Below are 142,418 nucleotides of genomic sequence, written 5' to 3' on the forward strand. Positions count from 1 at the left end.
TATGCGTGCGTTGTTTAGGCCCGCGCGTCATGACTTAAAAAATTAAAGTCAAACATAAATCTTTAAAAATAAATAAATAAAAAAGAACAAATGAAATTAAGTCATCTTTTATTTGGGATTATTTGATTAAACTGCAAGATCCAATGAGACGGTTTTTTTTTTTTTTTTGGTTTTTTTTAAACAAACTATTTTTAGTCAAGTAAAGATATCTTTACAGTTTAAAGGAAGCAGTCAATTTTAATTCATTTTAACATAAAAACACAGACTTACACACAGACAACGTCAGTCTATGAAAAACAAATACACAAAATAGAAAACAGAAAGTAAAAGGCCAAATTCTGATATTCTTCGTGGACAAACAGCGTTACAGCCACAAACGGCTGGTTATCAGCACAAAATCATAATAACATAAAAATTGGCCTATATGCAAATAACGCATTTGTTGTTTCCCTGCTGGCCGGCAAGCAATTTCTCCACAAATGGATCGAATAGTCATTAGCTCTGGCGCACCATCTTCCCCAAGTCCCCGCGCCCATAAATCAAGCAGGAGCGCCGTGACCTCAGAGCGGCCGCCCGGTCCTGGATGGCACTCCGTCTTCCATTATATCCTCGTTTCCCTGGCGGAGCGACACAACCCCACCGCTTTCCTATACTTTTTTCTTTCTTTCACGGATCTCATTTTGATGTATGATTTACGCACAAAAACGTAAAGCAACGAGATGTTTTGTTTTACAGAGGTGCCGAGCGCTTTGACTATTATTATTTATTTATTTAGCTTTTGCTTGGAAGCCGATATTTAAATGGCTGCTTTATTAACACAGGCCTCTTAATCCAAATGGTATAGCTCACGCTGTTAAAGCAGCAATTAATACTGAAATCTCCCCCCCCCCCCCCCTTTTTTCGCGCTTCTGTTTAAAGTTTTGGACTGAAATTTAAGCTGCATTTATCACAGCGTTGGGCAAACAAGCATAAACTGGAACAATGTCTCAACCTTAATGACCCAGACAAATCCTTAAATGGTTATGCATACAATCTGTATAAATCGCTCTGGTCTAAGGTATTTGCTTCGCTCTGTTAGCTGTGATAACTGAGATATTAATACATAAATGAAGCTTCTTGATATGTGTCAATTTGATCTCCCTGCAAATAAAAAAAAGAAGAAGCCCTGGACCCTTTGTTACTGACCTCTGCCTCGCGCAGCAATAACTCACGACAGTAATGAACAATCAGCGGAAATACCTCAAAATAAAATCCATCCTCCCAAAGCTCGAGCTCTGACTCCGTCCGCGTGGAAAAACATATCCGTCCGTGACAGCAGAATACATCCACAAACCCGGAATCCTCTTTCTCTCAGACTGCCTCTACTTTCTTTTTTCCTCCCCTGGATAAACAAACTACAAAGCCAGGACTCCCCTCGCGGAAAGTGGGGGTAACCCGCATATAATCTGCATCATATGGCCAGACCGGGGCTCCGGTTTTCTTCCCAGTGCCATAACACCGCGCAGTATTATGCGCCGCGCTCACGTGACGCAACGTCAACTTAAATCCCTTTTATTTGAGCCCGTGAATCATTAATGGAGGCAGTCATTGCCCCCGAGGAGAAACGGATCAGTTTGGAGGGAGAAAAAAGAGGGGTATGTGACACTGCAATGTATCTGGCAGAGGAGCAAGCCTCTCGCAGGGCAAGCAGCTTCTTTTTTTTTCCACGTGTCGCCCATTCAGGGGTAAAGACTGTTCTGTCAGTTTTAAAGTGCCATATATTTGGTGCCTGTTAGCAGCTGAAAGAGCTAATCCTGCCGTATTATGCTGAGCTTCGAGTGCACAGCAGCCCCGAGCCACACTGTAACGAGAGTGTTTTGCGGAGTAATAATTCGCGTTATGTATGGGGATGGCACCCCCACTTCTAACACACACACCTTACTAAAAATAATTTAAGAGTGGAATAATAATTACTCCTCGCTGGCAGTGAATGTGCTTTTTTTCCTTCTCTGTAACAACACAGTCAGGTTTGAGAGGAGCCTTGCAGAAAACTCAACTCAATATCGCCCCCCAAGTCCTAATTGTCAGACTCGTGCTTTTGCACCACTTAGTCAGCCTCTGGTCCTCCATCAGCAAAGTCTGCACAAATACAAACACGTTACACGTTTACCTGTCCTACATGAAGGAGGCTGAGCGTCTTGGTGGATGTGAGGGCTGCCTGTCAGTCAGCAGAGAGCGGAAAGCGGAGCTGAGGTGACCAAAGCGCGGCTGCTCGACCCCGCTGATCAGTACATGGACCCCCATTAGACCTACATGCACTTACGCGTTTCCTATGAACAGCTGAGTGATGGTTGAAATTACAAGCTGGCGCAAAGGTTAAGGGTTGTGGGGGGATTTTTTAAAATTATCATTCCACCATGTCTGCCTTGATATGAAGCAGTTTCTATATAAATAGTGTACCACCGTGAAATACATCCGCCTTCAAACATTCCAGGTACTGCCAAAAATCCCAGCCTGGAAGAGCTTTTGTACTTCACGGCACCGTTTGGCGCTTGTTTTCCGTCAACACTGAAGCAGCAGCGGGCGTGGAAAAAATTCCACTACAACTATTAATCATTTGGGGCGGACATAGAAAGCATCCCCACTCCCACATCAGCTTTTGTCCTCTCAAACTACAACTTGAGCGGTAAACTTTTAAAAGGCAGGAGCAGAGGAAGAGCCCCTCTTATTAGCTCACCTTCCTCACATTTAACATTTATTTTTTTAAAAGAAAAATAAGGATAAGAGTTAAGAGAAAGAAGGCTAAATTTGCACTTTAGGCTTTGGAAGCATGAATGTGAAGAGATGGGCTCTCTTTCCTTTGTTAAAGCAAATGCTAATTTTGTTTAATGTCTTCTGTAGATTTGAAGCTGTCAGCGGATTTATGGCTTGACACGGCCCTGCTCTGGAAGACAACCCCTACGCCAGCTTTTGCCATCGCACCTGAACTTTTCCCTGACCCAGGACAGAGGCATGGAGTCTTGAGTGGAAAGTTATTTGGAGTTCAAAAACAAGGAGAAGTTGGAAATCAAAAGTCCTCAGCTGGTAGCCTACTGATTTCACTTTTTTTCCCCTAACCTACTACTTTCCAGATTTGCATTTAGTTCCGGAGAAGAAGAAGCAGCAGAAGAAAACAAAGCATAATAAAGCAGTTAAAACTTTCTCCTTGAGCCAAAAGTAGCTGATTGATTATGTTTTAAATCTCGGGCTGTTTTCGCATTAAACAACTGTATCAGAGGTATTTACACAAATCAAGGCTCCTTATCACTGTCAGCGAAGAGGAGTTAGAGGCAGAGACCTCTGGATATTAGCCAGACGGCGGTCCATATCTTCCCACAATGTTGACACTGGGAGCTCTTAACAGCCAGGCTTGGGTTACCGACACTCTCAGACCAAGATAACTCTTTCTGCGAGGTTTACACAGCCCAACATCAAGGCTAAAGCAAAATTCAACGCCTGAAGCTGAGGGGAGCCACCTCTGATGAGCCCACACCAACACTGTGGCGGATTAGGACGACTGACATGTTTTTGCATGAGATTGTTGTAATAAAGATATTTTAATTTACATGTTGAACAGACTCCTGGCTTCTTTTTTTTTTTATTGGAAATGACCCAGCAAGCTTTAGTTGCAAGTAAATTTTGGAAATAGCCTTATGTCCACAACAATAATAATAATAATAATAATAATAATAATAATAATAATAATACTATTGTGTTCACTCTCACTGAACTGTCCATTTATTTCTTACACTTAAGGGTTTAAAGCAATATAATCATAACGCTGTTTAATAATTGCTATCATCATTCCAGATTGCTATTAATATTATTTTACTTTTATTTATTTTTATTGGGATGCGTGGTTTAGTGCATGCAGTTATTTGGAGCTGAACGTTGCCAACATAAATACTGTTTATTTTGGTTCATTAAAATTGTATTGCATAGAAGCGTCTCAGTTGCCACACACACAGAGAGAGACAGAAACACACGCAGTAGATTTTACCTCTGCACTTATATGTGTATTACTTATTTTAAAACAGATTTGTGTTCAGTATTTAAAAGCAAAGTTTAGACTGAATGTGACCATCGTAATGCTCTTGTTCTTGTTGTCCATAGGAGGTCCAGTAAGCAGGCTAAATAGTCTACACTTACGTAGCACTTGGTAAACTAAGCGCTTTTCATTGTCTTTGCAATTTGGCACCTAAGCTCCAATGCACGGTGCTAGCCTTCAACTGGAAGCAGTTTGGGATTAGGTGTCTTGCCTAAGGACACCTCGGCACGTGTGGAGGGGTCGGGAGATCGAACTTCTAACACTACGATTAGTAGCCCGTCTGCTCGAATACCTGAGCTACGGCAACCCTGTATGCCAAAGGCGTATATATGTATATTTTCCAAACAATACAAATTTATATGGATCCGATTTTAGAATTGATTTGAGGACCATAGAGAGCAAAACGCGATATTAACAGGAAAGGTTTGTTTGCATTGGAATATGCAGTGACATGCACAAAAAGATCATGGCGCAAACTGCACTTCCGGGATATTGTATGCAAAATTGTGATATCACTGCAAAGCTAAAAAATAAATAAATAAAATAAAATAAGAAGCAACCATGTCTACTCACAAGTCATGCCGGTCTGTGTCCAGCGGACAGAGTTTTGTCAGAGGAGAAGAGATCTGACTCGCACCCTGCGGATCACTTCAAATGAAAATAAGTCAGAATTTCACATCTATTTCTGACCCCGGGGCATTCATTATTCAGCGAGTCACGTGAACGGGCGAATTAAAATTTCAGTACATTGGAAGTGACCTCTATTCGCGACTCAAATGACTTGAAATCTGTAATTTATGCAGAATTGGACTTCTTGGAGTCTGCGCAAAATTGGTGCCAATCAGCCTCAGCGTCATCTCCTGCACAGTTTCCATATCTGAAGCAACTGCTGCACAGTAATGGGGAGCTTCAGGATGTCTGCGGCAACATACAACACATTTTTTTTTTAATTGTGGTAACATTCAATAAGCAATGCATACACGAAAATGTACAACTATCTATTTCTCACTCTGAGGATTAAAAAAGAAAAACACTCCAATCAATTTTGCATTTATTTCATTGCAGACCCATCCTGTGTGCAGTTAGTGGCATAATCAGTGGGCTAAAACCATCAGTGCCAGCATACTAAATAACATCTATCCGTTTCTGCTCATATCTGCTCCCTTTCTTCGTCCACTGACAGGCACGTTTCAGTTATTATTTGCAGGAGAGCTGTCTCATGCCTCCGATTCACACTTACAATCACAGTTTTTGTTTCCGCGCCCTCTTTGGGTATCCCGTAAATGAGAAGAAAAAGCTCTTGGAGTTCTCGGTGCTGATATATGGTCTTAACATTGTGTGTGTCGAAAGGTCAAGGGTCAGAAGAAGTGCTCTAAGCCGGTGATTGGCCAGTGCCGGCCGTGTCCCCCAGCTGAACTCTCTATTGTTTGGATGTAGCAGGTAGTGACCAACACTCACACTCTGGTGCACAGCGCGTAATGGCAAGTAAGAACAATATGTGTTGCCGGATACATTTAACAGTTTGGGTTTGGTCTGATTCCCGTGTCAGTACAGCCTATAAAGCTTTGGAGCTATCAGCTGATACCTGCCTGATATACTCTGTCACAGCTCAGCCTAATCCACGAAAACGCGCACGGCGTTCAGAACACTCAGGAGTAACAAAAAGACATAAGACATGCCTTCACTTTGTCAAAGTTTGTGCATGGCATTGCATTTCTTAGGTTTCACTCTAAAGCGATTTTGCGCATTGGTAATGTGAAAATATCTTTTCGGATCAACCGTGAATGTATTAAAACGGAGGTGCGCGATACTATCAAATGAAACATTTCTGTAAAAAACATTTATCGCAAATATTTTCTTTCTACTCTGGCAAAGTGTTAAAAAGTGCAAGAAAACGCAGCCACAATGTTGCCAACATGTTGCAAGGCAAATTGTTCGGGACTGCAACACAATGTGACCACTTTAAGTACGCATCTCAAATGGCTGGATTTCTTACCAAAAGCTTCAGAGCGCAATAGTCCACACACCGAATAGAAATTCAATGTAAACCAAAATAAACAATGTGAGTTCAAAGTTTTAATTTCTGCAAAAAAAATATAAACAAAAATATAAATGAACAAATGAGAATCAGTTTTTTAAAAAATGGCACCTTGAATGTCGTGAAAGTGAAATCCGTATTTGCGGTGACAAAACATCCGAAGCCATGTCAGCCTTATAAGTGAAGCACACATTTATTTCACAAGGACAGATTTATTCTAAACTAGCCTACATCACAACGGCCATTACTGAGACAACATATACAAATATTCACAGTTTAGAACACAGCACAACATGGACGCACTATAGCACAAATAAAACTAGACCATATGACACCAACAAACATAAACTTACTTTGACGAAACGCTTTTCTTATTGTGCCATCATTGTGATTTGTCTATGTACATTAGATGTGAAAGTCACCTGGACTACATTCAACAGTAAACCAACCCACTCGAACACACACATACTACACTGCTATACTCTGACTGATGCCATGCCTCAAAAAAAATTAAAAATTAAAAATTGAGAAATAAAATGCCGTGTGGTTTTCTAACTGGCATCTATAGAGTCTCGCTAAATATCTTTCAAGTATATTAAAACTTTTCCATGAGCAACAATAAAGAAAAGAAAAGGAAATATCAAAGAGAACATTGAAAAGAAAAAATGAGGTCAAACTTACTTTTTTACCTCACTCACTTTTAACTGCAATTATACATTTCATCCAAGTTTGATGTGCATTATCCTTCTTTCATAATAATAAACAAATATATAAACACTTCAGTTGCCACCGTGGCAATTAAAGGTGAATTTCAAGCTTATATGATGAGGGCGAGGACGACCGGAGAGAGGGGTAAGGGCACAAAGGACGTGACAGGGGCCCAATAGCAGAGGCAAGGTGAAAGAGATAACACCATGTGTGTGTGTGTAAAATACTGAGAATCGGTCCATCAAATTCCACTTGTGTTATTTGCCATCTCAGTCTGGATTGGGGTTTTCAGGGATGGGGGGTTCGTTCATGCACTATAGACCTGCGGTGCACGGCGTGGGGACAAGCTGCTGGCCTGTTTTGATCTGCTGCTGCTGCTGCTGCTGGGCCCCCGAGGCTGAAGCTGAGGCCGAGCTTGAGGATCGAATCTTAGTGTTGGGAAGCTTGTGCTCCTTTTTCCATTTCATCCTCCGGTTCTGGAACCAGATCTTGACCTGGCGCTCGGACAGGCACATGGTGTGAGCAATCTCCACCCGCCTGCGCCGGGTCAGGTACCGGTTGAAGTGGAACTCCTTCTCCAGCTCCAAAGCCTGCTGGCGGGTGTAGGCAGTGCGGGACCTCTTGGGCACTCCTCCATTGTAACTGGCATTGACTGGGAGGGGGGGGGGGGAAGCCATAGACAGGGAGGCAAGCAGGTGTTACATGCAGGTTGATTGCGTTTACTCCAAAACCCTTAAATCCGCCACTGGACACATTCTAGCTTCGAAAATCGTGCAAGAATTTGTGGGTTTGGTGGAAATTTGCAGTCGCTTGTTCTACACTCTGTCTTGTTTCAGTTTACGGACATGACCTTAATGTGGAGATGCCGAGTGCACAAGTACTCGCATCCAGGGACAGATCAAGCTTAGGAAATGATTAACAAAAACAGCGGGGCTGAATATTACTTTGGCTCGGCTCCAGTGGTGGAGGTAGTTTGGGTTAAAAAGCAACAAAGGCACATGGCCCCGACAGACGAACACAGGCAATAAAATTTACGAGGGTCCTTAATTACCGACCCTGCTGCTCGATAGTCGTAAATTGCTGTTGTAAGGGCTGCTACTAGTGTTGCCTCAATAGGCTTGCGTGTGTTCCAGTGGTTGTTTCTCAGTGGTTCAGTTATTTAACCGTGATGATAACTCACCGCTGCTAACGTGGACCTTTTTCATCCAAGGATAGACCACCGGCTCCTTGCCCTTCGCTACGCCGGGATAGACTTCAGTGGCGAGGCTGCAGTCTTTGCTGGCGTTTGCGCCACCGTCTGGGGCCGCCGTGAGGCGAGGACCGTGGGTCTGTGGAACCGGTTGCGGTTGCGCGTGATGCCCATCGTTGAAATCGTCGAGTCCGGTGGCGGGGACGTTACCGTAATCGTATCCCGATTCTGTGTAGTTTGACCTCGGATAGGATGGCTCTTCGTGATGGGGGAAACCCGTATCTTTTGGCCGCTCGTAATAATCACCGGGGTTAGGGATGTATCCGCTCTGCTGATATTCGTCGCATGGAGGAAAGGAAGGCTCGATATAGTTGGAGTTTATCAAGTAGGAACTCATGGTCATTAATTTGTGAAGTGCAACAATACTAATTTTTATCGCGCTGTCGTTTTTCTGATCTCCACAAAACCCTCCTACTCCCTGTCAAATGTACAAAGTTGCCTGGTCACGTGTGAAGAGCCACCAATCACGGCGTGTCCTGTGGGCATCATGTAAACAGGAACCAATGGAAAGCATGGCACTGGTACCACTAACACTGCTTGGACTGGCTTACGTTAGTGTTTTCCTTATTAAATCACGGTATATAAAGCAAAACCAATCAACTAACTTGTTTACTGCACGGGACCAAACTTATGCGGGCGAGGCTTCCTGCGTTTAAAACAATCCGCCTCCCCTGAAACAGAAAGTGGATATGAAATTCAAACCCTTAAGGTTTTTTTCGTAAACAAAACGCCATTTCCAACAAACAGGGAAAGAGGTTGTTGGAGTTTTAATCTGTTGCATCCTAATAAAGAGAAACTGCAGTGGGGGTTAAAAAAAGAAAAGAAAAGAAGGCCAGCACAGCAATGCAAACTGTAGTGTTGTGTAATATAACAGCCTTCAAATTACTGACAAAGGCACGGTGAATGCAGAAGCTTTACACCCAGCACTGACGAGCCGCTTCTATGCGAGCATCAAAGCCTGCGCATAAAGCTTGCTTGTCTATAAAAACCTAGAAGATCACACATAAGCTGCAAATTAAAAAAAAAAAAAAAAGCACGGGCTGCTCAAGTTGCACAAATGTGTATAAATGCACGACACCTCCTTTGGCAAGTGCTGTTGCATTAAAAACTCGAAATTGCACCTTTCCCCTTATTTGCCAGCACATGGCAATGATCTGAAGCTATTCCTGGTCTGTTTGTTTGATAATATCACGTTGCAAACTTGGTAAGTGTTAATTGCACGCATTCTGTGGCTTAACAGCCTCTGCGCGTTACATGTCAGGGAAAAGCTCGTCCAAACAGCGGACAAACACGTGAAGGCACCTGTCTTGCATTACAGCCAGATGCCAAAATAAAACATTGTGATTTTAAACCTCCACGTACAGTAAGACCTGCCAGCTCCAACTAGTCTGCACAACAAAAATGACTTATATCTGAGCATTTTTCTCTAATTCTGAATAAATTTGGAAGTATTTAAAACCGTTATAAGGAGCAGTTTGCACAGATTTCAGTGCAGTCCCGCGTTGTAACAGTAACAGGTAAAGAAAAGTCCAGTGTGCCCAGTATTACTAAGAAAGCTATAATAATAATAATAATAATAATAATAATAATAATAATAATAATAATAATAATAATAATAACAACAACAACCACACGATCTGGAATCATAGAACGTAAAGTATAATTTCTTGTTTTTTTCCTGACTGCATGTTAGATGATATAAAAGTCTCTGACCGTTCATCTCGCCGGCAGCCATCACGTCCAGGCCCAGTTTCCTCTCCACGTCCGAGGTGACTTCCACACTTTATCTGTGTTTCTTGAAGATGCAGCAGCTCTTCATAAAGCTGATCCACGCTGTCCACATCAACAAGGCCTCTGCATGGAGAAACCAGAGGCCAAATTTTCGGAAATATTTTAAGCTTTCTTTTCTCCCCCATTTTCTTTATGTTCTTCTTTCTCTCTCTCTCTCTCTCTCTCGTCCCCCCTCTATTCTATTCGCTCCCCTAAACAGAGATAACTTCTGCCTGACCCCATAGTGACACCGTTTCCATTTTGTTTCTGATTAATCTTGCCCATTGACAGTCTTTGTTAAACAACAAGGCGTGCCCTTTTTCCAAAGAGGCGACATTTTCATATCTGTTAGACGCAGTGACCCGGGGTTCACCCCGGACTTGGACTTCAGTTTTGCGGGCTCTGTTCAGCTTTGGGTAGTTGGGGTGGGGGGAGCACTTAGCGCGGGTCAGCGCCCAGGATGGTCCCCCAAAAGAGTTTTAAATGTGTAAAATTACCTAGAGCTATTTAAGAAGCTCACACGTCCAACTACTACTGCATTGCATGACATAGATCAGAAGATAGAAGTTTGCATTTAAAAGAGGGACCTCAAAACTAAAGAGATCAACTGCAGATCGACTGAAGTAGTATATGTTTTACTTTCTTTTAGGACTTTTTTTCTCAGCTTTTCTCAATAACTAAACTTCTAGATTTTGGATATGCTCTTGCCGAGGACTGAAAACTCGAAGGCCTTTTTTCTCTCTCGAAACAAATTGCCATTCTTTTCTTGTTAGCACACTGTTGCTGCAAGGCAAAGCTGCTACTTTATGAATCTCACAGGCTCTCCTGCACCTAACTCATTGTAAATGGCAGCTGCTGTACTTTACGCCAAAGATCCACTGTATCCTTATGGCCAAGAGACCACCTGAGAGGCAATATGTCAACATAATGTCAACGGGTAAGACGACTTCACATGATATCTAAATTTACAGTCCACTACCATTCTATTATATACATATATATATATATATATATATATATATATACCTTGTATAAATATGGGCCAGGTCAGATCGGCTATTATCCACTTACTGTAAGTTATTCTTGTGTGAAAAACGACTTCTGATGGACAGTTCATTCTACTTGTTGCTATATGTATTTTTATATTACTCTATGAAAGCCTTTTTGCATATTAAAGTGAATCAAAGTTTTGAGAGCTAACTCTTCATTCATTCACCAGTGGTCATAATGTTAGGCGTAATTGGTGTGTGTGTGTGAGTGATATATATATATATATATATATATACACATACATACATACATACATACATACATACATACATGCATGCATACATACATACATACATGCATGCATACATACATGCATGCATGCATACATACATGCATGCATACATACATACATACATACATACATACATACATACATACATACATATATTGTAAGGTCCTGCTACTGTATAGTGTCAAAGTATTCAGTGGACAGTAGACTAATGGACAGTATTTGGATTACGTGATACTGACTTACATTGTACACATAATTTTGCATTTAAACTCCATTCTGTTTCAGAAATCTTTCCTTAATTTTATTCTCGGACAAAATAAGCTTTGTACAAGGGCAGGATGCTTTCAGAGCATATTCACGGAACTGAAGGCCTATTTGACCAATAGACATCTTTGCTGACAGTTTACTGTAAATTTAGATTATCAGAGAAGTGCCGTGACAATGGTGACAGATTGCAGATGGCTCTCACAAGGTTTCTTGTCTATATGGAGCTCTAAATGACGATGGAGTAAAAAAATCATTTCTACGTGCACGATGGGATACAGATTCGAGCAAAAAAACACATTTTTGCCTTTATGGAAACATTTGGATATGGGTAAACGCTCATAATAAAATATATCCTTAAGCACAGTGTGCCGTGTGCATAGCGTCCAAAGCCATAGCACAGAAAAAAGAAAGAATTGGTTTTCCAAAATGCAAGGAACAGTCACTAACCTCTGTCTACCGTTGCTAATTTTGATTAGACTTAATCAGAGCTTAAACTATTGGAGGATTAATGGCTAAACGAGCAACTACATATTCCTTATTCCTCTGCGTGAAGGGGGGTTTGCAGTTGGGAGTAGAATTTCAGAACCTGAAAGCCAAGAAATATAATCCACGGACTCACTGCAGCAAAAAATGTTCAAGCAATTACATTTTTAAAGGTTAATTTATTAGACATGCATTTCAAGGAGAGCCACAGCAGCAAGGAATATACAGATAACCAATGTCTAACACTGAGTGTAGATATTTGCATAAAACAAACTGAAGACATTTTTTTTTAAAAGTTCAGTGCATGTTGTCATTTATGAGAATAAAACGTGTGTACAATCAGCATATGTTGTTTGTGTTTTTAATGCGAACGAATTCGCTGTCTGTCCGTCATTAATGACTTTTTAGTTTTCAATGAAATTATTAAAAAAAGACTTTGAATCAAAGAAATGTGGAACGGAGCTCATCCAATTGTTTTTGGACATTTAAACGCTCCTATCCTTTGCAAGGCGCAGATTTTTTTTTAAGTAGATAAGCGACACATAAGCGTAATGTGTTGATTTTCTACCAGTCAGAATACGCAGGCCTGCAATTGTGTAGATTTTCCACTGATGAATTTTAATTCATTTTTAAATATTTGTGCCTTCAAATGTTTAGCTTCTTTTCCCCCTCTTTTTAACGTGTTAAAAAGAGGTTCCAGAGAAAACGAAAATGGTGATACATTCAGATTTTGTTAGTTCTTTTAAGAAGAATTGTTTTTTACACTGATTTTATGCTCATGTAATTGATTTATTTATTTATTTAACCTTTTTCTCTGCAATTATTGCTGACTGTGTATAATCAGTATTAAGATTAAAGGAAGAAGCAAGACCTTAATGTATTTTTTAAATTAAAAAATCGACATTTATTGTTATATGTTATTATTCTTGTCAATTGTCGCGTTCCCATTGTGCCCTTACAACTTTCACAAACCGTTCACTATTTGAACTTGCTTAAAATAGCGTTATTTCATTGAATGCCACTAAGTAGACCTTATGAAAAAAACCACTCAAAACTACAATATATTGATACTATATATCTATATAAGCCGGTCTATTTATGAGGCGCAACATCTGTGCCATTTCAGTTTTTTTAAAGGCTTCTATTCAGTTGATCAGGAAGAGTGGAGCTAAATGTTTTTTAAGGGATCCGGGGGCTCATGTTGGGGGCCGAGGGCCTTCGCATTACCCTGTGACCGGGTCGAGAGTATCAATCCTCAAAATGCTAATTTTGCCCTCGTCCCCAAACATATCAAATGCAATTTATTCAAAGGAAATTCACCAATCAGCCGCCCTAATAAAACGCCAACCACTCAATCTTGTTGCTGGGGACGGGTGGGGGGTCTCCTCCCCCGGTTTCAAACGCGAGGTCACTGCGCATCCAGGGTTCACCTGGAGTGCACCATGCAACATATGTAATGCAAAGCTATTCTGTCTTTTGTGTGGAGAGTCAAGATCGCTATTATAAGGCTGGCATCAGGCTCCGAGTGAACAGATGACGGAGAGTTGTTCAGCGCGTAAACTTTTGACCCCAATTTTTCCTCCTCTTCTGCAGCTATCTCGCTCTCATCAGCCCCAGCCCAGTGAGATACCCCCCCGCCCCCGCCCCCGCGCATCACTCCATACCGTTTGAAACGAAAAAGCTGATTTTAACAATGTCTACATTTCATGCCATCACAATGATCATTGTCAAAAAAATTTATAAGCAGCAAAGATGCCATCACAAGATCTAAAATGCAATTGTAGCTTTGTGATGTTCCCAAAGACGTAAGATAAATCCGGCGGGCTCCCACTCAAGACTAATAGGGCCGTAAAATATGCAAATCACTCATTAGTGTTAGAGCAACCACTGCAGCCAAAAGTCTTTGTTGAAGGCAACACTGCAAGTTTTCCTCCCACTATTCTTGCGCAGTCTTTTCCTCTCGTGCAGGATATTACCACAGGCTCTCCATCCTTTGGTAATTTCATTTTTACGCATTATGCTTATAGGCAACGCCAAGCAAACGTGTCATTAACGTGAGTGTGTGCGTGTGCGCGCTACCGCGGATGTGCCACTGTGGGTTTTTTTCCTCTCTCTCTATGCAGCAGGGTGACAGTGAACTTGGCCTAAAGCGAGCTCTGCTGGTGGCTCAGAGAGGATGCAGATTTATCTTGGTGCTGTGGCTGACCTCCAGATGAACCTGCTGCGCTCCCCTCTTTCTCTCTCTCTCTCTCTCTTTCTCTGCCTGGCAGTATGCCGCACATGGGGCCCTGTCGAAGTATCTCCTTTTGAAATATTGGCAAGGATTTTAATTTCCAAACAGCCTTCCTCCACCCCGTCCTGCTTTATTTTCAATATGTCTCAAATCAAACTGGAAAAAGTATAAATTTGTGTTTCTGTTAGGCTGGCGTTTACTTTACACACGCGTGCAAAAAACTCGCAAAGCACTGCTTCAAGGATTGGGAGAACAAAATGCAAATGCCGAATTTTTGGATTTCTTGATGATAATGATGAGAAGAAATCAAAACGATTTAAGCAATTCAAGACACTTTTTAAAGGTGCCAAGATTTTAAATACCTACCAGCATTGGTGAACATATACTAAAGTATAAACGATTTGAAGTCATTTGACGATATAAATATTTGTTTTCGTGTCATAAGGTTCAGAACTCACCGATGAATAAAAAACATGATGAAGGCCTCTGCACAAAAACAGAGAAACTTTGATATTTAAATTATTCAGACTGGCGGACAGCATGACCTTTGAAAACCCGCTGAATCAACAAATTCACCAAAGTTCATTCAGACATTCAGCAAGTTTTTTGGCTGGCAAAACATGATAAGACTTATAAAATCAAAATATTTTCAGTTTTATTCGATTTCGTGCGTATTTGCACTGGAAGTTTCAACGAAGAGAAGGCGCAGTAACACATCCTGTAGTGCGGGATAGGAAAAAAATGAATTAAATGAAAAAAAAACAACAATATACAGTTTACACTTTCATTTTCAGATCATGTTTCTGTGAATCTGTGTCCACTAGTGACCCGTTTGGCCCCGACTCTGCTCGGACAAAAGATCACCACAAAGCGAGAGTGACTTTTAAGAGGTCATCTGAACTTTTCAACCAACTTGGTTGACACAAAACGGAATTCCTTTTAAACGTGTCCCTGCTGTTGTTTCTTCCCTTGTTGTGTTTACTTGACAGTTTACAGCCTGCCCTAAAGCCAAATACCGTGCCAACATGTGGCGCGCATGCAGCGCTCAGCATAACAACTGCAACTTTTGTTTTAGCGATGGACCCACAAGTTTCAGAAGTCATCAGCACATACAGAATCCAATCAAGCGAGCTGTAAATCTGTAGGCCTGCATTAACCCTTAACTTTATCAAGGAAATCTACACGCTCCACGAGCCCCCTGGAAACTTTCTGGCGCACGCTCTGTGACTTCTCCAATGTAATAAAACGACAACAAGTTGAAGTTTGTGGGGGTGGAAATGGACACAGATAATTATCCAAGATGTAAAAATGGATTATGAGTTACACCACAGATGGAGGGAAACAAGTTACACAGGGAAGGAAGCAATTAAATAGCCATGAGCTGGACCCAACCCTGCGCAACATCTGCCGAGACCAGTATTCAGCACTCCACAACTGACAAATTAGTGTAATGGACTAATAGGGACGAATAGAGGGAGCGAATACAATAATAAGGCTGTTTAACACAGACTGGCTGTTCTCAAGCTACCGTCTAGTCTGGTGAAACTTACCCACAGACGCGGTCCCCATCCTGGAGAACGTCCGGTCCATACTGAGGCAAGACTGAGCAATAGAGCTGGTCTGTACCGGTCAAGTAACACTTACAGCCTGCAAAGAGAGAGTCAGACGAAGCCTCGCCGTCAGTGCGATTATATGTTATGTGCAATATACTGTCAACTCCCCAAAACCATAAAACTTACTTTAATGGCTACCACGTGACCGTTTATGGCCAGTGAGCCTATCTGGCCGCTCTCCGGATGATTTTTACGATCGAATTCATAGACAAACCCCCCATTCATTTAGCACCCAAATGTCAGAGAACCAGAAACGGCCCTAATAAAGTTTACAGCAAGAAAAGTCGAGCTAATTCTCTGGGAATAGCTCGGGAGTCTGTGCGCAAAGAGGGGACCCACGGCCCCTGAAGTCAGTTAAGGACCCCAGCGCCTGAGCAAGGTGAGTAAAACTGGATGCTTTAATACGAGAGGACCTGTTGAATTCAAAGAGATTTGAGGAAACTTTGCCAGCTTGGTTTTTTCCTGAGAGCTCATACAAGTGGCTTTAAGATTTTTAGATCAACCAGCAAAACTCCCCAAATCTTCTCCGCCATAAAACAGCAGCCCTGAATCTGAAAGATTTGACAAAAACGTACACTCAGTGAGGTGTTGCCATTCCAGTACAAAGTTTATTATTCTGGCCATCATCGTCGTCATCATGAACATCATTATTATTATCATACTATAGTTTGACTTCCAGTCTTTTGAAAAACATTTACAAAAAAAAAAAAGCTTATCACGATGGAGATAATACACATTGCGATAAGATTTACGGTGGGACCCTAAAAACAGCTAAAACACGCTTTTACTCGGATATTGCGCCCAGATGAAGAACGCAAAAAGAAAAAAATATAATAATAAAATAATAAGGAAAGAAGGAGAATAAAAGCAGCTCCTGCAAAAAAAAAAAAGAAAAAAAAAGAAAAGAAAAGAAAAGAAAAGAAAAGAAAAGAAAAGAAAAGAAAAGAAAAGAAAAGAAAAGAAAAGAAAAGAAAAGAAAGATACAAGGCACAGCTAATGTACATACAAGGGTGAGTCGGCACCTTTGTCCACGTGTGTTCACAACACATACAATAACCACACAAGGCTTTTACTGCTGGTTCTACTTTTGGAAGCAAGTTATCTGACAACTCGGTACAATACACCAAACAAATAAATACATACATATACAGTACATACAGAGAAAAGAAAGGTCAAACACAAATGTAGCTCAACCTGAACCTTCTACTTATTAAGCTGTTATTGTTGAGTGCATCACACAGAAAATATGGATTTATTTGCGCTAGGCGGGTAGCATTTCAAGCTTTTATTTATTTAACTTTTTTTTCCGTCTGAACAAGAAATAATTTAAGCAAACATTTATTTTCATGTCTCTTTTTTTCATTTTCTAAATCTAGACAGAACTGTACATAATGCATTTTACTCACATAAGCATAACCACGGTAGGGATAAAAATGAAATTATATTGTTGGACATAAAGAAGGTTTATAGATAGGGTGACCCACTCCTCTGTCCCTTCTCTCACACAGCCCGCTAAGTCTCTGCGCTTTTTTGGAATAGGAGGAGAAGTTGATATGACAATCTTTGTTTTGTTTTTTTGTTTGTTTTTTGAAGTGCTCTTTTTTTCAGGATTAAAAGGTGTAAAAATCAGGGCCTATAGGCTCCTCCGCCTGCAGCCGCCATGCTCATGCTTTTCAGTTTGTTGTCCTTCTTCCACTTCATCCTTCGGTTCTGAAACCAGATTTTGATCTGTCTCTCTGAGAGGCAGAGGGCATGGGCTATCTCGATCCTCCGCCTGCGGGTCAGGTACCGGTTGAAGTGGAACTCCTTCTCCAGCTCGAGGGTCTGGTACCGAGTGTATGCAGTTCTGGCCCGCTTCCCCTCTGGCCCAGACAAATCTTGTACACACACACAAAAAGAGAAAACAGATCAGACGCAGAAGAATTAAATAATAATTTTACTTTTGCGCCAACTTTCCTGAACACGTTTCTTTCAATTTTACAATACTGTGTTTGGTAATATTATAGGTATGAATGTCTTAATCGCTGCCACACGACTGGCACCTTGTAGAGCTTGAATGGTTAAAACTTACAAGTAACAAGGTACCACACACTTTTACTACTGAGTCCATAGAAAGAGGGTTAATAGCAAAAAATATTTGAAGTATCCTCTTTTTATTTAAAGCCATTTTAAAACGCACATTTAGTAAATATCAAGTGTAGAAAAGGGTCAGATACATTTAACTAGTCTAACCTCGCATCTGTTGCTACACTATCCCGTACCTGATAGTCTAGCTAACCAAATATAAACCAAACAGGTGAGAGGTGCACATAGCGCCACATGCCCCTTTTCCAAAACTACGTTTATTTGTGCTCTTTCTATCACTTTAACGCCAGAATGGCCAAAATTTGGCTTGTGCTCATAAAATGTCCTAAATAAGATGATACCACGTCCCTTTTCTTTCTTTCTTTCTGTCTTTCTTTTAAACAAACAGTCAGACAACAGCTTTTTGTTTTTTGCAAAAGATCAAAATCAGTACGAAGTCATTAAACAAAGCAGTTTACCGTGACTTATGTGTAGTTTTCTCATCCACGGGTATATCTGAGGCTGTGTTGAGTCGGTTACATTTTGAGGAGTTGTCGGTGCACTTCCCGCGGGCTTCTCTTCCTCCAGAGGGGAAGCTTTGGACACACAGTCCCGGCTGAGCAGCAGCGTGGCTCCATTCGAGTTTGAGCACGGGGTTGAGCACGGGGTCGTTATGGAGTTTTTCACAGCTCTGTGCTGAGACTGTGTCTCGGTCACTGGGGACGAGCTGGCGACCGAGGAGCACGGTAGAGAGTCAGGTGGAGGCGATAGAGACGAGTTCCCGGTGCTGTTTGCGGACTGGTTGTACCTGACAGGCTCCACCGCGGGTGTTGTCGCCGCTGAGTGACTCGGGGAGTAGCCCGGTGTCCGCTCGCTTCCCACAAAGTGTCCGGTACTGGTCCGGCCGACTGTTAGGTCCATCCCGTTGTAGCCGTAGCCATACCTGCTGGAATGCATGGCTGTTGAGTCTCTATATTGCTCGTTTGCCGTACTGTGGTCTCCATAATTATGTAACTGGAAGTCCGCGCCATTGGGATAGCGACCGCAGAATGAGTTCACAAAATAGGAGCTCATTTGTTGACAGTTCCACCGTTTGCTTGTTGTAGGTATTGCTCTTGTTTTTTATGGTTATTTTTAGAGGTAAAATAGCATAACCTGTGTTCTTGATTTGTGGCTCTTATGCTTTAGCGCGTCCTATAGCACCCTTGCACAATTTATGATGAATTATGGAAATGAGTGGGACATGGACTTGATTCTCTCTTACGTAGGCACCCAAATATGGGGTATGGCGAAGAATCACGTGCTTTTGTTGACCAGTCGTAAATCCTGCTCGGTGACCTCCAGAGGTAAACTCGTGCACGCAGGAAATACTGGGTGGGATATAAAGGGTGCGCGCTTTCCCTGCGCTCGTGGCTAGGGCAAACTCTGAGCCGGGGCTTTGGGTGTTTTGGATTGTCGTGGTGCGCCATCCTCTGGTTCAACAGTTGCACTGCGTGTCTGCGGCGCTTTCCGAGGCGTGGGCTGCACACGGGGTCATTCGGAGGTTAACGACCATTGCGGCAAAAAAAAAAAAAAAAAAAAAAAAAAAAAAAAGCTCCTGAACAATACAACAAGTGACATGCTGAGAGTGCAATCTCGGCGGTGATAGTGTACAGAAATAATTCGATCAGAATCCGTTATGCATGTTATGATGGGCTATGAGTGTAAACAGTCTGCGCACTTAATAGAATAAAAGCCCATTCGCAACAGAGCTGCGTTTTCTCTCATATGATATAGCCCTATCGTGAAATATTTGAACGACTTCAAGAGCAAAAAAAAAGACTAATGAATAAATGTTTGGGGGAAGAATAAAAGCTAAACATCACTTTATCGAATAAAGCCACAGAATGTGCTATCCGAGGCCTGAGTTTTACGCCACTTTGAAAAATTAATAACTATAAATATGGGCTTTATATGAACACACGAATGTCGTTTATAAGCAGGTTAAAATATATAACTATGGGCCTCCATGGAACAGATGCTCAGATGATAGCTATTACAATCCTTTTGCGCCAAACCCGATGTTATTTTGCTCTTATTTAACGGCGACTCCTCTGCTATATTGACCTTTAAACAGTCAATCATGCCAAGCTGCAGTTTCTCGTGTTTTTATTTGTTTACATATAAGCTAAAGATTGATTATTTCTTCTTTTTTTATAACATGAGAAACTACAAAGCCCGGGGCTTTGCTAAGTATGACTTTTGAATTTAATGAAATTAGTGGAGGGGTGGAAAAAATAGACTTTATTGCAAAAATGACACGGTGAAAGGATTTGCTGCTTAGGAGTGAATTTGATGCTTTTTAAGTCCTCGAAATGTAGAATACTCAATCAAACTTTAACATTATTTTGCGAGTGTGGTGAAAGCTGAACTGCATATTTATATTTTTAGGGGTTAATACAAAAAGCACATACGTATTTACGATGACAGAGAAAAGGCGATCTTGAGATTTTCTCGTCATTTGTGCCACTGTGATCATTAAAAAAATTCCCAAAACAATTTCTCAACACAACTCTGCAATCGATCAGTTAAACCGTCAAAAATATTATTGATAATAAACAATAATGTTATTTTTAGATATGTTAGAAGCTATTCCCTGCAGCAGTTATGTATCATTGCTTAATAAACCCCAGCCGATTCACCATTTGAAAACGGTTCGTCAGCTTTGGACTTTCTTTCAAATTAATTCACGAAGGAAATCACAAATTTTAAAAGAAGCGTAGCAGGCATGGCGCAGTCAGGCGCTTCCCGTTTGTTTTACTCCCTGTGGAATTTTTATGGCACCTTCGCCTCTCAAAGGCAGTGACTTGTCCTAAGGTTTCCTCCACATGCCGTTTCCCCGGAGCAGAGCGTTTGACCAGCACAAGCCCATTCCTGTGTTAGGATTGACAGGAACAGTGAGATGGATTTATTCAGTCCCAGGTATGTGTGTGGGAGAGAGAGTGCGTTAACACACTCCCAGAAGGCACGACTTTAGGAAGGGTGAATACCGGGCTCCTACACACCCAGTGTGGGCCCACAAGGAGAGGAGCGCTATGCGCGGAGTTTGTGTTGGTTAAACAGTCGAGCAACAACAGCTGATTTATGGTTGGCCAATGGCAACAAAGTTCCCACGAAAATTACTTCTCTGAGTTGAGCCAGGGACACACCCAGGAACTAAAACACAGGCATCGAAAAGAAAGGAGAGCAACGGAGTGAGTGCGCGCTGGTGTCTGACTTGTCGGGTTGAGAGAGGGGTGAAGGGGGTACGATGGTCACTGGTGAAGGGAGGGGGCGGTGCTATCCGACTTTGCAGACACACACACGCACTCGTAGTAGCTTTTGAGAAAACATTTAAAATCACTTTCTTTTTCGTGGCCTATAATCCACGTGTTACCCCAAGAAATTACGGTAGTTCAAGCAAAAAAAAAAAAAAAAATCGAAAGGAAAGTAAAATCATACTCTTTATGCAGAAATGACTTACAACAGGGAGATTTATCACTGCATTTGATGCATTTAAATCACCCTGTTAGGACTGATTGGGGGATACATTGCATGCTTTTTTTGCATCGATGCATTTTATTAAATATTAATTGCAGTCTAGCAACATACATGACTCTCTGATTTTACTTTCGGCAATACCGCTAACAAGAGCATCTATGCAAAGAAACATTTTGCAATTAAAATATCTGATCATTTAAAAAAGCATTTTTAAGTTTAATAACGTTTAGTGGTTGTCATCCTGTTCATTAATTCCATGCACATCACGCTGAGGCCTACATGCACACATACAAGGCAATAGAATAAAACACGTGGATGCACAGATGTCGACCTTTCTCATTTGCAGCAAAAAAAACAAAACAAACCACGACGAGCTGCAAGCGCGATAGCCCCACTGCCTCCACAGGAGGGCGTCAAAGAGCGCTTACTTTGCCCATCATCCACCCACCCGAAAGCACACCCCCATTTAAATCCAACAACAAATACAATCCAGACAGCCTACAACAACACTAAGATCACTGCAAAAATGAATAACCATGTTAAAATATTAGTAACGATAATAATTATCATCATCAAATAAGAGCTTGTAAATCTGATAAATCAGATTTAACACGAAGCATCAGTGATGGGAATCCTGATGAAGATCAAGTGTAACACGAAACCATTTCTTTCCAAGATTTCAGTCTCTAACCAAAGTCAAAGCAGGAGAAACCATAAAGTAAGTTGCTTGCTTTAAGAAGATGCAAATAAGTACATTGTCAACCACATGCACTGGCTGACGAGCGTAAGCTGCCTTACCTTGAGAAGGTCTCTGCATGTAAACACAGGGGGGGTGACTGGAGGGAGTGGGCAGGTGCAGTGACAGAGAAAAGTCTCCCGGCTGAGACCCCTTACTTGTTTCTCCATGGGGGTCGGTTCCTTCGTCTCATTTTTCCGTTACCTAGGCACCCAAATGATCCAGGCATGTCTTACTATAAGCTCCTTGCTCGTCGAGGTTCTGCCTAACATCTCACCCCCGACCCCTTAAAAAAAATCCCCAAAAGCAGATGTGAGAGATGGTAAAATGTCGAAGGTCGACTGTGAAAAGGTTCCCGTGGAAGTCCGAGACCGTTAAATGAAAGGCTCCTCTATCCCGCAATTGAAAATTAAATATAAAAAAACGGGGCGAAAAAAAAAGTTCATGTTCATGCCCCCCCGCCACGTGACAAGCTGCGGCCAATAGGAACCCGGGCCGCGTCGTAAACTTGTATGGCTATGTTGTAAATTTTCATAAACAACAACGGATTTATGGCCCAGAGCTGGAGGGAGAGGGACGAGGGGAGAGAAAGAGACAGAAAAAGGAGGGAGGGAGGAGGGCAGGTCAGCGTCAGGCGCCATCTTACCCAGCGAGGAGGGAAAGCAGAGTTCAACAGTAATTTCCCTTCATCTGCAGCCTGTCCCATCTCGCATCCTCATAGCTCACATTCCCCAACTTCACTGTTTACCTAACCCCCATTATGGACTGTAACATGTCTCATTACATGCAACCCAATACTGGTCACACTGAAGGTCACATAATGGTAACTGTGAACACAATATTACTCGACCCAGGGCGCGATTACAATCCTTTTCTTGGATGGATATTTTTAATAACACGGTAAATATGGAATGAAACCAAATAGAGAGGGTAAAATCATTTTTATTAAATGATTGCGCGTTCACTTCATTTACAGGACAGACTACAAGCCTAGCAGACTTTGATTGAAAGCCAGCAGCATTTGCTCACTGTACTGGAATATTTCTCTGATTATAAAATGATGGATATTGCCAGCTGGATAACGGTACATGTATTTAAAAGACTAATCTGTAAAGCTAGATATCCACAGTAGCCTACGGCACAATCGCTGACGGTATAGTGAGCGGGTGAGGAATCTGAGGTAGGTTACATGCAAAACTAAACAAATATTTGCGTCGATAGTTAAATCCTCACCCCTAGCAGGCGGATTAAAATCCATGTTAATTAAAAGGGGGGAGGGAGAAGAAGAAACTCAGGAATTCTTTTATCAAAATCAGTCAAATAAAACATTTGCCTTTACCGGTTCAAAATAAGGCACATCAATTGTATGGTAGAAAACAGGAAACCATCAATTAAATCACCAGCTCAGTTCGTGTTTACATTTCCGTGTCAGTTTTTGAAAATTATAAGGTAAATACTAGGTCGTTTTTTGCTGAAGGAATGTTAACTCAGTAGTAGTTTTCTGTAGTCCAAAATGTGCCATATTTGTAGTACTCCTATGGGATATATGCGGAGGATATAAAAATACAGGCTAGTTAGGGTAGGTAGTTAGTATTTGTCACGTGAAGCATTTTTAGTGCTGGTTTAAATATGAAATCCAGAAGAGCAGTGTAATGTTTTAATGTGGATTACTGTCAAAAGATTAATAAGACTTAGTGCCTAAATGTTATGTCAGAAGTTATATTCGATGCATACCAACACAATATTTAACACATTATATTTCTTTAGTTTGATTTTCTGTCCGTCTCTTCTGTTACTTTTCAGTTGTTCCTGAGTCAACACGGCCGCTTTGGGTCTCTTCACTTTTGGGTTCCCTGCCTTCCGACGGTGCCTGACTATCACGGTGCTGTTCCTCGTTGCTCGGCTCGTCCTTGTGGTCCTTCTTCCACTTCATCCTGCGGTTCTGAAACCAGATTTTGATCTGTCTCTCTGAGAGGCAGAGGGCATGGGCTATCTCGATCCTGCGTCTGCGGGTCAGGTAGCGGTTAAAGTGGAACTCCTTCTCCAGCTCCAGCGTCTGGTGTCGGGAGTAGGTCTGCCGTCCTCGCTTTCGATTTGGATCTGTGGAAGATGAGATGCGTGAACAGAAATAACGTTATTGTAATGTGGGACTGTATTTGTATTTTTTTAATTAAAGTGTACTTAAAATTGGATCTTACAATAAAAACCAGCAGATTTAAATGTCTATAATTCATTTGTAAGTGCATATTTAATTGCAGCCTGTAATTACTCAATTACCACCTGCACACACGCATTCGCTAACACAACTTTTTTTTTAAAGCATCTTTGCAACAATTTAAAGTGGCCCTGCTGGGGTGTTTGGTTCATGCCTCCTTTGATACTCTGCATGCCTTTCCAATTAAAAGCCAGCCAGGCTCTACACACCGAAGAAACTACTTACAGCTCCCACTTCAAAAAATATTACTATGTTTCATTTTCATCTGACTTCCCCGTGTAGCGGCCAGTAGTGGCGCATATTGATCCAGGTTTCTGAAAATACCAGAGCCTCTGCAATGCAGAACCAATTAGAAAGGGGCTGCAGAGTGCAGGAGAGCTGATTTACACAACAGGCCGGTCTTTTTTTACAACCACAAAGGGGAGAAGAGGCTGTAAGAGTAATAGGAGTGCAGAGAAAACCCCCAGCGGCAAGGTCTCTGCGTACTGAACACACACAAGCGCTGGCCAAATGAATTTATGGCTGCAGAACTCATTAGTTGCGCAATAAAAGTTTTACGATTCTTTCCATGCAACACCAATGGCTTCACGAAATTAATTGAACCACTAGTCTAAGTATCACAATGTTTTGTAAGCGCACTGACCCGGGGGCTTTGAAACAGCACATACCTGATACTCGCATCCAGGGGTACATCCGGTGTTGTTTGTCCGGCGACGAGGTTAGGGGTTCAGTCCCAGGGTGACAGCAGCTGTCGCTGAACAGGCGGCTCTGGTCAAACGGGCTGCAGTTTGACGAGTGTGCGTCCTGCCCCTGGCCATAGCCGCAGGTAAACACAGTATGGCTCTGGTACACTGTATTATTAACGCTGTAAACTCCAGAGAGGGATGGCGCAAATGCAATGGCCGCAGCAGTCCGAGTAGAGCTATGGTCGTCCCCACGGGGTCCGATGCCGCAAGAAGCTCGTTCCACGTTTGGGAACAGGGAACTGCCCGTCGTAGATTTGCTAAGAAGACCATCCACATAATAAGAACTCATATTTTTTTCTCTCTGATTTGTTGGCCCAGAATCCTCAGTGTCGTTTTTACGAGGTAGTGTGATAGATGACAGCAATACACCCTAGATTTACACCAAACCCCATTTTTACTCTGGACCAAAGAACTCACCCATGTGACCCCGGCCTGGTCGCTCTCGTCCAATCAGCAGAGACGTGGTTTTATTATGGCACAGGACTGCGGAGTAGGATTAACACTTCAGACACATAAACACGCACACAGATATAAACACACATGCAAGAAATTCACACGGTCCCGATAAGCCGAGGGTAACTGGCTGAATTTAATTCTCATGGGTTTGTTTCGCCATATCATCACTAATCATCATTTTATAAGCTTTCTGCTTCCTATTTCAAGTACCTCAGTGAATCTATCTATCTATCTATCTATCTATCTATCTATCTATCTATCTATCTATCTATCTATCTATCTATCTATCTATCTATCTATCTATCTATCTATCTATCTATCTATCTAGTAGTACTTAAAGAAATATTTCTAAAAGTATAGTATACTTATAGAAATAGTTTTTGATTATCTACCACATAAAAACATCTGTATATTTTCTTTTGATCTTACAAAATGGCTCGTGCCATTAAAACATATTTTCACAAGTTAGTTTTCATTATATTTGTCTATCCGTGCAATATAACCGGTTATTATTATTATTATCGTTGTTGTTGCTGTTGTTTTGTTATTGTTGGTAAAATTAGATTATATTGTTACCATAAATGGGCAATAAATTACCACAAATCATGCTTGAAAAAATATTAATAATACTAAATTGAAAATATTTAGATTTCACTACTTTACCTTAAATAATTACGATTACCGTCTATAATAATGATCAGTAGTAGTATTAGTAATATTACGTTTTTAATTATTTAACTTTACTAATATCATAATGTAATTATTAACTAATATTGTTTTAAGGTAATAGTTTTGTTATTTTTAGTAATATTTTAAGTAATAATAATAATAATAATAATAATAATAATAATAATAATAATAATAATAATACGGATTGTAAACTTAATTATTCCGTGTGGAAAAAATCACATATTATATCTTATTTTAAACATATGCATTTTTGAAATAATTAATGAACAATTGAGCGGGAGGATGCAGATTTTAGCAAAGTCTTGCTGTTAAACTAATTATTTAATTTAAGGCGTTTACCTTTAAATACGACAACAGGACGACAAGAGTGAACACAGCGACTACTTGGGTGTGCAAGCAGTAATCCAGCAGCCACAGGCTTTTTCATTCCTCCCCGCAGAGCTGCAGGTTCATGAAGCAGCTTCTACACTGAGACTGTAAAAAGGTGTGAAATTATTCCTCTGGACTCTTAAAATGTTGCTACAGTTTGTTCCCAGTGCAGGCTCATTAGGGAGGGGGTGTTACAAAAAGCAGAGGGGTGATGTAGAACAGTGTCGCCACCCTCTGGTGATTCGTGGGGATTGCAGCGTTGGGGAGGCAGCACTGCGCAGGCGTTGTTATTTTAATGCTGAATCCGATAGAATGCAGCAGATTAAGGAAAGGAGGATGTCACGGAGGTGACGTTTCGTTTATGTTGGGTATGATTTAGAGAAATGCTCCGGTGTTGCAACATACTCGTGTTTATAGACACAAGTCTCACTGCTGTGTCTGCTGTTCACTTTATTGCTACCTTTTCCTTTAGGAAGGCCCGGCAAAGGAGCAAGGGGCGGAAGGTTCCCAGGTAGAAACAAAGGATCCCTCCAAATGACCGTGAGTCCTGCGCGTCCCCGTCGAGGAGAATCCAATAAAACTGATCATTTCCGCTCGGGCCTTTTGTCCAGACCGCAGTCTCACAGAAAGAGAAGAAAAAAACAAATGGGTGCCATTCTGGAAGCGGCCTAATTGTGTCTGGACGGCCATAAAGCCATTAAAACTGGAATGCCAGACAGTATAGCAGACCAGGCGTTTTATTGCACTGTCTCTGGCCGAGTCTTTGAAGTTTGGGTCCATCTGCGTCGTCCCCCCCCCAACGCGTCACAACAGCACTCCAGTTGTGGACTAAAGGACGACTTAGCCTCCAAGCAGCATAATCGATAGTTTCTGTACAGCCCCTTAATGAAAGCTGAATTACCTGCTCCTCCTGTCTTTGATCGATCAGGACACCATGCAACTGTAGCTCAGATCGGATTTGCTGGTCTCTTTGTGTCAAATATTTTCTCCAGCATGCAGAGACTTGAACCAGTCTTAACACTAAAATGAAGGGGCCATATTTTAAACTAGACCTACACCATTACTCCAAAGCCAGTTGGACAGTTTGACCTCAAAATGTGTGTGTGTGTGTGTGTGTGTGTGTGTGTGTGTGTGTGTGTGTGTGTGTGTGTGTGTGTGTGTGTGTGTGTGTGTGTGTGTGTGTGTGTGTGTGTGTGTGTGTGTGTTAAACAAATTCCTAAATTTCCAAAATACATTTAAAAAGATGCGGGGTTTTTCCTCTTCTTGTAAATTGTGATGGCTCATGACAGATTAGCCTAAGCGCCCTTGTCAAATCTGAGCTGAGGAGAAACACATCGGCTGTATTATTTTGGGCTTCAGCAGTCGAAGCCCACGGTGTCTTTTTTGTTTTGTGTCCTCTCGCCTCGCAGCGCTTTGCACCCCATAAAAGGTTATAGCGGTAATTGTCTTTTATGGCTGTATACAGCTAACAACATCCTCTGCCAAGATGCAGCTATGTCCCCAACACACACACACACACACACACAGTGTTCTAGGTGTGTTAGGTTTCACTGGTGTGTGTGTGGGTACACACTCTTTTTTTTTGGGTGGGGGGGGGATTGTTTTTTGTTTTTTTGCTTTTTACAAATTAAAAATATTTAAGCAAACAAAAAGCTCATTTTCACTAAGTATGCAATCATCCAAATATAACTGATTATCATTACTCTATTTTTTGTTTCTGTATTTTCACGTGTCATAACTTTTGGCAGCGCAAACCAGCGCCAGCTCAGGCTTTTTTGTTTGTTTGTTTTTGCGTACCAAGAATTCAGAATTTCAAATATTATGAAAGCATGAAATGCAGACTGGCGTGGGGGTGCAGTGAGATATGAATGTAAGATACTTGTAGTCGCAGATATAATTTGTTTTATTCAATAAATAAAGTACAAATTACATTTGTGAACCAAAAGTCAGACGGTCAGCACGACCGCGAGGTATTAAAAATGAGTAGCTAGCCTACAGTGTTTTCTTCCATTTGCACTCACTAACAAATATTACGCTCTTTGAAAATGACTCCCTGAAATTCAGTCACACGAATCCAGTAATGCAAACAAATCTATTACAATCCACCACTGCAAAACAAAGGTCAATGTAGGTATGTAGGTAGTTGAAAGACATAGGTAGTCAATCATGTTATGTAATACAACTTCTAGCCTATCATATATATACTGAAATTTCGTAAGAGTTCTCAGGAGGTTCCTTGTATTTATGCGCCTATTTTACTCTGTTTTTCCCTACAGTTTCTAACGTTAGATTCAAATTCAGTCAAAGGCTTATCCTAATAGTAAGAGAGAAACAACAATAAAATACTTTTTTTTTTTACAAACTATACGCTCAGTTGGCTCTGAGACAGACAACAAATATAGCTACAATCCGGAACACAGAGAGCTAGAAACAGTCGTACACAAACAAGCACAGGGGCAAGGCCAACTAATACACTTTAACGAGGTATTAATTCAAAGCAGCACGAGAAAAGAACAAGTTAAAAAAAAAACGAGGGTGCACTGTTAAAACTGTGCAATATAATGGTAGTTGCAAAAAACTAAAGCCCAACATGCTGTTTTTTTGTTTGTTTGTTTGTTTGTTTTTTACAAGACAAATAACCCTATAGCTGTTATTAAGAACAATATGACAATGTTGTTTAAAAACAGGGTCCAGCAGAGTTAAGAGCTCTTACACATCAAGCTCGCTATCAGTCTAATGCTGCTTTTGTCTAAGGTTCAGTCACTCGTCTTTCGGTGCGCCGTCTTTATTGAACTTCTTCATCTTCATCCTGCGGTTCTGAAACCAAATTTTAACCTGTCTTTCGGTGAGGTTTAGCAGCCTCGCCACCTCGTACCTACGGTCTCTGGTCAGGTAGGTGTTAAAGAGGAACTCTTTCTCCAGCTCCAGGATCTGGTGCTTGGTGTACGGACAGCGCTTTTTTCTTGTGGCACTCGCGTGGAGCCAGTTGGACACTGGGTTATCTGAAAAGAGTGGGGTGCGACACTGGTGTGAGGTCCTGAACTTCTGACTAACCAAATATATATATATATATATATATATATATATATATATATATATATATATATATATATATATATATATATATATATATATATATATATATATATATATATATAATACAAATAAAGTAAAAGCGTAAAAGCGGATGTGCGCCTCTAAATTCTGCTATATCCACAGCTCTACAGCTCCCCGTCCATGTTTTGTCCCTTCTGCCTCCCTCGCTGCTCACGCTCACTTTAAAGGCTGCAAGAGGTTATCTAATACAGCAATGTGAGCTGGGCTATTAACAGCCCCCCATAAGGAAATGGCACGTTCAGAATGGCATCTGTTAGGACGCGCACCCCCATAAGGCACCCCAATCCTCACAGCTTCATGTTGTGCAAATGACATAAAAGACTCTGCTTTGACTTACTTGGATCCAGGCCCGGTTTCTCTTCCCCCTCTCCGCTCAAATCCCCTGCCTGGACGGAGAGTTCGTCCTTTTCCACCGGTGATGCTGACGCCACGGTGCCATTGGCGTATTCAGAGAGCAGCAGAGCCGTGTGGGATCCGGGCAGCCCTCCTTCAGCCCGCGCCCCCAGTCCCTCCGGTTTGATCCCGTAGTGATGGGTCGTCGGTAATCCGGTCAACGGCAGGGAACCGGACATGGGCTCCAGAAGCCAGGATTGATACCGGCCATCTGTATCTCCACCTACTGGGCCTTGGGGATGCCCGTAGTGGGGATGATACACAGAGGAGACGGTGGCTGGAAACTGAGCCGGGACGTGGCTCCAAGACGGCCCGAATACCTGGGGCTTGGATGGGAAGGTGCAAGTCCCGACCTCGCTGTGGTCGCTGATGGAGGCATGCTGCCTGGCGTGCTGGAGCCCAGGACCGGAGGTGTACCTCGGCACAGAGAGCTCCTCGCTCTCGGGGAGAATGAGGGAATCGACGTAGTAACTAGTGAGCGTTCCAGATGTCGACATGGCAGAAAAATTACACTTTCACATGTACACAGTCATACAGCGGATGCATGCAAAAGCGAGACGCGCACACACACCACACACACACACATACACACGCAGTAAACCCAGCCTCACAAAATAACAATGTGGAGAAATCAAGTAGCAACTTCGCTCCACGGAGAACTACAGTGGGAAAGTAATGGGGAGACAGGCTGCCATGCCATTGGGTAGCAGACACACGTGATCATAAGGCTGAACAATAAAGGATAAATCAATCCCTACGGTCATTAAATACTCACCCTCTCTCCTATAACAACTTCGACTTTTTAAGAATTATCAAGATTTGAGCAGGAACCACTATGCGAGATGAAAAATATGAATGAATAAAATAAATGACACCGGGCTCCTTCTTATTGGCACTTGCTGCCGTTCCAATCCCCTCTCGGTTATCCAAAACGATACAAAATGTATTTGGAAGCCTTCTTTTACGAGACATTTTATAGGACACGTAAGCACCCTACGATCGCTGCTCACCAAAACGCATTTTAAACAGCACCACATCACAGAAACTTTGCAGCTCAATGATCTGAATAAGACTATCTAGTGAATTATGAATCGTTTTTTATAACACTTTATAACAGTTTTTCTCCCCTCACAGGCCATACGCTTTCCTCTGCAGGTTTTTCTTTGCTACAGCTTAAAGCATTAAATACATATCATAGGCGCAAAAAGCTAGCCAATAATGAAACATACTTAAGTCTATTATGAGGCTGAGTAGTTTTCAGTTACAGTTTTTTCTGAATGCTTAAACCCTAACTGTGATTCCTGTAGCACAATCTCTAAAACTATTCAGACTTATAGCAAAACCACTCACTGAGTTTGCAAAACTAAAAGCACAAAAACTGCTTTGCACTCAGTTTGCAATTTTGTAACACACACTTTGCAAAACTGTAGGCACAATTCACTGCACAACACTCAATTACCAAATTTCCAACACACTCCTAGCAAAAGTATACACATGTATGGCTATCATTAACACTAATTTGCCAACTGTCTGGCACACTTTCACATGTGAAAACTTTTTTAGATAATTAGTTCACTTTGCAATCAGCCTAAGCACTATAATACAGGTAAGCTGTGTGTGCGGAGTACAATGGAGGGAGCAGAAAGAGTGAGAAGTAGAGGAGGCCGAGGAAGAGGACGTGGAGGTGAAGAAGTAGGATGAAGAGGACGACAAGGACAAGGAGGAGCAAGAGGAAGACGAGGAAGGGGGAGAGGAAGGGTAGGAAGAGTAAGAAATAGAATTGCTGATGACATCAGAGTTACAATAGTGGACCATGTCATCAACCGTGGAATGACCCTGAGGGTAGCTGGCCAACGGGTCCAGCCTAACTCGAGCCGCTACACTGTAGCAAGTACCATAAGGACATCTTGAAATGAGAATCGGTTAGTACAGTCACTTCGCACAAAGATTTGTAGCACTGCCATATGCCAATGAGAAATACACCAATACCATTGATGTAAAAATACTGAAATTGTTACTTTACAGAATTGCTAGATGACCAGATGCTGGGGCAGAGGAAGCATGTTCACTGCAGACCAAGTAACCCATATAGTCATTATGGCGATTGCAAATAATCCTATACTTGGAAATAAACACTTGTGTTTGTTTTGATGTGTTTGAATAAACACCAGTACTTGAAGTTTGGATCCCTCTATGCTTATGGATCTATGACAGAAGTATGAGCTCAAACTGACATAGCCTACCTTGTGCGCAGAGAAAGCAAAAGCCAGATGTGTTTTGTATTCATACCATCAGTGTGCAGTTGGCGCATTGTGTGCTTAGTAGATGATGGCTTGTGTGTACTGTTTGATACGGAAACACCATTTTTACGAAGGTGTGAAGAGTTAATCTAGCTGTGTTTGCTTTTGCAAGAGAACTACAATGTTTTGATGATTGGGTGACAGGTTTTCTTATTTGTGTGAAGAGTTTTGCAAAATTAGCCAATAGTTACAAAAAATGTGCTTAAGCAATCAGAAAAAACTGTAAACGTTGTATTCCTATGTGAGTTAAACCTTAAGCGCAGGCTACATGGAGAATTCTCGTGTAGGGTTATTTTTCTACCACAATCAAGCTTCCTGCCTACGTCAGGTCACTGTACACGCTGGAACTAAGTCTCTGGCGCCTAATTAACCTCATTACAATACACGAAGTTTCCATGAAATGAACGCTTCTGCAGGAGTTTGAGTATTTTTTCTCAACAAAGCTATAGTGTTAAATTAACTATGTAAAACTACATCAATAAACGTGTCGTTATTTCTGGAGAATTGAAAGAATGTTTTGTTTTTCAATTTTTTTTTTTGTAAATTACATTTTTTTAAAAGAATAATAACAGGGTTTCTTATTTGAGCATTTTTAGTGGATTTATCAGTTACGCTGTAATAGAATTTAATAATATATTAATTTAATAATATATAAATAATATATATATTTGTTTCTTGACAAATATAAACATATCGTGCCGTGAAGCAGTGTGTGTGTGTGTGTGTGTGTGTGTGTGTGTGTGTGTGTGTGTGTGTGTGTGTGTGTGTGTGTGTGTGTGTGTGTGTGTGTGTTTTGGTTTTTAAGAAGAACAGCGAAAATAAAAATAAATTAAATGCATATTTTTTTGCTAATTTGAAATAATCCGCTGGATTCAAACACGCTGGCCAAAACTTTAGAAATTATAGAAGTGGTTAACTAATAAATAATATATGTAATTATTATTTTAAAAAATACCAGAGCCCCATTCTAACCCGTTTATTATTTACACCGCCGTTATCACTTAGTATACGCCTGTATCATCACTACCATCAACAAATTATCTGTAATACCAGCTAGGTGCCAGGGCGTCGGTGTAACTTTACTCTTATATGCAGCTAAGAATAAATGCAATGTGGTGTTTGTGGTTTCCCCCTTTTAAAAAGAAATGGCGCGGGGAATGTCCTGCACCAGGATACATTTAATATGCTGTATTTTCAGGTTTTTTCCCATATAGAGCTTAACACAGAATTTATTTGTGTTTTTAAAAACATGGTGCTGTAAGCCTAAGCTTGTCGTGTCCAGTAAATCCTAAATCTGCGAATTTAACTACTGCAGGTTTCAAAGTAGCAACCTTGAGTTTTCACATACTGCATGCCCGTTTTTTTTTTTTTATTACCCGCAAATAAAGTGAGAGCTTGGCCAACTCCCCCACAAGGCCACAGGCAATTCAACACGTAGAAATTATCTGCTCTCTGCTGATGCATCTAAAAGAGGAACACAAAAGAATGCACAAGGTGTCCATAATTTGCTTTCTAGATGCGGGCTATCACTTCGCTGGTACTTGCACAATATTTGGCTAGACATCAAACAAGCCGAAGGGGGAAAGGAGCGGCTGTGCGCCTATTTGTGCACTAAAAGTTCGAATAGACAAACACCTTCAGAGCAGGAAAAGACGGCACTATGCCAATGGCTCTAAGGCTGTAAACCTAAATCAGGGTGTTTTTTCACTCAGTTTACCGCAGGGGCTATTCACTTCTTTTGCCTCTGCAGATAACAGCCTGTCTGGCGGATCTAAATATCACCATAAAGCCCTTCCCCTCCTTTTGTCTGAGCCACTATTGCGCAGTGGAAGCATCCGGTCTCATTGCCCACGGAGGTCGCTGTTGCCCCATTCACCTTCCCCTTCCCCTCCACTGCAGTGGTCGTAACCGAGGCCTTGTCTGGCGTGTCTGCGTCACTACTACTCACGAAAAACACTCACGGCTTTACCCTTAATCCCAAGTCCACAATGTATAATGCAACTCAGCTTTGATCACGTTGATATTCAGCACACGTTCCCATTCAGACGTATTCTAGCAAGAGAAAGAAAGAAGAAGGAAAGCAAAGCAAGTGGAGGACTCCAAAGAAAGCACTACGGAAGACAGGTTGAGCTTGTACACAACAGCCAGCCACCCCTCCCTGATTTCCACATAGGAAGGTTTGTAACGTGTCACCAACACACCGCTCCCCACTTTTAAAAAAAGAAAATCTCACCCTCTTTATCACCCAGATTTGCTTCACTTTCGGTTTCGATGTATGTAACTGGGGCAATTAAGACAGTTTCATGTTGCAGAGTTAGAAATGGACCCCAACAACATGAAACTACCTAAACCACTCGACAGTCGATCCGGGCCTCGAGAGAAAGCACAGCCAGCCAGTTCATAATGCACCGTGGTCGTCGTTTCGGTCATCATGTGTTCAAAAAAATGTACTGAGAAAGCCACAACAGTGTTTGATGGGCTGTATGCACTCCAGTGAACCCGCTGCAACAAGGCGCAAAATGGACAAATTTACAGCAATGAATGAACTTACCGCGATCCTCGCGTTAATCCCAGTTATTCCCAGACTTGAGCAGAAATCGTGTTTTATCCACAGTGTGTTTGCATAGTTCAGTTTTCTAGCTGTGAGCCGGGCCTCCTCTCCGTCCGAAAGACTCTCTCACGACTGAAGCAGCTCTTAGAGGAGAGGGAGAAAGCTCATATACCAGCCAGTCATAAAACTCTACAATAGCCGGCTGGGTATGCAGCTAGACGGCTTATAGCCTAATATCTTAATTATTTCCGATGGCCAGTGCAGTAGTGCTTAGAAACAGTTTGTTGCTCAGCTGCTACAAACACACACACACACTCGAAAAAAATTAATAAAGAAGGAATATCAAGTGTAGGAGCCTCTGTTATTTTTGAACTTTACATTTTAAAGGCTTATTTCCCCCTCCAGCCTCTCTCTGTCCCTGTCTCCTTCTATAGAAAAACATACACGAACACAGAAAAAATTCAAACGGCTTCGGTTCAGTGCGAGCTGATAATTTATTAAGCATTACACAAAAAACACATTGTCATATGTACACAGAAATATACAAAAAGGAACATTCCTCCTTCACTTTGCAAACTGTTTTCGTGTAAACGCCCTCAACGCGAACGGAGTTCCAATTTATACATTCAGCTCATACATAGTTTAGACTTATAGTACTACATTTAATGGTCACAGGGTGAAGGATTTTCTTTGTCATTTCTCCCTGGTTATATAAGGGCATTATATTCCAGATTGGTTTAAATTTGCTTCGAAAAAATAAAAATATATAAAATAAAAACTTCTTATCATGCAGTTTGAAAATTAAATATTTTTTCAAAATTATTTCTAAAAATTTAGATGAAAAAGATGATTTGCCCCGTCACTTTCCAGGGCGCAGGTCCATGTGTGTGTGCATGTATGCGTGCGTGTGTGTGTGTGTGTGTGGGGGGGGGGGGGGGGGGGGGGGGGGGGGGGTGTTCACTGCACTGATTTAACTGCACTGAGGACACTACCCAAACATACGACGGAGGTGTCGGATCAACAATATAAAAAGAAAATATAAAAAGAAAAACACAATCAGGGGTAAAAACAGAGTCAAAAACATTCAGATGATCCTTTTTTCCTTTTTCTCAGTAGCTCACAGAGGACGTTTCATTGACATTAAGCGTGTTTGGAAATTAAAGGACGCTGCACCCCACGGTAAAACGAGTCTTTGTGTGGACAAGGAGATGTGGGGTGGCGAATGTAATTTATTTCACCTACACAGCAAAATCTCCAGTGTTAAATTAACACTGGAGAGTGTCTATATGGGTCCACACCTCTGAGTGTTAAATACAACACCGTTGAGTGTTAAATTAACACTTTTGACAGTGTTATATGTTTGGAAAATAACTCAAAATGTTAGAAATATTCCAGTGTTAGAAAATCAGCACTGCTCAGTGTTAGCCATTGTTAATCTTCAAAACTGACTAGGTTACTTTTAAACATATAACACTGTCAAAAGTGTTAATTTAACACTCAACAGTGTTGTATTTAACACTCAGAGGTGTGGACCCATATAGACACTCTCCAGTGTTAATTTAACACTGGAGATTTTGCTGTGTCTATATCTTGTTTTTACATTTTATTTTACTTCTCCTGTGTCATCGTGATTCTCTCGTTCATCACGAAAATCCATAGTTGGAGGTGAGTTCCCGGATCCTGTTTTCCCTCGTCATTTTCTTCAGCTTCATCCTGCGGTTCTGGAACCAGATTTTGACCTGTCTGTCCGTCAGGTGGACGCTTTTACTGATCTCTAGGCGGCGCTCTCGGGTCAGGTACATGTTGAAGAGGAATTCCTTCTCCAGCTCTAGTGTCTGGTGCTTGGTGTATGGACAACGTTTCTTACGGCCGCTTTTTGCTGTCAGCCAGTTGGCCGTGCTTTCACTTTTTGTGTCTCCTAAAGAAAATGGTAAATAAACGGGTTTACGCACTGTAAACATGAGAAACTCCACTGTGTGTAAGAGAGAAAGGCAGACAAAGAGCATAGTTTTTTTTTAATCTATATGTTTGCATTGCGCTCATATTAAAACAACAGGCAACACTTTACCTTAAATTCCCTATATTTGGTAAGCAGTGCATTTAATAAATGTTTTATGACGTGTTAAAATGTGGATGTAAGAGTTTACTGATGAACTGCATTTGAAAACTTGACATTATCTAAATAGATAATGAGTGACCTTATAATAAAACACGTGGAGAGTAAAACAGACTTAACATTAGCTGCATATTAACAGAGTATAAGAGTGTTATAAACCAAGTCATAAATGTTTCTGATTATAAGTACGAAATGAAAGGATTACTCTGTGTGTGTGTGTGTGTGTGTGTGTGTGTGTGTGTGTGTGTGTGTGTGTGTGTGTGTGTGTGTGTGTGTGTGTGTGTGTGTGTGTGTGTGTGTGTGTGTGTGTGTGTGTGTGTGTTTGATGCGGAAAGTATAGTTTCTTTGTTAGATTCATCAGACTTGCAGTTGACGTTATAGCAACATATGCAAAATTTTCCGCCAATCGTAAACAGGGACACAAACATTATGCTGCTATCATAGATGGATGCAAATTACAGAAACGTTATAGCACTGGAAAAACATAAAAGCCTAAATAATAAATTTAGGCCCTTTTTTATGCAGCAGCCAACAACAAAAAAACAACACTGGATAAAGCTGCAGGTATTTAACGTGCATCGTATAATAAGTACTTCATTTCATATTACTCTGTAGGTTTGTATTATTAAATTTGTTGTGCTTGTTTAACGACAATAAAGAGTTTCATGTCACTCTGTAGGTTTGTATAATCAGGCAAAATTAAATTTGCCTTCATAATCACTGCTTCTCTCTTTTAATTTTACGCAGTACAATTTCTGTCTATTCATGAAAAAATGCACGCTTATTTAAGGGCGTTCCTCCCGCAGAATCTTGTCTTTATAGCATAAGAAACAACGAGATATGCAAAAGCAGTGTTTACAGACCTGTGTCTTCACTGTCACCTCACCCTGACCAGTAAAATAAAACTTGACAGGTGTCATTAAAAAGCCCCACTCTAACTGAACGCTAACAAAACAAAAGTGCGCAGACGAACCGTGACATTACCTTTATTAGACTGTACTGCTCTCTCTTTGTGGTTCTCCTCTGTTTCTTCAGCTGACGAGGCGTCTCCATCCGAGGAGTCGCGTGCCTCCTCGGTCCCAGTCGCAGCGTGAGGCTGCAGGTCTGCGTTTCCCGAGGACACGGGCCCCTCGGTGTTCCTCCCCTCCTGTGCCGTGGCTGGAGCAGAAGTCGAGGTTGGAGGTGTGTGGAAGCGAGCTGGAGCAGTGGGGTGTAGGCCAAAATGGGAATGGGAAGGGTTCGACTGGGGGCCGCTGGAGTTGTAAAGTTTATGAGAATGTGCGTGCGTCTGAGACAAGCGGAAGTAGCCCGGCACAGGCACTGAGCCCCCGCCGCCGCCATCGGTAACTGTACAAGAACTCGACCCTTGGCCGGCTCCAGTTAACCTTGAATATGTGAGATCTTCTGCGGTGGAGGCTTTAGGACACTTCGCCTGCTCGTACAGGCAGTAGGTGCTCTCTTCCTTTATATTTTGCGGGAACGAGCAGGGCGCGACCTGAGGACCTACCGGGTGATCTTGGTCCATCCGACATGACCTCTGTGCGTCCATCCACATTTCCATGGTGGACATGTAAGCGCCCGAGGCGGAAACCACGTTTTGTGGACCCACCTCGCTCCGCTTACCCATACCTGGGAAGTATCCATAGTTGTGTAGTCCGTAAGGCACTTCTGTGGCAGTGCTGTGAGGCACGCACAGTGCGCTCCCGGTGTAGTGACCTCCGCCGCTCTCATTGCGGCCACTGATCAGAGAATCCACTAGAAACGCATTTCCTGACGGGCTGTCCGAACATGACATTATTGTGGTGTATTTTGGCGAAGAGAGAAGGTAGCCCTTTCTGGCTGACATTTCTTGTGCAAAACATGCTGGATATGATTAGAGGCACCCCCTCTCCGCCGAGCAGACTGTGAAACCAATGGAAAAGCTGGAAGATGGGCAGTCCCTCCCACTCTGGGGCTACGTAACGATATCCATCTTGGAGCTGAGGCAGAGAAAGAAGACAGCACAGCAATCAGTGCCTCACCTCTCCTTATGCGCTACCTTGAAGTGACGAGGTGCAACACGATTCAGAAGTTTTAAAACATCTGTCTTTGAATTGTGTAATTCGTGCATGTGTTCTTTAGAAAAGCTTTGGAAGCATTATTTCCATTGCACAAGTACACAAAGGCCTGAAGCACTGACTTCCACTTTCCAACAAATGCAATGCAAATCAAATGTTAGCACAACGCTTAGCTATACAGGACAGTAGGACGTACTATATGTATAACCTGCCAAGCCCCTGAACGATAAAAGTGATGTAAGTGGGAAAATATAAGCAAATAATACAATTTATTATACAATTTCGCTTTAAGCCGGTGTGGCTTTAAGGTGTCAGATCAATTTAAAACGTGTGAGCCTTCTGAAACCCATCAACAAAGACACAAGACAAAGCTTAACGGTAATAAAGTCTTTTTGACTGTAGGGAGAATGCGCCTTTGGCAAAATGTCTTGTTTTATGTTGTCCATCCTGCAGCCCAAAGCAAGTCTGAGCTCCTCTGCAATAAAAACAGAAGTGTTTGGAATATTGTTGCCTACAGATATAGTGATTGCTATCAAACATGCGGAAGATAATGCCTCTGAAAAGTTCATATTTTCATTTTAGTCCGGATCGTTTAGTTGTACTGTTCTAAGTCACTTTGTACATGTTTGTAGCAAAATCACTTTTCACTTGAGAGTTTGGGCAAATATTAAATTCTTGGAAAATTCGCGAAGATTAACAAAGCAGTGCTGCGTGACAAAGAAAACACATTGTCGATGGGTCTGAACGCAACTGAAGAATGCACAAATACATAGAAAAATAATTAAAATAATTAAATCATTTAAAAACCAAATTTCTAAAATTCCCTGTCATTCTACTTTCCATCCAACAAAGCCTCTGAAGGCACTTAATTTTATATAAATCCTGTGTCCATATAATTTTAAATTTTACACTAAGAACATGAACACATGTTTTTTCAATCTATCAATTTCAAATTAGACAACGCAATAACTATGCTCTTTGTCTGTTTTTTTTTTTCCAAAAACGCAAAATATAGAATGTATTTAATTGTATCCAAGCAATCATTACGGGCAACATGTAAAAAGGTCAAGCCTGCGTGTGCTTTTGCTCAAACGCTACAAATGATATCACCATGCAGCACTACGCTGTTTGGATTCCTTTCTTACAAACATTCAAAAAAAAAACCTCAAAGCGGACTTCAATACGCAAATTTACATTCGTTAATCTGCCAAAATATTGATCACGTTGTTGTGAGGGAAAAGTCCCTTTGCGCCACAGTAAAGCCGACATAAAGCTTCCACATTCACAAGCCATCCAGTTTGTCCAATTTGGGGCAATAAGGTCCACAATAAAACTCTCCTTCCATCTTGTCGTGTCCTTGGCCATGTGCACTCCATTGCTCTGTCTCCAGGTTGAAGTTAATCTTGGCCAGCTTTGCCATTACCAGGCCCAGGTGGCCCTTACACCCCCCCAGTTTGTTTTGCAAAAAAATAAAAAAACAGAGAGAAAGAAAGAAAGAAAGAAAAAAAAAGAGGAAATTCGGGAGTTATTCATAAATTGAGCCCATTTAGGTTTTCTGTCATTTATATGTACACTGACTTGGAGTTTTACCGAGTCACGGCGGACGTTTGTCAATCGCTGCTGCTCAGTGCGAGCATACTTCAAATTACTTAAATGACTGAGGCTGGATGCGGGTTATTTATGCGCATGAGAATATAATGCAATGGCCAATTTGAGAAGAAAATGATCTATTATGGAATTGTATTTTTTTAAAAGGCGTTTTGAGATTTCAGAATAAAGGCCGTGAGCGGCCGGAGCGTTTGTGTCCGTTTGTAAAATTTCCCCCAAAACATAAAATGAACCACAACACTGTTAGCCCAGTGACACAGCTAAACGAACAACAATAGGTTTAAAATCATGTGCGCTTGTCCCCACAGTGGCCTGTTGCACGTGGGACACATGAGCCAACAGGGAAACCAAATACCTCAATTAATTATGTGTGCCTGGTATTAAAGTGTTTTGGCCCGCACACTTCATGATGTTGTAGTGGCATGGGGGCCTATCGATACCGTTGTGTTGCAGTTATTAATTGTAGCTATTAAATCTTCATTTTCACAGCTGCCCGGCTATTATATCCTGAACACAGTTTAGTCTGACCACTGGCTTTGATCAGGCCCATATAATCGTGGCCGAAGAGGCCGTTTGAATCGTATCATGTTCGTCCCGAGTGCAGTTATGAACAATAACGCGGCGTTTTATTACGTCCAAGCGGAAGCATTTATTTTTCACGAGAGACAAAGGAGAGAGAGAGAGAGAGAGAGAGAGAGAGAGAGAGAGAGAGAGAGAGAAAAGAGACTGGGTCCACACGCATTAGGGTTTAGAATAGCCACTCGCCACTTGGACTGATACAGAATAGCCTCAAACCTCAGCCCTATAGTGTCTGTTACAGGAAGGAAAAGGAGACGCGATTGCTGCCCTATCGCAATCAAATCGACCTTTTTAATCACAGCTTTGGCACGTAGACAGGGAATTGTGTGTTTTGGAACGACGTCAAATGATTTTAATGGATTCCTTTAAGAGGAAGAGCACGGAGAAGAATGATCACAGAGGCGACTACTGTGATTTAAGATGAGCTGCATTAGTATGTGAAAAATAAAACCGTTTGTTTTCCTTCCAGCACCCACTGCCTAGTTTGTGTCATTAACGTACGAGCTGTGTCCACCTTTGTCTAATAATTAAGGCAGAGTTTCCCGAAATACAAAACATTTGTGGTTAGACTTGGGAGGGGTTGCAGATCTCTCCAGGTACAAGGCGGCTATGCTACACTCCAACCATTAAAAAGCTCTAGCCCAGCAAAATGAATAGCACATGCAGCATGAAGCCTTGGCACAGATGTGCTGCCTTATTAGGGCCCCCAGGAAGACTTTCTCTAGCGCGTAAGCCTTTGGGCACCAGAGGAAAAATGTGGAAACTAAACTAAAAAAAAAGAGGCTCTTATCTCGGACTAACAGGGCTTGCATGCAAGGCAAGAATTCAAGCAATGAACAATTGGGTTTTTTTTAGTGCAGAGCAAAACTATTCAAGGTCCAGGCTTCCCGGGCGACTTTTACCTGTTTGCTTTTAAGGTGAGTTTGGAGATCAAAAGATCCAGGGCCGTGACATTGGTCCCAATAGCGCCGCCCGGTGGTAGGAGAGTCCAATCCCAAGTGCAGCCTTTTCCTCAGGAATGATTTGAAGTGGATAAACCACGCTACAGGGAAAAGCCTCTCAAATGAAGCCGGTGCAGCGAGCGAGCAGAAGCTTTTCCTATCCGTCCTCTGCCTGTCGTTGCTGTCGCCTCCTTGGTAACACAGTTAATAACCTTGGGTCTCAGACGGTTTATTGCACTGCACTCCAATTGTACAAATGCTCCAGACTCTCAGACAGCTTTTATGGCCGCGTTGATGCGGCAACGGGGAGGATGTCCCGTAATTAGGGACGGAATTCCAGCGCGCAGTAAAGGATGCGCAAGGCAAGGCCGGACTATGGCAGCGAGAGGCAACCATAAACTTCAGCCTCTCTCCCTGAGTTTATGGCCCTTTTGACTGTCATATATGAACGCCAATGCGCTGCGGCTAGCTCCCATAAACACAGCGATAACAACAGCAAATATGGCGACCCTCGCCAAAGGAGACTCCAGTTGGAGAGGGTTCCCAAAGCCAATCAGCAAAATGACAGTTTGCGCACACGGACAGACACAAGCAGAGAGAAAAGATTCGAGAATAAAGTATGGTGCAATATGCTGGCAACAATAAATATGACTGTGACAGATAAAAGGTGACCTATAAGCTATCTGCAAAGATTCAGTAACAATGATTTCCTTTAGATGGAATGCAAGAATTGCAAAATATGTTATATAACTCAAAATACAGCAAGGGAGACTGAAAAATGTTTGGAGAGCACAGCAGCACAAACATAATTTAAGTATCGATTCAGGTTTATTATTGTTTTTATATTTGTATATTTGTGTTACCTATCTAAGCACACAGCTGGCAAAGACTCTGAATTGTTGGGTATTTATTTAATGATTTATTGATTTTGCTTCATTCACACAGGAGGAGTTTAATCTGCAGTAGTGTGGTAGAGAGTGCGACTGTTTGGTTAATATTTCGTATTTCAGCCTTTAAATTCACTGAAAGTCATTGTTTCCGTTGTTTTGTTTCATACCTGTAGGTAGCTCACTGTGATTGCGCTGTAAGTGTGAGATATATACATATATACATACATATATATATATATATACATATATACATACACACACACATTGAAAAAGCAAAGTCACTGACAAAATACAAGTCAAGTTGATTTTCGGTAATATTCCACTTTTTATTATTTGGAAATATAATGATACAATATTTCGGGCAGACCAAGCAGTTAAATTCAGTGTGATCATCCTGGCCAGCCTCGCCCTGACGGTAAAAATTAAGATTAAAAATTAATCTTTTTAATCTTCATTTTTCTTTTTCTCTTCTTTTTTTCTGTTTTATTTAAACGACAATTGTCAAGATTCAAGAATCGTGAACTGAAAATCTTGTTTAAAACGAAGGGGCCCACCGCGTAAGGTTACCTGTTGTGAACATCTCGGGGCGTGTACCTCAGTGCAAATCCACACGGACCCATCGACCTGGATTATTAATACTGGATTGATAAAATCAAAAGAGACATCTTAGAATTGATTTGGAAATTGAAAGATACGCAAAATACAAAATTAGTATGCTAATCCTTGGTTTGCAGGGCACAGAAAATACGACAAAAGCTCGTTTTGAGGTCAGCTCAGACTACAACATGGGATCCCAGTAGTCAGCGTGTATTAACCGATTTTAGCTTGGATAGCCGTGGCATCAAAGTAAGATGGTAAACGAGAGGCTACAAAATAAATAAGCACACAAAACAAGAAAAAACCCACATCATTGTCATCCGTCGGATTCATTATTTGGTCACACCAATATAGATTCGGTTGGCAAGATATTCACCATCAGCCTAAATCCACAAGTTTTCTGATTTGAAAAACAGGAGAAAAAAAATCAGATCTTTTGAATACAAAATACACTAGATCAGTCAATTCATTACGTCTTTTTTTCTTTTCTTTTTTTTTTCTCGCGCGAAAGGAAAATGAAGCGTCTTAGGTCACATTATGAACAAGGCCTTCGCAAACACAGTCTTGGCGATGTCAAAAAATCTACATTTTCAAAAGTGAGACAATGAGGAGCGAAATCAAAGTCCGCGGACCCCCTCTGTTCGTACTCCCTCTTTGTTTGAGTATTGCAGATCACAAGATACTGTTGTCCTCGAACTTGAAATTAACCATCGAGCAGTGCTGCTGCTGCTGCTGCGGCCAATGTGGTACACAATGTACACGGGGAGAGACACAGCCAGGCGAGTCAGTCAGTCTGTAAACGTAACCAGTCCCACAAGCAGAGGACTAATGGAGCTGTGGCCGTCTTCTCCCCGACCCCCCTAAAGCAGAGGATTGGACGTATAATATTGTAATCTGTCTCTGTTTAGTTTCTTCTCCTTCATGCGACGGTTCTGAAACCAGATCTTTACTTGTCGGTCGGTCAGGTTGAGCATCCGAGACAGTTGCAGCCGCTTCTCCTTGTTTATGTACACACTGAAAAAGAATTCTCTTTCAAGTTCTCTGATTTGATATTTGGAATAAGGGCATCTTTTCTTCCGGGTCCTCTGTCCACCTGAAAGCCACAAAAATAGAAGAGGGAGAAGAAGAAATACAGGCGTCACAGAAAATCTAAACACTTCAAATTAGCCGTGACTATTTTACAGAAAGAGATTTATACGGGTGGGATGTCGCCCAGATTACGCATGAGAGGATTTCCTGAACATGAAGCATTAATAACATATTTCCCATTTCAACCTTTCAAGTGTCATATATACTGATATTATATTACACTGGAAAGATTACCAAGCCATTCGCTGCTGGCTCGCTAGACAATACACTTGGGCTTTGACCTTTACTAGCAAGTGAAAACAACAAGTTCACTTTAAAGTAGACGCCTCTGGTAGACGCAGGTAAATGAGACTCTGCTGCATTGAGTTTTACGTGAAAGCTTTTTTGGTTTGTTTGTTTTTTGTTTTTTACAGAGCAAATAAAGGGGAAATGTACAAGTAGGAACAGCAGCTCCATGCTAGCTTTAACATAAGACCTCGTGTGTGCTAAACCTTAAACCAAAGGCACCACCCTCAATTACATGCAAGGGGTCTTTTTAACGCTAAGAACCCGTGAAACAAGCACGGTCATAATAAGTGGATATAATCAACGCGGATCTGTATAGCAACTCATTGCTGGGCATTACTGGGTATATATATATATATATATATTGGTAATATATTATATATATTATATATATATTATATATATTGGTAAACATCGGGGAGTTTTACAGAAAAATATCCGCCTTGGTGTCTTTCACGGCCAATTTCAACTCCAAACACGTGATCCTGCAGTTTATAACAAAGTTTTGTTGGGGGGTGGGAAGGGGGTGGGGGGTCTGCAGGCCCTCTATAAACCTTATATGCTTATAAAACAGCATATAAAATTTTTAACAGCGGCGCGCAAGATTGCAAACTTTCTCTCATAACCGAGGCGCTGACTTTAATACGTACTACTGCCGCCGGTTTTCTCCTCATTGTTGCCGGAAGACAACTCCGGGCTGCTCGTTTCATCCCGCTGCTCCTTCGACTCGCTGTCCGGGCACGATGGCGCTTCCTCCTGCACGGAGCCGGGAGGCTTGGTCGCCGTTTTGTCCCCTGAGTAGCCATTCGCGGAGGAGCTCTCCGACGCGTTCCCGTACGCCGTCTCGTAAAACTGGTCGAAAGCTTGCGGCAGCACTCCATTTCTGCCCACATTCCCATAGAAATTGGTAGCAGCGGAGCCAGCACTCGCGTGGTGGTGGTGGTGGTGGTGGTGGTATGCGGCAGCGGCGGCTGCTGGGCTGCTTTTACCGAACATGTCCCCTACGACGGCGGATTGAGCTGACAGGCAGTCCCGGTGTACCATGTCCTCCGCGCTGGGGTAGCACTGAGGCAAGTTCCCCCGGTGCGGCCATTTACCGGATGCATCAATGGCTGCATAGTCCCTGAATGTCACTTCTCTGACGGGTTGAACCTGCGGGAGGTTAGAGGAGTAGGAGTATGTCATGGGGCGGGTGGACGGGGTCTGGGACAAAAACGATGGAAGACCGGAGAAATCAGCGCCCGCCGACACATAATACGTGCAGCTGGGCAGATACATGTTCGATCCGACGGGGACCCTTTCGTCAAAATCCATCATCGTATTCACCCACTTCTACAACTCTCTGCTGGGCTACGATTCCTCTATAACCGCCCTGAACATGGCTCTGAAGCGCCGTGCCTCTTGCCTCTTTGAAGCAGGTTCGCTAAGCAGAAATTGGGAGACGTAGGCTGACGTGGAGAGTCATCTCCATCCACTCCACGGAGGAGGAGGTCACGTGACCGACCACACGGCAGAAATTGACAGATTTTCAGGCCCCACTTGTGTGTGCGTGCAGTGTGTGCGCGTATAGTGTGTGAGCGCGCGCCACGTCGCGCGTGCGCTTGCAGGAAAGAGTGTGTGCGTGTAGGAGTGTAAGAGACATGACTGCTGTGTGTCCTAAAGCTTGACATTGGTGCTTTTATCGCCATGTTTGCTTAAAAATAAATTCCTTAACATGCAACCGTGTCAGGAGAATGATGAACCATAAATGGATGCTGCCTGTTGCAGTCAAAGTTTTATGCAGTCTATTTACACCTCAGATGCTGAAATCACTTTTCAGTCTTTCGGGGGGAAATGTGCATGAAGACTTGTTTAATAGCAAAATGAAAAAAAAAGAAGGATCATGAACACTACATTGTCCAAACTATCTAATATGAACTATATAACTCGAACAACACATTATCAGAGGAAGAAAACAGCTTATTTGTAAAGTCCGCTTTTAGAAATGTCTGAGTGGTCATCATTAGGTGGCTTTTACGGCACAGCATTTGGCTGAGTGGGCATTTGGTTATCAGGGTCATGTTCAAAGTAGCGGCTAATGTTTCAGCTGGCCACAGCCTTGTCTTAGAACCATTATAAGACCAAACTGGAATTTTGACAGGATAAATTCAAAACGTCTTTAAAATAGGTAGCTCGAGGAACAGTTTCTAACTTCAAGACATAAAACACACAGTGTGTGTACAAAACCTTGTGCCATTAATGGATTATCAAATAATAATATTAAGACGTTTACTTGAAATTATTGTGATAGTTAATACGTACCCTCAACATTAGAAGAAACTGACAGATATTCCGCAAGCAACAGCGATCAATTGTTGCGAAAAATACTCATCAGCTGAAAGGTACAGTCTGTTGCCTAAATATAGAATGCTTCAATGTCCATATTTAATTAGCTTGTTGCTGAATAACAACATTGTTCCATTTTTAACGGGTTTCGCCTCGCTCTTCTGCTTTGCTTCAAGTTAACAATTTTATGCATCTGCTGGCAGCTTTTAAAGTTGCAACAGTCAAGCTTGCTCCACTTTTACGCATGGCGATCTCGCAGCATTTTGGTCCAAATATGTATCCAAATGTTCACTGTTAAGCAAGAAGACGGCGTCCAGAAATTTACATGACATTTAGATATCATTATGTACTGACAAATAATAACTTCCACCAGTTCCGTGATATTTTTACTCAGATGAACAACGAAAAACATTTACGTAAATCTCACCACCGTGTAAAATAGTTTCTAAACACATATTAATGGATTATTTTAAAATAACAGCGCTGTCAGTATTTTTACAATTATAGCTCGGAACATGTTAGCAACTAATGTACTCTATGAATATTTTTAAGTATTGGATGTAGATAATCCAAATGGTTAAGATTGTCATATGGTCATATGGAGTCTATTCCTCACAGAAACTAAAGTAAAACAAGATAAGAAATGTGTTGAATCCTGTGAAATAAATTTCTGCTATTTGAATTGGGGAAACACGCCACAGTGCACATTCCCCGGCTCCCTGCTCTGAGGCCACCGTGGAGCTTGTTTTGGAGAGGCTGCAACTTGACTCTAATGTGCTGTGAATGAGAGACCTGAGCTCGGATTAAGACCGCCGCGGCTGGTCTGCCCCCACTGCCCAATGTGCATATAAGGGATTCGAGGGGCTCTTGATGGCACATGTGAAACATGACCTTGAAATATCATACATACTAATAATACTGTGCGAGAACCAACTAATACTAGAACCCAGCGATTGTGTCAAAAAGAAAAACGGAAAAAACCTGATATGAATCGTTCCAGACCCTTACAGGCAGTTTAATGTGGATAAATTTCAGGGACACAAACAACTCGAGTGTCTTTGCGGTCACACGCTCCGCCTCTCGGTCAATCCAGACAAATTCTAAGAGTTGTGCCGAAGCTTTTAAGCTGTAATTGAGGACAGGATGCCCAGGAAAACCAAAGCCAGCACTGCACAGACCTGGGTTTTTATAGCTGCTATAGTATTCTTGTGCGCCTTTCCCCTCAAGCCAGACAGACACCACAAAATCGGTCAAGCGTGATAGGAAGTCACCACCTACACTGACTCAAAGTCAGCAGCTGGGGAATTTCAGCAACATAGAAACATGTGTCTGTACACAGCTAAGGTAAGAGTTCTCCTTTGAATAAATCGGTATTTCTCTAAGAAATGTCTAGAAATATTACAATTTTTGTTAATTTTAACAAAGACAGTGATCATAAAACAGTTGATACAAGTGAGCTGAGAGCCAGATTTATGTCAAATGTGCTTTCGTTAAAGGAAGTCGTTCTGTGGATCCTCAGTCCGCCTTTCGTGTGTTGTTTTTGGTCAGAAAAAAAACTGCCGTCTGGCGCTGCGTAAAAGCTCTCAAAGCCAAAGCTTTGTCTCTTCGGTCGACTTCAAGTTCGGGGAGAGAGGGGGTCCTTCACAAAGAGCAAAGGGCTCCATTTGCCCCGGATGGAGTTCCATTTAATTGCCTTTGCATCCACTCATGCCTTGAGTCGCAAGATTGCCTGATAACGTGAATTTATAATTGCAAGCAGCTAATAGTATGTCTGTTATTAGAGTTGTGGGCCCTAACCGTCTGCTGTGGTTTTTATCCAAATTATCAATAGAAGAGAAAACAACACACTCCTTGTGTGACTTCGTGCTCAAAGCGACCCCTTAGAGTTCAGCTTTGTCTTGTGCCTAGTATCCACAGTCAGCATCTAGCTGATAAGTTTTATGATAATAATAATAACAATAATAGTAATAATAAAGGGGGTTGGGGTATAAGACATAACCACGCGAGACTATTCAATAGATTTGACACCAAGACAGACAAATAAGTGACTTTACTCAAGGGCACTCGTTTTTATGACCTTAAAGTTTCCTTGTTGTGTTTTCTTTAACGCACACAGCACGCATAAACACACATTGGATTTGCTTTTTTAGAACAAACACGCAATTAAAGAAAATTGTGCATAAAATAGCAACACTTCAAAATAAGAGTCCTTGGTTTGGCATAGTGGCATAGTTTGGCATTGTTTTTCCGTTTTTTTCTTTTTTTGTAGTCAGGACGAGAATGCGACGTGTAGATTGCCCAATCCTTGTGTCATAAAACCTTGTCAGACAACAAGTAAACAATCAAGTGTGGGGAGGATCTGAAAGTACAGTTTAACGCCCTGTCAGGTAGGCCCTGTAGGCCGTAAAGGGGGCTAAATAGGAGTATTCAATCTCCTGCAGTGAAACCTCCTGTAGTTTCAGTCTTCAAGGAAAAGAAAAAGCTCAGAGCTTTACTACAGGCTGTTTTTTGTTTTCATTCTGTGGCTGAGAAATAGGCCACCACACCTGCACCTCAGAGGATCTATTGACTAGATTCTTCATCTCAAAATCTTCCTTAGTCTAAACAAATACACAAACAGTCGACCAACACAAAAAGAACACAGGTGTTTGATTGTGCCTTTTAATGAGCGTGTTCCTATATTTTCAATAAAACACAATTTTACTAAACACTTTGCTTTATTGCGCATAAACCAGCCGGGAACTGCACTACCAAAATAGCCAACAGATTAGCCTAGAGTAGACTAATCATGGCTTCCTTTATTTCTGTTTCGCCAAAGCAGTTCTTCAAACTGCAAATTCGTCTGCTTGTGTGTCCTAAAAAATCGCACTACATTAATATATAAAGTGTTTTTGAACTTGAATTGTACATGGGCTTGCTCAGCCGCCACCATCTTACTGGGGGATTATAAAACCATCAGACTGAAACATGAAACAATCAGAGCTCGCACTTGGTTGCGTACAAACGAACGAGCTGGAATATATCAGCAAACGTGAACCCGATTAAGCGAACATCTGTTGATTTATCCACAGGTGACAGAAACGAGGGCGATGACAGAGAGGCCTGGTGGACCACACAAGGGCTCCAAGGCGAAACTGACCAACTCCACGGTCAACGGGAGCGCCTCCGGCTAGTCAGGGGAGAATCACAAGGCTGGATTAGCCTGCAGAGGGTGTCATGAGAAACAAGGCGCCAGGAGGAGCGGGACTGGACAAAAGGACATAAAGTGGTGTGGTGAATAAAAGAATATTTACAAAGAGGTCATTTGAAAGAATAACAAGGAATACGAGAAAGAACCAAGACGCGAGTAAAGCGAAATTAAAGGATTTCATCTTCATTAATAAAAATAAAACTCCTCACAAAGTACAAAATAGAATAATGAAATAGAAAATTCATTTTTTTTACATAAAAAGCGTTCGGCAAATAAACCCAGAAATTGTGAGTATTCTTAGAAGATCTTAGTTATTTTATTTCTTATAGGTAACCAGTTGGATTTCAGTCCTCTAATAAATAAAACTAGAAGCCTACATGCGCCAGATCTTTGGTTGAGTTCCAGTGTTTAGTTGCGATCTCCCACAACATGAAAAAAACGATCGCTTTGAAAGGACATTTGATAAAATTACACGACCATGCGACGTTTAGTTTTACTTAAACGAGGAGAGAGAAAAAATCTGTTTGGGGTCTTAAAACAGGCGCAGTGTGCGTCAAATAACGCAAATCCCGACCTGCGTTTCTTTCTTTCTTTCTTACTAAAAAGTCACATTTTTACACCACATTAACCTTCAGTATTTTCCTTTTCTGTTGTATATTTTTTCAGCTTGCTCGGCGCTGAAATGATCTTCTCAAGATGTTGACATCTTGCGGACGCAACGCCGAGTTTCTTGCTTTTTTTCTTTTTTCTTTTTTCTTTTTTCTTTTTTCTTTTTTCTTTTTTCTTTTTTTTCTTTTCTTTTCTTTCTTTTTTCTTTTGTTTAATTGCTGAATCTAAGCTCAAATAATAATGGGCGACTTCAAAAATTCTACTTTCGTTCACAAATATAAATGGCCCTCATGGTTACCAAATCATCGTGAAATAACGGATTATACTTTAAACTGTCAAGTGGATTTTAATTCTTTTTTTTTTCTTTACGTGGATTCACAAACAAATGTGAAACTCCCACAATTTGCTTCACTTATTATAAATGAATCTTCTAAATCAGGTAAGATGATTCAGTGAATTTGCTATTTATATATGAGAAGGACAGCAGGTTCTAAAAAACAACAACAGATGTATTTCTTTCGTTTCCGTGGAGTCTTTTCGACTTGCCCACATAATAAGAATTCAAGTTATCACAGATCAACTGATCACACAATTGATTCGACATATTATGTATAATGATCTTTGTTATTGTTGACCACCATTTAAAATGAACAATTTTGTGCTGGGGGTGTTCGCAAACCTACAAACGAGTGGCTAGCTTTGACTGACGCATCCTTGCCGGTACATCCTTCTTAAATCTAGTCTGTATACCCTTCGTGAATGAAGACAGTACATTTTGGGGCATTTATACATGAAACCAAATGAGATGATCTGATATCCGGACAGGAAACCCGCTCTGTCTATAAAGACTGAGGCGCCGACTGGGGCATGGAGGAGGCTTTCATATAATCTCGGTCAAGTGCTTCTATTGGCCCGCTGTCACGGTCTTGGGTAAGCTTATGTCCGCTTGGGGTCTTTGTGCTGTATTACAAGATTATCTTCCAAAATCACGCTATCAAGCTTGAAAGCTGCACTGCAGGCTAAGTGAAGGTTGCAGGCCTGTCCTCCATTATGCTCAGAGACAGCGAAGGTCAATGTAAAGAGCAACGCAAAGAGCCGGCCCTGAATGCAGAGCTCATTCACGGCTGACAGCGCGTGGAGTGATGTTGTGCATCGTGTACAACACAGTTTCTACAATCTAAGCATGTCAAATTGTCCAGTGTTATTTCATAGGACGCATTTTTTATTTAAAGAAAACACTAACAGTGACTTTTGTCCATTGCTTGTTTTGTTTTTGTTTTATCATTACCTTCCACTGTGTAAATTAAAAGCTGATAGTAAAATAGAAACGCGTTGAAATTTCTGCGCTTTCAAAACTCATTCTCTAGTTTATTTGACATTCTACAACATGCTAATTGAAACCTTTTTATTCTCTAAAACAAGCTGTAATACACTCTTTATCCTTAGTGTGGCAGCAGAATTCAATTTTTGAACACAGTGCGGTCCAGCCTCCAGAGTTTTCTAGCCACGGTCCAATCAAAGATAGCTCTCGCGAGGAGAGAGGGGTAGGCGGAGCATTGTGCTTTGAGCTTTGGACTCTCACGTTGTTTCTCAAGCTGCAGGCGGGACTTTCGTGTTTGTTTTGGTTTTCACTAAGCCAATAGCAACACGCTCTACTTCCTCGTAGCCAATAAACTTACACTTAGGTAATGCCACAAGTAACTTCCGCTCCGCAGCTTCCGCCTCTTCAACGCTTTCCTGTGCGTGTTTTTCGGGAGCAGAGGCGCGTTCTGGAGTCAGACATCAAACTTTTCTCCACATCTATGTGCTTGTTTAACACGTGCGCGCCCCGCCGCGCCGACGTCAGAAAACGTGGCAGAGACGTAACATCACATTTCCTGCTCTCTGACTGCTGTCTCACATGGCTCTGGTGTTTGTCCTGATCAGCCAGCTGGGCATGTGCGTGATAGGAGCACAAGATATGGCACTACAGAGCATTTAAAAACGGTTCATAGTCCGGCCCACTGTTGACTTACTTTATGCAACCCATAGCAAATGTTTGTTTTCATCCTACTAAGGTGGGTTTTTAACGCGCAAACGAAAGTAAATACCGTATGAATGGTAAATTAAACTCGCTGATCAAAATCTGTTCAAAGCCTAAGAACAGCAAACAAAAAAGGAACATAAAGTAGATATTAGACCTACACAAATAAGGCTGAAATTTTTAGTCAGACTAAGCGACTGGGGTTTTGGCTATAACCAAACAACAAAGAGGATATTGATTATGCTAATGAATAAACTATATAGTAAGTAAATAAGTAAGTAAGTAAGTAAGTAAGTAAGTAAGTAATAATAATAATAATAATAAATTAACAACACTGTCCTCGTCATTAGGTGATAAAAACATGATAAGATGAAATAAGATGTTTAAATTAATAATAATTATCTATCTAACTATCTATCTATCTATCTATCTATATATCTATATATCTATATCTATCTCTCTCTCTCTCTCTCTCTCTCTCTATATATATATATATATATATATATATATATATATATATATATATATATATATATATATATATATATATATATATATATAACAACATTTAAATATTTAATTTATTATTTTTTATTAAACCTTAAGGTTAACCCAGTGGCTATAGCGATGTCTGCGATTTCACGACTGGCAACTATCTGGTAATGCGATTAGTACGCAACTCTACGTAGTCTCTCAAGAAAGTATTTAAGGATAACAATTTAACAGACAGACACAATGTACACGATAACATTTACACCATACCTAGAAATTCTGACCTTTTTAATTCACATTTTATTTAGGAAAATAAATCTAAGCACACATTAAATATGTTATTTATTTCCATGTTTTTATTTTTCATTGTTTTGAAATGAAACAGTTCCGTGCGAAACAGTGCTGTCGGGAAGACACCAAACACGTAACCCTCTGAATAAACTCTGCAATCCAGTCGTTGGGTATAGGTCGAAATTTCTAAGGCATTCTCTTAGACCTTTTAAAGGGAGTTTCAATGTAAGCCTACTTAAAACAACAAAGCATAATCAAACAGATACGGGGATTCTCATAAGTGTTCACTGTTTTTTTGTTCTCTCACATTTTCAACAAAGACCAACGAAGGTGAATACTTTGCCAAAAGAAACTTTCTGATTCATCAATCCGGAAAAAATTTGGGCTTTTTGCAAATTATATAAATATTAATATACATTTTTGTTTGCTTTGATTTTAGTTTAAAAAAACACACAATCTCGGCGCTCCTTCACAAACGCTTAACTTTGACTTTAACACACAGAAAAAAACTTTAATATTAAATCAATATTAAATATTAAATCAATAGCTTCCAGTGTGCAGTGAGTCCGTGTGAGCACTTCGGACATATCGCAAAGTTTAATATGTCTTCAATAAAAAGTAAATTGTGGTTCCACTTGTTCCTCCTGCGTATGTTTATTCTCCCGCGTGGTCAAAGTCAAGGCTAAAACACTAGGGCTACTGACTAAGTTCATTATTATCATTATTATTATTATTATTATTATTATTATTATTATTATTATTATTATTATTATTATTATTATTATTATTATTATTATTATTCAGGCCTCTAAGCTTTGAATGGGATGTCCTGACCACTACAGTATTTTCCACAGTCGTCACTAGATGGCGATGTAAGCTTATATTTCAGCACAGACCAGCCTCAACTGATTTATTTCCTCTAATCCCACAGCCAAACGGGAGTCTACAGCACAGTTCAAATATTTGACTTTCTAAATATAATTTGTATATAGCATTTCTGGATAAAGTTCACCTCGAACCCAGCAAAGCCACTACGAGATAGTATAACTGTAAAAGCTGGCTGTGCGTCTCTACAGCAAATCTGCGGGCCTTCATCGTATTTTAAATTCCTATTTCGTAAAAAAGGAAAATTCGCCTTTTTTTGTTCTTACGTAAGGTAAATACGTTTAAAGGAAAAATAATGTTTATATTAAATTGAGCTATAATCACTCAAATAAACTCAAAGGATACAAACTTAGATAAAATTCAACCAAGTCCATATTTTATTGGGACGGACTTTAACGCCGACATATTGGGACTCACACACAACCTGGATATCACGCCGGAATTTACTTTTACACTTATTTACAAACACAAGAATACGCACACACATTATAAAAGCTATGATTGACATGAACACACATCAGTCATATCATATGACGATTATCTAAGCATGATAATAAGAATTGCACCATGGACTGAATATGCATGAGAGCACGGATTCATATGATAAAACTATACTTCATACAAGTTAAACATGTGGGTAGGTTTTTAAAAAAAAAAAACAAGAAGAAGAAGAAGCCGGGATTGATTAATATTTAACATCCCACAAGGTCCAAATTTGTCACACCGTCACTTCCTGTGAATCTTCCATTTATCACTCTCGTTAAAAAGTTGTAGTCTAGATAAAGGTGTAGCTCGGTGGCGCACACACCTGAGGTCACTTTGAGAGTGAGCATGCCAAAAGAAAATAATAATAATATTAACAAGAAGAAGAAGAAGTCACGCCTACTGCAGCTATACATTTTCTCTTTTCTCCCACTTGAGTCTCTGAACAATATTTAACAACAAGTAGCAGGAAGAGGTGGGTCCGGAAAGTTTGTCTGGGGAGCTCCGGGAAAACATTTGCCTACATACATATGAATCATAATCGGTCATGAAGGAGCTGCTTGCCCTAATCCGTGTGTGTGTGTGTGTGTGTGTGTGTGTGTGTGTGTGTGTGTGTGTGTGTGTGTGTGTGTGTGTGTGTGTGTGTGTGTGTGTGTGTGTGTTTTAATTTCCCATAGATTTTGTCCGTCATCTAAAAATCAAAAAATGTGTAAAAAGAAAAAAGAGAAAAAGAGAAAAAAGAAAAAGAAACTAGCTGATAGTTTTCAGCTTGTTGACGATTTTCTTCTCCTTTACGCGTCTGTTTTGAAACCATATCGTGACCTGTCGCTCGGACAGGTTGGTCTGAGCGGATATCCTCCTCCTTTTGTCCTTTGTGATAAATTTATTGGCGGCGTACTCGCGCTCGAGTTCCTTCAGTTGCACCTTGGTGTATGGCACGCGCTTCTTTCTTCCACGTCGATAAGACCCGGAGTCTCCCCCGGCGTGAGACACTGCGTCTGAGAAGGAAAAAAAATACAGAGAGAGAGAGACAAAAGAACATGTGATAATCTGCCTCTAAACTTACTCTCAGAATAAAATTTCCCTCCCACGAAAAAAAAAGAAAAAAAGAAAATGTAAATAGTTGAGTGACACACTTTCAACCTTTTTTTTAAATAAAATAAAATATTTCATGATGTTTGAGGTTATTGATGAAAATGAGAAATCCTCAAACCAACTGGACAGGCTTGACTCTTTAATGATAAGTGATTGATAAAACAATAGAAAAATGTATTTGTGTAATTTTCTCAAAGGAAAACGCAACTTAGCGCATTTTAAAGCGTCCTCATATTAATCTAGTCGTTTTAACGCCCTTTGCTGTATTGTCGCTTACATTTGTTTTGTCATACATTTGAGATGTTCTTCCCACAGTGAGGGAGATTTTATCAACACGCCATGTACTACTGCACCATACATACTGGATTTGCTGTGTGTACTATCGGACTTAAATTGTCAAAAAGCTGCTTCCTGTAAAGGATGGATTCTGTGTAAGGCACATGCCTACCTGGTATGGAGGATTTCCACATGTGTCCGGGCTGAGGCTGCTCCTTGGCGCAGTAGACCTGGCTGTTCCAGCCGTTGGAAGCGAGAGTCCACGGTTGGTAGCTCTCCATAGGCAGAAGAGACTCGTGTCTGGCCTCTGAAGACGCGCTGATAGTTGGCACTACTGGGACGTCCAGGTAACTGGGGACAGGTTGGTACGGGCCAGAGGGATACGTTGGATAAAAAGCAAATTCCTTTGCCCGGGAGGCGAAATCGTCGCCTGAGGCGGACGTGTCCATGTATTTCTCCCCATACGCGGAGGGGGGCTGCGCTCCACACGACTTTATGCTGCTGTGATGCGACATTCTGCACGGGTAACCGAAGTACCCGTACGGCAGGGACGCGCTGGACGAATTCTGAGCTGCAGAGCAGGGGCTGCACTGTTTCACAGGCTCGCCCATCCCGGAGGTATGCACGTCGCTGGACGAGTACGCCGTGCTTGGTGCCAGGGATGCGGGGTGCGCCATCAGATTCCTGCACTGGTTCGCAGCAAAGTTGCCACCAGCAAAACCCTCCATGTTCTTGCTCACTTCATCGGAACCGCCGCCGTTGTCGTAGAGGAACATCACCGACGGGTCGACCCAGCGAGGACGGAGGAGCAGTGACGTTGTCATAGCACGGCATCCAACATTGAAGCTTATGGCTCTTTTTTAAAAAGCCCTCAGACTGAAAAAAGGGAGATACTGCTTCCCGGAGAGTAAAGCCACTCTGACGCGCACAAGAGCGCAGATGTGGCGCTGTTATTGGTCCAGATGTGGTCACGTGACCGGGCTATGCAAAGAGGACGGTAAACATCAGCAGATAATTAAATGGAGAAAAATGCGGCGAAGGGAAGGTGACTGCACCTATCGAGGGGTTTGACTTTTGTCATATTTGATTTAACCAGCATGGATGATGTGCATTAATTTCAAAACAGAACGTAAGGTACAATTTACATGAATCTGTGCTTACGCTCATTTAGGTTTCATGCATCCAAATGATAGAATTTCGTCATTTTGAGAGGAGAAATGCTTATTTTCACATATGCAAACAAGAGTCGATTATTTAAAGGTATTCAACAATTTTTTTTAAAAAAAGAAAGAAAACCGTTGTGACCCAGGCAGTTACATATGACTCATATGCAACGCTTTTAGCCTTTACGCATGCATACTGACCTGCCTTTGTTTGCCTCGCTGTACAAATTCTAATATTATAACACTCTTTACAACAGAACCTTCTTAGTGTAAAAATAAAGTCTGATATATCTGTGCATTGCACCGCTATACACGGAATTAAACAGGGTACTTCTGTCTCCCGCTGATACGCCTCTGTTTGCGCTTTATCCGCTAGGACGTGTAAGATGAAAAAAAAAGTTTGATCCTAGTAACTTGGAGGTATTGAAATAACACATATATAATATATATAAACACGTATAATGAGGCGCATGCGTGTAGTTCTGAAAAGGAGACAGGGTTCACTTGTGTATTTCGATAGCAGTTTTAAAAAAGAGAAAAGAGGACATGAGAGATAATCTCGTGTTGTGGGGGATTATTTTATACACTTGACTTCAGACATGTTTACAGTATGCAAAATCAGAAATCAGAAAAGCTCTCGACATGGTGTGCGTGCGTGTTTTTGCATAGGACGTAAACGCGGTTGGAGGCCAAGGTCAAGTTGAATGTTGCTGTCTAGCCATCCAGTCCCTCGGCCTATTCAGGCTTTGAAGAGACCGTCTGAGCTCTTGAAAAGAGCGGAAGGGGGGTGAGAATTCCTGTCCCAATGAACGCTATTGGAGGACATTAACTTTTACTGTCATTTTGTTATCTCCCCTGTTTACTCTTGCGAACTAGTTCGAACCCGCTCCTTCTTCTACTTCTTCTTCTGGGTGGCACGTAGGCCTATACCTTTGAATCCCAGCGTTGGAAATGTAAAAAGGATAGGGCTGGGGTTTTGTTTTATTATTCTTTTCGGGGTGTTTCTTTCTCTCTTTTTTTCTTCTTCTTTTGGTAGACATGTGTGAAAAAGAAAACGTGTGTGTGTGTGTGTGTGTGTGTGTGTGTGTGTGTGTGTGTGTGTGTGTGTGTGTGTGTGTGTGTGTGTGTGTGTGTGTGTGTGTGTCTGGTCTGCTGGTTAGTGTTTATGACCAGTGGCTCTCCGTCTATTCACTGCAGTAGGACCTGGTGGATTTTCCCTCGTGGTTGTTACCAGATTTTCCAAATCCACCATAAATTGTCACCTACATGTCCCCGTGTGTACTGTTTCTGCTATGAGACTGGGGAACTAAACACCCAAAGAGAAGCTGCTACTCATGGATGGAGCTGTTTAGCTTCAAGCCAAATACTTTATATGAGAACAGTAATTTTTAAAAATTGTTCCGTCACATTTGTTATCTAAAATATGAACAACTGTACAGTAAATTCCAACACATCGTTAACTTCGATAATATATCAAGTGAAACTAGATATTAATAAACAGTAAACACGGATTTAGGCAGTTTGGTTTTATATTGTGAACCGTAGACTTGCTGGCACCGGGCGACAAAAAAGGGATGGACTGAGGTTGTTAAACAAAAGGAAGCTTAAGACAGCAGTTTGTGTTAAAAAAAAAATAGAAATAAATAAAAAGTGTGCTTGATGTTTTATCTTTTTGGGGGGAGGTGCTTGATTTAAGAGGCATATGATGCAGATGGAGAGAGAGTATTTGGGATGGATATTTTTTTCTCTTCTTTTTAATGAGTTCCACATTTATCCAAAAGAGAGAACACCCAAAGAGATTTAATCTTAATGTTTTGAGTGTAACTAAAAATGTAAAATAAATAGCAGATTATCGTTACCAAGTTTTTTCTTTGTTTTGTTTTTTCAAATGAGCCATTAAACGTGGGTTTGTAACGCTTATTATTAAAGTGAAAGATTATGACATTCAGAACTAGGCTGCTGTCTATTTTTTTTTAGATCAAAGGGAAATCTGTTCCTTCCATGGATTTGGATTGCATAGGCTCTACCTTTTCAAATACATCTCCGTTTAGACCCATAAACCGCGTCACATGCAACATTTATTTAGTAGTCAAATGGAAAAGTTATTGCATTCGGTGGATTTGAATAATTGTAAGGCTGAAGTAAAGAGGATTCAACACGAGCTGGTCGGGGTTGGTTCTGAAGTCATCGTACAAGAAAGCTCAAGTAATGAAATCATTCATCAGCAATATGCAACAATATTTATGAGTCTCGCTACAAGGCCCGGCCTGTTGATTACACTGCCTCGTGGCGTTCTCGTCGATACGGGAAAAGCTTTTTTTTTAAAAAAACAAAAAACAAACAAAATCAAAACAACAACAAAAAACACGGTTGCGTTAAACCACACTGTGGCATATGGACTTTGTTCATGTTAAATCAAGCTGCATTTAATAAAAGTATTCTATCCATTTTTTTTAAGTGTCTTGTCTCAGAGAGACTCTTGAAAAAAAATCAGGAATCGTGTTTTTAATCTCCGTTCTGTCCTTTAATTGTTCATGTTACTCTCCTCTGGTAAGAAGACCAGCCATGGGGGCTGTCTGCGCGTCCATGTGGTCAGTCCAGACACGAGACATCCCAAAGTACAATGAACACACAACAGGAGGGGGCCAGTGCCCGCCGAGGAGACGCACAATTCACCACTGGCTTGTGCTTAAATCGTGTGGCAGGAACCTTCGTTAGAAACACCTTTTAAACGCTTAGACAATTCACTATTGAATTCTTGTCGGATTTGCATTGTATTCTCTGATTTACACACAAACGTAAGCGGGATAAAAAATGAAAGACTAAACGGTGATTAATCTTATATCTGTAAGTTCCACTAAATCAAAGTGAATTTAAATGGCATAAATTTGACGTGCACCCCTTGATCTATTTCAAGCATCCTGCAAAGTTTCTAAGACTGCGCTTTGGGATTTGGCAGCAGAGCCTGGAGGCTTTTCTCTGAGGTCATTATCAAGGCTCTGATACTGGCACTGAAGTTATGCAGTCAGAGAAAGAAAGAGCGCATTTGATCCGCGGCCTGAGCCCATGAAGCCTTGGTAAAGCAGTCTATATAAAGTTATGCCCAGCTATAAATTTATATCCTTAATAACATAAATTGGGACATAAAACATGTTTTATGTCCCAATTTATGTTATGTCGGTGTTGATCGCACGTGCTTTTGTCAAAAAAAGCTGTCAAAACATAAGAGCCAGTATGTTTTTGTGGTTAAAGCAGGGAACCACAAGGCGGTCACACACTTGTCTTTTCCATATTTTCTGGACGACTGCCTGCACTGTGATTATGACGGACTGCATAAAAGTAACAAGGAAAGCTGGCCCACTTCATTCTTTTTTCTTTTTTTTGGGGGGGGGGGGGGGGACACACATGCAGTCTAAACTAAAGGTCTACAGTTCTCTAGGAAATCCTTACTCCCACGGTGTTCCCAATAATGTTCCCTCTTGACTGACACATTTGCTGCAACTTTTCGCTGTGCTTCAGTTTCTCTCGCCGTGGGCTCAAACGTTGCGTTAACAGCCTGCTAAACTATAGCCTGTAAGCTGCATGTGAAATCACTTTATTGGCATGCGAGAACCTCCGTAAATATACAGATCTGCGCTGCCTCTCACTGCATGTTCAGTCGGTTCCACATCTGTTGTATTTCTGATCCGAAGCCACCGTCCGATTGCAGCGAGTATTATTTGCTTTTAAATGCCATCAGGCCGACAATAAGTCATTTTCTCCTTATCTAGCATCATCGTTACATTTTTAATTTGATCCACACATTATTATTATTGTTGTTGTGTTTTGGGGATTTTTTTATTATTATTTTTGCAAAATTTAAATAAAATATTTTTTAGCGAAGTAGGGTTTTCAGTGCATTTGTTTTCTTTTTCAATAATAGCATTGTGAGCGCTAAAATTCCTCCCAAATATGCAACACTGCATTCTAAATTGTAGCGTAACCATTTTTTTAACTGTAAATATACATTTTGAGCAATGGAGTGAGGTTAAATATGTGCACCTGTTAAGCTGCGTTACAGAGGTTTTGCTCTTTCTGCACTCCTAAAGCAAAGACGAAATTGTAAATGTCATTAAAACTGCAGCTCTGTCAATAAAACGCGACAAAACGACTGATTGGGTTTTCTTTTTCTTAACCTCAAGGTGATTTTTCCTTGTTTGTTTGTCTGGTTATAAAGATAGAGACTGAAATGGCTCGCCCGTTTTAAAATGTTGTCGGAATGTGGAGATTGAAATAGAATGGTTGCATTTAGTTACTTCAGAAATCAAATACCTCTGCATGGACTGTTTTCCTATCTTCCTAATAATTTTCTATTGAGTTTTGAAACTTGCAAAATAGTTTAAAAACCATTATTATCAAAGTAGCATTGGTTTTAAGGCATTTGCAGGGGAAAGGCCTGCACAGTTTGGCGTTCACGACCTGGAATTTAATGAAAAAATGAAGACTTGGATAGTTTAATTAAAAAACAAAACAAAACAAAACTCCACGGGATGGACAATTTAAAGACAAACAACTCAAAAAAACATTGCAGACGTAGTTGAGTTGACGTAAGGCCCGCTGTCTCCGTGCAGGTATTTTTCTAGTCAACCAGGTGTGGTAAAGGCAGCAACTTAACTTATACTGAGATTTGTAAAACTACAAAACTCCTAAAACATTGGGCTTATTCACTGTGGGACCTATGTGTCTCACGCCTTCAATTACATGCAAATCAACGGGATGCCCGTTTGTATCCACACATCATTATTTGAACGGCGGTTGTGGGAAAAATTTAAAAAAAAATTTAAAAAAAAAAAACCCTGAAAACTGAGGGCAGAAATGTGAATAGGATGATCTTGCCGGCAGTATAACTCAATAGCTCATTATTAGAGGCTAAAATTAGTGGAGAGCAGCGAGAAAACAGAGGCACATGAGCATGCAGTGGGGACTGATGACAGCGGCACTCTGGCAAAAAAAAAAAAAAAGAAAAAAAGAAAAAACATTTGCAACCAGGCAGACTTGTAAATATCACCTTTCTCAAAGATGCCAGGGACCCACATACCAGACTAAAGAATTGCATGCACTCTTGTGAAATATCGGGGCTTTGCACCTGGTGGGTTGCCCTGCTGCTGCTGAACTAATGGTAAGCCATACCCCGTGATGTTTCCCCTTTTAATTGGGTAATACAGGTCTGATCTCAGTGGCTTGCTAAGCCCTTCGTGTAATAGCGTAGGGTGTGCGGGATGGAGCAGGGAAGTGCGATAAAAGAAGTTCTTACAGCAGAGATTTCCAGCTGTATAGTCATCAGGACTCGTTTCGCTCCAAGGTCAACGAGTTAACTCTCTGGTAGCTGCGTCATCCTGTTTCAAGGCCAAGTTGAAGCAACGGAGACGGGAGGGGCCACCTTAGTGAGGAGAGTCTAAATTGTTATTTTCTTCCAGGTTCCTTGTGTGTGAAACGCAGTGCGCCTCAGCCAGCGGCTGGCTCAACAACCACCAAACTAATTCGTGCGCAATTTCATCGCGCACTGAAGCACATTTTGTGCTAAAAGCAAACATTGTGACAGATCTGCACCGCCGGGGCCAAGGATTGGATTACACGCAGACTGCGCAGGCTCCATGGTCAAGTTCAAGTTGGGCTGGCTAGTAAAACTAAGGGGCGCATTCTGCAGTGTCTGCCATGGGGGGCGCTCCCCACTCTTTGATCTTCCCCTGAAGAAGTAGACACTGGAGATGCGCCTACACTGCAGTCCAGTTTTCTGCACTTGTGCCACAAGAATGTGGATCAAATGTGCATTGAATAAAAAATAATAATAACTGCGTTCCACGCTATGGAAATTGCTTTATGTAAATAAGTAAACCGCGTTCCACACCCAGCAAGCTCTCCAAACCAATCCGCTCTCCTTTACTATCTAAGCCACAGACAATATGTACTGTAAATGCACAAGGTCACCCATTGCGCAAAAGCATTTTCGAAGCGTTATCTCAGGGTGATCACAAGATTTTATCTGCGACCCATTACGTAACGAGCGAGGATCTTGGCGCTTGACCAACAAACACTGCGCGATGACCAGTGTTTATGATTTTTCAAAACAAAAGTAACAAGTTCTTTCATTTCTTGGACGTAATTATGTCATTTTGATAGATAGATAGATAGATAGATAGATAGATAGATAGATAGATAGATAGATAGATAGATAGATAGATAGATAGATAGATAGATAGATAGATAGATAGATAGATAGATAGATAGATAGATAGATAGATAGATAGATAGATAGATAGATAGATAGATAGATAGATAGATAGATAGATAGATAGATAGATAGATAGATAGATAGATAGATAGATAGATAGATAGATAGATAGATAGCTCTGTTCTAGGATGCCCTCCAGCTCTGTTCTAGGATGCCCTCTGGACCCAGTGGAGGTGGTGAGTGACAGGAGAATGGCGGCTAAGCTGTCATCCCTGTTGGACAACGTCTCCCACCCCATGCAGCAGACTGTGACAGCACTGAGCAGCTCCTTCAGTGGGAGACTGCGGCACCCACGGTGTGGGACGGAGAGATTTCGCAGGTCTTTCCTCCCCACTGCTGTCAGACTCCACAACAAAGACTTTAACTGAACAAACACACACATCCACACATGTGCAATAACACTAAGTGCAATAATCTTTTCTGGCATCGTTGTATTTTTACTCAGTTGTATATAGCATTCGTATTCTATTTTTATCTTATTGTATATTTTTATTCTATTTTATTCTACTGTATATAGTATATTATTTTATTCTATTCTGTACAGCTGTGTACTGTATTTATTCTTATTGTATTCTAATTTTTGCGTCATAACTTTTGCACTGTCCACTTCCTGCTGTGACAAAACAAATTTCCCACGTGTGGGACTAATAAAGGTTATCTTATCTTATCTTATCTTATCTTATCTTATCTTAGATAGATAGATAGATAGATAGATAGATAGATAGATAGATAGATAGATAGATAGATAGATAGATAGATAGATAGATAGATAGATAGATAGATAGATAGATAGATAGATAGATAGATAGATAGATAGATAGATAGATAGATAGATAGATAGAGCAACAAAAAGAAAGAAGAGAGGTGAGGGGTTTTTTTCCAAAGAGATGAAAGAGTCGGACGCGAAAGCCAAAGGAATTTCCCTCACTTCTCATCCGTCGCGGGGGGAGGGGTGGCTGCTGCTCGGGGCCTTTTCTCACTTTCGGACAGGCGAGGGCGCACAAGGACAGCGGAGGGTGCTGGAAACCCACAGTATGTCCCTCTCCTCTCTGTGAGACCACATGACACCGCCTATCTGTGACACACGATATGCATCCACATACATGCAGCCACACTCAGCCTCGCAGTTCGAAAATCGCACGTGTGGAGGCACCTCTGTTATAACCACCTGGATAAAGTAGCTCAGTGTGCTCAAAGAGCAATGTGATTAAGGAAGTCATCAACCTCAGCTCTTTAAAATGTTGCACTTGAAGGTACGTTGATGTTTGAATGTTGTCCCCAAGCTGTAATTGTTTTTAAGTTATAGCACGAATGCCTGATATTTTTGATAGCTGGGAGTTTAGAAACAGTCACACCAGCTTTTAATAAAACTTTATTTGCTGCAACTGTGTTAAATAAATGTTTTGGCCACGTTGGTGCAGTGAAGATGTCTTTACGCCTCAGAGGCAGAGTTCAAATGTGACCACTTCTAAACAGCAGCTACAAGCCCTGTGTGCAGCAGGTTTGCGCTCCCATTATCACCATTCATTGACTTTTTGCTGAAACACTGCACGTCTGGAGAACTGGAAAAACGGCCACTGCCGATATAAGAATCCAAAGAACCCCATGACAGTGTCATGCTTTTGTTTGGATTTCTTTCATTTGGAACAGCAAATGCTTTGCACACATGATCATACAAATTAGCAATGCAAATCACGGTACCACATTTCATAACTTGTTTGGGCATAAAGAATAAAGAGAATGGTTTCGGTTCAACGTTTCCTTTTTTCATCTCTAATCGGCCTTTATCTAAACCCTGACCGCAAGACCTGACCTTTGGAGACTTTACTTGACTCCACTTAAGATGATGATAACAATCACAAGAGAGAGGGGAAAGTGACGGGGGAGGGAGGGGTGAATAAAATGTAAATACATAATGTAACTTAAATGACTGATATGAGTTTTACGAAATGACTCTGTGTTAATTAGTTATATTTGAGCAAAAGCAAAGCTGAACTTTATTTAATAAGTAGAAAAAAAACCCAAAATATTTGAGCATATTAACTGGCGTTAAAATGGCTCATTAGTAATTTAAATATACTGTAATACAATAAAATACAATAAAAAGCTAAGTCTTAAGCAAACATTATTTTACTACTACTACTACTAATAATAATAATAATAATAATAATAATAATAATAATAATAATAATAATAATAATAATGACTTAATGCATATTTCAATATTCCAACACCACAGATACATCACCATGTAAATCCTAAATATGCTGTTTCTTGTTTCTGCTGCCTCTTGTTGTGCCCTCTGACATCCCCCACCCCCATCTCGCCGTTGCCGTTGCTCCTTCTGTTTACCCACAGATTCAGTCAATGAGTGTCGTCATCAGGGGGGACCATCGTGAAGACTGGGTCATTAAGAATGACAGCTCTGAAGAAAGAGAGAGAGGGAGGGAGAGAGAGGGTAAATGGTGATCCCTCCCAGAGCTCCCACTCGGCACTCTGAAGCGGTCTTCTCTCAGGTTCAGACCGGATTGCATCCCCTCTTTTTTTTTTCCAGAAGCCTCTCCTTCTCTTTTAGGACGCAATCTCCCACCCACCGCCATCCCCGCTGCACGCACACACGCGCACACCCCTCCAACCTGAGATTCATCTCCTTGGTTTTGACGGTTCGCCTCGAAGACGAGGTTTGCTTGTTTTGTTTTTTCTTTTAAGTCGTGCTTGTGATGGAAAGCAGAGAGGAGATGGTGATGCTGGCAGAGGGAGGTCAGCTTGGCAAGAGCGGCTCTAATTTGTCGGAAGCCATCGGGAGCCCCGTGCGAGAACCACCAGGCAAGCCGGGCCACAGAGGTTGTCTGAGTCCAGGAGCTGCACCCTATTCCCGCGACAGGAGCGATCTAGCGGCGGAGGATAGCGCACGGAGAAATATGAGCGCCGACGCAAGGCTGGTTGGCACGTCTACCTCCGGAGAGAGGCACCAGGCTGACCAACATCACAAAGACGGCAGCAGCTCAGACACAGAGTCGGACTTCTATGAGGAAATTGATGTCAGCTGCACGCCTGAAAGCATGGACTACCCAACAGCTAAAGGTAAGCTGTGTGGGTGCATGTTGGATTGTATGCTATTGCAATAAACATATTGGCACTGTAGGGTGGAACAGAAAATCGAATATTTATGCTCAATGAAACAGATCCAGGGTCTGCTTCAGGTTCAAACACTGCAGCTGCAGTCGGTGCTATACAGCTATTCTGTCAGCTGATCGGTGTGGCTGCAAACGCTGAGGTGACACCCACAGTGTAACCTGACATTTCTCTCACTGACTTTGACAACGAGTTACTCGTACTGCAAATGTGCTTATGGGCTACTTCACCAGGAAAAAATTGGAGATTCAAGAAAAAATTATGTCAATTGGTTTTGGCAGCTGTGAAGGTGCAAGCACCCACTGCTCAGTTTATTGTGAATATCATTCTGTGTGAAATCTTTATGAATAAACATTCATACATGAAACATTTGGAGTAGTAGACTAAACGAATGGTAAAGTAACAAACGAATGAAAACAATACAGTTTAAGTATTGATTATTTTCAACCAAGGGAAATTATTGTTCATATCAAATCAATATATCGTGGAAAATACCTTTAGAAAAAAATAATAGTAGTGGAAATTGCATCTTAATTTAAAAACTACACCAAATGAGAAGCTAAGCGAGCAGTCAGGATGTCTCTTATTTTTCTAAAAGTCAAACAAATAATGGAGTTAGCCTGCTAGTCTTCAAATGGCAGCGAATGAAATAAATAAAGCGTTTCGATTTGTTTTGGGTCCTGTTTAAATTGTAAATGTGTGCGTTTTACACCTGATTGTAATTAAAATATGCTTATTCTCTGTTTTTGGTTCAGGTCGAAATGGGGATTCTCCAAGCCACCCGAACGAGTGCGGTACTGAGCCGAGTAAGAATGTCCCAGGTCAGGGCTCTCTGTCTTACGCAGCAGATCAGATTCGCCGGTACCGAACAGCATTCACGCGAGAGCAGATAGCACGCCTGGAGAAGGAGTTTTACCGGGAAAACTATGTGTCCAGGCCGCGGAGATGCGAACTTGCGGCCGCTTTAAATCTACCCGAAACCACCATCAAAGTAAGATTTCATCTCAGGGAAGTGGGACTGAATTAGGCCTCTTGACCATCAATACGTACTCTGTGAGCTTGTGTTGATGTATATCAAATCCACGTCGAGTGCAAAATGGTCAGGCTTACGTAAATGACTGCCAGTGGTTTATTTGTGTATGGATAGAAATAATCTCATGGAAAATAATCTCATAGAGTAAAATCAAATTAGTCCATACAGGAAACAAAGCAAAAAAAAAAAAAAAAAAGATTAAGAAGCAGGCACCGCGTTATGTAGCCACAGGTCATATTTATTTATTTACTTGGGTTGGTATTTTTTGATTGGATGCTAGTCAAATGTCACGCAGTCCACAATAAATAAATAAATAAATTACAGTAACAAGTTTCTCCAACCCAAATCCAAATATTGTCATGAGTAAAAAAGCCAAACATTATCTACGCATGTGCTTGTGTTGTTTCAGGTCACGGGGGGGATTGTGGTTAATATTTGATCCGCTGTGTCTCCTTCACAGGTGTGGTTTCAGAACCGCAGGATGAAAGACAAACGGCAGCGTCTGGCCATGACTTGGCCTCACCCCGCCGATCCGGCCTTCTACACCTACATGATGAGCCATGCGGCTGCCACGGGGAACCTGCCCTACCCCTTTCCATCGCACCTGCCGCTGCCCTACTACTCTCACCTGGGCGTCGGGGCTGGCTCAGCTCCTGCAGCCGCCCCTTTCTCAACCCCCCTGCGCTCTCTCGATAGTTTCCGGATGCTGTCTCATCCCTACCAGAGGCCCGAGCTCCTGTGCGCCTTCAGACACCCTTCCTTGTACTCAGGTCCCACTCACGGCCTAGGTCCCGGAGGAACTCCGTGCTCCTGCTTGGCGTGTCACTCCAGTCAGTCCAACGCCATCTCAACCAGGCCTTCCGGCTCGGACTTCGCTTGCTCCCCAACAAGCAGGACTGACGCGTTTGTCACTTTCACGCCTTCAGTGCTCAGCAAATCCTCATCTGTGACACTGGACCAGAGGGAAGAAGTGCCTCTGACCAGATAAAAAATAACTCTTGCTCCACATAAGCCTTTAACCACAAGCTTTTTAACCCTAACGTATTATATGATCAGGACTGAAACAGCATGAGGGGTGGGGTAGCCAGTATATAAACAGTGAAAGCCAGTTTATACTTGGGGAGAAGAGAAAGCTCTCCAGCTATAAGACGCGCAAAAGACCTGCTGTTATTGAAATATAATAATCCCATCGAAGATCCGGGGACATTGGGCTGAAATAAGACTGCGTAGACAGAAATTCAGATTTGATTTCTACAAGATTATTGTGACTGCTATGAGAGAGAGAGACGGGGAGAGATAAGCGGGGTGGTCCAGAGAAACGTTTAAATCTCCGTGATTGATGACGTTAAGGTCTTGATCATTATTTTATGCGTCCAAAAATCAGCCTACACGTATTGTTAGTTACGCGAGAATGATGCTTTCCATCTCTCTTTTTTAACAAGGGGATTTGTTAAAAGACTGCGGCCGTCTCATTATAGCTAGCTCTCCACACCGGGGCCCTCTCGACGGCCCGGGCCGAAATGTGCAGATGCTAGTAAAATTATTAAGTGATGTATATGTAAGACCGGGTGAATTTTGAGTGTTGAATTAATGATAATGCCAGGAAGGTTTCAGGCAAAAGGTAACAAGGCGCCGAGGGAACGGATTACCACAGCCGGCACGATCTGAAGAGGGGAGGGGAGAGAAAGATCAGAAAGAGGATGGAGAGAGGACAATCAAAAAAGAAAAAAAAAGAAATGAGCATTTTTAAGGCCACCCAACACTCTTTCTTTCTCTGTTTTCTCCCATGACCGTAAAAGAGACAGTGTGATTAAATAATGCCCACGGGCCTTCTTTAAAACCGTTTTTCGCTTTGCACTGTTACACCAGTTTAGCATTTGTGTGGGAATACGGAATAATGTGTGACTGATTTTTTTTCTTCGTTGTTTTACTATTATTATTATTTTATTATAAAACTTTATTTTTGGTTCGCTATTTTTTTTGTTTGTTTGTTTTTGTTTTTTTGTGTTATGACTGGGTTGTCCTTATCGTTTAATTTGCAAATAAATACTGTCAAAGCATCGAAGGCGTGCGGAGTGATCTATACGCGTATTTCGGATCCATTTAAATAGCCAATAACCAATATGTCACTTTAAACTCACGGCAATAGAATAAAACTGATTCAAGAAAATTTTTGTTGTTGTTGTTGTTTTTGCTTTTCTCCCGGTCATCTTCTTTGGTTTGGTTTCGTTCAGCTTCAAGCGTATTGAGGATCTTCTCCATTCACAATTGGTTCAGGTCCGCCAGTCCTACCGCCTCAATAATAACACTAATTTTGTTCTCAAGTGGTAGCTGTCAAAACACCAGAGTGCGCCCCCTCCTATTTCCTGATGGGACCGTTAGATTGACCGTGACAGTTAAGTGGTCCCCGGGCTCCGTTAACGCCACTCATATTTTTTTCTGCGACCACTTAATAGACGCGACAGAATTAGGTGTCTGCAGATATTGGAAATGCAAAGAGATCGATCATTCGGAGAGGAGCGCCAACAATCAGCGGGATCTTAATTGGCCGCATTTGACCGGGCCCGAGCAAATTAAAAGAGTTTTTGGAGCGTAATAGGATTGGCTAAGTGCTGCGGCCCGCGGAGAGACACACAAATCACCCTTTAAAGGGAGTTTTAGGTCGTGGATTAGAAGTCATTGCAGTGATGGGCGAGAAAGTGTGTGGTATTTCAATTGGGCCTCGAAGTAAAAAAAACAAACAACAACAACAACAAACGAAAAACTGGCCAATTGCGTGCTTACATAATCGAACATGAAGATTTTCTTTATTTTATTTTTTTAAAAATGCTTCAAATTTAGGTGACATTCCTCGAGCCTTTATTCTGATTATTCCGAAATATGAAGATTTTGGAATTTGAAATATATGAAATATGAAGATTCCTGCCAGTGAAGCCAGACACCAAGAAGAACAATTTAGTTACCAAATATGATTTTAGGTACAGTGTTTTTTGTTTTTGTTTTTATTAGACTCGTTCTAATCAAACTCTACTGCACCCACAAAAACGGCACCCTTGAGTCCAACCCCGCCCCCCCAACCCACCCTGCTCCCTCACGCGTTTGATTGATGGCCTTATTAACTGGAGTTCTTGTAAGTGTGACCGAGCTGATTAAAATGCATATGTTTGGAATAATACACCGTTTAAGCCTCCCGGGTCGAGGCGAAACCACAAGGCAGATTTATGTAAACTATCAGCCGGTGTCTTTAAGCCTGATGGGGACGCGGGTCACGCAAGAAAATTGCTTTAGTTTGTGCATAATAAAATCGCACCATAAAAATAAAGATGAACGGGGCGGACTAACGGAATATTCAGAAGGTGTAGTCTCTTTAAAAGGAAAGGGGAAATGGTTTCATGGTGGGTTCTTTTCTCTTTTTTTAACAGTCTGGGAAATTTGGAGCTGACTTTCAACAGGAGCAGCAGCACTACACGGCCATCTAAACCTCGAGTCACACTGTGCCAAAACGACGCATTAAAGTGAGGCAAATTACAACCACATTTACCCAGCCACACATATGGGCTCCCATCTCTTTGCCGGGGAAACTATACGGCTGAATCCTCAGTGGCCTAATCCGGCATCAACATGCCATTTAATCGCTGGAATATTTCGTGTGACTGAGCTTCAAGATATGATGGGCTCGTAGATTGCGCACATAACAGCAATTACATCAGCCTTATAAGATCCTATTAGTGCGAATTGGCACAGGTCTCCCCAGCTCCCACAACCAACACAAAGCATTTTGATAGGGGCGGTGTAGTGCAGCTGTCCACCGACAGCAAATTAAAAAAAAAAAAAAAAGGAGCTGTGGCTGCTGTTACCGCTGTTTAAATTGGATTACATCCTAATTTACAGACCCCTGTCGTAACGCAAGAGGCTGGCGGAGGCGTAGAAGGACCAATCACCAAGTAATGATGATGAATGAGAGATTAATGCGCATACAAGCAAGACAATTTGAGCCTTCATCTGTTTAAATAGGCTTCCAATATCATTTGGAAAACGGAGGTCACGTTAAATCAATCGGGGGACGCGTGAAAGTCATTTTCGGAGGCGTCTTTATCAACATTATTTACGGTGCACCGGAGACAGCTATGTGCAGCAAGAAAATGTGACGGCTGTTGCGTGTTTATGTGACAAAGAAGAGCAAGCAAGACAGAGCATGACGCATCCAGGCTATCAAAAGATGCACTTAAATCTTTATCGTTAGCTGTTCAAATTAAGTGGCGGCTACACCGTTTCTCAGGGCGTCTGCGCAAACCCAAGATAGAATCTGTCCCCTGAGCAATCCAGATAAACTGGGTTGGTTTTGAAGAGTGGTTCTTTGAAGCAATACAGAGCTCAATGTCATAATTTGGAAAGAATTGTGGCTCAGAGCACAACTCAACACAAGTTTACAGCCTTAACGACTCAAGAGATAACAAAAACTCTTATTATCCCTTGTAAATGTCTACTTCCTTAAATATATGATAACTGAAAGTCTTTCGTTTGGGCCCAAAACATCGCGAGTACTAAGCAGATCTTGGAAACCGGTTCAATTAATTCAAACAACAAGGAAAATCTTTTGCAGGCTTCTTATTGTGTTGCAAGCCGGATCAACTTTGTAACTGAAAAGTACCAACCAGCAGACCCATCTACCACAGGGGAGACAAAATATAACGGCAATTATAGTTGCTAAATGTTATCAGAGGCTTCTACACAACAGGTTTAGGCTATATTCAGTGCAAAAGGAATAAAAAATATACATAGGCTGCATCTGAAAATGACCTACTGTTACACGTCATCCAAACAGAAAAGGGATTATATTCGGATTCAGCACAGAACAAACAGTGTTTTAAATTACTGACACCAAACTTTGCAGCACATATCAAACATTATTTGTTAACCTTCCAGGGTTTCATCTATATGGCGAAATTTAAACAAAGGCATGTTGTGTTAAATACTCAAGAGTTACCAAAACTTACACTTAGGTCCATTGTGGTCGATAAAGATGCAATTTGTTTTAGCAGTGGATTTAAAATCACACAACCAAAATGTGATTGAAGCGCAAACTTCCAGTCTTAAGTCAAGACTCAAAGGTTTTGTTTTTTTAACAAAACAGAAAATCTGGCATAACCGTTTAGAAATTACAGCAATTTTTATGCACAGCCTCGCATTTTCAGAGGTTTAAAAACAATTGGACAATTGATTGACAAGCAGTTTTATGGTCACGTGACCTCTCTTCTACTTTTTCGTTCAGACATACTATATGAAGTTGAGTCAAAGCGTTTACTTTATATTTACTTATAGCTTTTCACTGTCATTTTAAATATGCTGTCCAAAGAGGTGTCAGCCTAAGTGTGTAATGTTAGTGAAACGAGGATGTTATAGTTGTATGCACTGGGAAAACCCACCGAAAAGCCCAACTCTTCAAGAAAAGCACGGATCCTGCTAGCCTGTAATCTTCTGTGTGCAATGACAAGAAACATAATGATATAACAATGCTGACCCATGCAGCATGTTAAAGATGGTGACAACAAACGTGTGTCTTCTAACCAATTCTGTACATAAAATATGCCCTCTTGCAAAACACACACACAAACAAATGCTAAATTTAAGGACTAAAACAAAATAACTGAGCCATCATCTTTTTCTCCATCTGATCTACAGCTCTGAGTGTCTAAGGGATAGTCACTGATTATGACATTACATTGCACATGATTGGATGAATAGTGTCCACGAGGTACTGAACAGGCATATGGTGAAAATAAGAAGCAAAACTACAGTAAGAAGTCTACTGTAAGTTTTGAGTGCAGCAATCTATCCCTGAGGCAGAAGTACTGGGAAGACAAGCCTGATGACAACGATTGGTGAGGTAAATTGTAAATATGTTGCTGAAAGGTTTCATTATCCACTGCATAGAGTATAAAAAAGGTTTAGAGTGGGTACAGGTTTGTCATCTTCTATTAAACAGCTGTTGTGGTGAACTCAGTCTCTTAGAGGTAACAATATTGGGATCCATGTTTCATTTTTATCATCATCAGAGCTTCTGGTTCTGGAAGGGTTTCAGACTGGGATGGAAGATACAAGGATGCCTTTGACTGTCCATTTAAAAAACGTCACTACAGCTGATTTACAACTGTATATACCCTTGAATCGTGGAAATCACTGTTCCATAAGAAGGCTCAATGAATGCATTTTGGTCATAAAAACTGGACTTCCTGCAGTTTCTTACAGTTAAATGAGTCCAAACCAGAGGTCATGTTGTTTGGCCTTCCACTAAAGGTTAAAGGATAACATGGACTTTTTAACTCCTTTAATTAAAACACAAGTTAAGAACAGTGGGATAATCTTTGACACAAATTTGAAATTTCATAGACAAATAGATTAAGTGGTTAACAGCAGTGACTTCCAGCTCAGAACAATCTCCAGATGAAAAACAATAAATAAATAAAAATTAAGGTTCTGGAAAGGGTTATGCATGCCTCTGATATATCTAAATACTTTTGGAACGTGCTGTATACCACAGTTGGCTAGTCATCTCCTGCCTATTTCAAATTAGTCCAAAATGCTGCAGCCAGATTACTGACCAGGACAAAAAAAGAAAGCCCACATTACTCTAGCGTTAGCAGTTTTTCACTGCCTCCCTGTGGATTTGTATTAGAGGATCTGGTTAAAGTGACACTGCTTGTGTTTAGTCTTAAAGGGGTTTTGCATCTGCATATGTGGTAGATATGCTCCATCCATACCCTCTGAAGATCATTAAGGTCTGCTTCTCAATCACTCCGCTTATTTCAAAAAAAGTTTGCGCCTTTGCTGTTGTTGCACTAAAGCTCTGGAATAACCTCCCAAATGACCTCAGACAAGGATCAAGTGTGACTGTTTCCAAACCTAAGCTGAGGACTTACCTCTCCAGTCAAACTGTTGGAAACTGTTGTTTTCGAGAACTGTGATTGGAGGGCTGGCTACAGTTGGGTTATTTCAAATTAAAACTGTGAATGTGTGTAGCGTCATTATTTCTTTAAAGAACCTGTTCCATTTTACTTTTGTGTAAAGGACTTTGGTTTTAAATGTGCTATAGGACTAGATTTTACTTACTTAAAATGCAGATTGTCAAAAGGTTTGAATTTTGGCTTGTTGCCGTTCACATAAGCTGCACCCATTCAGTAGTTTTGCATTTAATCTCAATGAAAAGAAAAATTATCTGCAGGATTCAGGCTATTACATTTTTCAAGATGTGGAGAAGCTAGAGTTGATTACATGTGGCAGAACTGTTTGGACAAAAAACATGAAGTATTGCAGTCTATATAAGAAAACTGTTTTGTATATATACAATGTACAAGGTACAGTAACAAAGAGTATGCAGGTGTTGTACGATACGCTCAGTGGTTTGGTTGTGTTAGCTAAGTGAATTGTTTTTCCACCCTTTATGTTTGTTTCTTCAGAACACAACCTGGCGATATTTATAATTCACTCCACAGGCAGTCCAGTCCGATCCAGGCACAAAAATGAATTGTGCTTTCTCTTTCTTTACTCTGCATCAATTGAGACAAAGCAGCAGAGACTGATGTTACTGCTGCAATAAATTTCACAAGGAAAACAGATTTACCCTTGATTGTAGACATGAGTGGACATGGTTAGTGTTTTGATAGAGGAACAGAAAAGTCTTTATAAGAGAAAAGTGGGAAAAAGAAGATGTCTGAATTTCAATGCTGACCAGAGCACAAACAGTAAATATGAGGACAGAGAGAGCATGCACGAGAGCAGGAAATTTAAATAAATAAAGCCCACAAAAAATACTGTTTTACATTCAGTAGCTGTAATGAAGGCAGCAGCAGCACAACATCATCCAAAATCATCCAAATATCCAACTTTATTTGGTTTTACTTTCTATCAGCGGTGATTGATTCATTTTAGAATTCAGCCCCGTAGGGAAATCTGAACTACTGACGTAACCAGTAGATCATCTGCTCTTATTCCTGTCTTGTAGTGATTTGGATACTTAATGGAAAAGACTGAATCTGCTCTCTTTACAGAATTGCTGGCAGCCATATAAACTGAGGCATTTGTGTACTTTATACTAACGTAATATGAGATATTTTTATCAAATCAAAAGTTTTTGCCTTTGGAGGGCACAATAAATGTTTGATAGAGTTGTGCAATGATAAAAAAGGAAGGAAAAGCCAGGAAAAGCACTCTGCCTTGAAATAATTCTGTTACAAAGGTGCCGTCCCATCTTGATAAGTGTACTCAGCACGGTTTGTTTTCCCAGGCTGCACCCAGTTTACATCCTGTCATGTGTAGTCTAGTGTCCTCCTGCACTGATCCATAAGAAAATCCTTTTTTTTGCTGACAGAAATCATGACTCCTTACTTTTTTAATAACACTTCCTATGCACTGATGGTGGAAAAAAATTGCTGTATTTGTCTACGTGTTTATGGGCCAACTGTGCAGAGAAAGGTGTATTTTCTTCAGACATAAAAATCGAATATACGACCTGTTCATAAACAGGTAATAATAATAATAAACTTGTTGTACACACACTCATGACCTGGAGTGTTTTTGTGTGTTTGTGTGTTTGTCTTTCTTTACACCACAGGCCTAGTTAGAAATGCAGAAAATACTGAAGACCTACTCCACAACTCCTCTGATGCAGATTACAATTCTCTCTTCAAGTCCAAGTAATAGCCACATAATGGCCAAGTGTAATTTTATTGATGGTGCTGGTAGAAGCACTAGGGTCTCCCAGGAGCCCCACTGTGACGATGATTATCAGCTTATTAAATTTCTTTTGATTGTTCGGCTTCTTTCCCCATGAGATCTTTGTGTTTTGTGGAGCCGCTCACAGAGTGCACCGCATTGTGCGATATTGTTTAAAATGATTTAATAAGCACTTTGTTTTACGATGGAGTGTTATTATTTTACGAGCCTCTCGGCAGCCAATAGCTTTGCACATCAGTCCAACTCTCTCCGCACCTCGCATTATTTTACTGCACGCTGGCTGCTTTACTGCTCGGCAGTGGCGGTGACTAAAGGCGACAGGAAAAGTTGTTCCCCCTCTTTCCCAGAGAAACGAACCAACTCCAGTGACAGGGATAAAGGGAAAGAGTGTTCCCACAGTCGCACTGGGCTTGGATCACTCAAAATGGTTAACTTAGTCTCTTACAGTGGGAATGTTGTGCAGCTGAGGATCATTTGATGTTTTGTGCATAATAAGAACAATATATATCAGTGTGATGTTGGCCTCCATGGATGCTGTTGCGCAGTAGGTACACAGTGTGCCTGCTTGTGAGTGCCTGTCACTTGGTGTGTGTGCCTGTGATAGAGTATCTCATTGCTGCAGTGATGTATCCTCATTATGCCCCTGTCCCATGACCGTCACACCCAGTCTACTGGGTCTCTCATGGGTGGGGGGGGGGGGGGGGGGGGGGGGTGATTGGGAAATTTGGGCTTCCCCTTCTGTCCACGTCGCCATCTCCCAATCCTCTGACCTTCTGACTCAACACACGAAAACCCCAAACCTACACTGACTGTGAAGTGCTGAGTCGTGCTGTCCTCTCACTGCTGCTGCTGACCTGTGGTTTGCTGATGTCAACTCAACTTAAAAAGGTTCGCTTCTGAAAGTGCTGCAGGCTATAGACTCAAGTGTAATGACATCAAAATAATGATAAAATTACTGGGCAGACTTCACTCTTTTAACATACAGCCATCAAATGGATATTTAGGAGACATTATTATAAGATTTCTTTTTTATATTTGTTGTAAAATGAGACAGCGCAAAATCAAAACTTAATCTGAAGACAGACCAACCAACCAGCTTTTTACACTAACATTAGGTTTGCTATTTAGCTACACCGTATGGACAAAAATACTTTGTGACTCCTCTTAATCAATGAATTCAGGTGTTTTCGGTCTGTTTGCCTCATGTGTATAAAATCAAGCACCTAGCCATGCAGGATGCCACAACTGCAACAAGCCAGTTTGTGAAATTTCTTCCCTTCATAATCACCTGTAAGTGACATTATTGCAAAGTGGAAGCATTTAAGAACCACAGCAACTCAGAGTGGGGTTGCTGAGTGCTGAGACTCCAACACTGCTGAGTTATAAACCTCCTCAAGCATTAACATCAGCATAAAAACTGTGAGTCTGTAGCTTCATTGGATAGGCTTCTATAGCTGAGTTTCTCCTGTAGGTGGTCCATGCTTTTTGTCCATAGAGTGTAGCTGTCCACAAAATTGCCACTGACTGTGAAAACCTATATTAGATAGATAGATAGATAGATAGATAGATAGATAGATAGATAGATAGATAGATAGATAGATAGATAGATAGATAGATAGATAGATAGATAGATAGATAGATAGATAGATAGATAGATAGATAGATAGATAGATAGATAGATAGATAGATAGATAGATAGATAGATAGATAGATAGATAGATAAAACTAGTCATAGCCTACTAAAGAAGCTGGAGAAGCAGGCTGTATGCAAGTGTGTGTCCATTAGAGCAAGATCAGTTTGGGAGGTAAGGTTACACCATGGGAAAGAGAGCAGGGGAGATGGTGGTACCAGATAGTGAGGGTATCAGAAGAGGAGCTAAGAGCCTGTGCTTAGTGCCTTAATGGAGCATTTCAAAGAACACTCACACTGTTTGGCTGGGAGCAGGCCTCCCTAAAACTATTAAACTTTGGTGACTGACAATGTAGAGGTGGGGTTAGCTGTTTGAGCATTCGGTGTTTTAAATTGTTGGGCATTGGGATTAAAACAGGCCCGTGCAATGGCTTTAACACTGCATGTTTGCAAAATTGGGCAAATATCATCTTGATTGGTTCCACATATTATTATATTTAAAGTTTAAAAAAAAATCATGGAAAAAATGTTTCCCAAAATACTCTAACATTTATGTGTAGATTCAATGCAATTGAATCTACACATAAATCTACAATCTACAATCTATCATGCAATTACAAAAACAAAGACTTATTGTTAGAATTACTTCACTTAAACTGATGCGCTGTTGCTAGAGTGATCATCTTACAGTCATTACTCTTTCCATATATAGTGATAAAACACAGTGGATTCCTGATGAATCAGCTCCTCTCCTTTTCAGTTAAATCTTTACAATGGCTACACTGTTCAGAAAAGGAAGTCTGACCAGGGGAACCTGAGCATACAGAGGTCTATGTTTGGGTTGGTTAGAATTAAAAATGTGTTCTTTATTTAGCACTGGAAACACCAAAAAGGCAGCGCCATCTTTACAGTAATCCCTTTGGAAGATCTCAACTCATTAGCGAAGATGGCAACACAGATCACAACTTAATTTATCAAAATGTGTTCTGTGTTCAGATTTTTCTAATAACTAAACAGCGTGCACGGTTGATCTCCCGTCTGGCATATTTGGATGTGAGCGCCTCTTTGAAGCGGTCAGATCAAAATGAAAACTGTTAGTGAATGAATGGCAAAGTGGTTTAATAAGACAGACAGACTGACGCTGACAGATAGACCTGTGGCGTCCTCAGGTTGTGACTCACAGACCAGGAACCCAGATTAAGCAGGGAACGGACTTAACAAGGGAATCTTGTTTTGGTCATCTGTGTGGGAGGAAGGGAGATGGAAATAGACTGGGATTCCTCATTGTAAAGATTTCGTCTTTTTTTGTTTTTGTCTGTTATTCACTGTGAAGGCGAAAGGACAGATGGGTAAAATATTTGTAAAAAGAGGAACAAATATGTGGGAAAGGAGGGGAAGAAAGGAGGGGAATGAGACAAAGTGTGAGTACAGGCTCTGAAGATCAAGAAAAAGATGGAGGTAAGGAAGGAAGGTTTATGGTGATGCTCTGTTTGTGACGGCTGTCTGCTGAATGAAAACAGGGCCTCTTTAACTCCTCACGGGTTAATGGAACTTTTATGAGTTTGTTCTGCAATCATGTAACCCCTGGCGTCTCCATTCTTCTGTTTCTCTCTCTGCATCCTTGTCTCTCATTCTCTCTCTTTTTTTCCCCCACCCCCTATTGCAGGGCAGATCAGAGGTGAGCCGCTCCTTTGTTTCTGTAAACACTACTCTCGCTCTCTCACTGCACTTCGTTTATGAGGACACAACTGGTTTGGAGGAGGTCTCCAGTGGATGGCTCACAGCTCTGGCTTAGCTTACATTAGGTAAAGACTTGTTTAGGTAGTGGTTAGCATCGTCAGCTGGACAGTATGGACAGCAGCAGTCTAATGGCTTAACAGCTGAGAAGTATGTAAAGGTCCAGGGGTTTCTCTTGTCCAGCCATTATTTCTGTAGCGCAGGAAATAATTGGTCTCGCTTTCCAGAGGTTGGCAATGGGACTTTAATTGTACATAAAAAAGTAGACCTAGTAGCTCATTTGTTTTATTATAGCAAAACCACATTTGGAAACCCAGACACCAATCCCTGTGACATCTCTCGCAAAACCCCACAGCTAAAGCTCTCCCACTGGGACGAAAAAGAGTCGATGCCTGGCAACGCAAGGTGCATTAAATATGAAGAAAGAGGGGTTTCTGCAGAGGTGCTGCGGATTGATGGAGATTGGCGCAGAAAGGCGACGGGAACCCAACCAGGTCTCCTATCATAAAGCAAAGCTGAGGAATGGACGGCTGCAGGCCAGACGCAACTTTTAATGGCCGCCCATGACTCACGCTGACTGTCAGTAATGAGTTTTATTCACTTCCATCATTTGAGTGTCGATTGTAATCATGGGGCTATCTGAGAGGTATGATTGACGGGATGAAGCCAAAGATGTGAGGTGGGAGTGTGGGATAAAAGAGGGCAGAAAGGAGATGGACTCTTGATCCCGATGCTTGTATGTACCTGTCTTTAGTGGCAAATGTGTGGCAGCCAGCTAATGACCAGTTCAGATCTATGTGGAGAGAAAATATACATGTGATTAGAGCCTGATTTTGCATTCAAAAAGTCTAACCTTGCATCACATCCTCCACATCTTACTATCTTCCTTCTATTCTTTCATTTCCTTTCATATCCTGTATTTCCCACTTCTCCTTTAGGTCACAAATATTAAAAAAATAAAAAAATAAAAAGTCACTCTGGACATTTTCTCTTCTTGTTTGTTTCCTCAAACATTCACAAACTCTTTTGGCTAAACTGGAGCAGCTCTACATGGAAGCACATGATCAAAAACAGGCAGTTTATGGATGATAATCAATATTGATCCCAGTAACAGACTGAGTACGGAGTGATGCGAAAGGGAGAGGAGTCCTTACTCCGTCTTGACGCTGGTGGGATCAATGAGCTTTGGAGGATCCAGAATGGATGGATCTTTGTTTGCACGCTCTGTTAGCAGTGACAGGGCCAGGCAATTGTACACAGTCTCCACCTTACTGTCATCACCTTTCTATTTCTACTTTTTCTACCTCTATCAATAAATTCTAACAGCAAAATGAACCTGAATGTGCAAATGCATAGAGTGTATGTTTGTGTGTTCATGTAGAGGTGACATGAAATCAGCCTTATTTTTCGCCTTTGAGGTTATTGATTTGGAGGTAATGTGGTAATCTGCTGGGCCGTTACATTAGAGAGACATGTCACACATGCTTTTTTTTAATGAACAGAGATTGCAGTCAATCATAGAGGATGCACGGGAGACAGAATTTAAAACACCCAAACGGAATTATATAATGATAAAGTTCTTCTTTCAGGTGCAGTAAAGAAAAGGCGAAACCCAGATGTAGAAATTATTTTAGAACAGATGAGGTTGGCTGTTGATGGTGGACATTGAGGTAAAGATACGTTCCAATTGGCCGTGTTCCCCCTGACAGTAAGAGAGCCTTTTCTATTCTAATAAAGCTTGTCCTCGCTATATTTACCTGCTTAGCACAGTCCAGTGCTCTGGGGCCACTGTGACCTGCCTGCACGAGTGTGTCCGCGCCTTGGAGGGAGACATAATGGTGACTTAGCACCTGGATGTGTCAACGCTATGTAGATTCAGCGATGTTGATGCAGCATCTGAATTGGCAGTGAATGCAAATTTATTTGTGGCCCTACCTTGCGTGGAGATGGAGAACGAGGGTTCAGCGAACATTTGAGCAAGCGCACAACATGAGCAAGCGAAAGAACGAGGGAGAAGATTCAGCTGTGTGGGTGAGAGTGGTGGATTAGAGATGACAGGCAAGACTGAGGAATCCCATCATTCCACATCCAGGGAGCACTCCATTCAGTCACTGACATGGCCCTCTGGGGTGGGAATAGGAGGGTGCTAGTTACACTCTGTCAGGGGGTCTTATGACCTGATGGATGTGGTGCTACGGGACTCAGAGAACACCCTGAATATTGCCTCTCTCACACACACACTGTTATCAAGAACTCATAAGCTCACATACCGCAGCGCGGCAGAATGCACACATGCACTTGCTTTTTGCATCTAATTTCTTGTTGTCCCCTCACTTTTCTGCAGTTTTCTTTTGCTTTCTCATTTTAGAGCTGCACAAGATGAGATGATGAGCATAGATGAGCACCGATACTCCCAGGATCCCGTATGACAGGGCCGAACAGCCTACCACAACTATCATTGAACTGAAAAGCCCCTAAGTTGCATCTTCTTTTATTAGAATGACATAATAACTATCCATCAACTCAGCCAGCCAACCGTATCTCTCCCTCCTGACGGGCACAGCCAATCGGCTACCTCAATATTTGAGAGCTAATTTGTCACAGTCAGCAGCGTCCCTCCCATTTCTTCATCTCCCTGAAGTGAGTGTTATTGTCATCCCAAATCTCTAAGGATGGTTTTATCATTCCTACTTTGCGCAGCACTGGGACTTATGAGACACGCAGAAATATTTTCAGGCATCTTTTAACCATACAAACCACACGGCAAGTTTTTTTTTTTCATAAGCATTTAATTTTGCTCCTCCTTTCTCTCTGTATTCCTCACACACATACAGACAGTAGATGGCTGTGCTCGTGTGTATGTGTGGACTGTTTCCCTCCACTCTGCTCTAAACGAACCAATTATGGGTGTTTATGTAGCTTTAATGCGTGTAAGTGTCAGGAGAGAAACATTGCACCGCTCACCACCTAATCAATGAGGCCTTGCATGCTACACCACTACTTGTTTTCTCTCCTCTTCCTCGTCCCTTATCACATCAGTCCTTCCTCTATCCCCCCCCCCCCCCTTCTCTGCCTCTCTCTCTCTCTCTCATTCTTTCTCCATTCAATTAGCAAGAGATGAGAATGAGGTTTCTGGCCAATTGGCCATGAAGAGAGCTTTAAACGGAGCAAGATGAGGCCATCAGAAAGTTGCTATGCTCAGGACAATAAGTGTAAATCTTACAAGACTGGTTATGGTATATTTAGAGTATGTTCCAAACACTTTTGGCCAGCATTTCAGGTCCTGCAGCTGTTGCCAATTTATGCCTGAGTCCCAGTGCAAATGTTTTGTTGTGTTGCATTTTGTGTTTCATTGATTTGGGAGTACACTGCATAAATACAAGCTCCACACAGATTTTAACTAAAGACATTGTCATGGTGGGATCACACCAACCAGTGAGTTCCCAGTGTACATCCACCTTCAAAAATATAGCTACTTCATAAGTTAAAAACAACAACAACAAAAAGTGTTACAGTGGATATAAAGTGGGGTTCCATCATACCTAGGTTCATACTCAGCAGTCATTTTGACCTCAGCTACACACATGTAAAGTTTATTGCCTATTTTGCATCGCTGCACTGCAGTGACATTGACAAAATCAGATTAGCATACTGCTATAAACTGTGATTGTCTGTAGTGCCACACATGACCAGAACTAGAAATTATTGAGGGCCAGAATTTTTTTCTCTTATTATTATTTAAGGTGTTGCACCTGGACCCCAGTGACCAGTAAAAAAGGCTGGACCCTATCCCAGCTACCATAGGGTATGAGGCAGTGTAAACCCTGGACAGGTTGCCAATCTGTTACAGGGTGAGCACAGAGAGAAAGACAACCATTCACACTCTCACTCACATCTATTGGCAATTTGGAATCGCCATTTAACCTAACCCTGCTGGTTACCAATGTTGCTTTTCTGTGTGGCCTTTGCATGTTCTTCCCGTGTTTGGGTGGGTTCTCTCCGGGTACTCTGGCATTGTCCCGCAGTCTAACCACATGCAGTCAGTGGGGTTAGTGGGAAATAAAACAAAAGAAAAAAATTACAGATCTATTCCTTCAAATTTAAATAGCACAAAGAAAAACGTTACTTACTCATGGCTCCTAAACAGTTATTATTTTTTATGAATTATGCATCAAACTAACCCCTAAAACACAACCCAGTCAGGGGCACTTCAGGCCATAACTTCATATAATTCCTGTAGTCTTTTCAAAATAAAGGCCATCTAGGGTTACACACACTGATCCTGCCGATTTCTACAGACGGAGAAGCATGATTCATCACTCCAGAGAACACGTCTCTACTGTTCTAGAGCCCTGTGGAGCCATGCTTTACATCACTGTATCTGATGCGTTGCAGTGCGCTTGGTGATGTAAGGATTGGATGCAGCTGCTCAGCCATGGAAACCCATTCCATGAAGTTCTCTGTGCACTGCTCTTGAGCTAATCTGAAGGCCACATGAAGTCTGGAGGTCTGTAGTGATTGACTCTGCAAAAAGTTGAAAACCTCTGAGAGCTATGCACCTCAGCATCTGCTCAGGGATTTTATGTGGATTACTACTTCATTGCTGAGTTGTTGTTATTCCCAATTCCTTCCACTTTGTTATAATACGACTAACAGTTGCCTGAGGAATATTTAGTGGCTCACAGTTTTATTCCAAAGGTTGAGGCCAGGACTTTGTGCAGGCCAGTCAAGTTCTTCCACACCAAACTCACTCATCCGTGTCTTTATGAACCTTGCACTAACAGCTGACTGTGGAATACTTAGTATTGATGAAAATGAAAATGGAAATCAGAAAGTTTTTATTGCACAGCTTGATGAACTACACTGTGCATGTCTGGTGTGAATGTGCTGTCTGTTTAACGGTCCATGGTTCATTTTTTAAAGTTAATAAATTTGGTGGGATTCCATATTTTCTTAGTCTTTCAGACCCTTATTACCCTTATTTTCCCTCTCTGATTGCTAAGTCTGGATAAGAGTGCCTTTACACCACTCTCAGCAACTCTTATCCAATAACGAGTCTGAAGCAGCACTTCTGGATCAGGTGTTGTTGGTACTTTCTCCCCTAGTTGGTGGCAGAGATGAATGGAGCTCGGTGGGAGCTGCACCCCCCCTGGGTTTTGGGGGCCCACCGTGGTGGGTCCGACGGGACTGGCAGGGCCAGAGCCCTTTTACCGACACTAGTGATTATTTACCGGGCCCGGGCCTCTGTGGGAACCGGCGTGATGGATTCTGACGGGGTTGATGATCACTCTTCCAATGAGAGTAATTAATATAATGAAGAGCTACTGAGCATGTGCAGTAGGATGTGATGAATAGCGCGTGTATGTTGTCGTTATTCACAGGTGACAGAGGGTGTGTGGGAGGTAATGTGAGAAAGGAAGTATACAGTGTAAGAGGAGGAAAAGGTAGAAAAAGAAAGCCAGGTATGTTTGGCTTTATGAATCTATATGAGTATGAATCTATCATGCTAAAGAAAGCCAGGGGTGTTGTTAAAAAATTTGGGGAAACTGATTAGATTAATTAGAAGATATGAACTGCAATGGCAGAAGTAGTGGGAGGGAACAGTAGAGAACAAGTTCACAAGGTAAGCAGGGCCATATTTTAAATGGCCTGCTTGCCTTTAGGTATTTACTCACGTTGCTGCGATCCAACCTTTTAACCAGGTAGTGGGTCCATGTTTCACTCCAAGCCATTACACCCCCATAAATATTCTAATGAGGACTTCACAGTTATAATTAGTTGTTGTTATGCGCCTTGCTGTCGACAAGACATGTAATGTGCTGACCCGCTGTCTGAAATGGAATTATCTTCACTAATGAACCTAAACGGAGTCAGTGACTCAAAATGGGGGAATGATGTCTACAAAACAGGAAGAAGACGTGTGGGTGTCGAGTTGATGTGCAGACGCTGTGGGTGTGGATATGAACCAGGGCTAAATGGCCTGAATATTATTGGTGGGTTCATGTAAAAGATATCAAGACCACATTACTACGCAGCGAGACAGTGGCTGGCTTGTTACACACCACTGGGCGAGCTGTAATACCTGCTAGATTTCAGCCACTAATTTAGCCGCATGCCACTTAACGTGCGTTTGATATGAATCACGGGGTGCTTAGCCTCGCCCCTCCTTCCCTGCCCCATGACCCCACCACTCTTACTTCCTTAAAGAGCAAGTCGTTAAACAGCAGAGAGGATCCACCCGCCGTTATAATGGGGAAATAATGAACGCTGTTGCCTCAGGTATTTATCACAGCCGCAACTCTCAGTGCCGAGGCTGTTTTAATCTCCAAATGGCAGAGGGGGGGGATTAACCAGGTGGGAAATTAACCAGAAGCAGATACTAGAGTGATAGAGCGAGGCAAAAATTAATTATCTGTGTATAATATGCACAACTTTAATTTCTAAATTAGTTTAGCTCAGGTTGATTTAGGTTTCCTTGTAGAATAACCCCTCCAAAATAAATCACTTTGGTGTTGTAAGACTGACATATTTGTACAGTCAAAACCTATGCATCAAACGCTGAACTCTTGCTGACACTTTAGTGTTGTATGCTGGTGTTGAGACAGTCTGTGTGGTGTGTCTAGTGTCCCACCACTGGCTGCCCAGCCGAGAGGGTGAGGCCCTCCGGCTCAGACCGGCTGGCTCGAGACTTGGTCGGTCCCTCAGTCGTTCGCGTCCCCTTCAGACGTCAGCACAGGCCGGTCTCACCACGGCTCCTTTACTGCCTGCTTTCATGTGTCCTTTAATGAGGAAACCGCCGGCTCAGCAGCCTGCTATAAAACACAGGCGAATTAAAACACCCAAATATGAATCAGCTAAGCTGCCTAATTCAGCAGGCCAAGCCAGAGGCGTAGCTCTGCTTAAGGGAGACCTCAGGAAGACCAGATCCTATTGTCTGCAGAGGCCAAGGTGCAAAATCCTGATGGAGAAAAGACCCTGAAAAATAGAAGAGATAACAAGGGATTCTTAACCTAAAGCTCTGAGCACCTCAACTCTATTACAATCAGATGAAGTTAATCTTCAAAGCACGCAGCCGAAGCAAGTGCATAACTTCCCAAGGAACAATAACAGAGTGAGTCACAAGCCCACAACACAACTCCTGCCACCAACGGCTCGCCACAGTCTGCTAGAGTTGCGGCTGCCACTTAGACAACAGCAGCTCCATAAAACGTCGAAGAAACATCAACCCTAAAAAAAAGAGAGGGAGAAATAAAACAAAACCACACTTGTTTTTTTCCTCCCATTTCATTGTAATGATGGAAATAAGGGCATCATTCTGAGATTAGTGCTGCTATTTCTCCCCGGCTGGCTATAAGCGTTATACGAGTGCCTGTTGAAGAGATTTTGAAGGAATAATGCAACAACAACCCACTGAGGAGAAGGATGACAGGATCATATGCTGATTTTCCAACATTAAGAGGTATAAAACTAGTGAAACAGGATCTAAGACATGAAACCAGAAGGTTGATGATACGGTTTTTTTCTGTTACATAATCTTTGTTCCTTTTTTTTTTTTTTTTTAAATGAATGCAAGTGTGCGCTAGAAGGCTTTAGGATGTATACAACATATGACCTCCAAGAAGAGACCCCATTTACAGGTTGAGAGAAAAAACAAGTCCGAGTTAACCCTTTCCTTGAAACACTGACAGGCTGTGTATGATGTCATAAGGAATACTAGCATAAATAAGAAGACCTGAGCCAACAAGTTGAGCCAACTCACACCACACCCATCTTCAAACTCTCTCATTTTCATGTCAACATCATACCTGCATACCTGTGATATAGTGTGCTGACGGACATGTAGACACTTTCTAAAGTACTCAAAACTGCCACTGTGGTAGTTCCTGCTACAGTACAGCGCCAAATCACTTGCCTCAAGGCAAGGTAGACCCTACAATAATACATAGAGAGAAAAACCCAACAATCATATGACCCCCTATGAGCAAGCACTTTGGCGACAATGGGAAGGAAAATCTCCCTTTTAACAGGAAGAAACCTCCGGCAGAACCAGGCTCAGGGCCATCTGCCACGACTGGTTGGGGTAAGAGAAGGAAAAGAGAGACAGAGATTAATAACAGGTACAATTCAATGCAGAGAGGTCTATGAACACATAGTGAGTTAGAAAGGTGACTGGAAAGGAAAAACTCATTGCATCATGGGAATCCCCCGGCAGCCTACATCTATTGCAGCATAACTAAGGGAGGATTCAGGGTCACCTGGTCCAGCCCTAACTATACTTTAGCAAAAAGGAAAATTTTAGGCCTAATCTTAAAAGTAGAGATAGTGTCTGTCTCCTGAATTCAAACTGGAAGCTGGTTCCATAGAAGAGGGGCCTGAAAACTGAAGGCTCTGCTTCCCATTCTACTTTTAAATACTCTAGGAACAACAAGTAAGCCTGCAGTGCGAGAGCGAAGTGCTCTAATTGGGTGATATGGTACTACAAGGTCATTAAGATAAGATGGGGCCTGAGAATTAGAGTCAAGAGTTAGCCCTGGCTGCTCCAGACTGGAGCAGATATTGAGTTTCAAGCTGGTCTTCAGCTTTGAGTGCTTTAGTAGAGCAGAAAACCCCAATATAAGAACTAACATGGTAAATGGACTAGAGTTAGTGGGACAGTCAAGAATTTTAAGAGTATCTCTGGTTATCAGGTAATATTACATCTGAGCTTCTTTCTTAGTGTAAAAATGCTATATTCAATAAAATAATAACAGGAATGCCTATTTTCATAGTTTGTGCATGTCAGTCATCTCAAAATGAAGCTAGCCATTTGAGCTTTGATCTAGTTTAATAAAACAAAAACAAAAATAAAAATGATGTTACAAGAAAATACAAACACTGAATACATGGAACAGCTTTTATTTTAGGCTACAGTGTGACTGGATCTGTTTCACAGTGCAAAGACAAACTGTAGACTTATAATGAATTTTACTACAAAAAAATGGCAGTCCATTCAGATTCCTCTTCAGTGCTACACAACAATATGAATTATGCACAGAGCAGGATGAATCATTCCTCTCTGACTTTACACAGATTGTCATACACGCATAGAGGGAGAGAGAGGAGAAATATGGACTGAAGAAGGTGCTTGACAGAACATTTTGCAGTGATTAGAAAACGTTTTAACAGCACTGGTCAAAAAAATAATACTTCATTGGCTCAATAAGCAGATAGAGAAAAGCAGTAACATTAAAGAGATTCTGTGACTGTATCAAAACAGCCCAGCACATCGCACTGCGATGCACATGGTGCAAAAATAACCAGATATTTATCTCACAGAATAGTAGAGCAAAACTGGTCGATAAAGTGAGGAAATACTTGAATGGTGTACCACAGAAGATTTACTGCAACTTTAGTGAACTCATGAGGTAAAAAAAAAATGAATTAAATGCAGTACTGAATAATGAAAGGAGAAATAAAATGTCAAAAAAACAAAAAAGTAACAAACTCAGTAAACTTTGAACAAAAAAGAGTGGCTTATTTTTGTAACCTTAAACGTAGTGCTGGTATGTGGGTATTGTAAGTATGAAGTAACCTCTTCATGCTCTTCAATTAAATTTCAATTATTATGTGAATCTATACCATTTTTTTTTACCTTTATAGTTTAATATAAACAGGCTGAGGTAACTTGGGTAATAGGGTAACAGTCAAACAGCACAAATCCCCACAAAACAAAACCAAAAAGAACATAATCATGCTTTTACATTAATTCAGTTATTACTTATTACCCTGAAAACCACATATACTTTTCACTGTTACATGTAAGCCTAATCGGAGTCAGTTTTATGATTTCCTTCATATAGACAGAGGAGGATAAAGTGAAAATATGATTTAGCTAATGTAATGAGGGGACATGGGTCGAAATGGTATGAAAACTGGGTAGCAGGTCTGTGCTCGACTGCAAGGCCTTAGCATCTCCTGAGCATACTGGGATAAGGGGCACAGGGGTGTGTGCAGCTCTGGTGTGTGTTTATGTGTGTTTGTGTATTGTAACAGCAGAGTCAGTGTGCTCCCCTTGCATTCATTGTCCGTCCTCCTCACGCAGAAACTGGAACACGGATGAGAAATCCTTATTAGCGTAGCCGCGAGAGCACATGACTCGGTAGATCTGGTGAGCGAGGGAACCCAGAGGGACAGGTGTCTTGGTGTTGGTGGCAGTGTTTTGCGCCAAACCAAGATCCTTTAAGCACAGACATGAGAAGAGAGGGACAAGCAGTCAGAAAAAGTGACAGGTGCAAACAGATCCTATGAACAGCTCAAGAAAACCGGTTTTCAGAAACATCTTTATTTTAGTGTGTAGGATATGAAGAAATGTCTGCCTCATTAGATGATGAGCACATACTGGATTTAAAAAAAATATTCTTGACAATTCTCTTCCTGTTAAAAGGGGGATTCTTCGTCCCCACTGTACCCAAAAACCCAAGAATTCTCTATACAGATTCTTGGATTTCAGAACACTTTCATTATCAGTTTATGTATTGATAAGATGAACTGATTATTAAACACATCAGACATTAAGAATCACAAATAATACAACCAGAACACAAGCTTAGTACCTTTGCCATTAGTGTGGTTCCAAAGCCGCCCTGGTAGTTGTTGGCAGAGGGAACTCCCTCCATTACTCCAGGGACAGGGTTGTACGTGTCGCTGGACCAGCAACGACCTGAGGACATATTTAGGATTTTTGCCAACAGCTTGGGATCCAAACCCAGTCTGCAAAAAGAAGAAAATAGAGTTAAATAAGTTCTGTCTTTGACACATGTGAAATAGTTTTATTTGTCTGAAGGTGTACAACACTAAATTACATTGCAACTAAATTACAGTTTTAACAATTCTAGCTGTTAATAATAATTAAAAAATTTTTTGCATATACTATTATATATTGTACATATATTTATTAGTTTCAGATTTAGCCATTCGTATATATTTTGCCTGTTTATGTTATTGTATTTTGCACAACTCTGTTGCTTGTGAAGCTCGCACACAAGAATTTCACTCGCATGTGCTGTACCAATGTACCTGCACATGTGATGTGACAATAAAAGTGATTTGATTTGATTTAATAGCCCAAATAACACCAAATATGGTGGTTTTAAAGAAACCTAAAATATCATACTACTATTACAACATGTTTCAGACAAAAAAAAGTCAGAAAATTACTTTACTTTCAAACTTTTAGCATCTTAGAATGACATGGAGAGGAAAACTTTAAAAAATGGTAGGCACAAACAAGGAAAGAGGAGTTATGCAAAATATAGGGAGGAAATGGGACAGAGTTGGGTTGAAGAGGACCAGTGGGACATAAGAAATGTGGCAAAAGGTGGGTGTGGGGGTGCCTGGTGATTGTAGTGACCCCCAATGAACCTTATGCCTCACTGTGACCATTCCTCAGTGTTAATGGCTGAAGGCTTTGTAATGCCGGCTAATGCAGTATTGATGTTTACCACTACATCTATCCTTCATCCCTCTTTCAAGAAAGTGGAGGAGGAGAAGTGGTTAAGCAGCACAGGGGAGCCATAAACCTCGCTGTCACACACAGAGGCACATTCTTAGCTCTGCTGCCCCATTTTGCAGCAACCTACTTTCATATGCAAGAGGACAAACCTCCGGACTATGATAAGAAGTAACCAAAGGCACATGAGACAAAGAAAGAGACTGAGGGTAGACAGACAGAAGCAATGAGTGAAACCGAGCAGGGAGGGTGTAACGACGGCGTCTGTGTCGACCGTTCAACATGCCATATTAATGGTTTTAAGGCCAGTATAAAGCTGACCACATCAAGTCCTGGCTGCCTCAGTTTACTGTTACTTACAGGCCTGTAACTCTATTCTGCTCTCAATATGACTATTAAACTATCATAGGTCTTTAAGGCCAGCACCCTCCCTCCTTCCCTCTCTCCACCTGGCTCTCATTCTGCCATTACTGCTGCAGTTTTATTAGCTGTCTACTAACTAATTAAGAAAAGGAATTGCATTTACACTCTCTCCATGTCTCGCCCTCCCCCTTTCCTCTCCCCTTCATCTCTTATGTGTCCGCTCAGACTCCCTAATTTTTTAACAAACAGTTTTGGAAGTGTGGCATGAGTGGTTCTGCACGCGCTGGGTTTTTTCTTCTTCTTCTTTTTTAATGGTAGTCTAGCTCATGATAGCTTTCTTAGTTTATGTCTGTAAGCATCCCTTGCCATCCTGCTTCCCCTCTACCCTTCCTCCCTCTTCCATGCTGACACCTTCCTGTCTAAGGACTCATGGGGACATATGTTTGACATCGCACAAGCCTCCCCCCCCACACACACACACACACAAGCAAGCAGCCCCTCCCTGTGTTCTGGGTCAGCAGCTGAAAAGGTTACTGGCTGAGCTACAATAAAGCGCGTCCGAGCGCGCAGATCGTTTGTTATAGCGGCCATAGACGCTGACGGGGAGCTGTTGTCCTCTGTTAACGATAAATCAATGAAGTTCCCCTCTTGCTCCCATCACAGAGACACACACGACAAACTGTTCGCACACACTCATACTCAGCTGCGGTTATTAGCTGACGCAGTGGTGTTGTTCCTCGCCTGCGGTAATTTGCGTGGAGAAGAGGACATGTCACGCTTTAACAAGATTGACATGGATAATCAGACATGAACGGTGTTGCTGTGTAATGCTGGTGCAGATAAAAATAAAATAAAATTAAGAAAAAAAAAAAAACAGTAAGAGAGATGGTGCTGAAGATTCAAACGAGAGGGGAGGGTGTTTATGTCCTGGGAGCTCTAGCAGGTGGAGTTCATTTGCAGCACTGATATTAACCGTCTCTTTCATTATGATTAACTTCTCGATCTCATCAGATGCCACAAGAGAGGAAGCCCAGCCTCTTCCCCATTTAATATATCATTAAAGAGCTAACGAGCACATACACACACACACACACACACACACAAGCACTTACTATTCCATTTATAGAGGCAACAAGCGCGTTTATCACGCGAGTTTAATCTTCATCTGAACATATGCTCACGATTCATCTCAACTATAGAGAGAGGAAGGGAACGATGTGTTTGTGCTCATGTATGTTGTGGTGAACCTATTTCTGTCTCTCTGCTAAAAGGGTCTTGTTATAAACTCTGATTTGCCTGTTGTCCTCCCCATAAAAAGAACAAAGGAGCAAATATGTATGCTCCTACTTGGGCATCGGCAACTGCGTATTTGTACGCATGAATGGGCGCAGACACACAGGTTTGCAAGGTGAACTGTAAAAGTGTCATATGAGCGTCACATGGGCCAGTCGTCTCTACTCTTATCTTCATATGTATCATTAAAATCACTGCTGCTCCTCTCCACTGCTCTATGATACTCTCTGCAGCTTTTCATCCTTCTTTTACTGACTGCTTGGCTGCTTTCAAATATTACAGCAGGCCCCCCCCCCCAAAAAAAAAGAAAGAAAAAAATGGATTAAAATAATAAAATAAAGAATGTAAAGCAAATATGGATGGGAAGCAAAAGCTAAAAGCAAGGAATTGAAAATACATAGAAAGAAACGGTCTGCATGGGAGAGTGTGTTTGAGTGTGTGAGTGTGTGCGTGTGCTGATAATTGTCATGCGTGGCCATTCCTTGCACTAAGAGAACGTCACGCTCTGCTGGAGACGGCCCAAGCTTCCATCTGAGATCAACAAATTAGCTCCATGAACAGAACTCTCTCTGTGTGTGTGTGTGTGTGTGTGTGTGTGTGTGTGTGTGTGTGTGTGTGTGTTTCCTTACCTGTACATGCAGGCAGACACACACACACACACACACACACACACACACACACACACACACACACACACACACACACACACACACACACACACACAAAAGAAAGGGCAGCTCTATCAGGCCCAAGTCCAACATGATAAAATGTTATTGCCGTTTTCCTGCAAATTGCCTGTGAGTGCTTAGCCTCCTTTGTCTTGAATTGTGTCGGTGTGTGTGTCTGCACACATGCACCAAAGAGAGCGTTCTTTCTGCATAAGAGGCTGGGCCGCAATGCAGCATGGGAGATTTACGGGTGTGGGCTCCCTCTAAACGATGACAGTCTTTGTCAAGCCCTCTAATAAAGCCCCAGAGATTGGCTAGCAAGAAGAGGGGGAAACTGAAACACACACAGACACACACACAGACACACACACACAAAATGGAATCAAGACTGAATATGGGTCAGTCTTGAAAAGATATGAAGATAATTCACAGTCAAAGTGAAGAGATGCGGTAGTTAGTATTCCTATTTTTGTTATAGGAATACATTATAATGATGTGAATTGTGAGAAGTTGTAGTGGTAGAAAACTGCTGCCTTCAGTATATCTGGATGTAAATTTGTGTGTCTGTGTGTGTGTGCTTCAGAGACAGTGTGGCAATGTGTAAATCTGCGTTGCTCCCTTAATGCCTCCATATTTCAGAGGCCTAGTGAGGGGATTTATGTTCGACTGCTCATGCCAATTTTCCTCCTCTGTCTCAGCACAGATAAATCAGTCGCACTAACACAGCTGCACTGTGCAAAGAGGAATTCATGGACGCTCATGAACACCCATGCAGAAAACTCGATGCAAATACCATTTTACACTGTAAAGGCCGTAAAATCGCATTATAGCCAGAGAGTAAACAGAAGAAACAGTCCATTATTGACAAGGAAAATACATAAATAGAACAGAATATAAAATCTGAAGAGTATAAAATCTATAAAAACTGATGTATAAGCTTCCTGTATGCAAGCCGCACTTAAAAATTCTACAGACCAAAACAAAGTATGGGTGCTGTGGTGCATTTTAAGTCCTCACATGATTTCTAGTGCTATAAGATTGCAGTGCAATCCACCGGACTTCACCTCCCATCATCCTCAGCTTCCTGGCCAAAGAAGCTTTGTGTCACGAGGAGGAATCATGAATGATGGGTTTTCTAGGTGGTGTTCAGTAGCAGAGGTGTGGCAGGATTCTGGTGAGAGCTCAATCAGCAAATGTAAATCAGACAATGTGGCTCCACCCCCTCATCCATCTCTCTTTAGCAGAGGCGGCTCTGACTTGGGGCAGGGCTGACCCCTTCACACTCCCATAAACTACACACACACACACACACACACACACACACACACACACACACACACACACACACACACACACACACGTTTCTAAACCTGTATTGTAGTAGTAAATTACAGTTACAGCTACATCGCTGGCGTAGTAATTGACCTTACTGTGACAACTATATCTAACAGCAATAATAGCAGCGTTAATGTGTGGCTAAAAGGTAGTAACCTCAAAATATGTCCTTGTAATTTCACTGTACTTGTTCTTTCGTTTTTGCAAATTCATCAACAACAATAAGGAAATCTGGATCTGGATGTACTAAATCCCTGTACACCTATGTACAGCTGTGTTAGTGCTACCCACAGACAGCTATCTCTACACTAATCATTCCCATGTAAATGAATCCACTGATCATACACTTCCTTATTATTTTATCTTTTAGCAGAGCATTTGCTTACAGTACCTGATACCAAGGTTCATGGTCTCCGCGGTCCCAATCATCCCAATCGCCAGCAGCATATTGTTGCAGATTTTAGCTGCCTATAAGGGTGTGAAAGAAAGATTTTTATAAAGGAATTATTATGTAAATGATGAAGTCTGCAAAACAAAATATAACACACAACAGTAAATCTCAGATAATCTGACTCTGGAATAGACGAGTGAAACACTTCAATGGCCACTAATGCTTAAATGCTACATTTTTAATGGTCATCTTTGAAGTAATGGGATCATTTCAATTATTTTAAGACTTCTTTTTAAGAAAATGCAACGTATTATATCATTTTAGATGTTTTTTTGGTCAAATCCAATCTGGCATTTCTTTTGTTATGGTTGATAACTAGGATAATAATAATAATGATTTGGTCCTGAAGGATTTTTTTCCCTCTCAACCATGGAAAGGATCCTGCCACAAACCAGCACTATTGTCCTCAGCGGATGTCCAGAGCTTCCTATGCTGCCAAGGTTACTAGCATGTTGTTTTTTCCCCTCAGAATGCATCAAGCTGTTGAGTTTCTCACTTCTATTGTTCTTGCCATCTCTCTGTAGGATTTGCAGTTTAAAGACTGTCTGTTTCACTTGCAATGACAGCTCCTAGATCCAACAACAGCTTCCAAATGGATGCGCCACACTTGGAATAATCTCCATACATGTAGCTAATGAAGAAATTCTGAAGTAGCCCACCTCTATCTACAAAACAGTTTTTAAGTGAATTATCCAATTATAAATGAGGCCCAACAATCTGGACTTCTAGCCCAATTTAGCCAATATAGCAAATTACCTTTTAACATGTAAACAAAAAATGTATTTCCATAATAGACTGATTCAGTGTTAATTTGAAGTTTGAGTAGACTTTATTTTGGTGGGTTTCCCAAGCCACAGACTTCATTTCGGTAAAACATGCAAATCCCATTGATATGCATGGGGCTTTGCTTTGGTATTAGGTCAATAAACAATTACTGTCACTTCATAAAGTGTCTCATGACCTGATGATGCTCACCCAGTCATCTTCTTAAGCCCACATTGCTTTGCAGGACTTTTTCTTGACTAATTGTTTGTATAGTGGCTTATTTCGATAACTATATTCATAATCAGAGGCTGCTTAGCATCACCAGGAAGATTTAAAAAAATTGCACTGATTGTGAAAATATGTAGTATAACGAATGTAGAATGTGCAAGTAAAGAAACTTTAGTATGTAGACACTAAACATGAACAACACAGTTGTAAGGTGGCCATTTGGTGCTCAATTGAGCTGTCAAATGAACAAATATATATAATTGTGGGATTTGTATAAAATATTTGTATATGCCATATAGACACAACATCTTAGGAAATGTTTATGCAGAGTTTCATCAGGACTGGTCCACTCATCTAAGATGACATAGGGAATATACATACATTAGATCCTTTGGATAAATCATTATGAAAATAAATTACTGGAGGAATTGTAATAATATGGAAGAAGTCATGTTCTTATAAAACTATTTTATTAATGCTGCAGCATTTATGGGGTCAGATTGACTAAACAGTGGAAATTTGTGTTGAGAAAGGTTCTGGTCAAATTAGGTACAATTGTTTAAGGGCATTTTCCACCCATCAATATGTAAGAAAGAATTACAGCACGGTATTTCAAAATTGCATAGTCCAGCATGTTACAATATTATTACAAAGATTATTTGTAACAATACTGTAAGCAAGATGATGCTACATGCAGCAGAAACAACTGATACTTCTATAATTATAGGAGTTATCATGATTTCTTATGTGTGCATTCTAGCCTACATTTATTCTGTTTATAAAGTTGATAGAAGTTTTGTTGCTGGTGTTTTTGTTTGTTTGTTTGTTTGTTTGTTTGTTTGTTTGTTTGTTTTGTTTTCCTTTAAAGCAACATCAGAAATCTGGAGTAAACACTGTGTGCTGTCCATGGTCCTGAAATGTGAAACACAATTGGAAATCTGAATCTCGTTAAGTTTTTCAGGTAAGGTTTGTTTGGGATTTATGAAACATGAAATTAGAAGTTGATTTAAGTTGTGTTTGACTTCTGAAAAATGAACCAAAGCCAGTGGGTTGCAAAACTTTTTGGAAGAGCTATTATTTAAAGAGTTTTAATTGGAGGTTCTAAACAGTCTCCAATATACTCCGGCAAATATTATATGTACTGATAACTACATATTCTGGCAAAAAGCACAACATGAGTAGAAACTTACAAACCTCACTATATAGTTATCTGCTCAAATTTTGAAAGCTATTGTAAACATATATACGGAAAAAGACCAGACTTTCAAATGTCCACACTTTTCCATTGATAATTTTTTGCCTTGGTGTCCTATAATTTTGGCCATAGTGTCTTAGAAGTATTGGTTGAGGCATCAAATCTATGTCCCTGTGTGAAATGCTGTTTGTATTTATGCAGTCATTAAGTTTAGACATTCCTTATTACCTGTCCAGTGCCGACCTGTCCGCAGTAAATAACATTTGCTCCCATGCAGGTGAGCAACTCCTTTGCTGCGTTGTATTCCTCGACCACTCCGCCTACCATGAAGGTGAGTTTGGCCATGCTGGCAGCTCCAACACCTAAACACACCACATGCTGATATTAACATTAACTGATGTGAGCACATCACTAATAAGACACACACATTTCACATATTGATGTCTAGTCTTTAAAAGTTCAACGCATATGTGCAGACCTGCAAAACACATGAAATAGTTAATGAAAACTGGAACACAAAGTTCAGGTGTTGATACGTGTTGAACTAAAATATGTGAATTTTCCACACGAGACATAATATATCAGCCATATGACTGGTTTAACACTACCAACTGTGTCTAAAAGGTCAGCTGTGCTCTGTTCTCTGTGTGCATGTGTATGCCAAACTCTTAGTGGGACAGACGTGTTAAGTAGTGCTGTACCAGAGGGACAGAGGTATCTTTAAAAGCCGATTGTTGCCATCATCCACTGCACAACTCTCATGGGATCCCTTGGCTTTTGTCTTGTCACCCCTTCTCTTTCATATACACACACACACACGGACACACGAGCAGCTGTGCCTGAGGCCAGCCCCCTATCTCATGGGGGTATCATTGACAGGCGAGAGGGGTAATTAACTTTACACTTTATCATGTTCAATTAGGCGTCCCTCCCCGTGCCTGATGGCTTAAGGAGCGTGCCATGTTGTAGGAGGCAACCTCACCCCACTGACTCACAGCCCACCCTCTCCACAGGGTCCTTAATGCTGAAATAACCTCTTTTCAGAGTAGGCTGAATCCAGCCGGTCTGAGTCTCTTATGCAATGGCTCCTTTCCCTGTATGCTTCAGTGATTAGCCAGTGTCAGTTAAAGCTGATTATTATTAATATTTGTCTAAATAAACACACAAATATGCTTTTGGGACAGCCGAAATCACCAGATTATGAACCTGGAGGAACCCTCTGAACTTTACATTCAATTTCATTAGCTGTGTTGTTAAATGTACACATTAAAATAACTTGGTTAGGTTCAGCAAATGTTTTGATTAAATATTTCAAATTCACAGGAGTGAGACCCACTTCATTATCACCTCTACACTGGGCCAGTGCTAAAGGACATCTTTTGTATATGTCTGCAGTAACAATGACTTTGCATAGCTCAGAATGATGAAAGCTCTACCAGGGTAGATTTTAAAAAAACAACAACTCAAACCCAAAAAAACACTACCAACAAAAACACAATGAGAATAGAGCAGCACTAAAAAATACGTTATTATTTATTTTTCCTGTAAGAAAAAAAAAAACAAGAGGAAAGTGTAGAATGAGGATATGTAGTTTGACTGTCTTTTACGGGGGCCATCCACCCTTAATGAAAGCCTTAACAGTGAAAGCCTAATAATGTCGGTGTTAATAATTAAAAGGGAATTACTGGGGACAAAGCAGCTGAAATCTAATTGTTAGATGTCACTGCAGAGGCAAGGAAAGGAGAGGAAAGACAGGGTTTATAGTAAATTTCCATTGCTCAAATATCCCCCCCCCACCTTCTTTAATTGGCTGTGCTGTTGTCACATATATGATCATGCCACTACACTGTATGTGTGTGTCTGTGCATGTGTATTTCAGTGATGAGCTGTCAGAAGGTCATTAGGGCCACATAATGAAGCCCAAAGCCCATGCTGCAGCAGCTGCATACGGACCACGGCTAACATGCGCTCAACATACGGCCGCCACACACACCAATCATACACACATATGGTCCACAGACATGATGGATTCTCTTCCCTTCTTGCTATTTGATGTCTTCTTATTTATTTGCTTAAATTCTTTTTAGCATAATTGATTCAAGTTTTATTTGATGTAACAAAGTTTCCATTTAATGGCAGAACAGTTTTTTTTAGTCTAAAAAAATGGAAACTGGATTTTACTCCAGTATCGAGCACATAGTGAACAGTGTGGTGTGCAGTGAAGTCACAGAATTCTCTTCACATTTTCATTAAAGTAATGGAAATAAATAAATAAATACATGACTAATAATAATAATAATAATAATAATAATAATAATAATAATAATCATCATAATCATAATAATAAGTACAATTACCAGCACTTTTTTTTTTCTTCTGATATTTTTACCATCCCATTTTGCAGTTTCTATGCTGCAGGCTGAGCCTCACAAATACAGATACACACACACACAATGAGAAAGAGCAGTGTGACGACTGTGCTGGTTCATTAGTGGAGATCACTGTTTGCAGACGACTAAAGAGGAGATTATTGATAACACAGTCAACGTGCTGATCGATATATCTCACTAAGGAGAGAAAGAAAGCGAGTGAGCCAAAAGAGAGCAAGAGAGAGGGATAAAGAAAGAAGTACGAGGAGAGAGCGGTGCAGAGATGACAGCAAAGAAGGAAAATGATCTCTCTCTTTTTACCTCCCAGCATCCCTCCCTCAAATTAACTAATCACCCATAATAAGCTCTTATGATGTGTAGTGGATTTCTATAAGGAGTGACACCAGGATGATCGAAGATCCTTGTTTGTAGCAGAATAACACATCATTAGCATAACAGTGTGTGTATGCGTGTGTGTTACTGTGTGTATACACTGTGTTGGTATCAGTGGGTCCATTCTTTGTGCATGAGCTGAAGTGCATTTGTGTCTGTATGTATGTCGGTATAAAGTGTGATTTTAATATTGTGTCTATGCGCTGAATGTACTTTCATAGGGTATTTATTGTGTGTGGTGTATGTGTGAGGGGACGTCCCATTCTCGGGCCGGTCCTGTCAGAGACGGATTAAAGAAGAATCCTAATGAGGCTTCCTGAGCGCCGGGTATGCTGGCTCATCCATCCCAGTGGGAGTGACAGTCCTGGATCATTAGCACTGCACAACTACACAACGCCCCCTAGGGGGAACGAGAGAAGGTGTGTGTATATGTGTGGGGTTGGGGGGTTGGGGGGCACCTATGATAGAAGATTCAGGCTAGAGACAGTAATGGAGGGATGAGGATGCTAAGAAGATATCCACAAGGAATGACAAAGCAACTATATATTGAATAATAAATGGAGGTATACACAATTATGCCAGAGTGCTACAAACAATACACAATGTCAACTCTTTCAAGCACTCCCAAAAAATTGTACAGGGGCATGTTCATCTTTATTCCCAAACTGGTACGTAATACTTTCCTGAGAAATAACTCCCTTGAAGCAGAACCACCATCTTCCTCGGTCACGTTCGCTTACCAACATCCAGGGGACATGTTTGGGTTGACAGAGTGGTGGATGCTTACCTCCTCTCCCCAATATCAACCAAAGTAAATATTCTCAGACCGAGCTGAAGTTTGCTGGACTATTAACTTTGACTCTGACATAAAAGGTTGAATGAAAGGAGAAAAAAAGTCTCTTAACGCATTGTAGAAAGGATGGAAGGGCAAGACATTTAATGTGCTTATGTGAGTGTCTGTGAGGCCCATGCAAGCCCCTTTATCTCAAATCCTCTATTACCAAAAGACTACTTAATAAGCAAGCAATCAAGCGCCGTTAGGACAGATGCTCAACAGCAGGCTTCGATGACAGCCTTTAACCATGAACATAAGAGACTGAAACTACTTGTGTGAGGGCAAAGGAAGATCAGAGACAGAGCTCTGGTTTGGGCTGTTTGTAGTAAATGCTAAGTTCATTAGCACTTCTTTCATTTCACACGAAAGAATCAACCAAAGCAATTCATGACAGCCATATAAGCCTTTTAAAACTGAGCTCTTTTTGAAGTGGTGCGTGCAAGTACAAAGCAAGTGACAATGAGCGTGAACATGTGCACGCAGTATCTGTGCACGTATGCGAGTATCAGAGGCAGGTGCAGATCTCAGAGTTGGCCGCCAGTAAGACGTCAGTTGGAGGTTCTGAGGCTCCGTCTCAGAGTTACGAGCCGCATGTAAACCAGTAGCCACTTTTTATTGGTGGTGGGTTTAAATTAAACTACATTTGTGAATATGAGGCTACACAAACAACACAAAATGGCAGACACACATGCACACACAAGAAGGGATGTTCCCAGTGTTTGGTAATGAATGACGCATTTGACAACGTTCCAAAAGCCTGCTTTTTTTCCCCCCGTGGAGAGATTAAACGGAAAAACACTTGGAGCAAAGGCAACACCTATAATATCATTAGAGCTCCACAAAACACACAATTTCCTCAAATGATAATGTAACTGCTCTTACTGCAAGAATGCCACGAAAGCTTAAAGGATACGCAAAACTTCATATCACACCTCTGGGTTTGAATGTACTTGGTGTAAACAAACTCTGGCACTGGCAATAGACTAGACTGTTTGTCTTTAACTATATGCACATGCAAAGTTACTCTGGCGCAACCACAGTCATCTATAATTCAGAATGAAAAGTGCCTTCACACTTAATAGAGTAACAGGCTTAAATGAATAAGAGTTGACTGCTTAGAATTAAAATCAGTGGGGTAGGATGTTTACAGGCCAACAATGCAGCCTCACGTGATCCACCATCATAATTACACGCGAGAGCAGATCTTTTTCGCAAACAAATTAAAACCCTGAATGGGCCCCCGTAAAAAGTGGAAAGGATATCGAGTAAATAAGTGAAATGGGACGAGGGTGTGCGTTAGCCCACATCGGCAGGAAAAAAAAAAAATCAGCAGTTTCAACAGGTTTTTGCTGCCAATTTTACTAATGCCACTCTGTTGTGTTAAAAACAGACACTTTATCAGCTCCACTTAACGAGCGCAGCCCCATGAGAACTGACTCCTGCACACATATACTCTGTGAGAACCTCGTGTGAGCAGGTGACTGCAAAAAGTTTGGGGGGAAAAAATTTGAGAGAACAAAATTGTTGCATGTAAAGTTACGACAGTCTTGAGAATTTGGTTTGCAGTGCCTGTCCACTTACCATCAGGTCAGGCCTCATCATGATCATCACCATTATTATCATCATCATCATCAGTAACTGATCTTTTCCAGAGGGGAGTACCTGGTCAATTGCAAGTGACAGAATAGAGCAAGCAAGAGAGAGCCACAATCAATCCTTTGCCCGGCCCAATGAGACTCATCTAGGATAGACCGAGTTAATAATGATCCTCAATTAGGCTGTTAGCAGACACACACACACACACACACACACACACACACACACACACACACACACACACACACACACACACACACACACACACACACACACACACACACACACACACACACACACACACACACGCTTTTCTACAGACAAAATGTTAATTCACGTGTAGATGAGTGTCATGCAGTGTGACGTTTGGGCTACGTTTGATGGACAGAGACTTTTTGTATGACGTATAGACCAGCTGACTATTTGTCTGCACGCTCACGTCCACAGCAGATGACACAGGGGCAGAGTTGTGAGAACCAGTCTCCCAGCTGCTATGGGTCCACCTCCATCTGGAGCATAGGCTAGAACCCCCACATCACCACCGCTCCATCATCGTCATCATCACCCTGCCTGGTCACTTTACCACCCTACACACTCCCTCACTCCCCCTCCATGTCACCAGGGCCTGTCAGCAAGTCGCTTGTTATGCTAATCTAGTCTTTGGACGATGGCCACTCTCTAGTACTGGTTAGCCGTGACAGACTGCGACAGCACCACCCCCTGCCTGTCCAACCTGATTCCTTAACTCAGTCTTAGAGTCCCCACCAACCTTCAGGCTCATCTTCTTAAATAATTCTATTCCCAGACTGGATTAGGTTTCACGAAAACATTTAGACTGGGTTTTAATGAGACACACAAGTGCTACCCTATTACTGTTCTACCTATCACACTATGTCGCATTTCTAGATTTTTGCCAGTTTTTCCAAAATACCAGAGTGAAATATCTGTAAAAATACAGCACTAAATATACATGCATAAATATATAGTGTAAAACGCTTTAAAAACTATTCAACAAAGACAGAAAATACAGATATATAGTGTAAGCTTTGAAAGCTGTGCTGTAGTAAGGCAACACAACAGTGAAATGGTGCAGAGTGATTACAAATCTATGTTAGCTTCTATGTTAGAAGAACCAAAGCACAAATACTCTGTTACTTTATGTAAGTAGAGTATTCAGGTATTTGTACTCCAGTATTTATTTTTTGGATAACTTATGTTTACTCCTTACATTTTATATATGTACTTTCTACTCCTTACATTTTCAAAAAAACCCAAACTCATTACTTAAGGTTCAGCAGAATCATCTATAGGGTTTAACTGGACTGGAAGGAGTGCAGGAGTTCGTAAGGTGTGGTAATGTCGTAAGTGTCAGGCAATTTCAAATGCAACATTTCTATCAGCTCAAAAAACATTAGCAAACACACAAACTGTTTGTGAGCAGTTGTAGGTACAGCTGTTGTATTTTCCAGGGAGAAAGCTAACTTCACTCAGAGATGGAGAAAAATGTAGGAAGACAGACAGGACAGGGCAGGACAGGATTTAAAGCTAAGGACTGCTCAGTGACACTTGATAAACTAAAAATTTAAAGCTTGCATGTAATGTCATAATTTTACTCACATATTGAATTTGTATATGATATGTAGTGTGGTGAATTCGCAGTAAAGCACTGTGTTGGACTAGTGCACAGTGGCTGTGGTGCTCATGGTCAGGTTTAGGTTGCATCAAGTGTAGCAGAGATGAATTTGCATTTAAGCTGATGATGCTTACATTTATTCACTGAATTTAGACTTTGTACCAATTGTATACCTTCTAGTATAAAGGCAGTATAAACAGCATAGCGCCAGTGTAAGGGATGGACAACAGCCAAGACAGCTGTGAAATTGCTGACATATTGTTGAATTCAGTTGCGTAAATCTACAAAGAGCAGCAGGTCAGCTGATCACAGCCTGCACAGTAAGAAAATCTACTAAAGCTCACAATGGAAGTTATTGGGAGCTGTGATTTTTTTCCCTATGCTGAGACACTACACAGATCTTAGTGTTCACCCACCTGCTGGATCCCACTGTAACCCCTGACTGTACTCATTTTACTGTTTAGCTGTGGAGGCAAAGTCCCCCACTACAAAGTAGGCTACAGAAAATAGTTAGATTTTAAAATGATCTTTCAGTGCTTATGTTCTACATAACTAATTTAAGCTGAGTATGTTTTGGAATTTGGACTTGAATAAGATTTGTATTCTCATCTACTAATATTATTTTATTATTATATTAATATAGCACAAAGTTCAATTTCCTTTGTACAAAAATGGTTAGAAAAATGAGCTCCTTTTTACTTTCTTATTTTGAGTACATTTCAGAGCCTGTACTTTTTCCACCTCTGACAATCTCAAAGAATTTCACCTTCAGCAGACTGTGAGTAACATTTGAGAGCTAGAGTGAACGAGTGAGTGGTTTCCTGCAAATCTCTAGAGGCAAAAAACAACTTGGTCCATATTTTATGATAAATGTGGCTAAAGAAACTAAGATTTGTAAGTACAATGACACATTGAAGACTATTTCAAGTATCACAGCTGAAAACTTCCAAAAATCAAGTTTTGAATAGGTAAAATGTAATCAAAGGAATTAGTGTTACATTTTGACAGTTACAATTACAACAAGGGTTTATTGGCCAGCTTTTGCCCTGAGCTATGAACTCTATCACACAGTCTTCATCAGACACTGGAGTTTGCCTGCTTCTCACTTAACTGCTGACCAGCAAGGGAAGTCACTGTTCAGATTTAATTTGTAATGCCTCTGGTCTATGTTCACTTAAGAAATGCACAAGAAAAGCTTTTTCCAACTACTATTACCAGAGAAAAGGCTTTCCTGGTTTACAATTAAAAAGTATTCAGGAAAAGGTAAACTAATAAATGCTAATAATCTTAATTATACTGCTTTTTCTGTTTTATTATTTGTGCATATCAGTTTAAACCGTAGTCAAAGTTGATTTTTTTGGAAGAAGATCTAGTGGACTGGAAGTGTTGACTGATGGACAAACTAGCGCCAGCCTTGGCTTGAACAAGCTCCTACAAGCTGAAGGATGACGTTCAAACTGTCAGCAAATGACACACTGCAAAGCTAAGGTTGAGTTGATGTGGTATGGATATGATTAGAGTGGTGTTGAGACTCAGCCTAAATAGGTAGTTAGCGGAGAATTATAAGACCTCGCAAACAAGCAACATTAGCCCAAATTCCTACAGTCCCACAGCAGCTAGGCTGCCTCTTGCTTTCATTTGCACCGACAGCTGACTTTCCCAGCAATGGGAAAAACACAATGAAAGGTTTTTAGGGCCTTTTTAAAGCCATCGTCCGTTAGCTATGTGGCAGCCCACCATGGGCACACAGACACAAACACAGGCATTCTGGGTAATTACTGCTAACGACCCACCGCTTGTCAGCCAGACCTCCTATTTTTGCCATCGCTGTGCCAACACCCTTGGCCTGTGACATCAGAGCTTGTTTTGTTGTGGGACAACTTTGCATGTGGATGCTTTTAATGACTCCAGACAGTGACAGACGTGTGTTGTGTGTGCACAAGCAAACATCAGCATGCATAAAGAACCACAATCTAAGTTAATATAATTGTGTCTGGATAAAAAAAGATGTTCAGAGTGCAGATAAGAACATTTGAACACACACCGTGTGTGTGTGTCCACGTATGTGTGTGCGTGTACCAGAACACATCTGGCTGTGGCACTGCACAGCTGGCTAGTGCAGGGCTAAAGCCAAGATGTTGGTCAATGTGCAAGAATGGAAGCCAGCAGGATGCCCATGAGAAGAAAGTGAAAGTTTTTTTGACTGCTCTTTTTAAGAAGGGTTATGACTGTGCAATTCAGATCCCACGCCTGCCTGCCAAACCTCTAGTGACGCACACAACATACAAACACACATTTCTGTGTAAAAAACACCACCTCACACAGCACAGAAAAGGGATTTATTTTATATCAAACGAAATTCTACATTAAAAATAAAAACAATGCTCAAACCACAAAAAGAGCAGGCTGTGTCTGCAAAAGTTTAACAGTACAGCAGATCACGGCAAGTCTGCTCAGTGTGCTCAGAGGGAAACTGAACCAGTTCTGACTGGATAACACTTTGCCTTGAGTCAGTGGGATCAAACATGTTCAAATGATAGCGTGATATAAATGATACTCAATGACAGAAAACTGTGAGAAGTACTTTAAATTAAATATAATGATACCATTTATCAGGTTGACACAAGACATGAATGATTTTTAAGTCAGATGCCATATTTTCACTTAACTTTTATTTCAAACTATCTTTCTTTTACTAAGCATACTCTATCAATTTAACCAATATTAAATAATTATTCTCAGAACTAAGGCGCTTCCGTCCACATTTTTCCCCTGTCTCTCACTCACACACACACACACACACACACACACACACACACACACACACACACACGCACACACACACACACACACACACCCCTAACTCAAAAAGTATGACAGTGCCCTGTTTGGGTAGGGTGCCATCTCCTGGTTGGAACAGAGCATGTAACTGCCCAGAGGTGTGCAAAGCAGGGGTGTGGGGTTGGGAGGGTGGGGTGAGCGGGGTTGTTAAGCTCTCTGAAATTGGTTACCAAGTTGTCACTGGGACATTCTTTCACAACCTGTCTTTACAAGTTTGGCTTGGCAACACCACCGAGATGAGATAGATGTCTCCGACCAAATATATCTCATTTACAACAGCAGGAAAATAACAATTCTTAGATTGTAGAGATTGAATGCACTTATTCAAAAACTACATGGCTGAGTTTTATTAAACTTTGTGGAAAGGTTAAGTATGAGTAAAGGAAGGACACTTTCATTTTTATGTGGATCTGGATAGCTTTTTTAAAATAGCAGAATAAGGCATTTGCCTTGGTGGGGACTATGCTCACCAAATGCATAAATCAATGGATCAAAATTATAATTTATTATCAAAAAATTTTCACTTAATTTTTCATCAATTTTCTACTTAGAATGTGCTGGCACTGTGCTCTAAAGTCAGTACCTGGATTTCTGGATATGACTTATGAATGTCTAATGTGACACTGGATGGGCAGGTGCATATAAGGAAAGAATGTCTAGCTGCAGAGACCTGCTAGGTAGCAAGTAAATCATTGGTCACCTCAAGCCAGTTAAAGAGGCCTAGTAAGGAACAGGAGAGGAAGAACGCTGCCAGGGGACTGCACACAAACACTGTCTATAGTGTTTAAACAGTACATGTGCTAAGGCAGAGTAACAAGCTTAAGACTCTGATCTCACTCACTGCAGCCGCTCTGTGCTGCAGACGCCAGCTGGTAAACATGCCGAAAATGGGATAAGTCTATGTTTGTATGGGAGACCGCGGGAGTTTCAGGGTTACGAATTAAAGATTGTGCAATAAAAAGGAAACAGACCGTGATCAGAGTTCGTACTCTGACATGCAGGGGTGTCAGCATGTTGAAATCCTTAACTGCATACCTGAATCAGAAGAACTTTGTGGTTGTGTATGTGAAAGAGAGAAAGAGACAAAGACAGAAAGACTGAGAAAGATGGACAGTTTTACTGCGATGTATCTCCTTCATGTCTTATCTTCCTCTCCCCCTCTTCTCCTGTCCTCCATGTGAGGGCAGTTTCTCTCTTCTTTACGACTCTTTATCTGACATGAAAGGCACTAACATGGGATACCCGCCATTACGGCTCCATCAACATGAAAAGCTCTGACATGGGATTCTCCACTGCAGCTCAGCCCATTAAGGACGACTGGCGATCCTGTGCTCTGTCAAGAAGCTGTCACAAGTAGACAGCGCCAACATAATGAGGACTTAAAACCTTAACCTTGCCTTTAAGACCCCTGGTCAAAAGCTGCAATAAAAGCCTTAAGAGGGCACCTACTGGCTGGCCCGCTCAGTAATTACAATCCGTGTCTGAGCATTAACCCAAAAGGTCCAATAGTTCAGATATACAAAAGAGTGTGAGACAGTTCAGAACTGAGGTTGAAGGGTCACAGGCCTAATACCGTGGTTGGCACAGTTGAATAAATAAACCAGCTGTCTAATTCTACTTTTCACAATGCCAACTAACGTCTCTCTTTTTTCTTTATGTATTTCAAGTCAAGAATGAGCAAATCAAAAACACATAAATCAAGGGAAAGACTTTACAGAATCGAAGACACCAATTGAGGTGTGCTTGCTTACTAATAATTTGTTTGACACAATACCTCCTGACACTGGGGCATCCATGAACACAGCACCCTTCTTCTCTGCAGCAACTGCCATTTCTCTAGATACAGCAGGATCAATCGTGGAGGAGTCAATTAACAAGGTCCCCTTCTTTACCTTCCTGCACCGGGTAAAAGAGAATAAATGAACACATGGATTATGGTAATCAAACTAAGTCCTATCTATTTTTTAAACACGATGAAATCTCCACTTACCATTTATAGATTTTAAAAATACAAAGAGAAGATACATAAATGTCACAGAAATCACAGAGACACCAACAATAACATGTCTTACTTGAGGATGCCATTTGGGCCTGTGTATACTTCTATGACATTGGGACTAGAGGGGAGCATGGTGATGATGCGGTCTGCTTTCTCTGCAACGTCTGCTGGGGAGTCCACTACCTGAAAACCATCACCACAAAATACCCCACTTGATTTTGTGACAGCCTGTCAACTGTCGCACAGAGAAGCTGTAAATTATTGCACAAATAAGTGTTTACATGTGTAAATGCAATGTGTTACTGAGAGTTTATTACCTGGGCACCAGTGTCCTGCAGCTCCTTGCAAGACTGAGGAAAGACATCGGTAGCAATGACAGGATACCCATTTTTTAACAGGTTTTTAGCCATGGGACTGCCCATGTTTCCCAGACCAATAAATCCCACTGGTGTCTTTGAGGCCATTGATCGTGTTGATACTGTTGTAAAAACAAGATTTAGTTGAAATCAGGAGCAAAATCACGAAATCTGAATGAAGACAATACTGCTTTCTACTGCAGGTAGTGCTGTAGACATTTCCCTATGACTAATACCTGGTGTAAAATTCTAACATTATCCAGAAATAAATTAACTAATTAAAAGTGGTTAAAAATATCTCTGATCTCAGTCAGTCCAGTCAGGCTATTAACCACTTCTAGCTTAGCCAAGATCCAGACAGGTTAAAACACAATGGAAACTCTGGCAGTGGACCAACCAGACTGCAACAACAGGATTAGGAAGGGAAGAAAAAGCACAAACGAAAGGCCTAAAGCTTAAATTCAGCAAAGTCTTCACCATACTCAGGAGACCAACTTCTCCCATCTCTCTGTAATACTTAAATGACGACAGGGTATTCTCCAGTGCTGGACTAAAATGACCAAACTTCAAAACTTCAAGTACTGGATACGTAACAATGAATAAGCTTTGTGCTAATGACACACTGACATCTAATGCAGAGGCATATCCATTCTGACAAATCAGAGCTCTACAAAAGAAGAAGAAGAAGAAGAAGAAGCAGCTTTATGGTCCATATTGAAAAAAACATGCATTTACCACTGCACCAAAATCCCCAATTAAAATCCCTCATGTCAAAATCACCATATATTTTATAGAACCAAAAGGTACTACACAACAGAAAAAAGTGTCATCTTATTCTGCAGTATAAGATGACAGCACCTTATTTTTTTTTTTTTTTACACACTGAATTTTATTCCAATATTGCATCGCTTTATTAGTATAATAGCACAGTGCATTACACTGAACTGCAAACGGCAACTTTTAATAAAAGATTAATACTTATAACAGGATGTTACTTTCTCAGGTATTGCTTGCTATACATGGCTTTCTAAGGTAGCACACTCAGCTGGTGTAACACAGTACAGCACATGTTTGCTTCTGAAACATTTTTAAAACGGGATTTACTTCAGAAACATAAACCAGATAATAGAAAGTGGAGTGAAGAAATCTTTTGCACAAAATTATTGAATGATTTGTTGTTGTTGTGTTTTATTTATTTTATTAATTGTGCACCAATTATTAAATTAATTGGGTCATGACAGTACATCAATCTATCTGAATAATTGATTTATAGAAATTTAATAGGGTTACAGCCCATTTAAAGAGGTTGATGGGTTATCTTCTAAACTACACTGAAATCATTTAAATCAATAGTCACTGTAGATAATTCATAAGAAACAACCTAGCGTGTCTTGTTTGCACTGTAGGAGCGATGAACAGAGTATGTGTTTGCAACAGTGATGCAATGGAAGCTAGTGGTTTTTATGTAGCGCAGATTTGTGAGTGGCAATTAAATATTCATATGAACTACCTAAAACCAACATATCGCATATTCCTACTGAGGTCCAAAATGAGCTTTTCGTGCCATTGCTATTTCAGTGTGCTCGTCTTTGTTGCGCATAGTGATGTTCAACTTGGTGACATCGTCCACACTGCAAACACCTACGTATTCATACTTTCTTCAGAGGGCTAACGAGCTAGCTAACAAGTACAACAGGACTATTCCGCCTGAATTTACCTGTGACCACACATTCGTAAATGAATGAAACGATGCGGAAAAAAAACCCGTCAACATAAGCGAATACATTACCGAAGGCAACGTTGACATGCTTACTCCACCTTAACCATATATATCGAGACCCTCTGAACAGCGAAGCCATACTTCTTTCCCCTTGACCTCGTACGGTGACAGCTGTCAGAGCCAGGAAAGCTACGCCGAAGGGTTATGATCGACAGCATTTTCCACCAATCGTAACGGGGGATAAGTTTGCCAAGCCAATGAAAACGAGGCAAAAGCGGGATATCCTGTGCTTTTACTTATAAATGCTCTTTCAGTCTGTACAACCATTCACTGCCATGGTTTTAAATGAAAATAAAAAACGTAAAACCATTACGTTAAAAACCGAGGTTAAATGCGCAGTCTGTTTTCTGTTTTTTAAATTAATGGCATGTTGTTAGAGTTGGCAAATGACCCTAAACAGTTATCGTATTAAGTCAGATTTTTTTTTATAAGTGAAATAAGCGAGGATAATAATTAAAGTGATTTAAGTCACCCGAGTAAATAATAAAGTTGTTACGTTGACCTCTTGTCGTCTCCTCTATTCCTAGCAGCATCACTGGTACTTCTCAGCATCCCGGAAGTCCAGCATCATTTTCTCTTTCAGGAAGAGAGAGACGCATCATCGCCAGAGCTTTGACAACAACGGGGACACTGGCAAAAACATCGGCCAGGCCGGCAGACATTCACTTTGTTTTGCAAGTGGAAATCCAATGAAAAGGGTACCCTTTTTAAATTCAGACTAAAATAACGCTCGTGAAAATCTTTGCTCTCTTTTCTCAGCCAGACAGCTAGCTGTCCGACTAGTATAATGTTTAGCTAGCTGGTGACTTGACAGGACATGGCCTGTTCACAAGCTAATATTAGCTCCTTAGCCATAACAAATAAGATTAACTCCAGGCTAACTGAGCTAGTTTTAAAGGGCTGTGCTCTACTTTAGCCGTTGTGTGCTGCCTTCGTCGTGTTTTGGTCGAAGCGGATCAGTGGTCAGACGTTGTACGTTAGCTGTTTAGCTTAACCGAGCATCAGTTTATGACTTAGACTTGCACGTTATGTTTATCAGTCCAGGGTTGGGTGTATAGGAAATGCAGGGATTTAGGGTTTGTCGTTGTAGCTTGCTTCGCAGTTACGGAGATGACTTGGTGACCGTGATGCTAAGCAGCTGCATCATTCTTCTTGACCACGAACAATAGCCCTGACTGTGCAGTTTAAAGTCAGCTGTTTCATCACAGTGGTGGGGCGGTTTCTTCATATATGGGGGTTTATACACTCGTGAACAATGTCAAGAGATTATAATTATAATGTCACTGATACCTCTGCTTTTTCCTATTTAACACCCTAGTTTTTCAGCAGTGTAGTACTGCATAAAAATGTCTTTAAAGAGATGCCCATAGCAGAGACACCATTTTTCAAATTATGGTTGTGTACATCACCACAGTGAATGAAACAACTCATATGTAGTTGAAGTGCAGATTTCAGTGGGTTGAACAAAAAGAGCATAGAAATGTGAGGAACTAAAGTGTTTTTTAACACAACTCCTTCATTTTAGGTGCTCAAAAGTAATTGGTAATTAAATTAAGAAAATAAAATGTTCATTTCTAATACTTGGTTGAAAACCTTTGCTGGCAATGACAGCCTGAAGTCTTGAACTCATGGGCATCACTGGATACTGGGTTTCCTCCTTTTTAATGCTCTGCCAGGCTTTTACTGCAGAGGTTTTCAATTCCTGTTTACTTGTGGGCCTATCTGTTCAAAGTTTAGTCTTTAACAAGTGAAATGCATCCCTGATTGGGTTAAGCTCTGGTGACTGACTTGGCCATTCAAGAATATTCCACTTCTTTGCTTTAGTAAACTCCTAGGTTGCTTCGGCTGTATATTTTGGCTCATTGTCCATCTGTATTATGAAACGGCGCCCAATCAACAAGCAGACAGTATCTCTGAACATCAGAATTCATTCATATGCTTGTGTCTTGTGTCACATCGTCAATGAACACTAGTGTCCCAGTGCCACTGACAGCCATGGATGCCCAAGCCATCACACTGCCGCTGTTGTGTTTTACAGATGATGTGGTATGAGCTTTTTGACACCCTCTCAATCCTTTATTCTTGCCATTATTCTGGTAGAGGTTGATCTTGGTTTCATTTGTCCAAAGAATGTTTTTCCAGAACAGTGCTGTCTTTTTTAGATGTTTTGTTGTTGTTGTTGTTTTTTTGTTTTGTTTTTTTTGTTTTTTTTAGCAAAGTCCAATCTAGTCTTTCTATTCTTGAGGCTTATGAGATCTTATACCTTGCAGTGGACCCAGTGTATTTACTTTCATGCAGTCTCCTTTATGGTAGACTTAGATATCAATACTCCTATCTCCTGGAGAGTATTGTTCACTTGGTTGGCAGTTGTGAAAGGGTTTCTCTTCACCATAGAAGAAATTCTGCAAGCATGCAACAATGTTAGATTCCATGTACGTCCAGGCCTTTTTGATTTGCTGAGTTCACAAGTGGTTTCTTTCTTTCTCAGGATGTACCAAACTTTTTCATTACTAATATTGTAGCAATTTCTCAGATGTTTTTTTTTTTTCTGTTTTCACAGCTTGAGGAAGGCCTGTTTTTGTCTGCTTAATTGATAATGACATATATACTCATGGCAACTTTATTAGGTATACCTGTTCAATTGCTTGTTTACATAATTACCTAATCTGTCAACCACGTGGCGGCAACACATTAGCTATGTAGACATGGACAAGGTGACATGCTGAAGTTCACACCAAGCATCAGAAAGCAGAAGAAAGGTGATTTAAGTGACTTTTTGTGATTGTGGTTGCCAGATAGGCTGGTCTGAGTGTTACAGATATGGTTGAGCTAATGGTAATTACCTCCACATCCATCTCTAGGGTTTATAGAGATTCTTTAGAAAAAGATAAAATATCCAGTGAGCCGTAGTTCTCTAGGCAAAAATGCTTTGCTGATTCCAGAGGTCAGAGGACAATAGCCAGACTGATTCAAGTTGATAGGATGGCAACGCTAACTCAAATAACAACTTTTTACAACCAAGTTATGAAAAAAAGCAAAATTTGTTATAGGTTTGCTACACCAGCAGAGGACCACATCAGCTACCACTGCTGTCAGCTAAGAACAGGCAATTGAGGCGACAGTTCACACAGGGTCACCACAATTGGACAATAGAAGATTGAAAAAAAGATGCATCATGACTCTCATTTTCTGCCGCAACTTTTGGATGGAAGGGTCAGAATCTGGCTCAAACAACATAAAAGCATGGATCCGTCTTGCCTTCTGTCAGTTGTTCGGGCTGATGGAGTTGTGATGGATATATTCTTGGCACACTTTTGGCCAACTGAGCATCTTTTAAACAAAAAGCCTGTTATTACTATATTATTCCATTTTTGAGGACCGTGTCCATCTTTTCATAACCACAGTGTACCCATCTTCTGATGGCTGCTTCCAGCAGGATACTGTTCCATGTCACAAAGCTTGTTTATCTCGAACTGGTTTCTTGAATATGACAGTGAGTTTACTGTACTCAAATGGCTTCCACAATGACCATATTCCAATCCAATAGAGCACCTTTGGGATGTGGTGAAACAGGAGATTCCCACCCAGTGCAGCCAACAACTCTTCAGCAACTGTATGATGCTATCATGTCAATATTGACCGAAACTAAAGAGGACTGTTTCCAGTAAAAGAGGGTTCAACCCAATAATAACTGGTAATTAATCAAGTGGTCTAATATGTTTAAAGCAAGGAAAAATATGGAGAGAAATACATCTCAAAAGGGGTTGCAAATGCGTGGGATATGATTCACTAGCGTAAACTAAGATTTACAAATGTGTGCAATGATTTGTTTGTAAGCACTGGTTGATTTTTCCCAGCGGAAGAATGTTCAACATGTAAAAGCAGATTATTGAAACCATATATTATATTTTATAGGCTATCGTGTAATGTCTGGTTAATCACATTTTCTACGTTTTTTTAGAAAAAGAAATGTTCACTTTGTTTGGAAAAAATAAAAAACGCTGCCCAGATGTCCCAGTTTTGCACTGGCACTTGAAACCAGCTGGCAGCATTCAATTTGTCTTAAATGTGGGCATGCGACATGGTCTGTGCGTATTAGGCGATTCGTTCACATGCATTTAAAGTTTTGTAAGGGAGCGACAGAGCTGTTACGTGTGGTTTTACACATTTGTACGCATAGAAAGGTTTTTAGAAGTCAAAAACTTGGGATTTTTGAGCTAAACTTAATATATTGTGCATAAGTGATCAGTATCAGTTTAGATGTACATATTTGTGAAATAATTTTACTTGTGCTCAAACTCCTTTGTATTTGTGCGTTGAGTCCTCAAAAGTTACACACAAATCATTTCACACATTTGTAAAGCTCAGTTTATGCTTGTATATCATGTTGTACGCCTTTGCAACCTTTTTGAGACATATTTCTCTTCATAGAAAAACAAATGTTAATAAACTTCCTCTTATAGAGGTGTAGCACACTTGGTTCCTGAGAAGCAGTGAGCCTATAGTCTAGTTGAAGAACCGAATTTTCCAGTTTGATATGCATATTTAAACATTCAGCACGACTGCTTGCTTCTTCGCTCTGTGGGAGATACACTTGTGTACACTTTTACCTGTTTCAGGTGCAGAAAGGGTAAACATGGTGTCATCACTTTTATGAGTGGGAGAGAAAGTCAGGCCTCCGCAGATCTTTAGTGTAAGTGCAACTGCTTTATCATCTCAAAGTCTGAACACAGTGTCAACAAAAGGATTGCGTGTGACTCAGGAGTGCAAAAGCTAACTGGCATGAAGCTTTATGGCACGTCATTGCTTTGCAATGTACAAGTGTCAAGGAAAAACATGCCAGCAGAGCATAAAGGAATTGAGACACTTGGAATCATTTGATTCTAATAGATTGCATCATTTTGGAACAGCTTTTGTGTTAAATATTTGCTTTTTCACTCCATACTTATTTCTGTCTATGCTGTTTTCGCTTTTCTAGACAAATGAAGTGACCAACAGGAAACAATGTCATCGTTCCAGGTGGTGGATTCATCTCCGGGCAGCAGCGTCAGCGTGATGGAAACGTCCAACTTTGCCCACGTTATTTTTCAGAATGTGGGGAAGAGTTTCCTACCCCAGGCACCCTTGGAGTGTCGTTACACCCTGACCCCTTACATTACTCCCCACCCCAAAGACTGGGTGGGCATTTTCAAGGTACATAAACACACACACACACACACACACTACAGCTGCTATTACTCAGACCACGCTTCAAAGACAAAAGCAGGCATAATCGGTTAAAGACCAGACGTTTATATAATAGGAATCATTTGTGTTACCGAGACATACTTAGTGAATAAAACAATTTCCCGCCCATTATACGAGTGTTTTTTGACATGGATTATGTGTTAGCGTTTTATTAATTGGCCATAGGTTTGTACTTGGCACATTAACACATACATCCGCCTTGACGCTAATGGCTGAGCTCTTCTCTACATGCCTAAAACCTCACCGCAAGCTTTGGTGTGGTTGCTCTACATGCAGAAGGAGGAAGAGTGTGCATGGTGGGCTGGTTACAGTAGGTCTCACTGGAAGGGGGACGAGGCAATCATTTGGTACTCTTTATGAACCATTCTGATTCCTATTAAGAACACACACACACTTTTGGCATGTTGGCTCACCATCTCTTTCCATCCTTTTCGCTGCTTCCTGCTAAGCAGCATCCCCCCGTGCTCCGTCCTTTTATCGGGGCCATCAAATCTCACACGTAATTAACAGGAAATGCGAATGAGGAAGCTTAATGTCTCGTAAAGTCAAAAGACAAACATTTTATCGTTGTTTAAGAACTGACTTCAAATCCACCAGCTCAATTAAAAAAGAATAAAGACGCCGCGTTTATTTGGAAAAAAAGTTGATTGGAAAATGTAATTATTGTAATCCGTGCTAATGAAACCTGTTTGATGGTTAGAGCTTCATGGCAGGGAGCAAGCAGACCACGCTTCTTTAATCCTTTTGACGTATACGTCTGTCTTTTGTGTGTGTTCACAGAGATGTTATTTTACAGCAGCAAAATCTCTGCAGTATCAGTGTATACTGTCTGTTACAAGAATATTTAACCATTTCAACTAATAATTATTTTGTCAGGTAATCAAGTTTAGTATTTAAAGGGGTTTTACAAATGGTAATGACCACTGGAAATCACTTGAATGATTTTTACCTCCTTTTTCCTCAGTTGGGCGGGTTTAGTTTCTTTGTTTCTGTTGGAAGGATTACTTCCAACAGACTTAGACTAAATTAGAGGTGATTAACTTTTGGAGTCAGTCAAGATCTGGCTCCAGAAATTAGTTTGAAGGATTTTGTACCATTGTGAGCAGAATTGTACATTTAATATCAGCTCTACATACATATCAAATAGGAAGACGCCTTGATGTCCTAGATATTCTTTTTGATCTAGAAACTCAGCTTGTACATGGCACAGAGAGAGACTTCAGAGCCTCTGGCAGAGGTATGAAGTATCAGACTTCCCCTGCATGGTTTTCACTGGGTATTTGGAAACTGTAAGCTTGCTTATTTAAAAAAAAAATGACTGTTTACATTTGACTTTTTCCTCAAACGTCTTGAACTCACTGTTGAATACTCTGTGTTTGAGTCCTGGAGGCAAAACTGTTCCACAGAGATGACTCAGAAAGAGAATATTTTCTTCCTCTTACCTCCGACATCCACAGGCGTTACCTGAACGCTAGAGAGACTGAGTAATGAAGCCGAGAGACCGAGTAACAAAGCTGACTTGCTAAGAGGATGACTCAGGTGGCTCAGAGAGGCAGTACTCAGTTGAGTTGTGTACAGACACCCCCTAGTGGTCGAAAATATTCATAGCCCACAATAAGGATCCTGCCATAACAAATGTGCTCCTAGATGGTGTTGCATTGAAACAGTACTCACATACACAGTGAAGATCAACAGTTCCTATTACAGTCAAGCTTGCTTAGCTTTCTTTCTTTTGTCTCTTTGCGTCACTGAAAAACATTTCAACATATTTGTTTTATTTGGCTACTGACAGCCTGATTTAGTTTGATGTTTGACTCACGTGCACACACACACGCTAATGCACACACACATTCATCTCCCTGAAAAGCCCCGTGGAGGTTTTTGGTTGTGGCATGTTCGTTGGGTCGGCAGGGAGAAACCCGTTGTGTGAGTGTATAATTAAAGTGTCATCGTGCTGTTCCCTCACACCTTGGATGAATGATTGATAGCTGCTTTGCCTGTGATTATTTTATAACAGCACTCATCTGTTGGAATGCCACACCATACCTAACCAAGTGTCAGTCAACTTCACTCTGCAATTAGCAAAATTATTTATGTCTGTTCTCTCTTAAGCAAATACACATGACCACACGAACAAACCTGGCTGGAGTCCCATCGCAGCCCCGCTTCTCACTCAGATGCTGTTGGCGGTGGAAGGAATGTTCTTGGCAGCAAGATTTCACGTTGACAATTACCATTTGTTTGGAGCAGCATTATACGCAGCGTAATGGGGTTGATGCGGCACACACTGCAATTACGTTTCGGTGCAACAACATTATCAAATCTGAAAGCCTGACAAACGTTTTGAGTAGCTCGGGTGATTTACTGTCGTCACCTGAAGCTTCCGTGTTTTGTTTTTGTTGACTGTTTTTTTGTACTTGAAAGTCATTTAATGATTTAATCAGTTAAAAGTCATTTATTTTAATATTTTCCTACAGAAACAGTTTTTTAAAAACTCAGCTCATTAAAGAGAAAATCAGCAAGCGTTGCCTGTTGATCATCTAAGTGTGATATTCTTTGGTTAACTCTTCTTTTTTTTTCTTTTTTTCTTTTCTTTTAAGAAAACAAAACGTCCTGCACTTCCACAGATGGTTGAGTTCACTGCAGCTGAAACGTAGTTATGTAATGTCACAATAATGCATCGCGTACTTATGAGTACGAGTTGCAGGGAGGTATGCGTGTGCGCGTGCGTCCAAGACGGGGCGCGTGCGCGGCTGTATGTGACAGATTTACAATGCACGGAGCTGAATTGGGACGGGCACGACGACCTTTCATCATCTGTCTTCTAACAACACGTGAAATCCAGGGAATTACATTTCCCTTCTCATTTTCTGTAAAATTTTCACCTTATTTGTATCCACTCTCCCGCTTCCCTCGCCTCCCCCCTCCCCCCCCCATTTCTTTGTTGGCTAGTCTCTGCAGCCCCCACGAGCCCCCGATTGTATGCAGACGAGCCCCCCTTGCCCTTCCACCCTTTTCTCACACCTTTGCTGGTCCTCTTTTTTGTGGGTCCAAAAGGGGAAGGAACTGAGGGAAAGGAGTGAAAGGGGGAGGAGGTGTGTGGAGAAATGAGGGGTTTTAAATGTTTCCATTCTTGCTTTGAACATTGGATGTAGTCCTCCAGAATGCTTCATCAAGCATCTTTTCAAATCAGATCTAACGATTAACACATGTTTGCTGGAAAATTTGGCCTTCTTCAGCGTGATTTGAACTGCAGCACACAACTTTTACACTGTGGGATCGTTTGTTTATTTTTGTTTTTAATGTCTCCTCAGGTGGGTTGGAGCACAGCCAGAGATTACTACACTTTCGTTTGGTCTCCTATGCCTGAAAACTATGAACCAGGAAGTACTGCGCACAGGGCTGTGGTGTTTCAAGGTACAGCACACACAAGCACGCACACTTACATACTATTTAAACCACTATACAAACCCAGGGTATTCCAAAGTTACTCCTCCATTTTACAGTGCATATAAAAACCAGCACTTTTATTTAATAAGGGAACACGACCGCAAACTGAGGCCTGGGACCTGAGCACCTCTCAAACCACACACAGACACACACAGACACAGACAGTTGAGGGCCTGCAAACTGGTTTTACTGGGCCTGGAACGGTCAGACATTACACAGTGAAAATATGAGAGCACGCTGCGGTGTGTCAGGAGTCAGTAAAACCAGTTGGCTTCTGGATATTCCTCTACTGCCCTAGAGGACCAGGGCTCACACTTGAATAATGTGCTTCAGTTTCCAGTGTAACCTTGGAATGCTCGAACCCAGCATATGTAATGTATTTTCTAGCTAAATCCTCTGCATAAGTCTTCTCAATGCTGGTGATTTTTTCTTTCTCTGCTTTGAAGCAGAACAGTTGGATGGATATTTGGGGTGATATTGTAAATATAGGCAGTCTAGAACAGTTTTGAGCAGGTTTGGTCTATAAAAGAACCCATTATGTTAATTTCCAGCTGCGTGTTTTTATTCTTGGTCTATAAAGAAGGAGCTTTGGATGATTCACAGTTTAAGTTCTTCGTGCTGCACCTGACACTTAAGCTTTTATTTCAGGAGATATATGTGTATATGTGAACGATTATAAGGAAGGACACAACGTGCCCCCCTTACGTGCCAACATTACGTTCTTTTTTCTTTGCTGTGCAGCTTATTATGTTCCTAAATCTGATGGAGAGTTTTACCAGTTCTGTTACGTCACTCACGCTGGTGACATCAGAGGAGCCAGCACACCCTTCCAGTTCAGGTCAGCCACGCCCACCGAAGAGCTGCTGACTGTTACTGAGGATGACAGCAACTCCGACATACTGGTCGTCACCACCAAAACGGGCCTGCTAGAGGTAGAATGCACAAAATGTTATTATTTATTTATTTCCCCAGTTTTCTTAACCCCTCTGGTCTTGAGTCATCAAACAGCGATCTGCAGTGTAACTGACTATAGAATCAGCACTCTAAATAGGGGAAAAAATGAGAGGTAAATGTAATAAATTGCAGAAGACCAGAAGATAACCGTGACCAATCCCCTTCAAATTGAGTCGATCTGATTTTTTTTCTGCTTCTCCTTCTGCCTGTTAGCGTGTGGAGGAAGCACAGCAGGAGCGCAGGGAACTGCTGAAAGCTATGCGTCTCCTGCAAGAGGAGAAGCAACAGCTGCAGGAGGAGCAGAAGCGACTGGCCAGGGAAAGGGAGCAGGAGAGGGAGACGTGCTGCCTGCTGCGGACACATAACCAGGTTAGAGGTAGTGGGCTAAGTTTTGAATAGTACAGGCTCCCACGGAGGGGGAGGGAAACCTGTAGGGGCAGCTGTGGCTCAGGAGGTAGAGTGGGCCGTCCACTAATCAGAAGGTTGGTGGTGCAATCCCCAGCTCCTGCAGTCTTCATTTCAAGAATCCTTGAAATGTAGTTCCGCTGATACATTCATTGTGCATGAATGTCTGACAAGGAGCTTAGGCCTAGAATAAAGTCAGAATGTGTGTGTGTGTGAGTGAAAAGGGGCTCGTAGTAAAAAAGCACTTTGAGTTCTCAATTAGGAGTAGAAAACTCCTGTATAAGTGTCCATCCTAATTAATGAGTCTAAAAATAAATAACTGGTATTTCTCGTTTTTTCTTTTCGTTTTTTTTTTTAATTGCGGTTAAATTTGGAACCCTGAGCAATGTTCCCACCCTTAAAATAGCCCACAGGTTTTTATCCAGTTGTGACATGACAGGCCTACGTCAGCAATGTTGGATTAGCCCCAGAGCCTACATCTCTCATCTGCTTGTTGTCATCGCCAACAATGATGAACTTGTTTTAATGTCCGATGGTAACCTCAGCCAACCCACAAACCAAGCAATTAATATTCCTAACGTTAAGTAACAGAGCTCATTCTGTCTTCAGTTTAAAAGTCAGAAGTTTTATTTAGAATAGTATTTAAAAAATCTGAAGTCTTCACTCGCCCTAAGCCCCGTAGTAGCAAAAATATTTGGGAATACTCAATAGAGTTCAAATGTCCGTACATGGATAAAATAAATAAACGGTATATATGCAACCTTGAGACTGAAGAGAGTTAAGACAGTTTCGGTGTGTGTGTGTAGTTGTATTTAGTGTATGGGTGTGTACAGGTGAGTGTGTAGATGGACACAGGCTTGGAGCCAGTTCCTCACCAGTGATCATAGGTCTGAAAACTTCAAAGGGCTAAATTCATGTATAATCTGTTTCCATGTTTGACAGACACACAAAAAGCTGCTCAGTGTGTGTCTGTTTGTGCATGTGTTTGTGTGTGTGTGTGTCTTTTTCTCCCTCTTTAACGACCTGACTCAGTGGGCCAGAACGGAATTGGGACACAGTTTTTCTTGGGCATCTGGCGTCAGGGACGATGCCATCGCAACCACAGAGTGAACAAACATGACGTCAAACGCACACACACACCCACGTGCATGCGCCTGCACAAACCCCCGTCCCCTCCGTCCCCTTAGGCTGTCACATTCACATTCAGGTTCTACACAACAGGGCCCCTCTAATGTGCATTTACACATGCACAAGCATGCACACACACACACACAAACGCACTCATTATGCCACCCGCTTGCAAACCCTTTTAGTCTGTGTGTGGAATGAGAGGAGGGTAGTCCGCAAAACCGCCTGTCTGAAAAAAGAGCCCTGCCCAGCCTGAGGGACAAACACCACTCAGTCACGCGATGCAGTGGCCACTGCTTTCTCACTGTCTTATTTTCTTCCCTCTCGCTTTTTTTCTCTCTCCCTCAGAGTTTCTTAATTGGCATGACGAGGAAATAAATTTTAAATCCAAGTTAAAATGATACGTTTAGAAAAATCTGTCAAAATGAATAAAGTTTAAAAAAAAAAACAAAAAAAAACTTCTACACCCAGTTCGTCCGCTATGTCCCTCACACCTTCTTCACTCACTCACCAGGATGAGTCACATTTTAGCATTTTATGAGATCCTCATTTGATAAGCAGTAGCTTGGCACACACGCCTAAAAACAGTCACCTCAAGCTAGCTCAATAAAAGTAGGAGAGGGGAGTTGGCAGAGAGAAGTGAAACCCAGAAAGTTGCCAGGTTTTTCTGAGCTTGAAGCCAGTCTCTTATCGCCCCCTAGTGCAGCTTCCTGGTGTAGATCCACAGGCTGCTTTGAGTTAGTCTGTTGCTCCTTTTTTCCCCCCTTTTTTTCTTTCTTTTTTTTTTTTATGAAGGACAAAATCGCCATAAATTACACACACACGCTCTGTTATTACCATGCTGCTTTTCATTCAACAGGCATGTCCATCTGCAGATATACGACCTGTGTGAATAGGGGTGTGTGTGTCATTTGTAAAACATTTACAGTAGGTGCGTTAGCTCGTGGCTCGCTGATGAAAATATCCTTTGAGTTTCTTAACGTGAAAACATAAGTACATATTTTGTGGCTGCTAATTTTACGACTATACTTTTTATAAGGTCTTTACGCACTGCTAAAGTGCTTCCCAAACGCCAGCCGTAAAAATCATACAGTAATCTATGCAGAGCCAAGCCCAGAGGGAGACGGGCCTGAGTATGCGTTGGAGTGTGCATGTGCACTCTGTCTGTCTCTTGTATGTCCTTGACTGTGTAACTGTGTGTCTGTCTTTCCTAGTGTGTGAAAGAGAATGGGTGTGTTAAGGGCTCATACTACAAAATAAAGGAAGGGTGTGTGCACAGGTATGTTGTCCTGTCACAACCAATATTAGCTATGCATGATTTAATGTCGTTCACTGCTAATTCGCAGCAAGTTCAAACAAGGTATTTCCTCTGCAGGCACACCACACGGAGAAAACAAAACTGATATAATGTGTTGTTTGATAGCAGTAAATTGTTTTGTACTTCCACTACAGGATGCTACTGAACATTTTTTTTGGAATCTACATAGTTATTCTGTGCTTTGTGTCCAACAAAAGACTTAATGAGTCATAACTTGTAACCAGTTATTTATGAGTGATGAGATAAGGCTTTATTGAACCCCTAGAGGGGAATTCACATGTTACAGCTGCACTAGAAATATGCCGTAGAGGTCGAGAACAGTAATAAATAATTAAATACAGTTGTGGTCAGAAGTTTACATACAGTCATCGTGGGCACAAATGCAATGTTAATTTGGGGCTTTTAATGATTTCTTTCAACTTTTTAAAGGATGGCATGGTTGCATAGTTTAGATCTTTAATGACAAACAAGAATTGGATACACAAGTTGCACAGACTAAAAAAACTTTTAATATTTGGTTAAATGTCCCTTAACAAATAATACCTCCATCAGACTTTTTTTTCTGGCATAATTCAGATTAATATTTGACCACTCTTCCTGGAAAAGTTTCATTTAAATCGGCTGGCTTCCTGGCACGGATCTGGCACTTAAGCATAGTCCAAGAGTTTTCAGTGGGATTGTGATCAAGACTTGTGGAAGGCTATTCCATAAACTTAATACAATCCAAAACCAGTTTTGATGTGTGTTTGAGATCATTGTTCCATTGGAACACCCATGTGTCCAAGTTGAAGAATTTGAAGGTACTCCTCTTTCATTATACCATCCATTCCATGTAGTGTACCAGTATGACTGGCAGGAAACCAGCCACCGAGCATGATGTTACAACTACCATGCTTGACAGTTGGTACAGCATTCTTAGGTTTGAAAGCCTCATCTTTATTCCTCCAGTAATCTATCTTGTCTATCTTTGTTTTGTGTGAGCATAAAAGTCACATGAGACGATGAAGGCATTATGTGACATTAGTCCATGTGGGCAGCTATAAATTTCAGTCAAGTTTGAAGGTGTCAGTTTTGGAGCAGAGGATTCTTTCCTGGTCAGCACCCTCTAAGTCTATGCCAATGTAAAACTTGCTTCACTGTGGACAGTGGTGATTTGTGTTTCCTGGGTTGATCCTGAACATCCTAACAAAATTCCTTTCATCTGAGGGTGATAGTTCCAAACCTTGGTAAAGACACAGCGGAGTTACATACAGTTGTTTGAGCTGATGATCTTGAAATCTGTAGTTCTTTGCAAATGTCTCCCAAAGACCCTCCCAACTTGTGTAAATTTAGACTTCCCTCTCTTCACTGAGTTCCTTGGACTTTCCCATTGTTCTAACTAACGATCAGTCCAATATGTGCTGTCAAATAAATGCTTTTTATGGCGAACTGAAGCTACAATTTGTTGTCAAGATGATGTAGAACCTTCAGTACCACTTCACAAAAGATATAAGTGAATGTATGTATATGTATGAGCTTGTATGTATACTTTTGACATGTTTGAGAGAAGGATTTGGGAAAATCCAAAATAAATTCAAACTTTTACACCCAATTCTTGTTTTTAAAGTCCTTAAAGATCCTGAAAAAAGGACAGTTAAAGAAAATCACAAAAAGTCCATAATTATTATGATGTTCGTGGCCAAGAGGAGTGTTTGTGTGTGTTTAAGCTTCTGACCATAACTTTTGATTAAAAAAAAATTCTATTTATGCTGTACAAATGATAAGAAATATATAGAGACAGTAGTATTTGAAATATAGTGAATGGGTTTGGCAGGGCTATAATAGAGCTCTTCAGCTACTGAGATTGACTGTAGTGGCTGTCAGGCTGATGTACAGCTACCTCTCTGGCCCGCAGGAGCTGCTGCGTTCTTCACAGGGCCTGTCAGAAGAGAGGGAGGAGGTAAGGCGGAGGCTGACAGAGGCTACGGACCGGGTACGCCAGCTAGAGGAGGACCTGCTGGGAGTCACTCAGAGGGGCCTGCAAAAGGAGACAGAGCTGGATTGGTGAGTGAAGAATGGCAACATGTAACCATCAGTCATCCATTTGAAGACAGACTGTTTACATAAATCTAAGCAAGCTTAACATCAGCCTCACAGATGTGGAATATGTGTAGAATAGTTTTGCATGCGTGTTTACTTCCCAGGTTTAAACATGCATACAAAATTGTGCCAGATGCTGCACAGGAATATGTCAGCCTGGCTTTAACATATTTCACTGGCATCTGATGGCTCTCATTTGATATTTTCCGGCCTTATACACACATAGATTATACCCATCAGTAAAGCCATGTTTAAGGTGTCCACTTAATCACTAAATAGCTTTTTGTAAGAAAACTTTAGATTTATAATATGAGACACAAGAAAGCACTAAAGAAGTTGTTTTTCAATATGTCTTTCAGTCTGCGTGATCGCTTAAAGAAGCTGACAGCAGAGAGAGACAGTCTGGAGAGCCAGCTGAAGAATGAGAAGGATGAGCGAGATCTTTATAAGGTGAAGAAGTGTTTTACGTGAAAGGCTGACTTTTTTTTTTTTTTTTGTACCAGCCGAGGGTGTGTTTTTGTCTGCATTCTTACTTGACCAGTTCTGTTTAACTGTTTCGCCATATGTGTAGGCCCACCTGCGCAGCACAGAACTGGAGAACACTAAGCTGAGCGCAGAGCTTCAGATGCTAAAGGCGGTGGAGCTGAACCGGGAGGTGACCATCGCTCAGTTCCAAGAGGAGCTGGAGAGGCTCAGGGCCTGCGTTGCACAGAGAGACAGTCTGGAGAAAGAGCTGCTGGCACACAAAGCTGACAAAGTAAAAGTGCTTGTGCATATTATTGCTGGCAACACTAAAGTAGTACTCAAAATGTAAACAAAAATGTCCACTAATCGCAGGGTTAGCATTTTGATGGTATAGCTTTAGTAAAATCAGTTGCACTATATTTAAATTTCTTCTTTCTGTCTTTAGGCAGAGCTGGCCCGTGTACGTGAGCAGCTCCGTCAGGCTGAGGAGCAGCTCCAGGCATCCCGGCAACAGGCCTCTCTGCTAGCCTCGGAGCTGCGTGACTCAGCCAGTACTCGCGACCACACGATGACCGAGCTTTACCGCGCCCGCTTAGAAGCCGACAAGCTCCGTGCCAGTTTAGCTGATGCCCAGGCAGAGTGCCAACGCATGGAGAGCCAGCTTGACCGCATGAGGAGCACTGCACAGAAGGAAGTGGTCAGTGGTCGACTTCCTTAATATCTGTCCCTGTGTTTAGGGAAAAGAAGTTTAGGGAAATCTGTAGCTAAACATGGAAAGGAATTTTCACACTTTTCAGTTTTATTTAGATGGATGATTTTTATATGAGAACTGAGGACAACCGATTTAAGCAAGAGAAATTTTAACTGTTTACCATTTTAACAAAGAACACAGTGCAAAGAAGATTTTGGCGTTGAGCCTTTTTTTTGTTTGTTTATAATTTATTGCTGAACAGTTTGAACTGTGTTAGATTACAAAGCTCCTGCCTTAGTCGTTCTGAGTCTCAAATATTTGTTATATTAAAATGGAGATAAATGAATTCACAAATACTTTTTTTTGTTTGTTTTTATTTAATCAATTTTTTTAACACTGTGTGTTCAGGGTGTTGGGACCAATGGGGACATGACCCCCAGCATGATTGTGGTGTCAGAGGCAGAGGCTGAGCTGCAGAGGGAAGTGGAGGAGCTGAAGCTGCGTCTCCACATGGCTGCAGAGCACTATAAGGAGAAGTACCGGGAGTGTCAGCGCCTCCGCAGACAGGTGGCCAAACTGAACACAGCGGAGTCCCAAGGGGTGAGTAATTTTTAGCAATGCTCATCAGGCTGAAAAGAAACATTTCGTTCAGTTCCATATGTGCCTAAACCAGCAAAATTGCATTTCATTGATGTGTATATCTTTGCAGGAGCCAAAGAGAAATGCATCTACTGAGACAACACTGGAGCCACTGACCCCTAGTCCAGAGTCACCAACAGGAGGTACATACATTCAGATAAAGGGCATATTCCATCTGTCCATTTTCTGCCATTTATCCAGGTCTAGGTTGGGGAGACAGCAAAGACGCCAAGACCTCCTTCTCCCCAGCCTCCTTCTCCAGTCAAGAGATGTAATTTCTCTAGCATTTCTGGCTGACCACTTCAACTGCCTCCTTTCAATGTGGAAGAGTAGCAGCTCAGTCATTCTGAGTGAATGACTGAGTTCCTTACCTTATCTCTGCGGACCTGTATTCACAATCTCAGTTTCCCACGACCATAGGTGAGAGTAGGAACAAGATCAGTCAGTAAATCGACAGCTTCATTTTCATACTCGGCTTTCTCTTTACCACAACAGACCAGTTTGGCATTCGTATCACTGCTTATATCGCACCAATCCACATGTCACTCTCCCCTAACTGGTGAACAAGACGCCAGGATACCTAAACTCCTCCACTTGAGACAACAAATCATTCCCAACCTGGAGTGGGCACTCTACCCTTTTTCAGCCTCACACTTGGAGGCACTAATTCTTAACCTAACCACTTCACATTCAGCTAAAAACTGCCCCATTGTAAGCTGGAGGTCATGGCTTGATGAATTCATCAGAACCACGTCATTTGCTAAAGCACTGTTGCCTTACAGTTTGACTCCACCATCTGGCCAGTGCTTTTCTGTGTGGCGTTTGCATGTTTGCCACATGTTTGTGTGGATTCTTTTTGGGTTTTTGGGAAAGTCATCCTGTATCTTTAGCAGAAAAATAGCCACAAAACATAATGTTTCCACCTCCGTACTTGACTGAAATCAAACGCCTAATTTTTATTTTGGCAGTCTCTCTCTCGTGTCCTTGTGCACCTCTGGATCACTTTTGCCAGGCTGCAATAAGTTCGCTCATAAAAACTCCACTCTGTACCCTTGTACTTGTGCTGCTGCAGATTTCTCCACAGGGTTTCAGTGAAAGACCCACTGTTTTCCACCCAGTGCCAAGGAGCTGAATTATGGTTAATGCCTTCAGCTCATATTTCTCTGTGTAAAACTCTTTACATTTAAATAGGTTTAATTGTAACTTTGTGTTTTTACAGGAAATATAGCTGCGGCAGTCCTACAAGAAGCTGTTGAGATGACAATCACTCCAGACGTCAGCAACAAGGAAGTCACAAATGCTGATACACAAGTGTGCACAGAGAAGGAGGAGCAGAAGACACTGAATACACTTGAAGAGAAAGCTGAGGTGAAGGTTGAAAGTCAAGTTAAACAAATGGATGATAATGAAAAAGACAAAGAGAATGAAAAAGAGGAGTGGAAGGAGAGCCTGCCGGAAGAGAGCCTGAGGATGGCGAGTTGGGTAGAAGTGGAGAACGAGAGGCTGGGCGCTGAGGAAAACAGTGAGGTGGAAGGGGCCCTGAATATGGAGGAGCTGAGGGACGGTGCCGAGGAGCAGGGGCTGCTGGAGGTAGAGGAGAGGTGCATGGAAGAGGCAGAGAAGGAGCAGACTCGTTCAGTGGAGGAGGAGCTGGCAATGATGGAGGAGAAATGGAGGGAGCAGTGCGCAATCAACGAGACACTCAAACAACGGCTGGCTGACGAGGAGGAGCGATTCAGAGTAAGACACAAAGACATAACCTTAAGATTAAGTAAAGCTCTGAGAGAATGTGATTGTGAGGGTGTTGGGTCTCATTCCACAGCAAAAAGTAACAGAAATGAGATATACTGGTTAAAATAAATACTGACAAAGTACAACTTTGAGGACATAATTTGCAGTATATTCACAATATACAGATTTCACTATACAATTTTAATAAATTCATACAAATTACAGAAACTGAGTTTATTCATATTTTTAGCATCAACAAAGGAGTGGTTGCAGTTTTACCTGCTAGACTTGCCTTAATGTTCCAGCACCTTGAAGACTAGCTGTATGCCGCCACATAGTGCAGTTCCAGTGCAGCGCTCTGTATAGACTTCCCTGGCTTTGCTCCTGCTCCAGGAGTTCAGTGTTTTCATCACTGGTGGTAATAGCAGGAGTTCTGCTGCGTGATTTGTCAAGAACAGATCCTGTTTTGAGAAATTTGCCACGGATTGCATAAATTGTGTTATGTGCTGGAGCAGTGTCGTCGGGGACTGAAAAGCTTCTTGCTAAGTAGGAAATTTTGCAATGCTGCTCCAGTGTCACTTGGCGGACCATGGGCACAAAAATGATACGCTTACAAAAACTGTAAAACCAAAACTGTCATATGCTCATGGCCTCAAGTCTTTCCAAATAAAACCTGAAATGAATTAGAAAAAACGAAGTATATAGTGCATTTTGGGACACTCCTGTATGTTATATATCTATACTCAGTGTATAACAAATTGTTAAAAATTGCAATAATATCATATCATGCTATATACATGCTATCATGTATTGTGATAATATCATATTGTGGGGATTTGTACCTCTACTATTGGTAGATTTTTTTTCTTTCTTTCTTTTTTTAAATCTTCACTTAACATGCATGGCTCCCTCTGTGCTGCTTTCATTGTCAAATTCAGTTTAATGCTCTTTTATGCACAATCTACCATTAAAATAAAACACAGCTGCCTGAAAAACATTGTTGTACGACGGTCTGCTGTGCCATGCATAAACACTTTAATGTAATACCCAGTCATTCAAATGGAATTTGCTGAACCACAAAGCCTGAAGAACAACAAATGTCTAACTGCTCTACTACTTACAGTATGGACCATACCTTCCAATGGGTGAGCCAGCATGTGTGGTATGTGTGCGTGATTCAGTAGAGACCTTGCATTTTGAATGCGAACCTCCACTAAAGTACCAAATAGCATTTAATCTCCATGAGTGAGTGTGTGTTTATCGGCGCTGTAAATACGGCTCTCCCTCAACTTTGATAGAGTCTCCTGTCTGGGGCGAGCACCCCGGGTCCCAAGCTGCTCTTAATGGCCCCGGAGACTGACAAGCGAGGCAGCCGCAGAGCGGCATGCTTTACGGCTGTTTACATCAGCCACCCAGAGGAAGGAGAGAGGGAGAGGAATAGGATGAAGTGTGTGTGTGTGTGTGGGGGGGGGTGCATAGTACTACATTGCTGCGGACTCCCTTCACCTGAACTTAACCTTCTAATGCCGTGCCGTAAATTTATGATAGAAGGAAAACACGAGAGAGGACAAAAGGAGATGAAAGAGAACAAGTGGGGGAAGCAAAAGAAGCGAACAGAATTTAAGAGAGAAAAAATTGGGATAGACAGATGGACATTGAGCAGAAAGAGAAACCATGGGAAGGGAGGGAATCTGGAACCTTTGAAATGGGGTGAAATTAGAGAAGACGGGCAACGGGCCATGTAAACTATCCCACAGGGTCAGTTCTGTTAGAGGCTAAGAGATTTACTACGATCCCCTGGTCCGCTTCAGCTTTATGTTATGTTATGTGTTTTATAGCAAGGCCCACACATCTGAGGCTGCACCAGGTGAAATTAAAACCAAATATTTTCACTTACCTGGCTGTATGAAGGCTGATTTTGGTCTTCTCAAGTTGGCACAAAATAAAAGCAACAAGTAAAGCGGTTATTATCAACTAAAAGCTGTATGAATCGTATGAATAAAAATACTGGTGGTCGCCAATGCTATCCCATAGCTTAATACTAGATAAGAGCACCTATGGTATCAATTTGAAAAAATCCTTGGCCACATCGGCCTCAAGTTATCACGTAGACAGAATTTTCAAAAAACTTGACCTCTGATCCTGACTTTGAGGTCAAGATCAAAATCGTTCAAACTGGTCTGAGATTTTCAGTAGATGCTCCTATGGTATGCATTTGAAAATCCTATATTGCATCGTTCTTAAGTCATCATGTTCACAAACTTGGGTGTCCATGCTACCCCGCCCGGTGGCGTGATGAAAATACTCCTGAGCTGTACAGCCCTTCAGCGGTATTGTACAACTAAGGGGGAAAAAGTTGAAGATTATTAGTTAAAACTATGGTTGGCAATTAAAATTATTGGCTAACCATACAGATTTGCAGTTAGAATAAAAATAAAAGTTTTGGAAAAACTGAAACAACTAAACAAAAACAAATGCTATCAACACATAATAGATTAAACGAGCTGTTATTAAATTGAGCCACAGCTAAATGTTGAGGATGAAATTGCTAATCTGAAAATAATTGGTAAGAGTAAAGTGTAGGCAAATCCTGGTTTTAAATGAGTTTAAGATAATACAGTTGAACATGAGTGGAGCTGTTGATAAAGGGATTCTTGAGCCCATCTTACAGGTCTGTACGTCAAATGAAAAAAAATGCTGAGATGCACTGTGCTGTGAGTTGATTGTCTTTATCTATTTCACTAGGTCCAAATGGCAGAGAGAGCCAGCGAGGTCACCGAACTGAAACGCAACCTTGCCCAGGCTCTCAGAGACAAAGAGCAATTACAGGAGGTAAAGATGCCACCACCAGTGTTCTCTAAATGAATTTCAATGCAACATTGTTGCTTTAACAGCAACTCAGCACTTTCATTCAGGTTTTCCACTTGTCTGCACATAAAATGTGGCCATATTGGCCTGAAAAGAGGAGAAAAATCAACTGTCACCATGGAAATCGGTCTAAAAACAGTGAAAATGTTAATGCACTCTCTCCACACATAGTGCCCGAGCACTCTAGAAACTTTTGCATACTCTGATTTCTAAGCAGGCACAAGTTGTGCATAAATGAATCTATTCATTGCAGGTAAAACTGTGCATATTTCAACAATGACCTCAACTTAAGGTTATAAAACTTTAGCCTCAACATAGCTCTTACTTACAATCAAATTCACATACTTAGACAATGTAGACTGAGCTGAAGCCCAGACCAGTGTCATTGCTTTCAATTATAGGAGGTGTATGAACCATTTCCATAGCTTTTTCTTTCTTACTCAACACTCCCCACTCTCCTCTAATTAATACATCTATACTTGCTTCTTTCGCCCACTGGTACAGTGCCATTAGATGGTGCAAATGCCACACAACATGTCTGTTTCACCTTCCCAACCCTGGTTTAAATGTTAAACCTGATAGCAGCGCACTAATGAAGTCATAAAGAGAGGAGATCAGGGAGGAATAGGGAGAGTAAGGAAGGAGTTACAAAGAAAGGGAGAGGGTGAGTGCTTCTATCAGCAAAGCCAGAGCAGAGGGAGCCAGAGTCTGACACCCATTACAGTAATGAGTAGGGTACTAATGCGCTTGCTTCAGATATAATCACAAAGGGCAGAAACAATGTAGACGGGAAACTTAACTCTTAAGATGAACGCACTCACCAACTGTGAGAAAGGTTCTGCTGAAATGTTAACTGATGACTTATAAAACTGAGACTGACTGCGGTTCTGCGCTTATAGCATCAGGAGGATATCCAGGACTTTTTAAATGAGGTGTGGCCGTGAAGTGTAAAGTGTAAAGCTCTCTCGCATCTCTTCTGTAGCAGTTGCAGCGTTACATGTCCAGGCAGAGGGAGCAGGAGGTTGCTGTTCAGGGTGCTGAGGTCCGGCAGCCAATGGTGCTGCGCTACCCTCTGCCCTACCCCCAGCATCCCTCCCCTCCGCCGCTGGTGCCGCAGAGGCCCGCTGAGCTGCAGTACGGCAATCCTTACTCCACCGACACCACAAGAGGTCGGGTCAGAAACTGAAATGATTTACTCGCACTCTGTGTCCCTGCTGCTCCCCTGCTGCTTTAATGTGTTAATCTTTTTAGATCGGGGGGATGTTGCACTTTCCCCTGAGCACGTGTCCCGTCCCCCACCTGAGGCTCCATCCTGCACCCCTCCCTGCGCACCTCCGATCTCACCGTCTAGCCCGGGTCCGGGAGCACCAGGCTGGGAACGAGAGGTGGTCTGCATCCAACCCTCCCGTAGCACAAGTCCCCCCGAGACCCTCGAGCATCCACCAGAGGAGCCACAAAATGTGAGTAGCGGTGTATCTAGCTCAAAACTGAAAAACCTATTGTTGGCTAAAATTTTATATTTAGTGTATGTAGTGTTGTTATATATAAATAATGCATTGTATTTCTGAATAAATACAAAACCATGATTGGCAGCATTAATTGACCTCTCTACATAACTTTTGAGGGATATTTTAAATCACTGTGATGTGATCCCAGCCGTTGCTCTCCTACACTGGCTTTTTGTTGTTGCCACGATAATCCCGCGTTTACTTCACCCTTCTCCGTCTCTGGAGGATTTCTCCCTCGCTAAACGAAGGGAAATGCAGCTTGGCCTTAAAAGACGGTGCTTTGAACTCATTTGCATGAAGCTCTAATTAGTGTCACTCCTTCAGAGCTCAAGAGAGATGAAGATAACAAGAGCTGGGGGAGAGTAATTAGAGGAGGTTTTGCATAAGGACAGGCAGAAGATGAGTTAGAGACTGTCGGATAATGGGGCATCCTTGTTTACTGTCATGTAATAGAAACGTAGGTACACATAGTTTACTAACACACGCTTCATTTACTTTAGTCGCACTCCTTTTTCCTGTAATTGTCTTTGGAGGTGGTGTTCATTAAAGCATTCAGATCTGTGAGCAAATAGTGGAAATTTTCTTTTTGTGTGTGTGTGTGCCAAAGGTGGGAGATGGGGCTCAGCAGTCCTGTGATCATCAGCCCAACAGACGCAGTGAAACCAGGAGCAGCTTCTGCTTTGACTCCAGGTAGGACATTCATTTTCAACACAAGGTGTCCTAGAAGACACGACACATAAAGAATGAAACAAAGTAACGCACAAGAGCATCAGTAAAAACAGATGCACAGACAGCTGCTTTGTTGGGAGTTTTTGCCTTGGAAAAAAAAAGATTTGTATCAAAGTAGCCATTGATTCATTTTCTCTCCAGAACTTAAACTGCTCCAAGTAAGACCTCGTCATTTTGAACCCCAGTATATATGACATAACATGCTAAATGACACAGTCAGAGATTTCTTCCTTATGAACATAGAGGATCACATGAAGACAGAATTAATTTATCTGTTTCTGCTCTTACGGGAAGAGTAGCGCACAGAGCCAATAATTACCCTGCAGGGGGGGTAACACAGTTGCTTATTGCAAGTGACTCAACAGCTGCTTTTCAAGAGGCGCACGTCTCTGGCTTTCATTATTTAGTCATAATCTGGTCTGTGAGCAAAAGAGGCCTACTCCATTACAATGATCCACACGGAAACTCACATTTCTTTTTCAATTTTTTGTCTCTCTCATCTATCCATCACCCCTTCCACCAACCCCCGACCTCATCCATTTTCCCCTCATCCCCTTCCGCAGTAGTGACGTTCACAAGCGCTGCCCGCTGTGCGAGGTGATCTTCCCGCCGCACTTTGAGCAGCGCAGCTTCGAGCAGCACGTCCAGAGCCACTGGAAGGTGTGCCCCGTCTGCTCCGAGCAGTTCCCGCTCAACTGTCAGCAGCAGCTCTTCGAGCGGCACGTCCTCACGCACTTTGACGGCCACGTCCTCAACTTTGAGCAAATCGAATGAAGGGGAGGGGGTTCCGGCATACTGTATGGGTAAATATGTGTCGCTATTAGTTGATTTTGACTCGGGTTTGGTTGATTTATCTTGTTAACATACAATCATTTGCACTTTTGTTGTGATTTTTCTGGGGGTTTTTTTTTTTTTTCCTTTTTGTTTGGAACGTTTAAGAGAATGTAGTCTACTTCTGAAAGGAAGCAGAGTTTGTACTTAGGCGGCTAGTCCTCCCAAGTTATTTAGCAGCTTTCACGTTAACATACAATCATTAACATTCAGGAATAGTGCCACAATCCTTTGCTTTTCTAGCATCTTTCTCCTTCAAGGGATTAAATGCACAAATATATATATTTTGTGTTCCAAAACAATTCACAGACACAAAGCTGAACTGGGACTCCGAGGGAAAGCATCCTAAACGTCCCTGTTCTTTTAACTTCTCCGAACATGCATACACCAAGTGAGAAATCATCCAAGGCAGTGAGTCGTCCTTTATTTGTCCTCAGAGTATGATGCTTCGCAAGACACGAGAGATAAGAGCATAAATGCAAAGTGAATATGAATATGTGACATCTTAAAAGAGTCGCCTGTGCGTGTACATAAAAAGTGAAGAACTGTGTGGTGGAGATGAAATATTGTACGTATGAGATGGTTTAAACACAAAAGAAAACAGCACTACATTTTCATGTATCTGCACTAAATAAGGCTTTATTCTGAATGTACTGTACATAAATGAAAAGAAATATAAATTGTGGCGATACCTGTGAATTACGTCGTGAACCCGCCTCCCCTTATCGTTACCTCCCTCATATTTAAAAGAAGACAGGACCAATGATGTTTTACTTCCTGGCGTGCACTTTCTTGATCTTAGGTCGGCCGTACGAAGCTGGGCTTAGGAGATAATGAACCTCGTTTTTGGCTAAACTGGCTGCCGGACACGGGGTTAGACTTGTTACGTACTTTCATGTTTTACAGTCACAGTCTGTTAGCCTTCATGACTGAATGTCGTTTATGTGCGTCTTCACGGGGCTTCCTCACCACCGCTTGTTTATTTCAGTCATTATGCGTGTTGTAACCAGGCTTTTTAAAAAAAAAAGAAAAAGGAAAGAAACGCACATGTCCAGTCATCACAAGACAAACCTGTGTATGTATGTCACGTGTCCGATGCAGGCCTTTTCATGTGAGAATGGTTTAAGTGGTGCTGCAAAGATCTTTATGAATAAAGTCAGCTTGTCTAAATGCATTTTGATGCTTTGTTCTTCATTTCTGAGCTGAATAAGTAATGAACACGAGTCTGAGATGTGGAGCTTTTTTACTTTATTTTGCTTTTTTTTTTCTCAGTCGTTTCCTGTTTACATTTAAGCAGCTTCTCTTTTATATAGAAAGACAGGTTGACATCATTTACAAGTCACTCTTCTCAGAACCTGTTGTACCCCCGTACAAAAAAAGGAAACATCAGTCTCCACGTTACATACGAAAATATAATTTAAAAGCACTTGACAACAGATGCACGTTACAATACATTCACTGTACACGGTATATTGAAGTTCCTCCCTCATCTCCCCTCCAGCACACACCCTCCGTTTCTCCTCTCCCATATGTGCGAGTGGCCCTCCCGAGTCTGAAGCTGAGGATGGGTTTTGTTTTTACGAGTGCTTGACAGCTCAACTTTCAGTCTGTCCCCGCAGAGAACCTTCTCTCCTACGCTCAAAGGCCGGACTGAAGTGTCTTCTATCATCATCTCAGGCTAGCAGCTCCACAGATGTCCTCGTAACCTGGTGCCAGGATTTTACAGATCCAGGTTCCAGGTGGTTTAAAATAGGCATGGATTTGTGCTTATGTAGTAGCACACTCGCTGAGGGTATGTGGCGTATCCTGCAGTCTGCCTTTTAACAACATTGTGTAAGTAAAAATCCCTATAGCCAAACTGGAGGACAGGACGGTGTGTGCATGTCGGAGATCACTGTACCTATCAAATGAACGGGGGGCTCATGCTGCAAGCCTTGAGCAGAATCTAAACTTTTTTTGTACAATGAGGGAAATGATGATATAATGAACAAATGTGTCTTGGCGAGTTGAAGCACTGCGCTCTCACTCGGAATGATGAAATCCCAGTCAGGAGCAACAAGCCAGCCAACCACCCTGCTCCATAGGAGTTGAACCAGCAGCCAGGCACAGAAACATGACACATCCGAGCAATGAGACACAGATTACAGTAATACTCTCTAGGCTGATGACTTGGATACTGCTGAAAACACACACCACTCACACTCTCGCGAACACACAATGGACTGGAATGCTTTTGTCTAAAACACACACGCACAAAAACGACACGTAGATGGTAATCTCTTTCAAATACAAAATCCACCTTCTTCTTTCACACGTCTCCACACGACACAGAAACATGCGTGAAAAACATTCTTCTCGTGTACATCCATTCATTCCCGTGACTTTTTTCTTTTTCTTCTTTTTGGAGGTGCGACGTACAAGAAAATAATTGCCACAAGTCTGGGGCGACCTCCGGGGTGGAAATATTACAACACTCTTCCCATCCACCTTCCTTTCCTCCCCCCCTCCCCCTCCCTCTCTCCTCATCCCCTCATCAGGCACATGGTATGGTCAATGTTTGGCAGTGGAGAGCTGTTGGCAACGATCATGGAAAAAACAAAACAACTACAAAGATCTTGGCAACTGGAATACAGTGTGCCGCTTAACCCACTTTTGTGGCTAAGCGTGTGGAACGCAGCTCTGGCACTGTGAATGAAGAAACGCTGGAGATAACGATGGCTTAATGCGGATACGGATCGGGCCGTGTTCTAATACGTTCTCCACGTGATAAAATGGTCAAACGACACACAGATCGGTGTCAAACTGAAAGGAGCATTAGCTCTTAATCTGTAGAACATGTAAGGAAAACAAAGAAACAAAAACTCAGAACCTAAAGTCAGCCAGCTGATTGACCTTTGACCTCTGAGGTGACAGAATTGCTCAATCAGCAAATGAGGAATGAAAGGAACACTTACTGATACATAAAAATGAACACAAAATCTAAAACACTGACAAAAATATATAAAATAAAGCTTGAAAATAAAGTAACTATGTATATGCTCATGAATACTTTTATATATTTTTATGTACACATACATATCTGTCTATTGTTTATATATCGATATATCTATTAAAAGTATAACTTAACTCCAGCGCTTTCACCCCCACAAATGACCGTGAAGGCACAGATCTAAGCTCAGCTGGACTCTGCAGCTCAAAAGGGAGTGTAACAACCGCTGAGCTTACATCAGCACTGGAGGCCAACTTCATCCCACTCAGAGCTGAGCAGGAGGAAGGCAGGGCTTGGTTGCACTTCCTGTTTCACGTCTCCGTCTTTTCTCCTCTTTACTTTCGTATCATTTTGTTTTTTGTCTTTTCTTTCTGTTGTTTTTTTTACAGTTAGCACCTTATGTAAGTCGAATGATAGAAAATAAAATAATGTGATAGCATATACGAATGTGCAAATGTACATCAATAAAAATACTACAAAGATAGTTTTTTTTTGTTTCCCAAAAAAATACAAGTGATATAACATAGATAGAAAAAAATACTAACGTAACACACAAAAAGAAGATGATTTAAAAAAAAAAAAAAAAAAAAAACTTAAAGCATGCACTTGATCCTTTAGTGTACATAGGATGGGAAAGGAAAGTCAGGACTCTTTTTTTTTTTTTTAGGGGAAGTTGATTGGTGTGAGCGCGGGCTCTTAGCCTTGAATCTTGCGGAGGATCTCGGTGGAGACGGGCGGGTGGAAGTTGATGGTGTGGTGCCTCAAGCCCTGCGAGGTCTTGTAGCTTTTGCCACAGCGACACTTGAAGGGTTTCCTCACACGAATCTGTGTGCGGTGGCCGTTCTTGGCGTGGTATTTGATACCATTCACATTCTGAAGAAAGTGGTCGCATGCAGAGATGAAGAAGAAAAATGGGGTTATAATTACCACTTTTGATTGCACACAGCATCTATAAAACACCAGAGCATTATCCCAGATTTTATGGACAGAATTCCAATGAAAATACAACGAAAATACAAATGTGAAACATTTCACTAAACGTAGGCTTCATCCAACATTTGTTTTTCCTCTCTCGTTTTTTACTACACACATCATGATAGAGTAGCGCCAGTGAGTTGACTTTATCTCATTCACAATTATAAAACATGGTAGATTTCAATCGATTAGCCTTTTTTATTTTAAAACAATAGGTAGCAGATCAGTTGTCAGTTATCATGTGGTACACAAAAGAAAAATCCCATGTGCACCAGCTGTTTAATACTTTGAGTCTCCTTATATCATAAAGCCACCAGAGTTAAAATCTACTGAGAATTGCAAATATGAATTTGACCTTAAGCACAATTTGGGTGCAGACCCATTACTGGGTGCAAGTTTCACTAAAATCTGAACAGTACTGCTTATTAATAGTGCACAGACAGATGCAGGGATGGATGTCTCGCCAATCCACCCTGAGGCCACTTACTGCATGTCTTTCCCTGTTCTCTCTCTCTCCCAGCTTTGTGGTCTTCTATACATTGTCCTAAGACAATAAAGACTAAAAACGCCCAGAAATATAAGTGATTTACATGATATCAGCAAAACTGCTATTTTGTGTTTAGTGGTAGGGAGTTAAAGTTATCATCCTGAACTACTAAACTAGGAAGGTAAACCTTAAGACTGCTTCATATTAGCATGTTTGCATGCTAATTTTACCATTTTTCTGTCAATCAACAATTTCCTTTCTCCGCTTTAAAGTTGGATAACTTCAACTATGTACCCGCCCACTGCATCACTAATGGATACTTCAGTGTCATCACCATCAGTCCCTGAATTTCGCCGAAGTCCTGCGGTGTCTGGTTGTTATATCACTGCTAGTCTCATCCTCTGTGAATGCCCCTCAACAACAAAGGTCGCTTTTCCCACGCTGCTGTTTTTGTCTTCAGGGTATTAGGGAGAAATGTTCCCACACTGTCCATTAGTTAAGCAGCTTGGATAGTGAGCAAGCTGAATGAGTTTTTTGTTGCCAGCTGTTATTAAAAAAATGAATTAAAAAAAAATTAAGTGAAGCAGAAAATATTAATCACCCTCAGATCTTATAATGTGCTTTTTCAAACACATGTGATACTCAGACAAAAGTTCTAGTGTGGATTTATTCAGAAGTAAAACCTCATGCCTTCGTGGAACTGCCTGCTCCGCCCTCAGGTTCAGCCTTACCTTGTATCTCTTCTTACACCCGGGGACGGGGCAGGCGAACGGCTTTTCATCGGCCCCGTTCATTGACATGGAGCTGAGGATGGACTCAGAGCTGATGGCGCTTTCTGTGGTCCACGACTCATCGCTATCCGACTCCTCGTAGTCTACCTCCTCCTCATCATACTCGCTGCCTAAAGGCATAATGGAGCCACGCAGAACAAAAAAACACTTGTCAACCCAGCTGAAACAGGGATAGCGACATACCAACGGGAATGCAACACCCTGGGAATTTGAGAAGCAGAAAACGATAAGTGACTTTTTATTAACACATTTCTCTGCGCGCTGTCCCCTGCTCGGATTCATAAGCAGCCCACATATCACGGAACGCACAAGCCAGAAATGGTGTGATGTGCTTCCGTGTGTGCCTGTGAGTCAAAATGTGGGGATTGGCACTGAGAAAGAGATCATTAAGTGGGAGTGATCCCCATTGCTCAGCCTGGAAAAAGTGCTTTACTAAGTGCAGAACATTTTCCACTCACATGCATGCACACACAAACACACACACACACACACATAGACATAAAGGCCCACTGACCCCCCACCATCTCACAGGAAATGCTGCACCTCAGCTTGAGGAAATGGATGGCACCCTGGCACATGTTGAAAGGGGGCGTGTGCGCGCGCGCACATATATATATGTGTGTGTGTGTGTGTGTGTAGCCATGCTGATGTGTAAGCCCAGACCTAACACTACGTTTGGAACCATTTGGGCTGGAATTGGACATCTGCTTCTAGGCTGTGCAACACACGGCCCCATGCGAACACACAGCGTGACAGCTGCTATGTAATTAGCAAAGTGTTGACTGGTCTGCTCACTGCAGGAGCCACCATTCCCAAGACACAAACAGTGCACACACACACACACACACACACACACACACACACACACACACACACACACACACACACACACACACGAACATAGTGGTTGGTTACAAGCTTTCCACTGTGACAGCAGATTTTCCTGATGATTTACAAAAGAGCAAGTATTAGCAGAGAATTGGCCAGAAATATCCAAAAAAATAATGGTTAATGTTTACAGAGACACTGCTGAATATAAGATGAGCAGGCTTGTGCACTCCTAGCAGGTATTTTGTAGTTTTCACTTTGAGATGCAGAGCCATTGGACAGCTATGAAATAAGCTGCATTCCATTTGCATTACAAATA

At 41.4% G+C, this 142,418-nt stretch overlaps 11 protein-coding genes and 1 long non-coding RNA gene across 14 annotated transcripts in view; 3 read left to right on the top strand and 9 right to left on the bottom strand.

The window, feature by feature from the left end:
• Positions 1-7,118: 7,118 nt before the first annotated feature.
• Positions 7,119-9,777, bottom strand: hoxa4a (homeobox A4a). Its single transcript, XM_085396964.1, has 2 exons — positions 7,993-9,777; positions 7,119-7,464 (listed from the first exon to the last, which is right to left on the bottom strand). The coding sequence occupies exons 1-2, from the start codon at positions 8,402-8,404 to the stop codon at positions 7,127-7,129; spliced, it is 750 nt and encodes a 249-aa protein (XP_085253090.1). The 5' UTR covers positions 8,405-9,777; the 3' UTR covers positions 7,119-7,126.
• A 6,173-nt stretch (positions 9,778-15,950) lies between these two features.
• LOC146644063 (uncharacterized) lies at positions 15,951-23,955 on the top strand. The gene is made up of 2 exons (XR_014909426.1): positions 15,951-16,088; positions 23,832-23,955. It is a non-coding gene; the product is annotated as an uncharacterized LOC146644063 (long non-coding RNA).
• On the bottom strand, positions 16,097-20,734 carry hoxa5a (homeobox A5a). Its single transcript, XM_085396965.1, has 2 exons — positions 18,253-20,734; positions 16,097-17,586 (listed from the first exon to the last, which is right to left on the bottom strand). Exons 1-2 carry the CDS (start codon positions 18,845-18,847, stop codon positions 17,336-17,338), a joined length of 846 nt encoding a protein of 281 aa, XP_085253091.1. The 5' UTR covers positions 18,848-20,734; the 3' UTR covers positions 16,097-17,335.
• Positions 22,955-25,413, bottom strand: LOC146644065 (homeobox protein Hox-A7-like). Its single transcript, XM_085396967.1, has 2 exons — positions 24,912-25,413; positions 22,955-24,128 (listed from the first exon to the last, which is right to left on the bottom strand). The coding sequence occupies exons 1-2, from the start codon at positions 25,276-25,278 to the stop codon at positions 23,821-23,823; spliced, it is 675 nt and encodes a 224-aa protein (XP_085253093.1). The 5' UTR covers positions 25,279-25,413; the 3' UTR covers positions 22,955-23,820.
• Positions 25,414-28,383: 2,970 nt separating this feature from the next.
• hoxa9a (homeobox A9a) lies at positions 28,384-34,606 on the bottom strand. The gene is made up of 2 exons (XM_085396966.1): positions 29,959-34,606; positions 28,384-29,506 (listed from the first exon to the last, which is right to left on the bottom strand). The coding sequence occupies exons 1-2, from the start codon at positions 30,509-30,511 to the stop codon at positions 29,265-29,267; spliced, it is 795 nt and encodes a 264-aa protein (XP_085253092.1). The 5' UTR covers positions 30,512-34,606; the 3' UTR covers positions 28,384-29,264.
• Positions 34,607-35,321: 715 nt separating this feature from the next.
• LOC146644067 (homeobox protein Hox-A10-like) lies at positions 35,322-42,422 on the bottom strand. The gene is made up of 3 exons (XM_085396960.1): positions 42,128-42,422; positions 37,966-38,960; positions 35,322-36,783 (listed from the first exon to the last, which is right to left on the bottom strand). Exons 2-3 carry the CDS (start codon positions 38,825-38,827, stop codon positions 36,509-36,511), a joined length of 1,137 nt encoding a protein of 378 aa, XP_085253086.1. The 5' UTR covers positions 38,828-38,960; positions 42,128-42,422; the 3' UTR covers positions 35,322-36,508.
• Positions 42,423-43,215: 793 nt separating this feature from the next.
• hoxa11a (homeobox A11a) lies at positions 43,216-46,552 on the bottom strand. The gene is made up of 2 exons (XM_085396550.1): positions 45,678-46,552; positions 43,216-44,746 (listed from the first exon to the last, which is right to left on the bottom strand). The coding sequence occupies exons 1-2, from the start codon at positions 46,342-46,344 to the stop codon at positions 44,514-44,516; spliced, it is 900 nt and encodes a 299-aa protein (XP_085252676.1). The 5' UTR covers positions 46,345-46,552; the 3' UTR covers positions 43,216-44,513.
• A 9,345-nt stretch (positions 46,553-55,897) lies between these two features.
• Positions 55,898-61,210, bottom strand: hoxa13a (homeobox A13a). Its single transcript, XM_085396448.1, has 2 exons — positions 56,869-61,210; positions 55,898-56,323 (listed from the first exon to the last, which is right to left on the bottom strand). The coding sequence occupies exons 1-2, from the start codon at positions 57,518-57,520 to the stop codon at positions 56,076-56,078; spliced, it is 900 nt and encodes a 299-aa protein (XP_085252574.1). The 5' UTR covers positions 57,521-61,210; the 3' UTR covers positions 55,898-56,075.
• A 3,921-nt stretch (positions 61,211-65,131) lies between these two features.
• On the top strand, positions 65,132-70,458 carry evx1 (even-skipped homeobox 1). The gene is made up of 4 exons (XM_085395962.1): positions 65,132-65,383; positions 66,489-67,214; positions 68,021-68,256; positions 68,759-70,458. Exons 2-4 carry the CDS (start codon positions 66,851-66,853, stop codon positions 69,284-69,286), a joined length of 1,128 nt encoding a protein of 375 aa, XP_085252088.1. The 5' UTR covers positions 65,132-65,383; positions 66,489-66,850; the 3' UTR covers positions 69,287-70,458.
• An 18,804-nt stretch (positions 70,459-89,262) lies between these two features.
• Positions 89,263-112,083, bottom strand: hibadha (3-hydroxyisobutyrate dehydrogenase a). The gene is made up of 8 exons (XM_085397145.1): positions 111,996-112,083; positions 110,168-110,328; positions 109,924-110,033; positions 109,626-109,747; positions 98,413-98,546; positions 95,937-96,013; positions 90,991-91,147; positions 89,263-90,614 (listed from the first exon to the last, which is right to left on the bottom strand). The coding sequence occupies exons 1-8, from the start codon at positions 112,063-112,065 to the stop codon at positions 90,456-90,458; spliced, it is 990 nt and encodes a 329-aa protein (XP_085253271.1). The 5' UTR covers positions 112,066-112,083; the 3' UTR covers positions 89,263-90,455.
• A 474-nt stretch (positions 112,084-112,557) lies between these two features.
• Positions 112,558-137,173, top strand: tax1bp1a (Tax1 (human T-cell leukemia virus type I) binding protein 1a). Of its 3 annotated transcripts, none has more exons than XM_085397144.1 (18): positions 112,558-112,684; positions 116,965-117,179; positions 120,548-120,650; positions 121,425-121,615; positions 121,851-122,006; positions 126,383-126,531; positions 126,927-127,017; positions 127,139-127,324; positions 127,478-127,729; positions 128,132-128,323; positions 128,433-128,505; positions 129,582-130,102; positions 132,839-132,925; positions 133,944-134,130; positions 134,213-134,421; positions 135,077-135,159; positions 135,762-136,001; positions 136,339-137,173. In XM_085397144.1, the coding sequence occupies exons 2-17, from the start codon at positions 116,991-116,993 to the stop codon at positions 135,970-135,972; spliced, it is 2,880 nt and encodes a 959-aa protein (XP_085253270.1). In that variant the 5' UTR covers positions 112,558-112,684; positions 116,965-116,990; the 3' UTR covers positions 135,973-136,001; positions 136,339-137,173. The 3 variants fall into 3 exon arrangements, with proteins under 3 accessions (XP_085253270.1, XP_085253268.1, XP_085253269.1); XM_085397143.1 differs by adding an exon at positions 116,606-116,679 and having other exon boundaries at positions 112,586-112,684; positions 135,762-137,173; XM_085397142.1 differs by having other exon boundaries at positions 135,762-137,172.
• Positions 137,174-137,255: 82 nt separating this feature from the next.
• The window catches only part of jazf1a (JAZF zinc finger 1a), an 18,030-nt gene continuing 12,867 nt past the window's right edge, over positions 137,256-142,418 (bottom strand). Inside the window, exons 5-6 of the mRNA XM_085397146.1 lie at positions 141,212-141,381; positions 137,256-139,891 (exon numbers count right to left, since the gene is read on the bottom strand). Of these exons, the coding sequence (XP_085253272.1) occupies positions 139,715-139,891; positions 141,212-141,381 (347 nt within the window). The 3' untranslated portion in view covers positions 137,256-139,714. The remainder of the gene's footprint in view (positions 139,892-141,211; positions 141,382-142,418) is intronic.

The sequence above is a fragment of the Rhamphochromis longiceps genome, linkage group LG22 (genome assembly GCF_057381845.1).
Source record: "Rhamphochromis longiceps isolate RC_006_pf linkage group LG22, R_longiceps_female_GT1.1, whole genome shotgun sequence".
Classification (NCBI taxonomy): Eukaryota; Metazoa; Chordata; class Actinopteri; order Cichliformes; family Cichlidae; genus Rhamphochromis; species Rhamphochromis longiceps.

Excerpts from the sequence above, each read along its gene's own strand:
- hoxa13a (XM_085396448.1), bottom strand. The coding sequence starts at position 57,520 with ATGACAACGTCACTGCTCCTCCGTCCTCGCTGGGTCGACCCGTCGGTG. Across the intron at positions 56,324-56,868 it reads GTGGAAATCCTCCATACCAG|ACGCAGTGTCTCACGCCGGG; the intron begins GTAGGCATGTGC and ends TTTCCTTCTCAG.
- hoxa4a (XM_085396964.1), bottom strand. The coding sequence starts at position 8,404 with ATGACCATGAGTTCCTACTTGATAAACTCCAACTATATCGAGCCTTCC. Across the intron at positions 7,465-7,992 it reads AAAGGTCCACGTTAGCAGCG|TCAATGCCAGTTACAATGGA; the intron begins GTGAGTTATCAT and ends CCCCCCTCCCAG.
- evx1 (XM_085395962.1), top strand. The coding sequence starts at position 66,851 with ATGGAAAGCAGAGAGGAGATGGTGATGCTGGCAGAGGGAGGTCAGCTT. Across the intron at positions 67,215-68,020 it reads GGACTACCCAACAGCTAAAG|GTCGAAATGGGGATTCTCCA; the intron begins GTAAGCTGTGTG and ends TTTTTGGTTCAG. Across the intron at positions 68,257-68,758 it reads TACCCGAAACCACCATCAAA|GTGTGGTTTCAGAACCGCAG; the intron begins GTAAGATTTCAT and ends TCTCCTTCACAG.
- hoxa9a (XM_085396966.1), bottom strand. The coding sequence starts at position 30,511 with ATGTCGACATCTGGAACGCTCACTAGTTACTACGTCGATTCCCTCATT. Across the intron at positions 29,507-29,958 it reads GAAACCGGGCCTGGATCCAA|ATAACCCAGTGTCCAACTGG; the intron begins GTAAGTCAAAGC and ends CACTCTTTTCAG.
- hoxa11a (XM_085396550.1), bottom strand. The coding sequence starts at position 46,344 with ATGATGGATTTTGACGAAAGGGTCCCCGTCGGATCGAACATGTATCTG. Across the intron at positions 44,747-45,677 it reads GGAGAAAACCGGCGGCAGTA|GTGGACAGAGGACCCGGAAG; the intron begins GTACGTATTAAA and ends TGTGGCTTTCAG.
- tax1bp1a (XM_085397144.1), top strand. The coding sequence starts at position 116,991 with ATGTCATCGTTCCAGGTGGTGGATTCATCTCCGGGCAGCAGCGTCAGC. Across the intron at positions 126,532-126,926 it reads AAGGAGACAGAGCTGGATTG|TCTGCGTGATCGCTTAAAGA; the intron begins GTGAGTGAAGAA and ends TATGTCTTTCAG. Across the intron at positions 132,926-133,943 it reads ACAAAGAGCAATTACAGGAG|CAGTTGCAGCGTTACATGTC; the intron begins GTAAAGATGCCA and ends TCTCTTCTGTAG.
- LOC146644067 (XM_085396960.1), bottom strand. The coding sequence starts at position 38,827 with ATGTCAGCCAGAAAGGGCTACCTTCTCTCTTCGCCAAAATACACCACA. Across the intron at positions 36,784-37,965 it reads AGCAGTACAGTCTAATAAAG|GAGACACAAAAAGTGAAAGC; the intron begins GTAATGTCACGG and ends CATTTTCTTTAG.
- hibadha (XM_085397145.1), bottom strand. The coding sequence starts at position 112,065 with ATGGCTTCGCTGTTCAGAGGGTCTCGATATATATGGTTAAGGTGGAGT. Across the intron at positions 109,748-109,923 it reads GGCCCAAATGGCATCCTCAA|GAAGGTAAAGAAGGGGACCT; the intron begins GTAAGACATGTT and ends TACCCGGTGCAG. Across the intron at positions 90,615-90,990 it reads GAACCACACTAATGGCAAAG|GATCTTGGTTTGGCGCAAAA; the intron begins GTACTAAGCTTG and ends CTGTGCTTAAAG.
- hoxa5a (XM_085396965.1), bottom strand. The coding sequence starts at position 18,847 with ATGAGCTCCTATTTTGTGAACTCATTCTGCGGTCGCTATCCCAATGGC. Across the intron at positions 17,587-18,252 it reads AAAACTACACATAAGTCACG|ATTTGTCTGGGCCAGAGGGG; the intron begins GTAAACTGCTTT and ends TGTGTGTACAAG.
- LOC146644065 (XM_085396967.1), bottom strand. The coding sequence starts at position 25,278 with ATGAGTTCTTATTATGTGGATGGTCTTCTTAGCAAATCTACGACGGGC. Across the intron at positions 24,129-24,911 it reads CCCCTGGATGCGAGTATCAG|ATCCAAATCGAAAGCGAGGA; the intron begins GTATGTGCTGTT and ends CATCTTCCACAG.